This window comes from Scomber scombrus, chromosome 21 (assembly GCF_963691925.1).
Source record: "Scomber scombrus chromosome 21, fScoSco1.1, whole genome shotgun sequence".
NCBI classification, from domain to species: Eukaryota; Metazoa; Chordata; class Actinopteri; order Scombriformes; family Scombridae; genus Scomber; species Scomber scombrus.
The window spans coordinates 8,680,763-8,783,880 of record NC_084990.1 but is presented as its reverse complement, the minus strand read 5'-3'; the positions used below and the strand labels follow the sequence as shown (position 1 = coordinate 8,783,880).

General features: G+C 41.1%; 2 protein-coding genes across 2 annotated transcripts; one reads left to right on the top strand and one right to left on the bottom strand.

Annotated features, from left to right (window-relative positions):
* Positions 1 to 14,527: 14,527 nt before the first annotated feature.
* Positions 14,528 to 51,180, bottom strand: cpped1 (calcineurin-like phosphoesterase domain containing 1). Its single transcript, XM_062443017.1, has 6 exons — positions 51,005 to 51,180; positions 47,143 to 47,361; positions 35,933 to 36,105; positions 34,898 to 35,029; positions 34,580 to 34,712; positions 14,528 to 17,337 (listed from the first exon to the last, which is right to left on the bottom strand). The coding sequence occupies exons 1-6, from the start codon at positions 51,066 to 51,068 to the stop codon at positions 17,111 to 17,113; spliced, it is 948 nt and encodes a 315-aa protein (XP_062299001.1). The 5' UTR covers positions 51,069 to 51,180; the 3' UTR covers positions 14,528 to 17,110.
* Positions 51,181 to 53,484: 2,304 nt separating this feature from the next.
* shisa9a (shisa family member 9a) lies at positions 53,485 to 102,149 on the top strand. The gene is made up of 4 exons (XM_062442960.1): positions 53,485 to 53,999; positions 54,789 to 54,895; positions 92,938 to 93,126; positions 101,266 to 102,149. The coding sequence occupies exons 1-4, from the start codon at positions 53,485 to 53,487 to the stop codon at positions 102,147 to 102,149; spliced, it is 1,695 nt and encodes a 564-aa protein (XP_062298944.1).
* Positions 102,150 to 103,118: the final 969 nt, after the last annotated feature.

The window sequence follows — 103,118 nt, the reverse complement described above, 5'->3', positions numbered from 1 at the left end:
CAGTCAAGCAGCCGCTGCAATGCTCAACTGTAATGACACGCACAGAAGTAATTTCTTTGTTTACATATTGGTGGGAGCTGATTACCAGCAGCAAAGAGACCTACGTCTTTCCAGGGCAGCAATTTGCATATATTATCACTGACAAAACAAGGGGATAAACATTATAGCACAGAGGAAGAAGAAGAAAAAAAACACTCCCTCATGGTCAAACACAGCATGCAAAAGAAGCAGAAGAAATGAGATGAAAAAATTCTATTGAAGCAAATGTATGGCTTTTATAAGAGCTGTGAACATGACTTGCTGCCTTTCACATCCACTTTAGCAAATTACTGTGACAGCGGATGGCAATGACAAGGAGGGGAATGTGGCGTGTGTGGGGAAAGATGAGGGGAAAGATGAGAAAGGGAAGAGCTGGAGATCCATTAGGGAGGGAGAGGAGAGGGAGGGGGAAAAAAACAATAACAGGAAGTGAAAGAGTGAGACCCAGATAGACTGATAAACATATTATTTCTGCCTGTAATGTTTGGCGAAGTAACTCAATGGCTTGCTTTGTGAAATGAGCACATTAGATGAACAATTCAAGGCAGCTGGCAGACTGTAGGACGGTGTCAGCAGGTGACGGGGAGACACTTGACAGGCCGGAGTGGATGTCAGCCATGCATTAGGGGGAACGGCTACTCGGTGCGTGACGATGGCAGAAACGCATGAGGTTTGTTTGGTGAGAATATGAGATAAAGACGCAGAGCAGAAAAGGGGATTGTGTGTTTGTGAGATTCAGAACCAGACAGAGAAATAACTACACTGCAGAGGGACTCACATGCAGAGTTTTCAGGGACCATTAGCATATCTTACTCAGTCCCTCTCATGAGCGATCATGGGAGAAATGCAACCGTTTTCATTGTGGGTTTTTCTTCCCCGGGATGGGCGGCAACACCAAGGCTTTCTTTTTTCATGTAACAGACACACATTTCCTCTGTCTATAAACCAATAAATCCTAAATCCGCGCAGATCCGAGGGCCCCGTTATCAAGCGACAGACTTAAAATCCACAATGCTGCACTTCGTGGACCAGAGATAGAGAGGCGAGGAAGAACAAGAGAGAACTGAAGGAGAGAAGCAGAGACCAAGGCAGCTCAAAGGCCGATTTGATCTATACCAACGACGTCCTGGAGAGGAGATCCTCCGAACTCTGCGGTGGGGAGAAGGAAGTGAGGAGAGAAGGTGGAATGGGTGCTGTATTTAAAAAGTAATGTTATCACATAAACAGCATCCTGACATTGAGGAAACATTGCTTAGAAACAGGCATATTTCCACATTACTATACTTACTATACATAGAAATGGCAACTATAGGCTGAAGGCTGAAATATGCCACTGCAATTATACATGCACAAATCTTTGCATAGGGGTTTGTGAGTAATCCATATCTCTAGATCAAACAAATTCTGACAGCACCTGTCAAATACTTGTTTCATTGACATTAAAGAGATTCTCCAATCATGCTCACGTGAAGACTGATGTCGGTTTCACATCTGTGGTCATTAATGAAATCATTTTAAGACATGATCAGCATAGCTTAAACACAGCATAAAGGTGCACTCCCACAAATTCTTCATACTTTGATTGATCATAGTTAGGCTCCTCTTAGCATAGATAGATTATATAAATTTACATATGCTAAAAAAAAAGGAAATGGTAAACAGGTGGAAGTGATTGCCTATGTGAAAAGAGTTGCTATGCAGAGGACTGTTTAACAGGCTGTGAGGTGCTGATAATGAATGATGATGCCAAGCAATATGCACATGTGCAGAGAAGTGAGACGCTAAAAAAAACGACATGAGTTCTGATGTTACTGATCTGACAGTAGTAATGTAAGTGGCCTAGATCTGACATGAAAAAATCTGATTTACTTTGATCAAATCATTCGGAGGCAAATAAATCAGATTTCAGCATGTAATGTGAACCACCGTTTTAAGACCATTATCATATGCTCCTGAGATATGCTGAAAAATGTTCAATTTTAAATGTCTTAAATATTTTACTTATATTTGTACACTCAAACATCCTTTAACTAGTGCAACCTACTTGAACTGTAGAAAGGCTTTAATAGATAGTACAATGAAGCCTCTACACAGGCATGGTATACCCACGCTGGTTTTTTCACTTTGCCTAATTAGACCTCTCCTCTGGTCTGTGTAGACACACAAGCTGTGTCTAAAATCACTCCCTCATTAACTTATTCACATCTCCATATAGACATTCTACTCTAAAATGAGCAGTAAACTGAGATTTTGGACACTTGTATTCATCAAATATGCATCATGACTCACAGCTGTAGTGTTGCACAACTATATTCTTAATATGTGTAATAGGCAGATTAGCAACAAGTTTTTTAAGGCTTGGTGGCAGTTGCACCTGTGCTTTTCTTACTATGACATGTCCAAAGCATGGTTATTAGTGCATGGCGTCTGGTGATATCATACAATTCCCAGAATAGTGAAACACAGGCTTAATAAATCAGAATAACTGGATTGACCTTTGTAGGTCTGCAGGGCCCAATTAAAAGTATTTATATATAAATCAACAGTGTGTTAACTTCCACAGCTGTCCCTTTAATGAACTTACTGTTACTTTAAACAACACTAACATGCATGTAAAGCCCTTCAACTTAGATGTGTCCATAATTGATGACACAGCTTGACTAAGCTTGTGTGCTGAAAACTGCCTCCTACAATTTTAAGTTAGTGAGTGACATCAGGAACTATATAGACTGAAAGCTTATTTTATACTTAATTGCATCTTTTATTCATGACCACGTCATCACCTTGGCAGTTCATCAAGTAATGTTTTATGTGATTATCAAGACTCAAGTTTAGTTCTTTGTTGTCAGTGTCCAAAAGGAGCTAAGAGACCAGATCATAGCTCACATAGAAAACATCAAAAGAAGCTTTGGCTCTTATTCTGACCCTTCTCAACTCAGAAGTATGAAAGAGAAGGGCAGTCGGGAGAGTGATGCAAGGGGTTGATGTAGCCAGTGTATTTAGCAAGGGTCGGTGAAGGCTAGCACGTTGTGATTGACAGGGTCATTGGACAAGTATGAGCACCATAAACATTTCACACACATGTGGCGCTTTAAGAAATACACACTTCTTCTTCTAAAAGCCAGATAGCTGTCAAGCTTCTGATGCAGTAAGTCAAAGGCAAAGGGGGATTTCAAACATTAGCATTCCTCCATAATTCCTCCTAATCCAAACACTAACATAACAGTAGGAAGTTCAATCTAATTGAGGAGGGGATGAAAGCCAAGGATATCCTGTGTGGGAAAAGATATCTGGATTAATTAGTATTGTTGTGGTAGTGTATGTGTGCGTTTGGTCGTACAGCTATTTGTACGTGTGTGCCAGAACGTGTGTGTAACGGTGTATGTGCTTGGACGTGTGTTTATGTATTTGACAGAACGTAAGAGGGTAATTGTTACTGTATTATATCCTATATGTGGAGCCAACACCTCATCAGTGAATGTTCAGTGTCATAAGAAGCATGTTTGATTGGATTTTCTTGTTTTAATCACTCTGCCTCTATTTTTGTGGGCCCCGCTTAATTACAAGGACGGATTAAATTTGAATGTCAACATGTTAAAGGCATGCAATCACGGCCATAAACACACAGAGGGGAATCTGGAGGCATCATAAAGAACCAACCGCATGTGAGTGTCTGTCTACTTATATCCTTGTGAGGACCTGGTGGAACTCTTTGAGGGAGTGTGTTGATGTGTCGACACGTGTATGAACTTGTGCTTTTGCATTTTGTGTGGAAACTTTGTGGTAAAAGTAGAAGATTTTTTTAATGAGACAGAAATAAAAACACATACCACATATAGGGTAATGTATAGTTTGGTATTTCCAATTTAGGAAACTGATTCAGAAAACTGTTTCTATGTGGAGTTTGAACATTTTCAAGCTTAGGAGAATATACAAACACACAAAAGGCCGTGACCCATTGGTGTATCTGAATCCTGCAACTGCCTACACAAGACATTTTACGGCATTGATTGTCTATTAAAACACTGAATGTATGTTGAGGCTTTCCCAAGCAAATTCTTGCATTTTGGAGAGTAATTACTATCCTCTCTAGGAAATGTGGAAGTAGCACGATGAGCGCAAAAAAAAGCATGTCACCAGCTTAACTTCCGATTTCGTACCATCAGTCAACACTGGTTTGTTTTAACAATGACTATATTATTCAAAACCTTAACCTTGACCACATGACCAAGCATTTTTAATATCCTAAACATGACCAAGAAGAAAAAAATACCTGCAAACTGCTATCTTGTTCGAAGGTCTTCTTTAACTCATCACGGACCTGCCAGTGTTTCAACTGCTAACAGCTTTCCTCAGGTAAAGATTAAAATGTGAGCTTGCTTGTATATATAGATGAGCTGTGATATAACGTTGTACGTCATTTGTGAATTATTTTGTGCAGTTTGTCGTACACCAAAAAAGTATGGATGTGTATATGCCTTCCTGCTAATTGCCTAAACTTTGTCACTTAGGTCTTGCATGGTTGTGAAGTGGGCATTAAAGGTAATTTACACTGAACCAGTAAGTATCTAACACTGAGGCACAGCACTATGAGTTAGTTAAGTTGGTTTATAAAACATCAAGCATGTATTAAAGTTCTTTTGAATATGGTGCACCTTGACTGATGGACTAGCTAACCTCAGACACTTTTGGTCTATATAGAACTAGGATGAGAGAATGAATGAATGGTTTGAGTGCAACAATGCAGCCAACAACATGGATTTCTACTGTACAACCAAAGGTAAGATTAACATTAACATGCTCTGAATCCTGTAACATAACATTTAGCTGTGAATGCATTTATGAGCACATAAGAATGTACTGTATGTTTCCAGTGACATCCTCATGCTTCTCACATGTACAAGTACAGTGACTTTCCATTCCATAGGAAGATGAGTGTGATTGACTGAGGAACATATACACAATCTGCATGGGCTTTTCTCTATGTCTTCTCATCCTTCTCAGAGAAACCGAGGAATATTAATATTTAGAATGATTGTTGCCTTGCCTCGGAGGCGCTTTCAGAGATGCGCAGCACGTCAGCACCCGTCAATTTAGTGTGTTGTTAGCCTGCATCTTGGGTGCTAATGTTCCCCCACAGTTTATTGCTTGGCGAAATGGCTCCATTAGTGTCGAAACCCACAGTAATGGCATGCAGATGGGCCGTCATGCGCTAAGAGTTGTGGGAGGAAATGCTGACTGACAGGAAGGTAGTCAAAAAGTCTACCTGTTTATATACTATGATTGTTTTTTTGTGTACATATGAAGAAAATTGACCATATTTGCCAGCATCTGCGTGTGTCTGAGATAGTGTTTCAAAGTTTGTGAGTGTGTTATAGTTGTGTGAGTGTGTTAATATATGTGTACATGTATGAGGGAAAGAATATAAGTTTGTGTGTGTTTGTGTGTGTGCAGTCTTGTCCTCGGGGATGGCAGGCGGTTTAGAGACGTGTTTATTTCTATTCAGCTGTTACACTCTTTTGCTCCTTGGGGGTCTTAGAGAAGCGATGCAGCAGTGAGGCAGGGGGGGTTGTGATGACAGAGGGAAACGGCCGCTATGCCACACTACAAATTGCTCTGTTGGCTAAAAGAAACTTAAAGTTGGTTAGCAGTGGCCCGCAGGAACTCTGAACTTTCAAACTCAGTGAACATATTACAACTACCACGGTGTGAAATACATCCAGCCCCTCTGCAACAGCATGTTGATGAAAAAGAGACAGAAACAAGGCAATAACTTGTTTCTGGTTAATGATGCAACACTTCCTCTGGGACTAAAGGAGAACTATCATCTTAGTTTAACATTTTGTAGCTTTATGTAAAGAAAACAACACAAATATTCCAATATGCAATATCTATTACCTGAGTGAAAAATGGTGTCCAAACTTATGAATGGTACTATATGTCCTATGATGTTGTTGTTGTTGTTTTTAGAATTTTTTTTTATTTATTTCATTGACACATCAAAATATGAAATAACTCCATAACTCCAAGTCCATCATGACTTGGATGTGAATGTCATTAGTTTTGCAAGTATTTGGTCATAAAGTATTGGACAAATCAAAATTCCGAACTGATAATTGCATTAGATGAAAAGTCAGGGGAACACCAATATTTTCTATGGATAACTTTGACCTGCTGGTGGGGCTAGAAGAAAATTCAGGGGGATCACAGTAGGATTCATCCTCTAGGCACCATGAATATCTGTGGAATTTCATGACAAACCAGCCAATGGTTGTTGAGACATTTCAGTCTGGAAGTTGTGGATTAACCACGGACTGACAGTGCCATCTTTGCAGCTACGCCGCTAGCATAGCTAAAAACAGAATGCCATGTTAATGAAGTGTTTTTATGTATTCATTTAATTTTAAGTAAGCCATTAAAAGCCTTATGAATTGTGAGCAAACATCTCACATATGAAATATGTTTTGAGCCAATAGGCAGTAGCTTGATTTTAACCATTTGATTATATATTCTGGGCCTGCAGACCGCAGTGGACTAAGCTATCATGCTAAAGCAAATATGGTAGCACCACAAGATATAAATGAGCAAAAACCACCTTCTAAAAGTTCCTTTGTTTATGTTAATAAAATGCTTTTATGTGTGAAAATGACATCTTTAACAGGCCTCCAATAGCTCTTCAGTAGGTGGTCTTCTTGGCAACTGAGCTAAGTTTAACTGTGGCGCCGTGATCACAAGAATTGCAGGAGAGCATGTCAAGTTTGCACATCAGATCATCATGCAAAACTGTTCATTACGACGCAATATTTATTTTATAGAGCCAAAATATTTCTGGTTTATGATGTCCTCCATGCTTTGATTTGTGGTGTTCAATAAAAAAAAAAAAAATTAAGTATAGCCCTCATTATGCGGCAGTTATAAATAACAATAATAAAAATTACATTTAGTAAGACATCCAGCAGTTTACACTAATGCAATGTAAAAACACCCTTCTTTTGGCACTTCATCACTCACATTTTGCTTGTACATAGTGAAACATACACAAACACACACACACACTGCTGTGTAACTAGGTGGGCGCAGGTGCTCCTTGTTGTCCTGATGAACCACCCCTGTCTCTCTCCGCCTCTCAGCACTACATTCGCATCCTGTATGCTGGTAAATAACAGCACTCGCCCATTTAGGCAACAGGTGGCTAGTTGTTAGGGAGGTGGTGTTCTACGTCCAAATAAATTGTTGTAAAAATCTTCCATCTTCACTTTTGAGAGAGTGGGAGTCCAGTTGGTGGCGGTGTGAAGAACAGTATTGTGGGTAAATGTCACCGAGAGCCTTCTGTTCCATATCTGACTAAGTGAAAAAAAATCCTAGCATATCCACCACTTTGTCTGTTCGAACAAAAGACAGAGAAAGCAAGATGATTGAAGGCCAAGAGAGGGATGCAGCAGCAGCATATGACTGGGGAGTGCCCATGTCCTTTTTTGTACTCATACATGTAACCACTGTGCAACTATTACACACATTTTATAGGTTTTTGAATCATACAAAGTTGCTTCACGAAAAATACTATACAGTGTCTCAGACAAGCAGTATGGCTCCCTTCCTGTTTTTGCATCTATGCCATTAGCCTCACATACGTCACAGCTAAACTGCTCTTAGTATCCGAACCCTGTCAGATTGAAATGAAAGGATTGAGAAGATTGGCTGTATTTAGTAGAATAACAAGTAACACTTGGCTTCTTCCTAAATCTTTCTTACTTTGTCAGATTTGACAGACACTCTGAACTGCACAAACTTGTCATAGATTGCTAATTTTAACTCAATGCATGCCGTATGTACATGAAGTGATACATATTTTTTATATTGTAAGTCTACTGTTCTGCTTCATTTGTGGACAACTTTCTCCCAAGAGTAAAAAGAAGAATTCAACACTGTGTAGCTTAAGTGCAGCAGAAATGTGTAGCAGAAAGAAGCTGTAAACACACAGTGAAGTATTATCTCCTTTGATATTCGTATTACGAACATGTTAGCAGTTAGCAGTTGCATATTTACACATCTAAAAGACATAACATAACATTAGCATTCATTTGCGTTTCTGGCCACATGTTGAATGTACATCCAGTACTCACTGATTAAGCTCTATTTTGGTCTCAGCCAGTGTCTAGATGAAAATATCCGGCTCTTAAGTAGCCAAATCTGTGACCTCGGCACTCAGTATTTTTCTCCATGATTTGTTTCTAAATGATTTCCAGGTCATGTTATATCTTTACATGTTAATCAGCATAAAATCAGCATAAAAAATGCAACAAAACTGTACCAGTGTCAGTAGCAGAATTATTCAGTGCTGTGTCATCACAGAGCGGTACCATGACAGAAATAAAGAAGGAAAGGTTTGACATGATGTTAGATGGCAAAAAACATCTTGCTTAAGCAAAGCTGTCCGTGACTTAGATGGGTGGTGGTTGAGGGGATGGGAAAGTCAGGGAAGAATGACACTTCCCATTACAGGAAATGTTAGGTTGCAACAGAGAATGAGGACACTGTGAAAGCTAGAGCATTTTCTACTGAACTTTATTGAAGGTTATGACAAAAAAAACAACACAACCTAATTATTAAGTCAAACATGTAGCACATCACCCTGTTGGAGAGAGACAGAGGGCTATGACTTGTATGATTTATAAACCAAAAATTAGCTTCATATTTGTGGGATCACAAATCAATTGTTCCCCTGGATGACATGGAGGCTTGAACTCAGATGCTCTCTCCAGTGCTTCAACAGTGTCATTTTAGTTAAAATCTCAAATTTTGTCTGGTATTCAAATGAGAAGCTTTTGGTTCAAGCAGGAAGACAATTATCATTTTAATTTTCTCATCACACTTGGTCTCCACCTCCAACTTACTATCGAACTCACTAAGTTATGTGCATGTACTTTTCTGTCAACCATGATTAACCTAGCCGAAGGGTATTTAAACTTTCTTACATGTCATAACTCATTCCCTCATTCAAGGCTTCTCCATGCTTTTGCTGATGTGATTGTATGGTACGATGGATGTGTGATTAAAATGTGTGTAGGTGCGTTTTTGAACTGCATCTGCATCACTTGCCTGAATCTACTATTTTATATAAAAAGGTAATAGATGGTGGAAAACATACTTATTTATGTCAAAATATGACGGGTTATCTACAGCCTTAATGCAACAGTTGGAGTACATCTGTGACCAGTCAGACTGCACAACCGAGACCAAACCGTCGCTTTAAATAAAGTGAATCATGCACATTTTTGACCCCACTGAATGCTAGAATCATCAAAACATGCTCCAGCTTGGCGAGCCAGCAAGGAGCGCTGATCCCCGCCAGCTCTCCCAGTCTGTCTCACTGGCTGCAGGCCCAGAGGGCAGGGTACAGGGATGGATGGGCCTGTCGCTAGGTCTCTGCTGCCCAGATGGCTCGCTCTGTTAGTGGGCTCACCGCCAGGAGGGGTGGCACCCTGACGTCAGGCCATGATTGGATACGCCAACTTTCATTTACTTCCCCCCCAACACCTGTGGACTGCATGGAGAAATGACGGGGTGGTGGTACTGGAGCCTGGCCGAGTGTGTGTATGTGTGTTCATGTACTTGTATCCTTTTGAGAGCCAATTTCAGTTTTACATATACATTGGGGGATATTTATTGCATATTGAGGGTAATTTTGGCTGTTTTCAACCCTATTTAGTAAATCAGTACATTTATAACTGGGTTTGGACTAGTGCAAGGGTTAAGTTTCATTTACATTAGTTTTAGAATAAGGACATGTTTTGTTTTGTTTTGAACTCATAGTAACTCTACAAAAAAACACACTCCTTTGTGCTGTGGACACACGTTTAAAGGAACAGTGTGTAGGATTTAGTGGCATCAGGTGGTGACGTTGCAGATTGCAGCAGTGTTTGCAGTCAGTGTTTGATTTGTCCATTCTGGGCTACTGTAGAAACATGGCTGTGTAACATGGCGGATTCCATTGAAGAGAACCTGCTCCCTGTGTATAAAAAGCACATTCTACGGTAATGACGACACAACGATTATACACTAATTAAAACATACTTAAGAATATTAAACTCTATTTCTGCCAAATCCGATCTGCTAGATGATACTAAATTCTACACACTGCACCTTAATAATTTTGAGGTCCTGGAAATTTACTTCCTGCACAGAACTCCTCCCCTCAATAAGGACAAATATTTTTTCAAAGATGCCTACAGTTGAGCGTGCTGATTAATATCAAGTCTGCTTCACCACTCATCAACAATGTGACTTGGACAACAATGAAAGCAGATGAGTTGTTAACTGAAGGATTACCTGACTAAAGATTTAACCAGTTGATTATCATCCTGTACTGCATGTAACTGAATGGAAACCAGTTGTTTCCCAGAGGGTGGGCAGTTTTTACATGTGTCAGACACTATAAGTGTTCAGTAGTGATGTAAACTAAACAATTATAAATGGACAAAAATACATGGCTATATAAACATAGTTTACCGCACATGATTTGATCCTATGACTGGATACACAGCTGAATTAATAGGCTCAATTCAGGATTATTGGTTGGGTCCTAATTTGTGACAAGAAGTCACTTATTTGGAGCAGAGCAGCTGTGACCAGACATTCATCTCAAGCAAACCCTTCTACTTAAGCTGATAATCATATCACCAAATTATCAGGAATTATGCCGCAGCCACACAAATCCATTTAGAAATGGATTTGTGTGGAAATGGTTTGGCTGTAATTTTTGATAAAGTTCTTAGTGGTGTCATTGTTTACAACACAAATCTCCCATTTACCGCAAGTCCGTCTAGACTGCAGCACAAACTCATTTGAGTGAACCAAATAAAAGGGGATTTAAGTCCTCAGGCATTATACTGAAGAAAATGTGTGTTGTGAAATTACTTTCTCTATTCCAACAATAGGAACAGCGGTCCTAACTCATGGACCATGTAATTTAACTGCCTCAGCTGTCAATGCTTTGAGTTTGAAGTCTTGGCTGCAATTGTTGAATTGAACAGTTCTTCAAAGCGCTCTTTGCTTTTTGGACTAGGTGCTGCACCTCCAGTACACAAGCTGAGGCGAGCTTCCTCAGATACCCGCTCGCTCACACCGCTAACAGAATGGAGCCAAGAATATCTGACGGCCAAAGTGTTCCTGCCACCGTGTAATGATTACTTCTTAGATTTCATCAGGAACCAAAACACTCAGGCGAAAATAAAATAAGCTCCTTCCTGTGTCTCTGGTGGTTTTGCCTGGCTCGCTTCAGAAATGTTCACATCCCCCTCATGCTACATAGGCTTCTCATGTGCGTTCAAAAGTAGGCGTCCTTTGACCCGAGTCCCCCACATCCACTTGATGTGTGCACTTGTGTGAAGAAAAACATCAGTGTTGTGGATTTTGCACTCTTGGCAGCTCATGAACGTAGTGTAGAGAGTCTCATGCGTCTTTTATGTTTTGTTTTTTTTCTAAGTGTGTTTCCACGTACGTATGTGAGTCTAGATTTGTATGTGTTTGAGCCGCAGAGGACACCGGGACAAGGCTTGGGAATCAATAAACAGGAACTAGCTTTCATCTGTCACAGTAGCTGACCTCTAGTCTGTCCAGAGAGCTGCCATCTTGTGAGGACATTTTTATTTTTTGGCAATATCAACCATTTACTGGCAATTAAATAAAAAAAAAAAGAGCCTTCATGTTCTTTCACAGAAATGTCAGAGACGGCAATTTTTACACATCATCACAATTTGGAGCAGTAAAGTAAGGGGGCTAAATTTCAATTTCAGAGCAGAATAGCACCAGGTGTATATGTGCACTGGTGTCTGCTGCTTTGTGAATGAATTACTGTCCTGTAAGCAGTCAATCCCACATTCACTCTGCTGTTGTTGTGTCCAATAAAAGCCATTTGTTCGACTGAAGAGTCCTTATGCAAGCAATCCCCACCTGCTCACTCCCCGCAGGCTGTTCTGGCTAAGAGTCAGCTAATCTCTAATTTAACAGAGAGTGGAAAAAATATGAATACAATATGTGGTGTATGTTAGTGTGAGAATTAGATTTAGTTGAAGATGAACACATATTATATTTCTCACCAGCCACAGCGATCTGGTGTATTTTACGTCATTTGTTGTTGCTGTTTGTTCTTTGAGGATGATGATGCATCTGTTTTCCCCAGATTTGTGACAGCTGCTAGGACAAACGTTTGAAGAAACTGAACTTGGAGATGATGGATACATGTCAGATTTGTCATCATGTGTCACCATTTAGCCAACAGAATTGAGGAGGCGTTCCATGTTTCTGCTTTCTGAAGAGGCTACACACCAAATGTCACTTCAAACTGAGACAAAACTGTGACAAAAAGGGGACAAAAAGCTACACTCTTGTTGAAATTCCTGTCTGTTCAGTGAGAGATCAAACTACATCACAATAAGAATAATGCCGGGTTCAGACTACACAATATCAACCTGATAATAGCCCGATCCAACAGGCTGTTGGTCCCGAAAATTAGCATTGGGCGCAACAACAGATCACTTTATGCTGTGTAGTGTATCATAGTGGACGATAAATTTTGCTTTATCTGGGACGCTTCACAATGTCCCACCAAAAAGACTTTTACCATTAACCTCCTCTTGCCCAGTACGACAACTCACACAATGTGTTCTGTGATGTTGACCAATAGGTGCACACGTTGTGCCCTTAAACAGGGAAAATAGTGAGGGCAGAGGGATGAAGAAACACGCACTCTGCTCTTGCCTTCACTTGTCTGTATTGAGTCTTAATTATATACAGTACAACCAAATTCACACATTTTCCCAGTATGAATACACTCAGTCTCAGGACCACAGTTTCCACAACTAAGTTATCCTCTATGGTTTTCTAAATAATGTAAATTATATTTTTAACCAGCATAGACTGCAACTTACATGAAATACATTTACCTTTTTAACTTATGTCTTTTAGCTGACAAATGAACTGACCTTTTACAGTAATAAAATAACATTTTTAAGCAACTTACAGAAAATATCTCTGTGACAAGCTCAAATGCAGAAAATGGCGGAACAACAGTCAGGCGCTAAAGTGAGACAATAGCAGTAGCTAGCTTACACGGTGACGGAGTTAGCCAGAAACTCTTTGACAACATAAAAGTACAAAATTCACCTCTTTCTCTCACAATGAACAACAATGACAAAATAACAATTATCAACAACGTGTGTCACTAGATTTATAGTGCTTTGTGTACGGTAATTATCTTAAACAGGGAAAATAGTGAGGGAAGAGGGAAGAAGAAACACACTCTGCTCTTGCCTTCACTTGTCTGTATTGAGTGAGGAAGAGTAGCGCGATTCCCCCTACTGAAGCCCTGAGGCATTACCAATGACGCATAATCAACCCAGAAAAAGAACACATATTACCTATTTGTATTATTTACACTCTGGCTGCATATTCTCCACAGTAATAACCTTAGCAACATAGCTGAAATAACAATGAAATTATGTGTTAAGAAAGTGGAACACGATGCATAACTCTGAAAAGGAATAAAATGATGTTTCTGAAAAATCAAATTATTTTTAAATTCTTAACTACCACACACAGAGCCCCTGCACAAATAACTGTAACTCTCAACCGAGTCAGGGCAAGAATTTATGACTTTATGTCTAATAACTATAATTGTTTAATATTGAGTAGTCTAAACCTGGAATTAGAATCTTCAGTCATGTAAGCTGCTCTGTAGCTAGTTAAATGCTAACATCAGCAGCTAAAATGCTCACAATGACAATGCTAACACGCTGATGGTTAACATATTATGCTTATCATGTTCACCATCTTAGGCTAGTGTGTTACCATGCTAATATTTGCTAATTAAGACTATACACATAGCTCAGCTTATGGAAATGTCATTAGTATTGTAGATATTTGGTCGTGAACTAAAGTAATGGACGATGTGAACTTCTGACCTGGTAATGGTGTCACATGAAAAGTTAATGGATCACCAAAGTTACAACAATGAATCCTGATCGAAACATAAATGTCTTTATTGAATTTGATGGTAAAATTGGTCATACATGACATTAAAGACCAAAAAAATTAAGCTGCTGGTGGCCCTACAAGCAAAATTAATGCTCAAAATTTCATTGACAATAGTTGTTGATATATTTTCATCTGGACTAAGGATGGACTGACCAACTGACCGTTAGCATGGCTAAAACACTGATTGATATTAATGTTGTTGTCCTTTGGTATGAAGCATGACGGTGCATCAATGCAGTTTAATGTCTTTTTCTTTGTATAAATTCAGAAAGTTTTCATAAAATACGAGTTATCTCCCACCGCTATATAGAAAAACATGCATGAAAAGTGGTTTGCAACTTTTTCAAGTACTCAGAGCGGCTAATAATAAACACTACAACACTCTGCAATCATTAGATAAAATCAACATTTATTATAAAAATACAACCAATCATCCAATCATGTCACAGTTATGGTTCTCGGTATAGTCATTCATTAGAATTCAACACAGGAACAAGTCAAAGCGTGTGATGTTCCCCCAATTCATAGAGCAAACGCACTCTAAAAGAAATTCACACACATACAAAAAAAGAAAAGAAAAAAAAGATAAAGAACAATGTGATTGAGCTCGGCTACCATGAGGATATAAAAATAGATAAGGACATAAGGTTCCTTCTCAGACAGGAAATGAAGGAGATGGACTGAGTCATCTTTCACACATCACACTCATTATCCATTCCTTTCAGACGCCCCCTCCTCCTCCCTCCATCACATGCTGACTTTTTGGAAAAGAGACAGAATCCGTCAGTGTGAAATGAGGTCAGAGAATGTGTCGCTGATGGAAATTCACCTACAGTACCCACCAGACCACAGACGGACGCACACACATGCAGAGTATGTACGCTCTCTCTCCAACACTCGCACTCACTCTCTGAGACACACACACACAGATGTGTTGCTAAAGGGTTGCCATGACAACTCTTACATTCCCAGTCAGTCAGGGTGAGAGTGAGAGTCTGTGTGTGTGTATGTGTGGAAAGTGTAATCGAGTAGAGTCATTTAGGGCTCATGGATAAAGTAATTTTGTTGCAGAAATGTCCATTTGAAAGACAATTTCAGGACTGGGAGCTTCCAAATAAGCCTGTGGCTACTAGGCTGCAAAACTGTGGTTGCTTCAGCTACTGTATAACTAACCAGTCACAAAATACTGCGTCCCCATATTAATCCCTAACAGACCACATCTCTATCACTACATGTTATGAGCCTAACACCAGTCTTTTAGTTTGGAGTTTAACAACATAATCACATTTATTTTACTAACCTTACTCGCAATGTCCTTATGTGCAGAGCGTGCTGCAAAGATCCCTGACATGAGCAGATATGTGTGATGTGAAAGTGCTGCAACATACATTTTCATTTGCAACGATAATCCGATGATGAAATATTTTCAACACAAAACATCACAGTGAGGGGAAAAAAATCGCAGTGAGTTTGATCAACGCTTTTCATAAACAAGTAACTAGAAATAAACCAAAAGGAAATTGCAACAATCACCCCACAGTAATTTAACAGTCATGGAGTAATGCAGAGTAATGGATTTCCTCTGATTTTTAAGTGAGTGAACCTCTGTTAGAATACAATACATTAAAGTGCGGCGATTGCTTAGACACAAATAAGCTCTGGTGTCTAAACCAACAAAGGAAAAAGACACTGAAGTTATAATTCTTAAGATTTTAATGACGTCAAACCTAATTTTTTAAATATTATTTATGGTAGTTTCTTTCTGCAATAGCTATTCAATGTATTTATATTCAGTTTATTATCTCTCTATATGGTAGTTTTCTTGTGCTGGCTTTAAATTGCCTTCACGTGCACAGGGCAATCACATGAAACAATGAAGCATGTAATCCATTGTAATCAATTTTCAATTCAATTTCAATTCTCAAAGATATCAGCCTCAATCCCAGTCGTATTAGAGCTCCTCCTAGGATTTTTTTTTATAGTGGACGGCCACACTGAGCTGAAATCTTAAGGATTATAACTTTAAGTTTGAGTCCAAAACAAGATTGCTATTTCTGTTACTATTAATATAGATTGAAAATGACCTCTGGAGTCAATTAATGCTCTGATCTGAGGTCAGGGGTCATATGACCGGGTCAAGGAAAGTAACACATTAAACATAAAAAAAAATAAAAAATACACTCACTCACTCACTCTCACACAGCGATGTGATTAGCTTGCATAGGATGGCCAACAAGGCGTTAATTTGCAGCAACAGCAAACATATTAGAAACAGCTACGACAACAAGAAACATGAAATACTGACACCAAGTGCAAAAAAGTGGGGCATTACTGATTCCAAACATGCCCTGTAGCTGCACTGTTTTCTGGTAAAGGGCTTCTTTCTCTTCCTCTTCTGTGATAGATTTCATCTTGCATGTGTCTTGTTACTACAGTCATCTGCTGAAAGTGTGGGGGGGAAAAAAGCTACACTACACACCAAACACAACATAACCTGAAATCCAAACGAGATTTTATAGTTGTGGGGGTGAAAAATCTAAAAAGAAAAAAGATCAGACAAGTTTTGATACATTTAGAACTTAAGCTGACAACATCTGACTACAGCATAATGTTTTTGTCTGAAACTTTAACACAACACAGACAGACAGGGTGGGTGTCAGAGAGGATGTAATGCTACTTCAGATATAGGAAAACTGTGTGTAAAGGTAATGCTTCTCCACAAAAGAACCGCTAGTTTTTATAACACATTCAATGATCTCTGTGTGGCCCTTTTATGGCTGGAACAGAGATAATAACATCCATACTGCCTTGAACGCTGAGAGATGCTCCCAGGAAAAACATTCGATGGAGAGAGACACTTATGTGTGTCAAATTTAGATCTTTAAATTAGTTTTTTTTTCTTCCGCTGGTAGACATTCATTGTTGATAAACAAATCCATCTCCAAAAATCCTGGCATATGCCTCTATGACGAGGGGTTCAAAACCGTAAAAATCTAAACAATTCACAAAAATAAAAGCCTGACTGCTCCATCCGCCCTCAGGCCTGCAGGAGCTTCTTGAGCTCTTCGTCCACGCCTCGCGCCCTCAGCAGCTCCAGGCTGTAGTAACGATGGATGACATCATCCGCAGTCACCACCACCACCCTGACGCCGTGGGTGTCCTCGCCCAGCTGGCAGCCGATGGCCGAGCTCACGACCATGTCCAGGCCGCCGTGGCAACCACCGGCGTTCCGGTGATAATGGCCGGAGAAGACCGCCTTCACCCCTGTGGTAGAGAGAGGGGGGCGGGGGACACAGGGAAAGGTATGATGAGGCTGCACCGATGAAGTAACTACAGAAATCCAAGCATTAGTAACAAAAGCTTGAATTTGTTGTCTTGTTTTTTTTTTGGTGCCCTGCCTTTTTGTCTCTGCTTACATCACAGATCTAAATCAGGATATTACTATAAATAAGCAACACGCTATTTGTAATGCCATATAATTTACACCACGTCTGACCTGTCTGTCCTTTGTCTATCCCAGTGTGTTTTAAAGCAGAACTAGCTGCTCATTTATTTGGTTTGAGAATTTAGTTGTAAGTCTAAGTTCACTTTGCATTAGCATAATATCATCATTAGTCACATCTGTTCAGCATTTACATATATTCAAGATCAATGCACTGTTATAGTGAAAAGTAGAAGAAATTTGTATCTACCAGACTGACTGAATTTTTATGGGTATAAAAGGAAATGTAGAGACTTTAAAAAAAGAGGAACCAAGAAACTGGAAAAGAGAGAAATAAAAGGGATGAAAAGAAGAAGAGAATTGAAAATATTGAAGGGAGAGAGGTGTAGAGGAGGAAGAAAGACAGAAGAAAGACAGAGGCAAAGAAAGAAAGAATAGTAGGGTAGCCAAGAAAGTGAAAGCGCCAAGAACCTAAAAAAGGGAAAAAATGGAGATGAAGCAAGGAAGGAGGGTAGGGAGGAAAAAAGAAAGGAAGAAATAAAGAAAGGTAAGAGATGAAAAGAGAAGAACTGAAAAACTATAAGAGAGAAGGAAGGGAGGACAACAGACAGAAAAGAAAGAGAAGGGTGAGGAGGATAAAGAGAGCACCACGAAACTAGAAAGGAAAAAGATGGAGATGAGGAAAGAAAGGGATGAAAAGAGAAGTGAGATAAGAGAGAGAGAGAGAGAGAGAGAGAGAGAGAGAGAGAGAGAGAGAGAGAGAGAGAGAGAGAGAGAAAAAACCTTCCACTTGTAGAATATTTTGAGAACTAAGGGGAGCTTTCATTAGTCAGCCACGATTTTCAATTTATTTTCAATTACAAACAACATCATTAATAGAGCGGGGAGGTTCTGGCTCGGCCCTGCGGCGGCGATGCTACACTGGGATGACTGTACATTTCAGATGGAACGCCAAACAAGCCTCACGTTGAATGAGGGGGTGCAAATTGAGCTGTTTTGCTACAAGAAGGTAGTATTTGTCTGAGAGTGTAAATATATGTTGCCCTATTTTTAGAATGCTTTAAGATAAAATAGATAAAAGTCCACCTATAGCATCCATGTGCTAGCATGTTCAAATGTGCATGTGTACGTATAGGTACGGGGATTTTAAAATGAGTTTACTGCAGGCTTTTGGTAGAGAAAATGAGCTGCTCTATTACAGCAAGTGTTTCCATGGAGGGAAGTCTGGCTGCTTGCTGCTTCGTCTCCAGAGAGACGCCCAGCCCAAAAAGAAAAAAACAAGAAGATGAAAACTGGCAACAAAAGAGGATAAATTGCAGTCTGTGCATGAGAAAGACGTTGGTTTGTCCCAGAAATCTACACAACAAGGACAAGTGAGATCCCCCCCCCCCTGAAAAACTCTCATGTATCCATTGCTGATACTACTTCGATGTCAGCGCCATGAAATTGCCCTGAATCAAGTCCGCCACTCTGCATAATCAAACAGCACCAGAATACAAATGTGACCTAAATTTATATTAATATTTCCAGTTATGCGAGGACAGCGATTGCACATGTTGGACTATTAAATAATTAATCCCCTGCAGATGGAAATTGATGATTTAGGCCTGTATACCAGAGCTAAATTCATTTACAATCAGAACCTGGGGCAGCGCTGGGTGAAGCCCACCCTCCTGTGACTTGTGGGTGGGCCTGCAGGTATATCATCAAGGACCATAGATTTTTATGAATGTTTGTGTTTGTGTGCCTGGAATAATAGCCTTTCATATAACCTTGCCCCTAGCTCTAGGTGAGTGTATGAACAAGCCAGGTTCAACACTGTCTGGATACAAATATGTGTACATGTGTGTTTGTGTACATGTGTGTCCTTGCTGTTGTTTGTTGATGGGGGCCGAAAGGCCACAAATGCCCTTTACGCCTCCAGGCCAAAGCATGTACTCATTATATTTTATGTATGTGTGTGTGAGAGTGAGTGTGGTGCAGTTATTCCATGCTGACAGACACCTTGGTGTTTCTTGTATATCCTACAAGGAATTACGCAGATTTCTCAGACCCTGCAAATGAAAACAAAGCGAGGCGGATACAGAAGTGTGAACCAGGGAAAATATTTGATGCGATCACCTGATGACTCAGCTAACGATGCTGATTGCTGAAATGTTGGATTTGTTACACTAACCACACGAGGGCTGTGACTTCTTCCTCACCTCAGAGAGATGAGGTTGTGGTGGGAGGAAGATACAAAGACAGCAATAGTAAAGAAGCGATAGACAGAAATTAATCCTGGAATAATAATGACGAATGAACCAGTAGGGGGAAATAATCTTTTTGAAGCTGAAATGCTGTTTTGAACCTCCTCTGAAGCTCCAAAAGATGCCACGATTAATCATGCCGCCAAATAAAGTGTGTGGGAGTGTGTAAGAGTGCATATGTGTACATGTGTTAGTGCGTCTGAGTTCTGCAGCCACGTCTCTGATGATCCACATCCCACACACAACCCCGCTTCACACCACCATGCAGCAGAAGTGTACGTCCCCCATATGTATATGACATATTTGTGATGCATCCATGTAGCTGAGTTGTGCTGTGTGTTTGTTGGCCGCAGTAGTAAAGATAGTAGGAGGCCCTGTTAAACACAGGAAGTGGAAAGGAAATAATTTGAGCTTTTTTAAATTGAGTTTTTCTAGTATTTTGCAGTTTGATATTGTGGGAAATATACTTAATAACTTTATTCCTAAGAGTTAAATGAGAAGGTCAATCCACTCAGATATCTGTCTATTAAATATGAAGCTACAGCAATCAGTCAGTTAGTTAGCTTAGCTTAGCATAAAGACTTGAAACAGCTAGCCTTGCATTATTAAAAAGCAACAAAAACTACTACCAGCATATATGAAGTATAAAATGTGCATGGACTTTTCTTTCTTCATTTTTTTTTTAACCTGTGTTACCCCTGTTTCAAGCCTTTATGCTATGCTAAGCTAACCAGCTGCTGACTGTAGCTTCATACTTAGCATACAGACATCAGTGTTATCAATTTTCTCTCAGAAAAAGAGTGAATCATCAAATTTCCCCAAATACTGAACTTTTACTTTGAAACAACATAAGCAACAAGTTGACATCTCATACCTTTACACAAAAAAAGTGAAAAAATCCACATAAAACCAAAGTATACTCATTATTAGTATGGTGTATAACATTTGGTGTGAGGTACAGTAATCTGTAATTGGTAAATCTGTATTTAAAGGGTACCTTTTAAGCTTTTCCTTATTTCTTTCTGTCATATACAGTATACATATGTGCATTTCCATGTTGAATATTCATATTAAACATGGCCAAAGTTCCAAATAATAAAGTAAGCATATGCAGAAATAATGCCTGTAAACAAAAGCATATGAATGCTTGATTTCCAACTTTTTTCTTCTTTCAGCCCAAGCCAACGTCAGCTTGTGACGGATTTCTACATACAGACATCTGCTGCACACTCATTGTGCAACTTCACTGCTCCGCTGTGCTAACATTATGGCGCTTTTCCATTGTTTATGGAGTAGTCACACCGAGCCATGACGTGAGTCAAGCTGGCACGCTGTGTGTGTGTGTGTGTGTGTGTGTGTGTGTGTGTGTGTGTGTGTGTGTGTGTGTGTGTGTGTGTGTGTTTTCCATTACAAAGCAAATATCATCATCACTGTGGCTGCTTCTGCTTGTACTATTCCTCCTTGCATTATTTCTAACTACTCCGCTGAACAAAGAGCTCCAAATATCTCCATATCATGTTGTTTCGACTGTTTTTGAGGAACACTTTCACAATAAAAGTCTCTCGTTATTTTAAACTTTTAATATAAAGCAGCAAAGCAAGAAATGTTGGGTTTTCATCAGTGTTAACTTAACACGACTATGATATGGTTGCCCTAGGCTTCCTGAAGCTGGCCAATCAGAACAGAGTGGGCTCACTGAGAGGGGGGCCTTAAAGAGACAGGAACTAACGTTGTCTGTTAGAGTCAGAGGCTGAACTCAGGGGGCCAGTATAAGATAAATAAGGAGATTTTTTGAAATGTGAATAATGCAGGGCAATTTAGTGAAGTCCCAAAATAAAATAATAAGGCTAGAAATGAGCATAATAGGACCCCTTTTAATTTGTATGCACCCACAGATCTGCATTTTACTGCTAGATAATATGTGTTTGAATATGTCTAAGCCAATCAGAGTGATCCTTTTTGCAATACAGGTTATCTAAATGCTATCACAGATCACTGCTCTACAAGAGATTCACATCCTACTTTTCTCTGCAGGGGCACAGCCGTCCTGGGAGAGTTGCGCTTGGCTAACCGGTCTAATGTCTATCAGGCAGAATGGGATCTCTGTTAGGTTGTCACAACACCCTACAGGCTTTCTTTCAAGGTTTTAAGTGTAGCTGAGAATTGAAATGGACTGAACCAATCCTCAATTTGTATGTCGTGAAAATAAAGCAGCTCGCTCTGCTGGCTCGTTCTATTGGGTCTTATGGAGCAAAACCGATTTCATAGAAACAATTTAGTAAAGACCCAGCGATAACGACCTGACCTGAATTCATTTAAGCACATCCCTTTCAGAGCAGCGTCATTACGCAGGCTTTGGATGTCCGACCCCTCCACCTGGGCCCTTGTCTACTAAAAGACACATTGTGAAAGAAAAGCATTTTCAATCTCAAAAAGATTGTCTGTATGAATAAAAGATAAACAAAAGAATAAAATAAAGGTGTGAATGCTGTCCCCTCTGCAATGCCAGCAGAAGATGAAGCTGACCTCTGAAATTGTCTGCCAGAAAATGAAGGAGGAACGCATTCTTCCAAAGAGGAGGGCATAGGCTGAGATTGCCTGCATGAAACTGAAAAATACACAAAATAAAGAAAAACAATTTCCAATAGCCTACTATTGTTTCAAAGCAATAAAGAAGAGCAGAAGTATCTTCTATGGTCTATACCATTGATTGGCAGTGACCCCTTCAAGGCCAACACAGTGATGAAAAATTAAACCCACACTGGCTACCCTTTTCCTGACTCTGAAGCAGCTGACTGAAAGCTGACTGCTGGTCGGACATTACTCAGGTTTTGTGAACAGATGTGTCTGGTAAGGTGTTTAGGCCTCCTAGAAAGTTCTCTGGACTTGTCTTTTTCTGCTGTGATTTGACCACTGAGATGAAGTAGGACATTGGATTTAGAGCTGGGCCTGTTTGTCAATTAGTTGACTGACAAAAAATGAACTGGTAACTATTTTGATAATAATATTTTTTGTCTTTTTTATGAAAAAAACTCAAATATTAGTTGGTTTAAGTTTCTCAAATTAGATAATTAAAGGTTTTTCTTTGTAACATGAAAGTAAACTGAATATCTTTGAGTTTTGTGGTTCAAACATAACATATATGAACACTGAGACATTATAAAAGCTACATTTTTACTATTTTCTGCTGTTTTAGAGACAAAATGACTAATCAATGACAATAATTGTTAGTTAACAGTCGTAACAGAATAAGTTACCTCATATATAACCACAAAAACTGGATAGTTGGTGTGATACGCATATATAGCAACATCAGCAAGGAAATTCGGTACCCGCTAAAAGACAATGACAATGCTAAAATGCAAGTATAATGTTTACCATGTTTACCATTTTAGTTTAGCATGTTAGCACGAAGCACAAGGTACAGCTGGGGCTGACGGGAACGACATTAGTTTGGAGCGATTTGGTCAAAAACCCAGTATTGGACAAATTAACCTGATGATTGTACAAGATGAAAAGTCAAGTGCCATGAGTGTCTTAACCATGCCTATTCAGTCAAGTATTGAGTCATTCCACTCAAAACCACAAACATGAACATCATGGTGTCACTAGAGGAAGATTCAGAGGATCACCAAAGTCATTAGTGCCAGCGTCTTAGAGCCATGAATGTTTGAAGAATTTTTCTCAACATGTACATATATGGCTGCATAAGTGAATACTTTGACCAGCTGGTGACATTAGAGGAAACGTCAGGGGATTATCAAAGTCATTAGTATTCATTGTGATATATACATTTCATCCAATACTTGTTGAGATATCTTCCGGACTCGCCAACCACTAGACCGAAACTGGGTCCGTGGGGCTAAGCCACTAGCATTGCTAATGAAGCTTAAAGATTGAAACTCCTACTTCAAGATGGAAAAACATAAGCTCCACTCAAGCATGATGCGGCTTGGAAATGCTGCTTTATTTATACTTGGTAGCTGGCCAACAAGTAGCTCCACTGAAGACATTAGGGTTTTATCCAGGCTGAACTGACTAGCTCATTCTTTTTTAATGACTAGGTGAATAAAGAACTGAGAATCTGCAGGTAGTATTTGTCATGAATCATTACAGCAGCTGATTTCATGATGTTCCCACCTTCAACCAGAAGGGGCCAGTCATGAGTGTGAATAGCTGCTATGGTTCTCTGCTGGAGTGAAAACCTGAGAGCTTGTGGAGTGACATGCACTGCTGTAGGCTACCGTTGCCCCCCATGATAAAGATAGCTGGGACCCCTCTGGGAAAATGGCCTTGATTTGACAATGACGAAACATGACACAGAACTCATATCACTTGGCTTCTCTCCAATCAAAGTAGCGCATATCACTTTCTGTACATTGTTATCCAAAGTGCCTCGCAGTACAGTCGGTGTGGGTGGCCTGGCGGGACTTAAATCCTTAACTGTGGTAATGTCAGTGCCATGGCAGCGCTCATTGAGGAACATCAAGAATATAATCCTCCTCCTTACACTGACAAGACTGTAATAAACCTGTTCATCCACACAGATAATGGAACATATAACCATGCTAACTGTAAGTTTATTGCTTTACCCACAGAGCTATACACAGACAGGAGGCACAGTCTATATTCAGAGAGTGTTAAATGGGAGTATCACGTTCAGCAAAGCATTGTTTAGTCCAATTTCCCCCCATTTTTGTCTCTTCGCCATGCTTTGCTGCATTCCTCCCTCTCCCAAACGCTTTTCTTGCTGAGTGGGTACATGCACACTCTGTGCTGATAATTCCACGTCTTGTCTCGGTCTCTGCGGAAATCCCATTCACCTGTCAGCCTTGAAACAGTGCTAGTTCTTTTGTGCTTTTCTTTGTGATAAAGACTCCCATCTGGAGACTGGCCTTTGCTTTGACAGGCAGCGGGAAGGAGGGAGGGAGGGAGGGAGAGAGGGAGGGAGGGTGCTAGAGTGCTCAGAAAATACCCGGAGTAAGCAGTCAGAGAAATGAAAACATATTGAATGCAAACGGAGGAAAATTACCCGGAGTCAAATTGAATTCTGGTCAGGGTGGCAGGGAATGCACAGAAAGGAGAGGAAAACACCTTCCAATATGTGTCTGTATTTTGTTTATAATTATTTTTTTATAGGCTGCCGTCATCTCAGCCATGTTGTCCTTAATTGCTGGATCAGTTTGAATATTCTGAAACACCTTTGACTATTTATATGCTAATAGTGGCTGCCGACATAGACTATCAAATAAAGGAATAAAGGAAGTAATGAAACATCCGTCCACATCTAATCATGTTTGATGTCCAGGCCCCTTCCTTCAATGTTCTCTCTCCATCATCTCCCTTTCATCTCTTAGTCACCCATTTGCAAGCTACCGAGATTGGATCGGCTAATTGTGAGCGAAGTTCCTATCTGGCCACTAAACCACTCCCTAAGTGTGATTTCTTCTAGGAGAAGCCATTTTCTTTCAGACCTTTCCTCCTTCTCTCTCTTTGACTCCAACTCTTAACGCAGTTTTGTACAAAGCTGTCATCTGCACATCTGTGAGAATGGGGCCGCGTAGGAGTGAACAGAAGCGCCTGTATTGAAGGGCGGCTGTCATTAAAGTGCAGGTCTGGGAAATAATTCATCATGAAATGGTGACTGTTCACAATTTGCATGACAGAGGGATACAAAATGATGTAGTGTGGTGAGGCATCTCGCAGCCCCGGCTCTACATAAATCACTCTCACCCATCAGTCAGCGAGCGGCATCTCCTTCCTGTGTCCTCCAGTTACGCACAAACGCACAAAAAGGGAGCTGGGAAATGAAAGTGTCATCTATCGCTCTAAAAGCATGCGTGCCTTTTGGCCATTTGGTACTCAACATGGTACCTAATCATCCTGAATTCACCAAGCTGTCCGTATGTTTCCCTGAGCACAACGTGCCGTCAAACAGAATAAGGGGAAACAAGATAGATTAAGGGCTTAGATATTCCTTATGACACTGTAAGGGAATGGGACGAAGTATATCACCATTTTGCACATGGCTTGGTACAGACACAAACACAGACGCACACCAAAACAACACTTTTTTTTGTTGCAAAGCCTTACTTTTTTTATTTAACAGAAAAAGTAACTAGGAAAAAAAATAACTTTAACTGACTAAAACTGTTTAAAGTGGAAACAATTTTGATTAACTACAGTATGTGATGGAAGAATACGTTAAGATTTGGTATCTGACCAATCGTCCTGTCACTTTTTAATTTGAAATTCAAACTTTCTTTAATTGAGCCTAACCCTAACCCTCTTTAGAACATGGTAATAAAATACATATTTGAACTATAACAACCTTCAACATGCTGCCTTACTCACCTGCTAGTTTGCCATCCGATTGAGGCGCTGGATGTACCACAGACTAGTAGAGCAGTGTCAACTGTACAACTGCCCACTTTTCACCACATTCAACCCCAGGATCCTTGCCAGAAGCTCATCTAAATGCTATCAGCGATAAGATAGCAAGATTTATATACAATAATCTGTTGCCCATTGATATTGTTTTGGGCAGAGAGGTTTCAGAATCTAATGATGGAACTGAATCCTCAATATAAAATAAAGTCTCAAAGCTTCACAATATGTGGATTTAAATTAATTTCTACAAACTGTGTGTCATCTCGGATTTATTCTTACTTAATTTCAGGAAAAAGTTACAGCCTCACTGACCAGATATTTAATAGTTTTTTTTCTATTCTTCACTATGGACTCACTTCAGTCGGCACCAAAAAATCCATGAGTTTTGCAGAGGCATGAGAAGCAACAGTAGATGAACACATGGCACATCTCTGGCACATTACATTGTAACGAAAACAGGGAAGCTCTATCAGTTATCTTGCCATCCTCACAACAAATGATAAGATGACTGCGGCAGTGATAACCTTTCAGAGTTGTAGAATCCTGTCTTATAGAATTATAAACCACTGTGCAGTGTGTCAGTGTCTGATAAGCCTCCAAACTCACAGAGATAGAACTCAAATCAACCTTCCTGGATCACATTTTATCACCTTTGCTGTATGTGAAACAACATTCCCCCACCAACAAAGCCCTTTTTCAGTCGGATCGCTCAGTAGTGCTTACAGCAGAAAAAGAAATGGAGACAGAGACAATAAGAGAAAGAGATATAGCAAAAAAAGCAAAAGCATTATTCAACTTCATCATTAAAACAATGGGGTTAAAGGCTTAGCCTTGGCCTTTTATCAAATCCCCAGTGGGTGATAAATGCGCCTTCACTTTTGAACAGAGCAGGGCCCTCGCTGATAAAGACAACCAGCGGCAAAGAGTGAGAGACAGAGAAGGAATAACTAAGTGTAAGAGGGTCTATGCAGAGCAGCACATAGCTTATCTTTGCCTCTAATTAGTTACTGTATGTACAACTCCACAGCCGCTAGCAATGTTGGGAATTCCAATGAATTTCTCAGTCTTGATTTAGTTTTGTTTTTTTGCTGTACACAAGTAAGGTTTGGATGCTGACAAAAGCAGCGTGGAAGTGTGTGTGTGTGTGTGTGTGTGTGTGTGTGTGAGAGAGAGAGAGAGAGAGAGAGAGAGAGAGAGAGAGAGAGAGAGAGAGAGAGAGAGAGAGAGAGAGAGAGAGAGAGAGAGAGAGAGAGAGAGAGAGAGAGAGAGAGAGAGAGAGAGAGAGAGAGAGAGAGAGAGAGAGAGAGAGAGAGAGAGAGAGAGAGAGAGAGAGAGAGTGAGTGAGTGAGTGAGTGAGTGTGTGCGCGTTTATTCGTCCTTGTTTGTCAGTATGCTAAAGGTAACCTGAATGTAGGATATAAACCTCTGAGGAGGAGGAGGAGGAGGAGGAGAAGGGGGGTGAAAGAAATCTAATTACAGTACTCCATCTATGAGGAGAGGAGAGGCTGAGAGCACTGCTGGGATTTCAGCTACTCTACTCGCCTCTCGGAAAAAGAGACACCGGTCCCCGGCCATGGCTTAGTTGCACTGAAAAACTGGCATAGGTAGGGGCGATAAAGCCTGAGAGAGCATTATTTACTATGATTATGTGTATGACAGTGATGAGCCAGCACAGAAGCACTCATAGTAAGAATGGAGATCGTCCTCCAGGGTGTTCATGGCTTTGTGTGATTGTTACCAACAAACTGATCGTACTGTACTGACAAACTCTTACACCAAGAAGTAAATATCACAAAAATAAAAACATTTTAGTAGGTAAAGCGACCAGGAAACACAGAATCCTTTGTGGGTTCAAATATGTCAGGTTCCTGGTTCAAACTCAGGAGATATTAAACACAGAGAGCGAGGCGAGATTTAATATCAACCAAATCACTGTCAAATCAGAAACCAGTGTAATTGCTTGTGCAATTAAAAAAAAAGGGGAATGCATGAGAGGGGGGTCATCACACAGAGACAGTGTATCATTAATATGAGCAGGATTGCAGTCAACAGTTCCCAGGGTGGAACTGCTCGCTCTGATGAGCCAGAGGAAGACTAATTGGTGTCGCACCTTCCCGTGTACGGCTGGGCTGCTGAGATAACATATAGATACTTACAGTAGAATATGTCATGCGTAAGAAAAATGCACCGTTGCATGGCAATTTATATGCTAAATGCATACACAAAGTGCATGCAAACTGGACAAAACACACGTGCAATTACTCATCTGCAGCATCAACTGACACACATATCCAATGAGAGGAAGAAGAAGTAGTAGAGGGGAGAGAGGAATGGAAAAAATCAATTAAATGTATTTCTTTGTCTGCAGGGGACTATATTCTCTATTTTCATCATATGTCAGTGGAGTGGTGTGTGTGTGTATGTGGGGGGGGGGGGGGTTTGGCAGCAGAAAACCCAGCAGCAGCAATAACAACCTCGCAAATGCTGAGCCAAATCCCCAGCTGCTGGAAGTCAACAGACACCTCTGCAACGGTCAGACGACTCAGTTACACACTGTTGTGTCTTAAACTGTGTGAGGACTGATGCCAATTTGTGTAAAATGCAGCTATCCCATTTTTTAAAAAGCTGCTTACTACGCTGTCGAATTAAAATTACTACATAAAGAATGAGCAAAGCTGGCCAATTTTTTTTTTGTTCTTGCCAGGCTGCTGTTTCGCTTTGTTCAAATAAGAAGCAATAAAAACTTTAAGGCAGCCAACTAGGAAGGATATCCTTTAGTGTTTTGAACGACGTACACGCGTTATTGGTTTACAGAAACAATTTTAGTGTATCATAAAGCACTATCCGGGGTTCCATTAAAGGATTACAAAGCTCAATACTTTTTACACAATAAAACATGTAATCCTTCAAATGTAGCTGTAGATATATTTGTCTTCCTGGCAAATATATATATATATATATATATGAGAGCTGGCTACACAAACATGGAGACGTCTTCCTTGTCAGCTGCTTACTTTAATGAAAATCTCAGCAGAAAAATGACATTCACGCTTCATCCGATGCTTAACTGTACTCGAATCTTTCTGCTAGCAAGACCGGAGAAAGACATGTATGTGTGTGTGTGTGTGTGTGTGTGTGTGTGTGTGTGTGTGTGTGTGTGTGTGTGTGCGCGCATGAGGTTAATGATGCTGCCCTTTACTGTAATGACAGTAATGATCACCAGAGTACAAGAGCACATCTGGAAGCATTTGATCACAGGGTGCAGTGGTGAGGACAGACCAACAGAGGAAAGATGTGATGCGTGAATAAAGCAACGAAAGAAGGGGGAAGAAAAAAATTTAGTACACTCAATGTATGTCCGGAAGACACATCATTTACCATGGATGAGAGGAAACATAGCCCCTCATCGCTCAGACAGGAAGACAAACAACACACGTTCCCTGGCTCTCTTTATCCTTCAATATGCAGTAAATAACTTGTTTTCTGCAATTCCTCCATTGTTTCCTTCTCTATAAAGCCTGCAGTCCCTCCGTTGGGATATTTTTACCAGGCGCTTGCTTGCCCTGCAGGGAACCGCTACTTCGCCAGAGTTCATACAGTTCCTTAATTTTGCAGCTAACATATAAAGAAAAAATGAGCAAGTAAATATATGTTTCATGAAATATGTTGCAAGTTTGTGGTAGTGTTAAAAATGTATCCGCTTGTTTGGGTGATGTGGGTATATTGTGTAAAACAAAGCTTAAACCCTTTTGACTTTCTGTGATGTAATTGATTATGTATGTATGTAGGTGAGCGTTAGACGTTCGCATTAAAAGTGTGAGGAAGTGTGAGCCGTGTCTAGCTCCCGTGTCGAGCTATTCTCTCAAACCCTTCAAACACACAGTATAAAACAACAAGACTACGGGCCCTACTTTAACTGTGCAACGATTGTGGTTCCTGGATGTGCAGCAGCAGAGTTCAAAAGAGAAGGGTGAAGGTGAATATAGATTACTGGGTGTGCTGCTTATTCACAAATATTCTCTCAGCCAGTCACACACTGCTGTATATATCCAGACAGGTGATACATTAAAGGAAAAACAGCTTCAGTGCTCCTGGGTATTGATTCTACAGTCCGAACAACTTTCTTCCAAAAGATAATCCCTCATTTAGTGTTTTTATGATGGTGGTGGAGAGTCCAAAATCTCCCATAGGTGTTCAATTGTGTTGAGATCTGGTCACTGCTAAGGCCATAGTATATGAATCCCATCATTTTCATACTCATCAAACCATTCAGTGACCCCTCGTGTCCTTTGAATGGGGGCACGGTCATCCTAGAGGAGATTACTTCCATCAGGATAGAAATGTTTCATCATAGGATAAAGGTGATCACTAACAACAACTTTGTATTGATTTATAGTGACCCTCCCTCTAAGAGGGCAAGTGGACTGGAATCATGCCAGCAAAATGCCCCCACAGCACAACAGAACCACTGGATCTCCTCACTGTAGGGGTCAAGCTTTCAGACCTATACCATTATCTTGGTCTGAGCTACACATGCACTCATCCACTTGTTGAGAATCTGAAGGATGACTCACAAGCACTTTTTTCCCACATCTCTGTAGACCAGTGCCTATGGTTTTTGCACCACTTAACTCTCAAATGTGCATTCATCTTTGTAATGAGTGGTTTATGCACTGCAACCCTACTATAATATCCCTCTCTATGTAATTGTCGACAGACTGCTCTTGCTGACACAGTCTTATCACGTCCTGCATTGACATTCTCAGTCACCTAAGGAAGAGTTGCTCCTCTGTTTTTTACTTTCATATCGCACTAATGCACCAGCATCACAGTCATCAAATGTGCTGTCTACAGCTGCCCACAGTCATGCTCTGCGCTGGTCACCAAAATACCACACGGTAAAACAAGTTTTATGGTCAGGAACACCAGTCGTTGCACCCCCATGAAAATAGGGCCCTGAAAGTCGAAAGCCACACTAGTGTCTCTGTGAGATTGTACTTAGGCACAGCAGTGCGTTGAGCTAAATGCTAAAGTCAGCATGATAACACACTCACAACAGGCTATTTAAACTAAATTTCCAGAAACTCTGCAAAGAAAATGTTAATTGATAGGAACTTCAATTCACTACTGTTTGCATGAATATTAGGATTTGGACTCGTGGAGATAAATAGTCAGTGGTGCTGTCGGGTGCCATTAAACCACTGCAGAGGAAGAGCATGTAACAAGATGAAGTAATTAAAAGAGAGTCAATCAAACTTCAAAGGATGGAAAACCATGTGGAAAACTTGATGGAATAAGACATTTACTTTTGTTTAATGTATTAATTTGACGGATGTTACAGTCACCTCATGGCTCAACACAGATCTGATGTTTGTGTCTGCTGCTATTTTCTGTCTCTTCAGTGGGGTGAAAGGTTCAGTAAATACCCCTTTACACTGGCTATATTACCCGGGTACCATTCATATCTGTATGAAATTTTGAGCCAAGCCATGATTAGATGTTGAGCTATTTTACTCAGTAAGTGAAGACCTTGACCTGCTGGTGCCACTAGATGAAAAGTCAGGGGATTAACAAAGTCATTTGGGTTCGTCCTATGGACCACATGGATAACTGTATTAACATTTCTCATTTCAAGTTCCACGTACTTTGGAACTCATCTCAGGAAATAAACTGGGAACTAAAAGTCCCTATATTGCAGTCCTGTTTGTGTTCCCACTGCATCTAAGGAAAAAGGTAGATCATACAAATTAGACCCAAGAGAATTAAAAAATGGTGATGCTTCAAACGTAAATTTCACACATGAGGGAAAACCAGCACAGATTTGTCTTTTTGTCCTTTGTATTTACTGCTGTATGAGTTGGATGCTAATGAACATTAAAATGAAACTAAGAGCTACTGTCTCCAGTGAATTATCAACTTAGTGTGTGATGGTTGTTTCTGCTTTAGAACGTAACGACATGAAACACTCAGAAAATATTGTTTTATTTCTCTCATCCACTGCTTTGTTCTCACTACTGCTGCTCCCTCTCTTCATTCACTCCGTAGCTTGGTCTAACAAGATCTCTGTCTCTCTCTCTTTCTTTCGCTCTCAGCTAACTCATACTATATCTCTCTTTTTCTCTCATTCAACAACTCTTTATTTTTCATGTTAACAAATCAAGAGAAATGTCCTGCCCTTGTCTTAAACTGGTCCCACTTTTATACAAGTACTTCCTTGTTTTATGAATGAAGCAGTACACAAGCTGAAGCAGTTTTGCTGCGTGAGACAAATCGGCGTTCATTCCTGTTAAACCACTCCTCAAAGTTACTATACTTTTGGAAAGTACAACCCCTCTGGCCCCCAGCAGGGACTTTTTTGGGAGGTAAAAGAATCTCCCAGGAACTTAATTTAGACCGTGGTGCCTCCGGTAGAAACGCAGGTAGAGGAACTGAATTCCTCAAAATGTTCTGACTTAATGTTGGTGCTAGAGGCTAGCTAAAATGTAAAAATTGTTTTCACTTTTCATTATTTCCCATTTTTAATACCAGAATCTTTTTCACGGTTTGTAAGAGTATGTGTCGCGAGTTTGTGTCTTTCCAGTCACTGTGTCATTTCGTGCCCTGGCAGTAACCCTGATGAATGCAGCGGATCTGGTATGAATGTACAGTAGCTTCTCTATCATAAACTGACACATGGTAGTGATGATCATAGTCAGTCTCTTTTACAAGCATGCCTCCAGGACAGACTCCAGTGGAGTCAGAGTACAGACGTTACAGCTCCTACTAGCAGATGAAGGAGAGAGCAGAAGGAGCATAAAAGTGCAAGAAAAGATCACAGGAGAGCAGAAAGAACTAAGAGACAAAGACTGTTATTCAACAATAACTGGTTTCAATCCTTTTTTTGTTGCTGTTTTTCCGTTTAGTCATCGGATTTTCAGTTTTACATTTTATACAATTGGCTGACTTACTTACTTTATTCTTGCCTGAATGACATTGAAACTGTAATTCTCCACCTCATAAATACATTGTTTTTCCAAGGATAAGGCTTTCCTCCTCTAAGCAGTGGAGACACACATACTATATTTCCAGATGATTCGAGCAGATACAGCGTGACATTTGGCCTCAGCCCATTGTCATGTACGGGGTGGACCCAAACAGCTGCTGGGTGGATAAAGAGGGTACACCAACGTGACAGGAAAAATATGACTGTAAGCATATAAAACAGACTGTCTACAATCACGTCAACCCTCTGGCCCAGATTGGAAACACAGAGTACCATACTTACACTCATAAACCTAAATGTACATGCATTCTCACTACATGAGAAAGTAGTGTACGCAGCTTTAAAGTGAGCTGTAGCATGTCTGTCATCAATAATTAATAACCGTATACATCCATGTACAGTATGTATGTAGTTCTTACAGTACATGCCCTGTATGCAGTCTGAATTTATAATTGCTGACAGGACATATGTGAACAAGAAAGGACACTGGTGTGTAGCCTGTTCTGCATGGCACTTACTACATATACAGTAATAACCTCTATTCTTGCATATATATTTATTTAAAAAGCATGTACGGATTGCTCTTTTAAATCTTTAACTAGTGTTCCCTTTGGGGGGGAGGAATCAATTATGAGAGAGAGGGGCCATCAGACCAAAACGGGCCAACATGGTTAAATACATGCTGGAATAATGACTGGATAATGAAATTAATACCATCCCCCGCCAGTCACCTTGATGAATGATTGAAAAGCGTAGCACGTGTTCGCATGAGAGGGCCTGTCAATCAGCTGTGAAGAAATGGCCAGATAGTGTCACGTGTGTGTATGTGTGTGTGTGTGTGTGTGTGTGTGTGTGTGTGTGTGTGTGTGTGTGTGTGTGTGTATATGTATGTGTGTGTGTGTGTGTGTGTGTGTGTGTGTGTGTGTGTGTGTGTGTGTGTGTGTGTGTTGAGTTGTGCCTTCTTAAAGACGTATTGTCCTTGTGAGAGTTTCCCTGCCCATTATTGTATCAGGCTCTCATAAGCCCACAACAATGGATTCTGATTATGGAATTATTCTCCTTATAGGAAGTGAATGCATTAATTAATTCAATTATGCCTGTGTTGTGTGTGTGCAAAGAACCCCTACTGTGGTTTTGGCTACCGGCATATTAATCCTCTGGGCTGGGATCTTAACTGTTAACTTCAGTTAGATATGCTGGGAATGAGCAGGTTTAACAGGAATATTAGCTAAGAAGCATTAAAACGAGAAATTTAAGACTACCTCAGAGTGGTCTAAATCCATCATCATAGAAAAAAGCACTGATATTTTAGAGTGCTGCATGAGATAGCTGTAATTAAAGAAACAACCAATATTTCATGTTTAAGCACCCTTAAAATACCTGACACAAACTTGTTCAGTCAGTCTAAACAGATGAAAACTGTATAAAAAGTTTGTGTCCTACCTGCCCGTTTGAACCTGTCCAGCAGGATTTGTCTGATTCCCCTCTGCAGGTTGAAGTAGTCTTCCTCCTCATCAGGGCTCTTTAGGTACAGAGGGATGTGCTGGAACACTAGCACATGCTTGGGTTTGGGTTCCTGAACAGAAACAGGGATTTGAGGGATGGGTACATCACTGATCCCCAAAGACACAATTAAATTGGTTTGTTTTATAGCTGCAGTTATTCAAACAACTTTAAGACAAAAGCAAAAGAAGATATTATCTCAGTGCGCATCTTCAGAAAGCAGAGGAGATTAGAATCGTGCCATTGATGCCATCCTACCGTCGAAGAGGAGGAGGAGGCTCTGCTCAATTGCTCCTCCAGCCAGATCTCCTGGGCCTCCTTCAGCTGAGGGCATGCCGAGGCGTCATAGAACAATTGGGAGTTCAGTACCAGGCAGAGGACTCCACCCACCTGAGACAATAGTACAAAGACAAGAAGGAGAGGTGTGTTGGATGTTATTATTTTACAGTGTATTTTCAACCACCCATAGGTTTTATTTCTGCAACTATTTTCCTTTCTCTGTACTCATTCCTATAATACTGCAACAAAAACACAACTACCATTGGATCAATGAAGAATCATCTTATCTTACAAATTCTACTGCTACTGTTCATACATGGGTTTGCATTGGAGTAGGCCAACATGTTAATGCTGGAGTAATGTCAAGTGTAGACCCCAATTTCAACATGAAAACACATACTCTTAGTTTGTCAGGGTTAGGTGTAAACTAAAAAAGAAGCTACAAATGCAAAAACCAGGACAGAGTGAACACTTTTGATATTGCTCAGATTTGGACAAAAGTGTCTTTGATGAACTGCTCTTCAGATTTTTGATTAGATCTAATGGACAGAGCTAAACCTACAAGATACTAAAAGCAATGAAAAGTTGTGGACATTTCCTAATGTGCATTACATTTAAGACTCTGAAGTTTTCAAATATATCTAGTAACTATTTGTGAGACTAGTGGAGCTAGACAAGTAGGGATTATGGCCTAACCACTGGGCAGGCAATGATATTAAGACTGCAGTTTAGCCTAAGCAGATACAGTATAGACATGCAATATAAATGGAGTAAAAGGCAGCTTAAAGGTGAGTTAGGTCAGGTATAGAGAATGGTGTTGCCTGTTGTCCGATACAGTAGATTGCACAGCACAGCATCATTTAACATGAGTAATAGGCTTCCATAAGAATGCTCAACCAACTTTAGGCCCATTTATTGTGTATTGATAACTGCCTCTAATACATGTCAACAACTATGAGGAAACAGTCGAAGATTTTCATACATACCATATATCATAATACTACTTCTGCTTACCCAGAAGCTGAAATAGTCGTCCCCCCAAGCACTGCAGTACTGTTCCACTGTTGCGGGAGTTGGGGTGTTTCCCAGGTCATGGTTACCACTGACAAACACCAGCGGGATCGATGGATCCGTCCCCTTCAACGCTCCCTTCAGGTCTCGTTCTTGACCTTCTCTAAATGGGGTCCCTGGGGAGAAAAATGAACTTCTTGCGTCAATGTGAAGGAGATATTGATGTCCTTGTGATAAATAGGGCAGTGGATGCAGATATCTATATATAACAGTAGCATGAACTTGGAACAGGTCAAGCCTAGGTCAAAATCAACAGTGATGACACTCGGCACTATTGGTTGGCTTTAACTTCATCAGGTCAGTCAGTCAGAGACAGACTTTGATTACAACATCATCTAACCTGGACAAGATCAAATGAGCCAGACAGAGAAATAGAGGAACTTATATAAATGTTGATGAAAACTGTCAGATTGAGACTGTGAAGGGTGCCACCAGTTAGAGTCGCCTAAGGGAAGGGGGATTATTTGGATGATAATGATGACAGCTCAGGGGATGATCAATGCACTGTACGGCTCGACGTTAGATCACCATGGTTACCGACATGATGAGTAGCGTTCTGGTGGAAGCCTCACGACAAACCCAACTGTTCTGCTGAGCCGGGCGCAGGCCGCAAGCTCTGCGGAGCGCTTGTCACATTCGCCGGGCCCAAGATACATGAGGCTATTTGTTTTACAAGATCTTTACAATGTGTTCATTTGTAAGCACTGCATTGTCTGTTGTGTTTAAATCAGGCATACTACATCATTAAGATTAGGGTTCACAAAGAGGGAAACGCATGCATAAGAGAACGAAATGAATTCAGTACCAGGGTGGCTAAAAGGACAGAGAACGGGTGAAACTCAAATCTATTTATAATTTACAATATTTATCAAACAAACCTATCAGTTATTATACGTTATTACTCCCCCTCCCTCTTCTCCCCCTCTTATTTCTTTTCCTTTTATTCATTTGAGTAATTATTTTACTGGCCTACTTTTGGAGCAAACGTTTCCTTGCATGTTTGGATAGGACTCATGACATAAGAGCCCCTTTTTTTCCCTGACAGAACATCTTGTGCATGACAGAGGGAGAAAATGTAGAATATAGACATGAAGGTCTTCTTTGCTATGTAAAACAGATACTAAAATAACTAAAATATCAATTGATCACAAAAATAATCATGAGTTGCAACCCTACATGAATTAGACATTTTGCTTTGTATTTCGCAACCCTCAACTTATTCCATGGCTATTATAAAGACAAACTGTTGTATGTAGGGATGACAATTTTTTCAAGAATGTTTCACCTTACTATCAACACAGTGTTACTTATAACATTATCAATAAACCAATAAGTGGTCTGAGCAATAGTTTCTAGCTGTTGACATGCAGTGTGGTTTGAAACTTGGCGTCTGGTTTGCTCTCTGGAGAGCTGACAGTTTGAATCAGCGTCTTGATGAAATGTATGACAGCTGAGGCCACAACAATGCGGTCTCATTATTCCACAATCACAATATTTGACCACTGCCACAATGGCAAACAAAGGCAGCAGCACTAATGAAGCTGGGAAGGAGAATAGGGGGTGCAAAGACTGTCATTTGAAATGCTGTGTTGCAGCTGGTAGCTCTCAAATAACCCTGCTGCAACAGACAACTGGATATTGAGGTAAGATTTTAACCATTTACTCACTCGTTTGTCTTATTTTTATTTCAATATTGTCAATTTCTCCTAATATTGAACAATCTTGGGAAATCTAGAAGAGGAAATTTATTATAAATTCCCTCTTAACAACCATCAAAGTGCCCTTTAGCAAGGTACCTGCCCTTGTCAGCTGCTCCAGTGGAGCTGCTCTCTGGCTAAAAACAGAAAAACATGTTATATGCTTGACACCACCCAAGTGTGAATGTGTGCAACTAAGTGAGTGTGAAGCAGGGTGGGGTCCAACAGGGGCATCCAGCCACATTTAACTTTCTCTGGATAAATAAATGTGAATAAACAGTTTTGAAAGGCACACATGGTACAGGCAGGGATGCTGTGTTACATTCTGCTTCCTCACACATTCAGCTGCCTGCTCTCAACTACACACATCCACTAACATGTCATTCCCACAAATCATCCCTCAGCCATACAAAGCAATCCTCAACAATTTGGTGCGCCATCAATCTGCATTTGAGACATCGTGCTTTAGATTAATGGGGAGTGGGGGATATTGTGATGCTTTTGGGCATGACCCCATTTAGGTAACAGGCAGTATCAGTGAAACATTTGTGTGCTGTTTAGATGTCCCGCTGCAGTTGAAGAGAAAAGGCTGGACTATTTGTGAGCCAAATGTTTTCCACCTGCAACAACCCACTGGAGAAGTCAAAATATCCTCAAACAGACTATGAACTCCTTCCTGCTCAGTCACTGTGAAGCAAGATTCATCTAGTTACATTTGTCATTTAACCAGCCCTCCTGCACCAGCCCCTCAACCACTGGGAATAGTGCCATACAGCATTGTGCAAACGGCCTATTGGCTGCTTGGCAAGAGGGAATGGAGAAATTTGTGATGTGCATCTTGTTCCTAAAGAACAGCCGAGAATAAAAATAAGGAACAGTGACAAAAACCAAAAGAGAGGAATAATAAAATGTTTAAGACAAGTTATTTTAATGAATAAATAGGCATTTTATGAACAAGCATTTTTTATGCATACATTTTTTCACCCTGCTTTCCTCTTTTAGAATAAGTAATATAAAGTATGTACAGAGAAAGGGTATATGAAAAAAACTAGAGCCCATCCGATACGGAATTTTTGGGGCCAATGCCGATACCGATATGAGGGAGTAAAGAAATTCTGATATCAATATATCCGCTGATAGGTAACAGGTAACATAATCCTATGTATACATAAAAACACTTTTTTTAATGTGGTTATCAAACACTTGAAAAAGATATGTAATGATGGAATAATATTTAACAGTTTAAGAATAAAGTTAATTTTTATCGCATATATCGGATGGAATAAACACCGATACCGATATATCTGTGACACGCCAATATCGGCCGATAATATTGGTTGACTGATATATCGGTCGGGCTCTTTAACAACACAGTGATGCTCTCTCTGGTGCTTGGACGGTAAGGTCTTGCTCATTCAATGAGATGGCAACAATGTGATTCTCAAACTTTGAAAGGAGACTTTTTGACATTTTCTCATTGAATATCATCTTCTTCCAAAAGAACAAACTTCTGCCGTGGTTGTTTCTCATTTTGTCGTACACTTAACCAGACCAAGTGAAGATATCTGCAGCTTCAAGGAATTCCCATGTCTTTATATATATTGCTAGGAGGCAATATATTTGATCTTCCCTTTTCTTTAAATCAACCCTTCACACCAAGTTGAGAGTTCATCTGATAACCAGTTTCCGGACTGAAGACTGGATGTAGAGAGCGAGATCGACAGGTGGATTAGTGCAATGTCAGCATATATGTTGTATATATTGTCTGGATGAGGAGGGATCTGAGCCTCAAGGCAAGGCTCTTGATTTAACAGTCGATCTACATTCCAACCCTCGCCGTGAGCTTTGGGGATTGAGCGGAAAGAATGAGATCACGGATACAAGCAGCCGAAATTAGTTTCCTTCCAGGGTGGCATAAGCTCACCCATATGAGGTGGTTCAAGCATCTGATACGGATGCTTCTTGAATGCCTCCTTTTAGAGTTTTGTAGGGCATGTCCGACTGGGAGGAACCCCTGGGGCATGCTGGAGGGACTACATAACCCATCTGGTCCAGAAACATCTTGGGATGTCCCAAGAGGAACTGGAGGACATGGCTAAGGAAAAGTATGTATGGGCTACCTTAATCAGCCTGCTGCCACCCACAACCTGGACTTGAATGGGCACAGAAGGAGGATGGATGAGTAGATCAATGAATGGATTCACCCTGACATTTATCAGGGTTGTCCTACAGGGTCTGAAAGGATCTTTTCAAACTGACATTTGAACTCCTGGGTCTCTATGAAACTAGAGACATTTCTCAACTTCTCCTCAACTCCTGACAGCTCCAAACCCCTCAGAAACTTAGCAAAGCTCACAAGCCATTGCACGATCCTATTAGATAAACACATACAGAAACCTCCCTCACCCAAAAATATCCAGAAAGCTTCCACATGTCCCAAAAACAAAATCTCCCAAAGCTGCCTCTCCCACAGAGTCTCGTTTTATCTGCCTTCGATGGCAATTAAACAGGTTTCCACGCTAACAGTGAGGGGACGGGGAAGTCCCAAGGTAACCTCTACTTCACCTTTGTGAGTTTTACACACATGCGTGCACACATACTTTAACACTTCTCCCTGCTGTATCATGCGTAACATCCCTCACGGACCCCAGAGACACAACTTGAATCCTTTGTAGTGCTCATTAGGAGAGTGTTAAGTCCAGCATGTTTCTCTAATCTAATCAACTCTCTATCTCGCTCTTTCCCCTCCACTCCTCCCCCCCGCCCCCCTCCTTCTGCCGCCGCCGGCGCCTCTCCCTCCCTGCTCTTTATCCTCTTGATTTGTCAGCTTTGAAATAAGTGAGAGAAAGACACCAGGGAGGGAGAGTGAGTGAGGGAGAGGCATTGATAGGGAGAGAAAAAGAGGCAAGATTGAAGGAAGTCCTTGAGATGAGAAAGGGTCTCTTGGGGGTTTGCTTGGATTGGAGAGGAGACAGGGAGCTGGGATCAAGGAACTATCTGTCAGTAAAGGTCTCCATGACACGATGTTGTAGGAGCAAACGCTGGCCAGCATTTCTTTAAGAATCATGACTTGACATTGTTTTATTTGGGGGAACAAGGCGCTTTGAAGGCAAATTTAGTGGAAACATCGTTACTTAGCCTTTCAGTTTTCCCGCCTTCACACCACAGTCTAAAGCTCAAACCCAATATTGATGAACATGATGACCCTATTGTTTTTTGAGTTACAGGACAATTACGAGAACAAACTAAACTTTTGATTCCAGCAATAGAAATTTATTCACAAGGTTGCCTCCAATAAATTCATCACACGCGAGAATAAATGAGTGCGTCTGTGTCAGACTTGCAAATGAAGGTTGTCAAAATAAGGTATGAGGCATGAAACCACAGCTGTTTGCAAAGGAAAACAGATGAGAGATTAACTGAGAGGAAAGAGATAGACAGAAAGAAAAAGAGAATGTAAGAGCGAAGCAGAGGAGCGCTAGAGAGTGGAATCCGTGGGAACAGGAATACAGTTGCCAATTTCCTGTCGCTGACAGGCAGCAGTGTTGACAATGCCGGTTGACAGCCAGCTTCCCCTGGCCGCCACCCATTCATTCTGTATTGTAAATAAACAGTTTAAGGGGAAATGTCAGCCGAGAGACGGAAGGAGCAGCTCCTGCTATAATATCTCTTCCCTCCTACCCCCCGATGCTGCAGCCCAGTTGCCAGGCAAGTGACGGACGTGGCGGGTAATGAGGATGGCACACACAACCTGCTCTGCTGGGGCTGACAATAACAAGGGCTGACGCCGCAGTGTTTAAAGGTCCCCGAGGCCTTGCGGTTCAGACCCTATGCTTACACTATCAAATAGTGATAAGAATCTTTGGGAATATCACAATTTGATTCAGATTCTTGGTGTCTGATTTGATTCAGGATCGATTCTTGTTTCAAACCCGATTCCAGACTGAATGAACAGAAAAGGTGGCACTAATTTCAGTCTCTTGCTCCAGTATACTGTGTGCCAAACCATTCACTGGTATCCTCAATCCACTGAAATATAATATGAAACATTACTGGCAATTAATATAAATGTTCTGCAGCCTTTGTATTTAAAAAGTTAACTGCATTAATTAATGGATTAATTAATTTGAAAGCATCTTAAAGTCTCCTGCCTGTATGAGAATAACAAAATGGGGGGGGGGTGTTGGAGAGCTCCGATGTGCTGTTATCAATGTCATGTTTCCCGCAGCAGAGAGCAGCCTCTCAGAGAGCAGCCTCTCTGCTGCACCGTTAGCTCCGAGGAAATTAATCGCTGTCCAACATCCTGAGCGGGCGCAGGGTTTTTGAGCTGAAACAGAATGAGAAGTTGTTTTTTTTCACCTCAGAGTTGTTTAAGTGTTGCAGTGTGTGTTGGTCAGCCAGTCTGGTTTTTTACTGCTCCAGTTTACTCCAGTACCGCTCCACTAACTTTAGTTTCTGAGTGACAGCGTAGAGAGTATTCACAATTTCATATATTGTCTCGCAAAGGTAATTATTTGGTCATTAAATCAAAAAAAATGTTGTAACTGCTTGGTGTGTGTGCATTGTACACTGTTTGGGTTCACTGCTGTTCCACCTTTTTGGTTCATTAACATTTAGAAAATCGATTTTTGACATGAATCGTGAATCAATTCAGAAACTTAAAAGATAAGAAATAAGATTCTTATGTGAATCATTTTTTCAACTCCATCTCCAATTTACACTATATACTGTCCCGCCGCGTATCTGAAATAGATCTGGCTATGACCTATAAATGCAACTGACGAGAGGCAGTCAGGGGAGAGATGTGGTAAAATGGATGGCGGCCATGTTTGGTCTAAATGGTGCAGTCATGGAGATGATCGGGACACTCAAGACGCCTACAGCAAGACTCTAAGATGATAGTGAAAGACAGCTCCAGTGGGTTTTGCAACTGTCCTCCACTCAGCTAAAATGTGTAGTCATTATGACCCAAAAAAAAGAGAAGAGGAAGGTAAGAGTCGCTCTGTGACTCAGCCAAACCAAATATGTGTTGCATATGAATAATTTGCCTTGGGTTAAAATTTTAGAAACGAGGACCAAGGACATTCTACAGATGACATACTGCACCACATTAAACTTATACTTCTGCTTAATATCTTACATAATCCTCAAGTTAGGATCCAGCCCAGTGGTACTTGCATCACAATCCAATCACACATGAAAAGAGAAGTACTCAGAGACAACATGCTGAGATGGAGAGTCTATAATACTCTCTCTCTCTTTCTTGTTGCCCATTCCTTGAGGCCAGGCAGGCACCTCATGCTAGCTGCCTAATTGTCATGCAAAGGTAGTTTGCATTGGTTGGTGGCTTGCAGCTCTTTTTGCTGAACATTAACTAGCAGTTGGTCCTGCCAGCCTATTCCTCTTACCCTGTTATCAAATCAGGCAGCTGGACATCGAGGAACCAGCGTATCTCACTGTAGCCATTCATTTCATTACAGTTACCTCGATAAAAGCATCCGCTCGCAACTAATGCCTCCTAAGACACACAGTCGCGGCCTTCCACTGGGAAACACATGTCTGCGGCTATTAAAGGTGGTTTTTATATAAGTGGAGTGTTTTGGTTTGTGTTTATAGGTTAGCATTCAGCTCACTACTAAGACACAGACTGACAGAAGGGTGCACAATTGAACACAGCATGACTCAAACACAGCAGGCCTTCCAAACAAGGTGGGGAAAAAGCAACGGAATTCGTGTTTTTTTTTGTTTACCCGACCAGCCATCTCTGGATCTAACCAACTATTTTCAAACATGGCGTTAATCTGAAAATCTATTTGTCTGGCTGGAGAGCTAAAAGCATCTGGTGGATTGGGGGAACCAGCTGCCACCGAGGTAAGAGAAGTCGCCTCGCTGTCCTCGTTCCAACACGTCTAACTCCCAGCGGGGGATAAAAAGACAAGCAGAGAGTTGGGTTTGTAATTGGGAGAGAGAAAACAATCCACACTCCTGTTAAGAGATTATTTACAAACCGAATTAAAAACATAATTAAAAAAAAAAAAGGTCTCATATTCCCCATCTCCAACCAGCATTCATCTGCTGAACAGTTTCAACAAAGCGAGATCTTGCCTTAATGCAAACAGCTTGAAGGCAACCAGGTGCTTTTTTATAGATAAATGCTGCATGCTGCCACGGGGGGGACGACGACTCCTGTTTACAAAATAGACTTCATGAACAGGAAAGAGAACTAACTTTTTGTTCTCTCCTAGCAGCAGCAGAAAAAAACACCAACTACTATCTAATAGATTTTTAGAATTGGACAGGAGTTTAAAAGTCTGGCTGGTCTGATCAATGGCCAACATCTTCAACAGCACAAAAAACTCAACCTGCCTGAGAATAGCTGGGGAGGGGCTGTGCTTATTCATAGGTAAATATCAGCTGCTGTCATAGGGGAGTATATTGTTTACAGACTCTGGCTGGGAAACAGAGCAGGCGAATGTTCAAACCTACCTCAATGAGGAATATTCTATAACTGAACTACCCCAAAGCTTATGTTCTTCACAGAGCGTGTACATTAATTAGGACAATCTCAGAGGGTAGCTGAAAATACATTTTTCATATACATATTTCATTCTCTTTAAAGGCTGGTGAATGTCCAGTTCTGCTGATAACGTATCTGAGAATCTTTGGTGAAGTTCATAAAAATTCACGACTTGTTCTGTGTGTTCGCTCACTGCCGACAGCCATAACTGAACATGACACCTATCAAATACGTCAGCATAAGAAAACTGCGTGTTATATTACATTTTTGGTCTCGTGACATTCAGTATTATGCATACAAGCATTGATTTTTGCAGATCGTCACGAACCTCTCCTACCTGCTGCACTGGGGGTCACAATTCTGCCTCGGGCACAAAAATGACAGCAGCATCTCCCAATCAGACTCAGATTATACAGAGTCTGAACAAGCTGTCTAAAGGTGTTAGTAAAAGACACATTTTTACTATTATGACAAATACATTTGACGTTGACATAATACCTGCTTTCAGAGCGGTTTTCCTGCCTAATCAGAAAGTAATTTCATGCTAAGCAGGTCAAAAACTATAACCTGTAGTGGAAGTAGAAAAGAAATAGATGCTAAAGATTAGAATAAATAAGAATTAAGATTGCTTGTGTTTCTGAGGACAAATTGCTAATAGAGAAAAAAACATTAAGCTGAAGAGTTGAAGAAAAGCTCAGTGCTCCAATGGTTTTAAATAACACACATCTAGCAAACATCCTGCTTGTCACGATCGCTGCTCTGAAGGAACTAGAGCTGCATCAATTAGTTATACATTGATTGCCATTAGTTTTTTTTATAAATGATTAACCATTTTGAGTCTTTTTTCTTCAAGTCCAAATTCTCTGATTCCAGTCTAATATTTTCCGCTTTCTTTATTCTTCTATGATATGATATGAATATATTTGGGTTTGTGGTGGGTAGGACAAAAAGACATTTGAGGACACAACCTTGGGCTTTCAAAAACAGTGATTGACATTTTTCACCAGTTTCTGACATTTTATGGTCCAAACGACTAATTGCTTGATTGAGAAAATAACAGACAGATGACTCAATACTGGAAATAGTCATTAGTTACACAGTGTCATTTCATATTCAGTGGTTAGAAATGGAGGACTTAACTTAACCACTACAACTATATGCATAACCCAGCATCAGTGGATATAACAAAGGACATGCTATCAATGGATAAAACCAAACACTGCACTATAAATCAAACCTAGTCTACAGCAGGACTGTAACTGAATATAAACCTTGCTTAAACAACTGTTGCCACTCTTTCACATAAGTCACCAGTTGCTTTACTGTAAAAAATATAAAAGACATGCTTTGATGGCTGATTCCTCGACCCATCATTTAGCAGTGTTTGGGCAGTGGCTGTTGACCACTTTAAACTTTCCTCATAACCTTCTCTTTAAATGACATCCTCCGTTAAAAATCTGATATCTCCTAAGGGTGCACAATCTGTCATTATCTGCATTTTAGAGTGCTGAACACAAACTACGCATAAAAAGCAAGTTGATTGGTGAAGCAGTGTGTGGGCGTGCCATATCGCAGCTTGTGTTTCTAAACAGTTTAGTGTTATCTGTAATTTGGGAGAGTCATTTCGAGCACTTATAAGTACAAAATTTGCATGAGCCTGCCTGAGGTGCCAGATGCCATGAGATAAAGCTTGTGGGGCCGCCGCTGTATCATTGGGTCTGACTGGAAAGAGGGCTGAGCTGGAGTTAAAGCTCACGCATCTGTGAGTTCAAATAATTGGCGGATAATTGGCAGCCACCCTGGATGATGCCGGTAGCTTGTTTTTACTGGCCTCTTATAGCTGCTGTGGCTTGTTTACTTGTTGTCATTAAAGCCCTCAGAACTCAGCATGTATTTATCACTCAGATTGGGATGGGTATCAAAAGTATTTTATTGATATCGATATTGATACTTTTGATACTCTTATTGATACTACTCTATAATTTGGTGCAAAAAAATAAAGACCTGACATGAAAAGATGTGGGAAAAAAAGTGATTTTATTTTTCCTTTTTTGGCAGAAATAACAAGTTAAATTGCTTCCTGTGTTTTCTGTATATATAATGAGGGTTTAAGTTGTGGCTGCTGCTTGACTGACGTTGTCTATGGGACTGAATTAATAACTACAGACTTATTTTTATGAGGATAACGACGAGTGTTACCTTCCATTTTTAGTTCGGCTAATCCCATCAGTATCGGAGCAGAGAGGCTGCACTGAAGACGAAGGTGCTGCAGACACTTTGCTTAAGTTTCAGATTTATAGTATGTTGAATTTGTGTTTCAGGAGGTTGCTTTACATGCACCTACCTTTTTACATATACTGCATTTAGTTGTCATTTCATTGAGCCCACACTTAACCATGACTGGAGAGGACTGAGCGTAAACACACAGTAATGCAACAACAAAAGTAATGGCCTGATGCCAGCATGCTCTGTCATCATTAGGGGACGGTTAGGAATTTGAAAATGCCAGGTATGTTAGAATGAGTTAACTTTACATAAATACCACTCCTGGATAAATGGTGATGCTCTGTTAGTCTAGGAGCTTATCAATATTTCAGTGCTGACCAGTCAGGAGCAGGTACCAATTTAGCACTAGCTTTTCGACACCCATCACTACTCAGCGAAGCATACAGCATTTTGCATTTTAGCATAAAAGCAGTGTAATCAGTGTTTCATCACAAATCAACAGAAGGACTCACGCTTGGTGCTTCCCCTCAAAACACCTGTTGAGCCTAAAAATGTTTATTCTTTAAAAAAAAGCTAATAATGCCATAAAATAAATGTTTCAAAGTGCTAAACTGAAACAGTAACAGAGTTAGTAACAGTGATTTGCGTGCACTTTTTGAAAACATACAAACTTTCTTCAAGGTTTTTAAATGCACTGTGTTTCCTGTTTTTACCTGGCATGGCGTGGACCAGGTCTCCACACAGCACCATGAACCTGGGCCTGGGGCTGAGCTGGTTCACAGCCTCCACCGCCTGCTTGGTGAGCTCAACTTCCTCGGCCCATTCTTCACCTCCGCCGTCGCAGTCGCCGTCCTTCCAAGCCTTCATCAGCCCGAGCTGGGGGTCTGCAGCCTGGATGAAGCAAAATGGTCCCGTCCACTCGTGCTCCACATCTGGGGGGAAAAAAAGAAGACATGCAGCCTGGTTATTACAAAGTTTATAGGAGCTAAATTATGTGAGGTTGCAATGATTAATCTGCTGATTACCTTCTCAATTAATCATCTAATTATTCAGTCTATAAACATGAGAAAAAAAGTGACAAATGCTGATTATGATTTCCTTTTCCTCAAGTCTTCAAATCATGTTGAAAAGCAGTAAATTCTCACATTTCAGGAGCTGGAACCATCAAATATTTGTCACTTTTGCTCGAAAAATGACAAATTCATAGACAAATTGTCATTGTAGGCATAAATATCATTTAAAGCTGCATCAGGCAATAACTGTCAAATTTAGTATTTAACATCACAGTATTTTTTTAACAGTGTAGGTTCTCATATAGATACAGATTTGGTCAAATTACATATCAGTTTGCATGTGACACCTGTGAACCACATGTTGATACAATACATGTGGGTTGCATGGAGAATTAATCATTTATTATTGCTGAATTGTGAATTAAATACACTTTTTTAAAACAATAAATGTCTCATCTTACATATTCAAATAATTGTCCTTTTTTCCCCCCACACACTCCTTTAAAAGGACACAACTGTCATCCGCAGGTGACCTTTCAATTTATCTACCTGGCATTAACTTCACATTCTAGCGGAGCATTTTTATTCTTGGTGTGTTTAGGTCAGAAGACGCTTACACGGAAGAGTGCACACAGTAGTACGCGGAAACACAAAGGCTTTGGGGATTAGGTGTCATCGCAGCATTATAGTCATTCAGCGACATGAGGCCTGCTGTGAGAGCTCCGTGTAGAAGCCTCAAGCTCTTTCTTGGACTCGACACGACACATGATTAGTTGAAAGAGCTGTGATCTGGATTAAGAAACAGGAACTGGAAGATCTAGCGGGAACGTAATGTACGACCTTTTTGTCGAAGCTGTAAATAATTAACACACAGCTACATGTTGGAGCGTGAATGACAAAGAACAAGTGTTTTACATAATCCTGATATTGCGTAACAGAGGGGCCCTCCAATCTAATCACTCTCAAATATTCATTGACAAAGCAAACTGTGCATGTCTTTCCATGTAGAGAGCGGAAGCAGACACTCAACTCCACACCACTGATGGTAATGACAACGCATGACGTGAAGGACACAGGAGAAAGCTCGCTGAAGTGATATGGAAATGGAGTCTCCTTCTTTGAGCTCAGATGGACAGATGCAGAGAGCAGGTGTAAACAACTGCTCTCACTCGACACTCATTTAGCTTCCGGAGAATGTGAAAACAGCATTGTAGTGTAGTTACGCGGATAATTGGTGTATGCTGTCAGCATCTGCATTCTGCACAAATCCTCTCACTCGCACTCAGCAGGAGCTACTCTGCTGTTCAGCATCCTCTGTGCTTAACATGCTCTCCATGTATCTCTGTCTCCCAAATGAGTTTATGATAATTCTGTCCTCCAGAGAAACTTGAGCAAAGATAGGAAAAGAAAGAGCGACAAAGAGTGTCTTGCTCGTGGGAAGCACGATGATCCCCTCAGTGTAATTGACATTTGTGAAACCACAAGGGGAAACACTCTCTACTTTTATGATTACCATCATCATGTCTTCAGTCAAATTACTTTTGAATGCCTTCAGTCCAAACTAGTCTGGTCTTGATCTTATGACTACACAGTGAGGACTGTGGATAAATTTTGAGTTTCACGAGCTGCCGTGACCACTAAAGTTCAGTTTCCAACTGTGATCCAGATTTAACTTTATCTCAGCAGTCTGTGTCAGCACTGACATCTAAAGAGGATGAAGACCAGATCTGTATTTAAAAGAGATGAAAAACATTCATCAGCACATCTTGAACTCTTGCAGCTCAGTGGAATACACGCTCAAAACTTTATCTCATTTTATGAGTGTTTACATATGGAAATCATTACCTAACAATACACACCTCAGCACAGAGATAACCTGCTCCTATTTGCACAGTAATGTATTCAAATAACACAGGCGTGCAAGAGTGCACATGCATACACATGCAACATGTAAATGTGCACATACACACCCGCACATTTTTTCCCTGCTCTGGAGTTATTAGCCATCTTCTTTGTCAGTGCCCCAAACAACAGACACAATCTTTTTAAGCTTTAAGAAAGCTGCATGGCACCCTCATGCAAATCCTGAAAGCTTTTTTGGTGCGCTGAGCATACTTTACAGTACAATGTCTCTCTCTGGAGTCAGATATATGAACTATTTCACAGACAAAAGAGAGAAATAAAAAAAAACACAAGGACTTGGAGGAGCAAAGCTCCCATGACAGGAGATAAGAGGCAACAGCCTTGTGTGGCTGTGCTGGGCGAGCACAACTTCAAACACAAATCGCAGAGATTTCTCAGGTGGCAGATGGTGTGCTCAAAACAAAACTAATCATAATTTGAGATGAAAGCATAAGGGGCTTGCTTTTGCAGCAAGTAATAAAATACTGAACATTTCAATTGTTTCCCCTGAGCTCTCTTATACAAGCAAGTTTCCTGAGTAGAAAACATACATGAAAGGTAGAATTCACTGCACATATAAGTAAGCTGTGATTATGTTTTGAATCCTAAAATATCTTGAATGTAAAGGCTGATTCATGCTGGCTCTCTCTACACTTCTTCAAGTGTTGATCTAAAGAAATTCAATTTCTACTTGGGCTAAAGGTTTCAATCGGCTCTATGGTAACCAGACACTATCTTCCAACCGGTTAATTTAGTTACATGAGCTTGACCCACAAGTTATTTAACAAGATCATTACAAGTTATCCAAGACCAAAATATCAATAAGAAAGTTCAGTGAAAACTATGGTGTCCATAGCAACGTTAGTAACACTATCCAATCACACTGCGAGACTATGAGAATATGACAACACAATTCTCCAGGTGCCAGACATGACAGGGAAATGTGGAGCGATACTTATCAAAACTAATAATCAAATCAGAAGCAAAACAGAAGACCAGAAAGAGCTTGTCTCCACCTCAGAAATGTTGTGAATTAAATCAGTCTGTAAGACGTTTCAGTTGAAGAAGTCGCGAATCTAAACATGACTTTTTAGTGAGACGTTTTGTGTGAAATCATCTGTGATATTCCACAGAAAGTTACCAAAAACTATTAACTAAGTTATTATGTTTAATACAATGCGTTTGAAACAACTGATTCACTGCCCAACACAACTGAAACGTTTTATTTTGAAAACACAAGCTAACAAATTAGCCGTTTAGCTTGGCTACAGCTGACAACGGTGGCACTGTTATTACAACAAAGCTATACCAACGCTGTCGAGTGGCTGCTTATGCTTCTGTAAGACTTTAATTTAAACCAGCAGCCGGCGGCAACAACTTGTCTTGACAGGCAGCCAAGTTTGAGTGTGTTAGCTAATGCGCTAGCATGTAAGTTGGCTAGCCGTTGATGTGTCGAAGTTTGTACCCCTTCTCATTTAATATCCCCCTCGTGTTAAAATAGTATTTTCTGCATCACCACCCTCGCTGTTGAGGTTATGGTTAATGTTAACGTCGTAATACAAGTAACTGGTTGGTGTTTATGGTAAGAGGACACACATATCGAAAGGGAACAGACTTCAGCATAACACCTCTGCTAAAGAAGCTAACGACTCTCGGCTACCTTCGGTCAGTCCGCTGAATGTCCGATGTTTCGCCCTGAGAAAGATATCCTCAGTCTCAGCCATAGGATCCACTGAGCAAACTGTTATTTCAGGCAAGTAACGTATCACTTGTGAGTCTGTCAGCCAGCCTCCTGTCAGGGTTGTTGTGTCGCTCCGGATGTGTGTCTCTCTACTGGCTGGTGACTCTCTGTGATCGACTACAACGCCTGTTTGTCAGTCTGTGACTTTCGCTGCAGCGACTCCCAGCTTGACTTTGACTTGTAGGTTTTCCTCCAACATACACACTCACAAGTGGATTTATGCATCCAACTGCCACCTTCTACATATTAATGAAGTATTGACAAGTTGACAAGTTTTAATAGGCTTAGATTCAGTGCACTTGCAGAATAAACGATTTAAACAAACATAACACTATAAATACAAGGTTACAAAATAACATAATTGGAAAATATGTTATGAAAGTTTCAGAAATACAAAGTAAAGGAATTATATAGGCTAAATAACACAAGTGCACAGATCTTGGCTTTAAAAGCCATAAAATAGCAGCAAATGTAAAACAGGGGGTAGTGCATGTGACTGTTGTTACTGATGCAGTATGGAGATATTGCACTTACAGTTCAGTTTCAGTTCCCACTATGTGGTGTCAAGTGTCCAGTGAGGGGTGGAGGCTGTTCAAGGGAGAGTATGAGGAGGCGAGGTTGGGGGCGTTTGTGGGGATCCATAGTGTTGATGATCCTGACAGTCTTATTTGATTAACTTGCTTAATTTTCTCGAGTGATTGGCAAACTAGAGTCCAGGGAAGCCCCGGGGTCATGGAGGGTGTTCCAATGACACGGTTCCAATGAGATGTCTGGAAATAAGTTTTAAAAAGTCCTATTACGTTTACGGATGTGGCGTAAGACTGACATATAGGATGTAGGCCTACACACTCCCCTGGAATAAATCATTATAAACTAAAAACATTGACATCACTTTTGAAGGTTGCGTCAACACTACAGGAAGTCCTGTGGTCGCCCACAGCTCCGCATTCACAGAAAAATAAGGACCTTGGACAGAGGCTGGAGCCTTTCAGCACCATGGAGAGAGCTTGTTAAAAATTCAACATGCTACATCTACACTGGTTGTAGCTGGCCGGTTCCTTTAACACTTTTAATATTTGAATGAGGATTAATGGTTGATTTTGGTCTCTTTAAATGAATCAAAATAGTTCAAATAGTCTCCGAATAAAATAAATACAAAATGAATCAACAGAGACCGTTTGTACTACAATTTTACATGTAGGATTTGAAGGTGGATACTTATGTTTTACATTGTTATGTTTTCAAGACAATAAACCGTTTGTACTCGCTGTAATCATAGAAAAGCTTTGAGATATAAATTCACGGGCTATAAAACTTACAAAGTGTTAGCAGGAGAGGAAGCAACCATTGCAATTTAAAATGATATTAATGCAATAAAAAGTCTCTCTTACACATCAGGTCTAGTTATGTTTATGATAAATGATATTTTCCCAATCTGAAAGCGTTTGGGAACGAGACAATTTTTTTCCAGCTTACATTTATTTATTAGGCACTATATCAATTGTTTTGGGAAGAAATAATACACATTACTTGTTTTATTATTTAGTGGTTTAGTTGTACCTCTGGTTACTCATTTTTGACCAGAGATTGGATCTTCATGAGCATTGACAGGAATATGCATTTTCCAAAAATTCCAGTACGTGTCATAAAGACACATTTTTGGTGAAGGGCTCTTTTTCAAAAAATACATCCCCTATTCTTAGAGGCTGTGCCAGCCACTTCCAATTATAACACATTAAGCTACTTTGGATTTCAGGATTTCTAAAACAATGGCAACCTCCAACTGAAAATGTGTGAAGTGGGAAAAAAGGAGGGGAAGCTTCCACGTCTTTCCTCAACTGCAAAACAGAATAGTGATGAGCGTATTTCGGCGCTTTTATCATAATATTTCACTGAAAGGCTCTCTCTCACTGTCCTCAGCCTTCGCAGTCTTTCTCCCTCCCCCTGTTTTCCTCCTCCTCTCCTTTTGTGCACCAGGCTCTCCCACCCTCGGCTCTTCTATTCGCTCACTGCGCTCTCATCCTCGGTGTGGCTTGTGTCTCTGCCTACTTCTGTGCGTAAGAGCGCACCGATGGATATGTGAAGTGATGTGCTCCCGAAAACGCGAAATCTGAGCCAGCTAATGCCTTTCCGAGAAGACGTGTAGATGCGCAGCAGAGTGCTTGTCGGAGAGCATGCAGTTAGATTAAGTCAAGTTAATTTCACAGAGATTGGTTTTATTCTGCGTGTTCTTTTTTGGATGATGATTTGTTAGTAAAGATGTTCATCGGCGCGGATGACAGTGCGTTGCTGTTTGGATGTATGTTTCTGGACTTTTCACCATATCATGACCGTGCGCCTTTCCCCCTCTCTCCAAGTCTTTTTGTTTCCGCGTGAAGTTGAACGGAGGAGAAAGCACAATGAGAGGGAAATACTTTCTCCTCGGCTTCTTGTTACTCAAAGTTATGGCTCTTGTGTGCAAGGCTGACGGGGAGCCCGGACTGCTCGGAGGATTCGTAATGATCGCCACCTCCAACGGCTCCAGGGAGGAGGAGAGCGTGTCCGAGGAGACCCCTCACACGGAGGACAGATGCCGGGGCTACTACGACGTGATGGGCCAGTGGGACCCGCCGTTCATCTGCAAGACGGGCAATTATCTGTACTGCTGCGGCACCTGTGGCTTCCGATTCTGCTGCTCCTATAAGCACTCGCGTTTGGATCAGAGCACCTGCAAAAATTATGACACTCCGGTATGGATGAAGACCGGACAGACTCCCTACAAGAAAATCAACAAGATGCACGACAGCACCAAAGACAAGACGAACTTAATTGTTTACATCATATGTGGAGTAGTGGCCATCATGGCTCTTGTGGGAATTTTCACCAAATTGGGTCTGGAAAAGGCGCACCGGCCGCAGAGAGAGAACATGTCCAGGTACTTCTTACTCTCTCTCGTTCTCTCTTTTTTCCCTCTTCCCACGTCCCTCCCTTCCTCCTGCTCTCTCCCTCTCTGCCTGCTTCTCTCTGTGCGCTTGTTTACAAAAAATACTTGCAGTAGTAGCCTACGCGCGCAGTGATCTGGAGCGCGCAACGTGCAATTCTTTTGTCCACCTGCTCCTGTGCACATCAGAAGTATATCATGAGAATTAAATGACACTTTGAATAACGTAACATTATTAACCTGCAAGTTGCTTTAAACGTCAAATCCATGTTGGATCCTGAGCAACGAGACCAACTTATGTCTGTATGGAGAGTCTATGAGGAGGAGCAGATATAGGCCTACTGCATGCTCTCTCCACTCCAGTCTCCATTGTGATATGGCATAACATTACGTGAGCTACTCTCATATCCTCAGGCGGGGAGGGATTCTTTCACTAGAGTAAAGGCGGCATTGCGCTCCATTGTGTAGTTATCTGTCTGACTTGAGATAACTGAAAATGCTTCTTTTTATAACACATTCACAACCTTATTGACAATGAAAGCAAATACAATAATCGCAGCATTTTTTAAAAACAAAACAAAAAACAGCACATATCTTTTCCATTCATCTGGGAATCACATATTTCCTCACTTAACTGCCCCTCACAGTTTTCATAAAGAGATATGCAGCAGTGCAGCCCAACTGAATAATTGAATTAAGCATGTTATGCACAGTTCCTCATGTCTGCACCCCTCATCCATCACCGCCTCTCTGTCTCTCTGTCTCTCTCTGTCTGCCTCACAGGGCCGTCGCCAATGTGCTGCAGGGCGGGTGTCCAGGTGAGCAGTATCGGGGGGAGGAGGCCCTTGGGATGCATTCCCAGCACTATGTTTCCAGGGCCACAAACCTCCGTGAGTTGTTTTTTTTATTTTTTTATGTTTGGACAGCTCGTTACTGACTGTTGTGAACTGTGCGTATAACTTCGAGCAGCATGTGGAGGTGTGGGTGGGGCGCGCGTCAGCAGAAAAAAACTGCTTATCTAAAGCGACTCGAGTGTGTCCAAGGTTGGTGTCGGTGTCCCTCCATGAAGTCATTTTGGAGTGACGTAAGGATGTGAGAGTTTGGGATCATCTCAGCTGGACTCAGCTGTTTTAAAAGCAAACTGTGTCTGGTTGCTGCTGCGGAGAAAACATGAGAAAAGCTCAAAGCTGAAAGATACAGTATAGGAACAGAGAGAGAGCTCGTACATCACCGCAGGCTTGTTCCTATTTTGTTTCAAATGACAGCATTTAGGTTTTTGTTTTATCTTGCACCGGCCAGATATCCATCCATTTCATAACAGGCTCGAAAGAGAATATATGCCTGTCTTTTTTTCTCAGCTTTTCAATACCAACGTTTTTTTTGGTTCGTGCCCACATGATATAATGAGAGAGAGAGAAAGAGGAGAGTGGGAGTCTGTGAGGAAGTGGTGGTGGTGGTGATGGTAGTGTGATTCTGTGTGTGTGTGTGTGTGTGTGTGTGTGTGTGTGTGTGTGTGTGTGTGTGTGTGTGTGTGTGTGTGTGTGTGTGTGTGTGTGTGTGTGTGCAGGGGGGATTGGGGAGGGTTGAGAGTTTGAAAGGTTGGTGGTGCTGGTGGTGGTGGGTTAGAATACAGAGTGTATGAATGCCATCTATTTCTGTTGCGTCCCGTGGGCTGCTACAGCACCGAGCTTCTTTGTGTTTTTAACACCGAAGATCAAACAGATGAATGCACACAAACACACACACACGCACACACGCACACTCAAATATGTGTACAGACCAGTGCGTACAGTGCATCAACGCATCACACACACATGGAAACACAAGTCAGTACACAGCATTCAAATTCGCTCCAAGTTGTGCCATCCCCTCAAAAAGAAGAGAAACTCACACTCATCTTCTTCCAGATTTGTCCATCGCTTGTTTATTATTACTAACAAGCAATACATGAACATCACCCTTTACACTTCCATCTGACTGCAGCTGAAATCCTCCCCACACTCAAAAACTGCATCTTGCCTTTTTTTGACTGTATTTCAGCAGTTTGGTGTACAGCAAAGAAATAATAAATTAATTGCATCTGGTATTCAGTGTTAAAGCCCTAGTTTTATTAAAAGAGAGAATTTGCCAGTTGGATAAGATTATTTCACAACTGTCTGATGCAAATAAAGTAGCATCAAGGATACTGTCCGATTTGGCGGCTTACATTCTCATGGACAAAGAAAAGAAAGTTTTATTCTTGGTAAACACATGATTAGAGTTCTTATTGTGCAGTATTTCTTGATTTTGCTGTTGTACCAGCATTCCCAAATTCCCAGATTTTTCCATGCAGCTTACATTTTATTTTCAGAGTTGAGTTTTAAATCATCAACAGTGAGCTGGCAATCAATTGTGAGCTTTTTGGAGGGCTGGTAAGTGCTTCCAAAGCCAGGAAGTGTACATGTAAGGAAGTAGAGAGGGGGAAGCTGAATAACTATTGGTGAGAATGAGATAAACATGTATTGGTAAATCCTACAATAGCTTCCCTTGTCTAACGACAAGGTGACATAACCCTACTCAGCGTGAAGCACTACGCCCACGTACACCATCCACATCCTGACAAGAGTGCATCTCGTGGAAAAAAGGGGGAGAAAGAAAGGTTGCATTGATTAAAAAATGGTTTGGTTATCAGAGGCTGCACACAAGTCTTTATTTTTCTCTCCTCACTGCGGGAGAGATGAGATAGTGGAGTGGCCTATCACCTGATTGACCAGGTGGACACTGCTGTGAAATAGCGATTATTATTTGCAAGGTGGAACCCGCTCCCCTGAACCCCTCTAATCCTCGGGCTTGTGGGTAATCATGTGGAATGTTATTAACCTCTGTGATCGGGCAGGATCCTCCTAGACAGACACCTGATTGGTTCAGTGGTCCCTGCACTCGCGAGGGAGGCGATTTATCACAGGGAAGGGGCGGATGGAGTGGAGAGGAGAGGAGAGGAATTAGATATGGATTTGCTGGATATGGACATGTTATTCTTGTTTTAAGTGATTAACGGAAGATAAATAGACTGGAAAAGGCAAGATGATTTTTCATTAAGCGCGTCGCCATGAATGCAAAGGACAGACGAGGGAAGGAAGGAGGGAAGAAAATTGAGCAGTGGTAATTGCAATGTAAAGATAAGTGCTAGGGGTTAAAAGTGCCACTGTACATGTGCAGAACCAGGCGCACACAAAGGGAGTTTGTTCAGATTTAGTGCAGGATTGCGCTGGAAAATCTATTTTTAGTGCAAACCACATATTGATTATAGCTTATGGCTAGATTGCCCTATTACTGGCGTCAATGAATCTGGTCTGGCAGGTCTCTGCTGCTTGTATAAGAAGGGGAAAATTCCTCTGGGCCTCGCGTGACTGTCAGTCAAAGAATGCAATTTGTCTGACGAAATCACAGATGACCACTGCTTGTTTATCATTTATATGGGTCACAGCTGCAAGCTCTTTAATCAATGTCTTTGTCAACAGAGGTATAAAGCAGCAGGCAAGCAGGTATTCCCAGTATGTGCTTTACTGCCACTTGATCATGTGTACCTGTTATCACATGGACCACACAAGTGAGAGATGCACAGTGTCAATTTGTAATACAAAAGCCAGAGGTCTGCATTTGTGATATATTTTGGGGCCCCTGTGCATATCGAGCAGGGGCCTTGCATATTAAAAATAGGCACCTTTTTTTATTTTTTTGGTTTTGTGAACCAGAACTAGCCGGCCCACCAAATCCCCAGTTGGACCGGCTCAGCTGGCAGACTTTCATGTCATCTCAAAACCCAGAGACTTTGTTTGAATCCTTAAAAGGCTGAAAATCTCTCGCCGCTCTCAGCATCAAAGAGCCGATGAGACAAAGAAGGGAGGGAACGGGAAAGTGAGAAACGAGGAAGGAGAAGGGGGAAAAAGTACAATGCGAGTGTAGCTTTGAAGGACAGGGCTTTGTGTTTGTCGTGTGTTATATGTTACTAAAGCTAACACTCTTATTTGGATCGCCATGGAAAAGTCTGAAGACGTCTTGAGCCGCCGGCGTATAATTCAGGGTGACTTTCACCGTAGTTTTTTGGCGCCAGGAACTGGAAGTGTTGAGAGTTTCTCAAATCGAATTGACAAAGCAGCAGCTGATCTCATTGTTGCTACACTTAGTGTGTAATCGAATGAAGAAGTTAGCGGTGAAATTTAATTAGGAAATAGCTGTTATCCTGGTGAATTACTACATGGAACACGTCCTCCAGACTAATATTGTACTTATGAGTCCTGTAATTGTCATTTTAGGTATCACGCTGAGCTTTAGGTGGGCAGCGCTATTCATTTTTATTAAGACACAGGGAAAGAAAACCCACTGCTACAAGCACATACTCGCACACATGCACAGCACACTTTATGCACAACTCAATTCACCATTTGCAGACTTAATTACCTCCCCAGCAGTTATAATCTTTTCCTAAACATTCTGAGATGGGAAGGATGAAATTTTAATAGGTAATTGCTTCTGAGATTGCACAGGCACGAGAAAAGGCCCTGTCTGCAAAATACTCCCGCTCTGTCTTGTGTGTGTGTGTGCAGTGAGTAAGGGTGTGTTTATGCACAGCGCGGGCCTGTCAAAAAGGAAACCCCGCACATCCTTCGTTAAAAGTAGGCGAATGTGTGACCTTGTCTTCCCGGCGGTCATCTGAGCCTTCAGCGTGTCACATCTGATTGCAGAGTGTCAGAGCGGAATGAGGAGCCTCCGCTAGCGAACTGACACTCCGCGGCACAGGCCGTGGAAACAAGCAAGGGAGAGACTGCGAAAGAGAAAATGACAGTGGAGGTAGTTATCTGTGAGGCGTCACTCCTGCTCCGGCTCCTGTTTGAAGCTCAGCTCCAGTCCCCGTGTTCAAACAGGCAAGAATAGCAGGTGAAGTCGAGGTTCTGTCCCCCTCCCGAGTTTGTCTTTCAGGCTCACAGTCCGTTAGAGAGGCAGTAAAGCTTCCACCATCTACATCTACAGCTAGTTTTCTTTGATCCGAACCACTAAGGAAAATGTTTTTGTTCCTTTTCCTAAATTTGCTTCACTTATGTTTTGTTCACAACCCCCTATTTATGAGAAAAGAAGGTTTGTCACACCCACAAAAGGACACTTAGGAATAGACATTTTGACAAAATAGGCTTACTCACTTTCTTGCAGTGAGTTAGATGGAAGATTGACTTCAGCAGCACAGGGTTAGCATAGAGACTGGAAGTAGGAGGAAACAGCCAGCCCGTCTCTGTCCAAAGGTTAAAAAGAAAAAAACAGACTAAAAGCAACAAAAGGTCACCAAACCACAAGTTATATGTCATTTGTTTGATCTGTACAGAAACCGAGGTGAAAATATGTGTGCTGGACTATTTGCTTGGCAGGACATATAACCCAACCTGTGATTACTTTTTATATGGATCAAAAAACAAGATATAACATGTTAATGTAGAGGTGCTGGTAGCTTGGTTTATGTTTGGACAGAGCCTGGCTAGCTGTTTTCCCTCTGTGTTAACCGTCTTTGTTTGTCTATGTAAAAAAGTAAATACACATATAGCATTACACAAAATGTTGAACTATATCTTAAAAACACATGTAATGTCTGTGGCGTCATCTTTAGGTGTCTAAGGGGGACATTTTGAAGTCTGCATTTTAAAGTGCTTTTACCACTTTGTTACCATCGTGACGGTTGTTTGCATCCATAAAATTGAAGTTTATGCACCAAAGTGACTTCAGATGAAGTAAGCAGGCAATGGATCAACAAATATCATATTTTCTTAATAGACTGCAACTTTCCAAATTGCCATCGAATACATTACAAGCCATTACATTTGCTGTTGAGACTTTAATGTCTTGCCAAATAGCCATTAAAGAAACTGCATCTTAGGGCACATTTGGATTTAGCATCCATTTGTGGCGGTTGCCATTTGCATTTATTAATGATTTTGTCATTGGCTTATGAAGAATACATTCTGTTATCTCGCCAGGTAAGGGGTTTTGGCAGCAGGTGAGTGACAAAGCTAATTAGGTCTCAATCCACATAATTTTAGCTGCACATAAAAGCACTCTGGCACAATTAACCTTCATTTGGAGCTGTCAGATATCAACATCTGTGTCCTCATAATAACACCCATTTGGTTGCTTTTAATAGTAGTGTACCTGAAGTGAAATATTTTTCATCCTGCACCTGAATTTTTTCGCCTGGATGTGCACACACTCGGTCTCTTCTCTAAAGCTTTGCTTGCTTTTGTTCTGCATTCCTCTCTGAAGACGCCATACAAGTTTTTTCATTATATGAACTACAAGATGGCAACCAGTAACACTTTTGAATTCACCTAGGAAGCCTGTGAGAAAATCATCCTCAAAGGATCTCCCTTTGAGGATATGTCTACATCTCTGACTGCCAAAGAAGACTCCAAAAAACTTCAGAAAGATCTGTAGCCTACAACAGAGAGACATGTTTGTTCATGCATGCAGTCAATTTGAGTGATTATCTGCGACATAAGAGAATTCCCCCCGGGATTGAGAATCTATAAAAGCACCACCAGTCAGACTGAGTCATCCCAAGTTTTGTGACATATCATGTAAAATTACAAACAAATGTTCATTTGATCTGATGGTTTTGATCATCCAAGAGATGATCAACTGACAGATGTTCCCAGTCAAATATATGAGTCCCATGAGAAGCTGGATAAGGCCTATACAACCAAAGACATACTAAAGGATTTATTCTCTAAAAGTGAACAACACGAAGAAAAACTTAACTTTAAATAAAAGCCTTGAAAAAGAAAAGTTTAAGAGATGTAGAGGAGGTTTACATGCAGAGGAGTGGCCATCCAAAACGAGGTGGGAGCCGAAAAGCCCTCACCCAAAATCCACTTTTTTACCTCCTAGAAATAGAAATGCCTCAATTGTATTGCCGTTTGGTAGAGAGACATATTTTGAAAGTCTTTCATAAAAAACTTGAATAAGATACAAAATAACCTACCTAAACCTCAAAGGGAGGCTCTATGTGAGTTGAAACATGACAGAAACATTGTGGTTGAACCACCAGATAACGGTGGAGCTATAGTAGTAATGGACTTTTGTGATTATCATAAAGAAGTCAATCGACAACTGGATAGTCCTATCTTTTATGAAAAACTCAAATATGATCCTACCAATACATCCAAGAGGTAAATTCATGTTTTCTTGAAGATAGGATATCACTAAAAAGAATTGGATTTCATGAAAGTTTGTATACTTCCTAAAATGTCTAAAGACCATTAAAAACCTAGAGAAAGAACTATTATTGCAGACATTGGTTCGCTTACTGAAAACTTTCAACATTTATAGATTCCCCCCCCTGAAGCTACATGTTGCATCTCTCCCTTCATTTGTCAAAGACTCTACAGATATGATCAAGATCTTAAAACATGTTGAACTACTGGTTAAAAATATAATATCGGCTACCTTTGATGTTGAATCACTTCATACTAACATACAGTACTACATGATGGAGGCACTGATTGATGTCATTGACTTTTTTCTATGGGAATCTGCAGACCTAGTGTTGACTGTATAACAGATTTAACCACACTTTGCACTGCCAAAACATTTTTCATGTACAAGGTTGACTTTTGTCTGCAGATCAAAGTGACAGTTATGGGAAGTACTACAGCACCACAATTTCTTAACGAAAATAACGACCATCTACTTTTCATTGAGCTATGGCTGTTCTAAGATAAATTTTCTCAATCATCTGATTGTTAAAGATTGTGATGAACTTAAAAAGCTTCCAACCTACTCCTCTATAAAAAGGAGTCTGCCTATATTAGTCAATTGAAAAGGATCAAATTTACAGTCTACAAAGTTCTGTTCTGAGAGGTTCAGAGCAGGAGGCTGTCCTTTAAAGGAGCAGTGTGTAAGATTTAGTGGCAATACACCTCCCCTCCTCCTCCCCCTCCCAAGCATGTAGCAGAACTTATAGAAGCCACGAAACTCTTTAAAAACGTGAAAGGCCCTTTTTAGAAACAGTGTTTGGTTTGTCAGTTCTGGGCAACTGTTGAAACATGGCGGTGCAGCATGGCGGGCTCCATGGAAGAGGACCTGCTCCTCATGTTTATAAATGCCCCCCTAACATTCGCAAAATTGTAATTTTTTCAGTCACCCCAATTCTGGAAAACAGCTCAAAGTAAAAGCTGTCATTACATGCAAACCAAAAATGTTTTTTATAATTCTCAAATGCCCTTGTAGTCTTGCCTAAGGCTCAGTGCTGTTTATTGCTTGCACAGAAGCAGCAGAAGACGATAAAAGATCGAAAACACCAGTTGGGATCCATTTCAATGCATTATAACACAATCTGTCCACTTTGAGATACATGGGTATGGAACATGTTTCCGCACCTAGACGAGGGGGTGACATTGATAACGTTCTAATTAGAAGAGAGGCTTTTTAAATTTATACACTTGGCACACACACCAACACATCTCAATATGTGTTTTGATTTGAAACCTTCATGTGATTGATTAAGGCTGATGACTATGTATATTAAACTGTAAACGATGAATCAGATTTTACCAATACATTGTATAGATTTGGTACTTTCTTGAATATAAATATATACCCTTTTCCCATTATAAGAGAAGGTGTTTCTTTTTTCTGGAGTACTGTGGTCACCTTTTGTGGTGTTTTTCCCTGCTGCTTGCTGACCAGCAGGTGATAGAGATTTGAGTTGATCACTGTCTCTACAACATATTTTTTTCTCTTTCACACTTGCCTGAGATAGATCATGTAGATGGGCAGGTTGCCTTGAAAAAAGAGTTAAATTATTTATTTGGAGCCAAACAGTGTGCAGACCTTTCTCCGTTGTGCTCTGCAGTGATTTCTTTTCTTTTCTTGCCTGGATGTGCACACACTAGGTCCATCTCCTATGGTTTTCACAGCAAGACACATTTTCAGACATCTCAGAGCCACACAAGTGTTGTTTTTAGCACAAGCAGAAAGGAGTAAATCAGGCGACAAATCAGCAACAAGGCAAAGAGACAGTAAGTCACAAGCCGAGATTCTCAGAAAGTGCATCACGGTCTCCCCCTTTTCCTCTCCTGGGTCTCATTCCTGCACCCTCTCACTGCCTAATTATCTTAATGTGAGGCCCCTCAGCAGCCCAGGGACACCATTAGACTCCTGTTTATTAGGGCTCTGGGGCCGCACAGCCAGCAAGCATCGACCGATGGCAGACATCCCCTCAGTTTAGGCACAGAGGGAGGCCGGCCAGGGAGGTGTCAGCACGGCCTGGGGAGGGAGGGAGACTGGGGCTGAGGGCTGGAAGGAGAGGAAAGGCGAAAAGATCTTAGAGGATGAGAAAAAAGAAATAAGAAAACATGAGAAAAGAGTGGAGTTTTCCCTTAATATTCCTACATTGTAAGCACTACATCATTCTAAAAAAGCATCTGCATCACGCTGCTGTTACTGAGCATCAACTTCTCTTTGAAAGCTAAACTGGAACAAGTGCTAATTCTGCAGAATTAAAGATATCAGACAATATTTGGATGAGCAGAGAGAGTGGTCTAATGTATGCCTCACATCCTTTTCTGTCTTCAGTGTTTAATTTTCCATCTTGTCATTGTAGGGTTGTAATAAAAGAAGCAATAGGGACAGTGAATATCTTAGCTTCTAATCAGCCATACACACAGCCCTCCCCCCAATTCCTTACCACCCCCCTTACGAATATTAATCAGTTAATTTACTCCCAGAAAGACACATCTTGCATTTGACAGGTAATTACATCTGTGTCTGCGTGTGCGTGCGTGCGTGTTTGAATGCATGCGTGCACGTGTCCACGTCTGCGTTCGCTGACAACACTCCTCGCGTGCGTGCTATATGTCAGCCACGTAACCTGTGGTGCACTTCACTCAAATCACGAGCGCGGTGAGCAATATTACCTCCATCTATCTTCATCTATTTTCACTCTCGTTTACATTCGACTATCTATAATGATACGGCACTCCCAGGCAGTCATGGGATAAGCAGACAGACTTCCCATCTGTATGTTTGAACAGGTGGTTATCAACACTGGTTTCTAATTAACTGCTACACTGATTCCTCTTAAACGACTATTCAAATTAATGAGACAAGCCTTTTGCGCAAATATTTGGATTATTTTCTGTCTCGTGAATTAGCAGGAAAACTGTCATTATCAACAAAGTTTCAAGACAAGGGTTTTTTTGGGGGAATTCTTTGTGTGCTAGAGTTTTGTGTGCTAGGCACTTGGCTGAATGCATGCATCCTTATATTTCTCACTGCAGCCCTGAGCCATTGAGGAAATATCAATGTTTCCTTTTAACAATAACACTCTCACTACTGTCTGTCAGACATACAGTGAAGCAAGCTGAATCTCACAGTGGCATTATAAGTCTATTTAGGCCCCCCCTAACATGTAGCTGTGTGTGAAATCCTCTGTAATCTGCAGCTATTGTTACCGTTTCCCTTTTATACTGTTTCTAATGGGAAAATGGAGCTCTAATCTTCTGTATTGCCAACAATAATAGTGTACTGTATATATTTCTGACACTCCCCAAGAGTGTTCCAGCGATGTTCTAATAGTATTCACAGTGGAAGCTCTCCTCTAATGGAGTACATTATATCACACTTGCAGTATTATAGGAGCTTAGCTGTGTGTTGGCCAGCCTCTTCCCTGTGTGTGTGTGTTCTGAAAGTCTTGGCTTTGAAAGAGAACAGTCTGTTTTGGATGAACCGGCCAAAGCAACAGATCACTTCCCATGTCCCTAAGGTTCTGAAAGCTCTTTTCTCCTTCCTCTCTTCCTCGTGCACACACATGCAGGCATCCACACGTGTACAAACTCCACATACACACATTTATTCAGTCCCAGGCCCGTGTTTCACACGGCCCCGGGGCAGGCAGCAGATTTGCTTGGCTAGCTGACTGATGCCACCAGCGATGTTAAGTCACAGGCAGGGAAAGCTCATGCTGGGAGCAAATTTGTGAACCCCTTCCCCTTTCCACCTCAGCCTTATCCTCATCCCCATGTTCTACACCCATCACCAAGACTCAGGGTGGCTTCGGAGAGCGAACCCCACCTCTCTCTCTCTTTCATTCGCCTGCGGGCCTCAGTATGGCCTGGCTCATTCACCACCCTGCCCCGAGGAGGCAGGGACACACTGGCAGCCTTCCCGCCGCTCATCCTCCCACCCTCATACATACATATGGACACACACAAACATTGAGGCGCACAAGCTCGTGGACAAGCTTACAGCAACCCCCTCCCCTGCTCCCACAACACCCCCCACCACCGTCCTGCTGGGCGCTGGCCCATGGAGAGGGGACATGTGGCTGGGTGAAATGCGTCACAATGCTGGGCTCTCGCTCGACAGATCTTGTGCCTGTCTGCTTGCCTGCGAATTACCAGCCTGGAACGCCTCACAAAAACCGAGGAGTTTTGTTTTCCACCCTTCTGATTGCAGAAATCAGCCTGCTTTCAGCTCTCCTCGGATTCTGACCACTGTTGCCTTTTCTCTTTATTGTTTCTTATGGCAGTTTTTTTCCCTAGAGAGAAGCATTAGCGTGTCTCTGTCAATAGATATTTACAGTATACTGTCCTATATGTATGCAATAGAAGAAGGCATGGATACAAGTTCAGAGTGTTGCATTGCATGTATTTTGTGCTGGGACTGTGTGTTCTGCTGATCTTCTTCTTTGGGGGATTTAGAGCAGGGATCAAACAGTTTTTGTCTCTCGGGAGCTTTTCTCTCAAGAAAGGTCAGATATTGTCTTTATTTATTTTGTCCGTATATAACCTTACACTGTTAGTGAAAGCATCACAGAGCCAGAACCACCCCCATGTCAAGGAAGAGAGTCAAGGACAACACAGCGAACATCATCAGGGAGACTTTCAACCATCCTTGTCTTCAAAGCTTGAATGAATAAATGAATAAATCTAGAAGAATGGTTCACCGAAAAAATATGTTTTGAGTATGGCTCTGAAAAGTTCACAACAGTTGCACTAGATTACAATACTGGCCATTTCACAACATTAATAAGTATCAAAGCATCCAAAGAAACCCTTCAAACCACTCCTGCTACATAGTCCACCTGTCTGCTGTCTATCTGTATGCTCAGTATGTCCCGTTGCCTATAGCTATATCACTTCCCATGACAAGGATTCTGTTTGATGCTAGCACAGTAATCCCAACAGCGTTTCCATACATGAAAGACATGTCGAGCTCGGGACTTGAAGTAGTAAAGTAGCCTGGATGTGACCCAAAATCATTTGAATCATAATAAGACAAGCATGATGTTAACCCGGGAAACAGACAAAATACAGTCGAGGCTGATGTGACTGTCATTAGTTTTGACGTTGATGATGTTAGATGAAAAGTTAGTATGAATCAACCTGAGGGGACATGAAAGCTTTTAGTATTCTCATAATTCATAGCAACCCATCCTGAGATACTTAATCTGTTTGCGTGACTAAAAGTTGTTTCAACAGTCTGGGAGGAAAAGGTGAATGTGTAAATTCTTTCCCCTAATTCATAATTTCTGTTGAGGTGCACTTGAGCAAGATAATGAATCCTTAATATTTGCAGCACCGTGAATAATAGACTACAGGTGTGCCGGGAAGCTCCAATGTCTGTACATCACTGTTGAAAATGGGAGCTTTTGGTTGTCAGTACAGGCTTTATACGATCAGTCTTTTCAAGATGAATACCGAGCTAAGATTTATGCACATTAACAATTTCACAGCCACAGAGCGGTTTTATTCTATGGGCTCTGGTGAACCTGTTGACTTAATATGAAAATTCAGATTGTTTTCCCGCCCTTCCGTGTTTAATCTCATGCATATATGCTGATGCACCATTTCAATATCTTCTCATCAGATCACAGGTAGCAGCGTGGCACTGTGTCTGCGCACAAAACAACTTAATGAGCTTCTCGATCCCAACGGGCTTTACCTTATTGGAAAATCACAGAGTGCATTAATTTAGGTTGCTGCCCAGTAATGTGTAATATACAGAACTGTGCCTAATCGCTAGTTGCAGTTCTAGTGTGTACAAATTCAACTTTCATTTAGCTCTTTTATGCTGTGTAGAACCCCTGCATGCAGATTTAATCCCTCCCTTGAGTGTCTTCCCTGCAGCCTATAATCATACAACTCTGTACGCCTTTGCACGTATGATAACCATCTCCAATCATACAGAAAGAGTTCTTTCACTACACAGAGACGGCAATTGCATCAAGTGCTGCAGCGAGTGAAGAAATAGGAATTCTGGGGAAGCGTAAGAGACAGGCAACCAGAGGGAGAGGTACCTTCAGATGTCACTGTCAACCTCACCAGGAGGCTCCGATTGAATCAGTCCCCCCCCACCCCTCCTCTGGAATCTTGAGAAATGGAAGCAGAGGGGAACTGAAAGTACCCCCCGCCCCACACTCTTACCCCCCCATCCCCTTCCCACCATTACTATTCTGCTATACAGGGCCTGACGGGGGAGAACTCATACATGCCAAGTCTGAAAGATAGAGACAGTGAGAGAGAGAGAGAGAGAGAGAGAGAGAGAGAGAGAGAGAGAGAGAGAGAGAGAGAGAGAGAGAGAGAGAGAGAGAGAGAGAGAGAGAGCAATAAGGTCGGGCAACAAAAATGAGACTGAGAGGGCAAGTGGAGGACAAGAGATGAAAAAATAAAGATTGAGGTGGGGGAGAGAAAAAGAGGAATGGAGCGGGCAGAGGGTGGGTAAGTTGGAGGAAAGATGGAGTGAGAAAATCTATGCCGAGACCATCGATCTCTCAGACCTCTCCCGATATGAAAGTGGGGAGACACACAGAGCAGATAGGATTCAGAGAAAGTTCCCTGTTGCGTTTCGCTTTCTAGCGCAATGCCAGCATTCCACTGTTGTGTTAATGTGGCTCCAGTGCTTTAACATTCATTTAGTGTTGAATTAGTCAAAGGCTCCTCTGTGTACAAAGTCCCCCCTTTCTCTGTAGCATCGGCGAGTTTGTTTCATGTCAAGTGTGAACAAACAGTATTGATGTAAATGTGGCAGTTGCATCAGTCTTGGCTAGTTTACGGGTAGAAGATGAGAGCCATTGATTTCTGCTTTCTGCCGCTAGACAGATATCAGGATGAGAGCAGTGGGAAGGTAGAAGCAGAGGAAATGGGGTTTGTAGTGTGTATAATGTGTGTATGAATGTGAGTGCAGCATGGATGCGTATATTATATTAGTTAGATCAATCGATTAGTTGTCAACTATTAAATGAATTGCCTCTGACGCAGCTTCTCAAATGTGATTTTTTCTTGTTTCTTTAGTATTCTCTGACTTCTAACTGAATATCTTTGGATTGTGGACAAAAAACAAGACATTTGAGGACATCATCTTTGGCTGATGGAATAAGTGACATGTTTTCGGACATTTTATAGTCTAAACAGCTAATAGATTGATCAAGACCATAATAATAATAATAATAGTTAATTAAAGATAAAAATAATCACTAGTTGCAGTTCTAGCGCATACGTGCTGGTATTGGGTAAGAAAAATGCTCCTACATGTCCAATTAGGGTTTCTGCCAGCTTGTTTTCAAAGGATAATTTCAGTTTATTACAACTTGTGTCTTATTTTCACAAATTTTCACACCGTGATTCCTATTAGTAAAAATAACATTGTATTCATTGAGATCTCAGCATGTGGTAATGTGGCATATTTGTTTGCAAAAGAAAACAAAAAGGGAATGATAAAATTCTTACAATTGTACCCCCTCCCCAGCCCCCCACCCACCCACCCTAGTGAAAGGGGGCTTTTTCACAAATACTTTGACTTGTCATACATGTTGTAGGAAATAAAATAGTTGCATTGGTGCTTAGGTATCACTAATAACATTAATGAATGCTATATTCAAGTGCCCCAGCCATGACAGTGTGACACTGAGTCAATGCACAATACCAAGACCCTGAAACTGAAGCCTTTATTAAACATGTGCTTTTCCTACTGTGACACAGTCTTTTGTTGGCTTCAGCAATGACTTGTTTGAATACATTTTTTTTCTTGACCAAAATAAGGCTAAAAAATAAATACAAATAAGGCTGTTTTAATAAATGAATGCATACTGTAGCTGAGACCTGAGTCTTTTCACTGCATAATGAAATATTCAAGGTGTGTGGCTATGCAAGATTTTCCTGCTGCCTTATTCATTTTTTTATTGTTTTACAGTGTTATCAGGTCAAAAAAAACTTGATTCAAGTGAACTCTTTCATCAAATTCCAAGTCTGCAAGTCTGTCCACTCACACAAATGCTGACATTTGTGTGAGTGGAGTATGACTGAAGTCCAAATTTTCCACCTACAACTCTGTTTTCTGCCCACTAAATTCTGTATGTGAGGGTGTGTTTGTGTGTGTGTATGTGTGTGTGTGGTAGGTCTACATTTTGCATGCATGAGCGTCAGTGCAAACATTTCACTTAGAGCTTAGCGCCGCTGCCTGTCTGCTCCTCATGTTATTTCAGCATCATATTGAATTTCATCTTGCTGTACCTGAGTCATTTACTTCAGCTGCATGTTTGTATTGATTTTAATCTTCACCCTCAATACATCCCCACCGTCAGCCACTTCTTTTCCGCCCATCCCATACTTCCTTCTCTGTTTCTCATCCCTTTCTGATTGTGTACATTGTTCCATCGGGCTCTGCGTCACCCTGAGATCAACAGTTAAAAGCTATAAATGATGCATAATTCATTCCACGCAGCACTGCCCGCGCAACAGATTAGATTTATGTATGACTGCCTCCCCCTGACCCACACTATCTATCTCCTGGTGCCTCGCTAAATTATAATGCATCTCACACCTTTCAGAGTTCTTTTGTTAATATGAAAACAAGCCACTTATCTCTCTGTGATTTGTTGGTGAAAAGTTCAGTTAAGATCAAATCTCTGTGCAGCCTTGTCTGATTTATGTCAGGAATTCAAAGTTTTGGCTTGAATAGCATTCAGCATTTTAAAAACAACAACAACAAAACAACAATTATAACAAAGCTGTCTAAACAATGATTGCCCACTCATACTTAAGCAAACATAACTAGATGTGGGGCTAAAATAAGAGCAATCCAAATGCACAAACACAAGACTAGCATATCCAGCTAACGAGCTAACAACCTACAGTAGTATCTGAACTGCCTGTCTGCTCCTAATGTTGCATATTATCATCCGACGAGGTTTGTGGGGTTACAGGTTAAGTTTGCAACGCTCTGCTCTGTCCTGCACTTAATTGGATTTGGGGAGTTTCCCCTCCAGACCTGTTTTAACACACAAACATTCTCTGCTTTGAATAATAATTTGTAACTAACATGCTTTTACAACAAAAAGAGGTCAATGACCTCATTAAATACACTTCTTTTTAACAAGGTCTCCTTTTTCTGTCATTGAAAAAAATCCAGAAACTGTGAACACACTAATATTTTTTATTTCAAAAAGTTAACTGTTGGACACAAGATGTCTCCAACTTCACTGTAAAGTCTATTTTGAGTGTATGTGGACTTCAGCTTTAAGTTTCCATATTATACTTGTGTACGTAAGTTGCATACTGGACCACGAATGCCTCCAGACTAGCTGTGATGTCACAAATAATGCTCTTATGTGCATACCTTAAAGTCAGATTAAAGGTAAAAAAGTCTGTACATCATTCTGCACAGTGATGTGAAATGATAAATCTAACTGAAGGAGGCAAGAAGAAAAACACACTTTTGGAGATGGACTTTAAGGCACCGGTATACTAATGTTTCACAACTCCGTGTCAGATAGTTGAACAGCTGCAGAAACCCCACTCTGCCACACCTTTCCAATGCTGGATTGCGGGGGAGGGACTGTGTCGTGCAGTTTTTTGGAACATTCCTAAACTTACAATCCAACGTTCAGTTGATATGCTACTAGCTTATACAACACATCGTACAAACTATCTGTGATCAAGCATAGAGCAACACTTACACTCCAGCAGCTCCATTTGCCAAACCAGCCTTTTCTCTTGTCACATTAAAAGTGAAAACATGCTGTATGAAAATTCAAACAACTATATAAGCTAAGCAGCCAAGCAGGGTTATGTTGGAATGAAATAACAGCCTCATATTACATTTTTCCTTATGATACTTATAATACTAGGACTAATATATGAAGAGTACAATGCTTCATCTTTATCGTCTTCTGCACAGAGGCTGCCAATCTTCTAAGTGATCATCTGTTAGTTTTTGTCTTGTTAGAGTTAATGGTTTATTGATGTTAAAATAAGCAACACCTTTAATAGCCTATCTATTTACCACAGTATGAAGCCTTCAAACACGAGCCAGTGTTTGGAGAAAGGCTTTTCGTCATTACATTCATAGTACAGTGCAAACTGCCAGACATATATCAATATCAATTCTGAGAAGAAAATCAAACACATGCTGAAGGATCCTTCGCTCGCTTCTATCCTACAGCTGCAGCCGGCAACCCTGGAGTGAAGGTTTTAATATCAAATGGTTGAACTTCTGATTAAATTTGCAACACGAGTCTTAAAATTTTATGGAAAATTATTGGTTTGAATATCAAAATACAGTCATGAAACTGCAGCATAAGCTTGCTTTGCCAACCGCACACTCTGGCCAGAACCATCATTACATCCAAGCATTAGCTGAGTCCTAAATTATTTACTGTTTTCTGATTGCGTTTGCCAACTGACATCTCAGGTTTCTCCATCGCCCAACCACACTCCTACACTGTCTGCCCATCTGTGGTCGATGGAATTCCACGACTGTCTCATCCACAAGCGTGATCATCGCCGCAACATTTGTTTATAGCAGTGCTTATTTATTTTCTGGGATGATTTGCTAACAGCAGGCATAGGGCACACAGGTTGATGAAGGTAATAAGCAGGAGAGAGAGAGAAAGGAGGAAGGAAACAGGAGAGGAGAGGGAGAGACAGAGAGTGATGCTAGCTAAACCGTGTTTTTATGGAGGATAATTTTCTTCCCCAGAAGGCAGTGATTGGCATTAATTACCTAACAGGTGCTAACAGCGATGAATCTCATAATTAACCAGTTTAGATTTAGTTCATTTGGAAAGACATGAGTATGAGGCAGAAATGTGTGTTTGCTATGTGTGTGTGTGTGTGTGTGTGTGCAAAGGAGAAAATGAAAGATAATGTCAGAGTCAGACAAATACAGTATGCATGTAGGCCCATAGTACAGTAAATGTGTGTTATTCGGTCTTTGTGTTCCTCCTATTCTTGTGGGAACCTGTTTAAGGCCTCCAGACTAAGATGATTTTTCATCACAATAAGCTCTCCTGTGGTCTGTCTCACAAATTGAACACAGTTATCATCTATTAGCTCTCATACCTTGTTAGTTTATTAGATGCGACCGTTTAAAAGATGTGTTGTTTGCCAGAGTTTCCCCTGGTACTAAACAAATGCAGTGGATCACCTTAATATCACTTTGAGAAGTTTTCAATGGGGAGTTATAGTGACTCATGTTATTCTAAAAGCAGTTTCGGGAGCTTTTGTTCCCTAAGAATACACCCGTCATCGTCAACTTGCAAACAATCTGTTCTGGTTGAAGCCTAATATGAAGACAAGTGCATTGAATCTGAACTACACTGAGGTGCTGCTGTCAGTGTTGGGAAAGTTCACTTTCTACATGAACTAGTTCAGTTCATAGTTCACACATTTTAAAATGAACTAGTTCAGTTCATAGTTCATAATTCCAAATTATGAACTAAGTTCACAGCTCCAAAAAATGAACTAGTTCAGTTCTTTTTTTCAATACGTTGCAAACTATACTCTTTTAAAACTGTTGCCACAGCCAGCAATTATTTCATTAGTTTAACACTGAAACTATGTGTCAGATTTCATCCAGTTTTGAATCCTTGTTCTTTTGACTTTTTACTCGTTGCTTGCACATACCTTGAAAGGCTCCCCGGGTGCTTGAGTTCTATGTGCCGTTTTAGATTAGCAAACGATGTAACCGAAGTTCGGATTTTATTTTTCAAAGCCGGTGGGCAGAGTTTGCACATAAACGTTAGATTGTTCCCTTCCTTGTCGATTTTCTCATAAAAATCGCTGAGATAATTATATGAGACCTCCTTATGTCCACATGCTGCTGTCGCTTCCATGCTGCTTCCATGCTGTTTTTTGTTTTGTTTTGTTTTGATGACGCATGGAGCAGTGCGACACTGGCTGCCTTTGCCTATGGTTGCCAGATAGCTCTACACAACTGTGGCGCTCTCGGACTTTTTAGGCATAATCTGGCACAGACAAAGAAGTACACGCAACGGTTGGGCAACACTTATTGAACGAAATTTAAAAAGAGTGAACGTGACGTTCACGGACACCAGAATGAACGCGTTCATAGTATCGTTCATCAGGCAGAAATACCGTTCGTTCGTTCAAGTTCACAAAAAATTATGAACGAGTTCATGAACTTTCGTTCAATGAACGCGTTCATGCACAACACTGGCTGCTGTATTAGGTGCATCTATCTAGTATTTTTCACTTCTTTTGGCCTACAGAGCAGCATGAGTTCATCTTGGCATTGTGCAAGAATATTGTACCATGAAGACATGCATGGTGCACATGTCACAAACAGCTTTTCCCTCTCATCCCAAAGATACTGGATAGGGTTGATATCTGGGGATTGTGCAGGCCAGTGAAGCTACTGTAGGCAAATGCTCTACCAATTTCCTTGGCTCATTTGGTCGCAATTTCTCCATGGTACATCATCATGCTGGAACAGTCTATCACAATGTAGCCATGAAGATATTAACTTGGTCAGCAACGATGTTAGATAAGCTTCAGTGGGTATTAGTAGCCTTTAAGTATGCCAGGAAACCATTACCCATGTCATCACATTGCCAACACTGGCCTGTTTTTGTCCACAAGATTCCAGATTGATCTGTAGTATCTTAGCTCTCAGCACCACTGGTGGATCAGTTTCAATGATATACCATTGAAAACCCCACCACGATGGGGTCATCCCTATGTTCCCACAGCCCTATGTTCCCCCATTTCTAAGAAATTTTCCTCCCATCAAAGTTAGGCCCCATGTTCCCTCAGCCCTATGTTCTCGCAGCCCTATGTTGTATTATGTTATGTGTTATGTTTCCTCAGGCCTGCATTCCCACAGCACAGGTATGGCCATTCCCTAATGCACATAACGTGTTGTTGCCCCCCCTAACATGTTTTTTCATCGATGAAAATGCTTGAAAGACAGGTGAAATTCTTTATTTTATTATTAAACTGAGGGAACATAGGGCTGTGGGAACATAAGCTGTGGGAACATAGGGCTGAGAGAACATAGGGTTGAGGGAACATAGGGCTGAGGGAACATAGGGCTGAGGGGAACATAGGGCTGTGAGAACATAAGGCTGAGGGAACATAGGGTTGAGGGAACATAGGGCTGAGGGGAACATAGGGCTATGAGAACATAAGGCTGAGGGAACATAGGGCTGAGGGGAACATAGGGCTGTGAGAACATAAGGCTGAGGGAACATAGGGCTGAGGGAACATAGGGCTGAGGGAACATAGGACTGTGAGAACATAGGGCTGTGAGAACATAGACATGTTCCCATGACAATAACCATTTGGCTGGTGGTAGAATCAACACGTATATGACCAACATGCCACATTCAAAATCACTAAGGTCATTTATTTTGCCTATTCCAATAATCATGTGACTTATGATTTGCTGGAGAGTCCAGTTTGTGGTTCTGTATAAAATGGTATTTCAGAGTATATGTGGCCAGGCATTTGTCCCCTCTGTGCTTCTCGCTCAGGGCTCTGGGTTAGTTCTGGAGGGCTACTGGCAGTGCAGCCAGGCCCAGCGGGGATGGCCGGTGGTGTTGAGGTGGTGGGGATATGGGGTCGTCCATATGGGGATTTCCTTATGACCCACTTCTTCCCCTCATGCTGTTGCACAGAAGACATCTCTCGCCTGCCTGCCTCCCCTCTCTGCAGCATTCGTCAAACAGAAGGAGGTGTCTTTGTCCGCTCACGCTGGTTCCCTCGCAGTCCTTGTTGCCAAGACACGGAGCGGTGCAGAAGAGCTGACAGTTATGCTGCCACTCTGCAGGACCGTAGCCTTTGCACCGACCCTCACACAAATGCTACCATGTGCAACTGACGTGCGTACGTGCATGAAACAAAGGCAGGTATTCACATGAAGAGCAGCTCGTAACTGTTGCACAAATGGACACACGCTCACAGGTGCAAACATGTGAGAATATGCACAAATTAATTGGAGCGAAAACACGTGCATTTGTACAGTACACATGCGTCAATATATGGCACTGTATTTCTTGCCATTTATTGTGCAATCCGTTCAGTCACCGTCTCTCTCACAAAGGCACATTCACTCATCAAACACAATGACGCACACTCACACACTGTACACTTTGCACCCTGCCAGTGTTTGTGTTCTCCTGCCTACAAATGGAGCGAGGCAGCCGGTCTTTCTTCAGTAACCTACTTTTTCTCTCCCCTCTCCTTTCTCTCGCTTGCATACTCGACTCTCTGAGGGAGTATGGATGTCTTGCCTGAGTCGATTCCTGCAGCACGGGCCATCAATAAGCGCCGTGTTTATTTTATAACGCAAATAATTGAACGTCACAGAGGCGTCTTTGTGGATGAATAGACAGGTCCTGCGGTGGAGTGTGGGATTCACTCCCAGGCTAATCTGTCCCCTCTCAGTGCGGAGATCCCTCGGGGCCACTCCGAGGTTCCTGAAATAATATTTCTCTCCCTCAAATTTTACATCTTTCATGAGCTGAAGGGAAGCAGGGGAAAGGTATCAGATGCCCTTCTGGATATGTGTGAGTGTGAGTGTGTGTGTGTGTGTGTGTGTGTATGTGTGTGTGTGTGTGTACACTGGTGCTTTGAAAGTGTGGTGACCTGCTCCCTCCCTCTTTGAGCTGCAGCTACAGACAAGAAGGCAGAGAGACAGGCAGATAAATACTCTGGGAGGCTTTTGACAACAGATGGACTGAGGGAGCAGAGGGCAGAGAGATAGAAAGAGGGAAAGGGGGGTGCAGAGAGAGAAAGAAGAGAGATAAACAGGTACACAAAAAACCAGGCGCATGGATGAGAGTGTGTTGCCCACCGTGTGCTGATATCAGTCAGGCATATGGCAGCAACGCAGAGGCAAAGACAGAGGGAGAAGAGAGATCGCTCTAAATACTGAGCCTCTCAATCTGGCCCTGTGTTAGCCTCTCTCCACACCTATGCCACATCTACAATAAAGCGCCCAATCACATTCAGTTTAAGCAATTTATACTACCACAGCCGGTGCTCTCCTCAGTCAGGAGCACACACCCGGACAGAAGCAACACAAGCTGATACTTCAAGCTTAAAAACTCTGGTCAGATAACCCCCAGCGAGCAAACAGAAGGCAAAATATATTTTCTTTGGTTAAAGCAGGAGAGGAACATGAGACAGATTATGTACCTCACAGATGGAGCGGGATGTGAAGCTATTCTGCAGTTTGACTTTGACTCACTTCATCACTGATGTTGTGGCTTTTAGGAAAGGGGGAGGTGGGGTAGAAGAATATGAGAAACAAAGAGAAGAATGGAGCGGGGTTTGAATGTTGTTGAGGAAACTTCTAAATGTCATAAAGCTATGAGTCTCTGAGAAAAACAAATTACGTGTGTATATGATGATAAAGCATCAAGTTATTGAGCTGCTGTGCTCAGAGCCAGTTCTTGAAACTATGTAACGAGGGGTTATTTTTTACTGTAGCTCTCTGTAGTCCTGCACACAAACCTACTGTAGGAAAACTTTCTTTGTTCACCAAACAAAAAATTGTTAATTACATTCTGGGATTGATTAGATTGTTCGGATACAGAGTGAACTGCACGCAGCTTAAGCCGTCAATGCTCGCATTTAACTCCAATGTCCGCTTGAATTCAGCAATTATTGTCAAGCATTTCTCATCTTGCTGCTGCTGGCTGGCTGGGTGGCTGCAGAGGGATGAGCATGGGGGAAATCTGCAGACTGCCCTGTCTTGTCTTCGTGGGCCAAGAAAAGCCCCTGACAGCTGTGCTCCGACACTTAAACCTGCCAGGGATTCAGCCCAAGGGACAGGTGCAGCAGACTAAAGCTTTTAAACATAAAGCTTCTCTTCAGCGGAGCCAGAAGAGCAGACTGTGGGTCAAAGACTGCAGGGTAAAAGGTTACACATAATTAAACACTATCAGCTATCAGAATCCTGCCTTCGGTCTGTCTGCTTTGTTATAATAGAGTATGGATTAAGTGTGAAGGTGAGACTACTATATCAGTTAAGCCTCTATTAAAAATCTGATATTAACTGCTGCTCATGTTGTGGATGTTTTTCCAAGAATGTGTCTATTAAATTTTAATTGAATACAAGTATAAAAAATTCAATTAGGTATGATTCATGTAAAGGTTATTTTCCCATTCTATTGAAAGTACAGCGCATCATCTTAATGTCAGTAAACCAAAACCAACTGTAAGTGATTCTATTAATAACATTTATCCTTGTCTAAAAACATTAAAGACACATTAATGAGCCAACAAATTGCATCAGCTCTGTAGTTTATTTTGAGTCAATCCCAAATCATCATCTTGCTGCTTTAAATACTCACCAAAATGCCAAATTCCACGACTGAAAATAGCCCCCGACAAACACACTATTACTACTGTTTGAGTAACGTTGCTAAAAACTACAGTGCCCAGCTCTTTTAGGAAATGATTTATTCTTTTTTTGGAAATGACAGCGTGACCCATTTTTAACCAGAATAGAAGAGAATACATCGTTATTGTTCAGCAGGCTGGAAAATTGTAAATTGAAATTCAGCTCACCAAAAAACAAAGACACACTACACATGATTCTTACAAGAGAGAGATAGCGAAGCAGTCGGTATAACAAACAGACAAGGTCACATTACACATTAAAAACAGTTCTCGCCATGTCTGTGACTTAAATCTCATCTGTCACTTTGCAGAGTTAAGAATATAGATGACACTTGGGATGAAGGACTTCTTGGATACAATTTTAGTTGCCAGAGGCACTCGGTAGCTCAAAGGTTCGAACTGGCTGAACAGAGGATGGGAGCTTCTTCCTCGACCTTTCCATAAAAAGTTGAATCAAGGACTTTTGGGGTTTGCAAACTATTCTGCTGGCCATCAGGACAATTGGAAAGACCTACTTCTTTGCAGATATGCTGGGGAAGTCTACAGAGACAAAAAGTGATTTATTTGGCCACATGGGGGCAGCGAAACCAGCTGCAAAAAACTGACATTAACTTTTAAGTTGATATAGCAAGCATTTTAGCAAAGTGTTTCCTATTTACACATCTAGTTGATAAGAAGAAACTATAAAATTCAATGGGAGTTGTGTGTTTTTACCTGATGGATGTAAGTCCATTAACTCTCCTTTTTATTCTGTTTTTTATGGATTCCACCCACTCATGAGGGAAAAATCTGTGTCTTTGATAGCATAATGCTAGACCATGATCGCCCGTTAGTTACTAACTTGGCGTGTCTTGCCATTTTGGTTCTGCTGAGATAGTGTTTTGTGGGTTTTTATAGCTGAACACAGCTGCTTGCCAAGGCTGAAAACAATGCTGTGAAAGGGATGGATAGGAAAGTTGCAGCCCAGAAAACCAAAACAAGCTCTATAAAACTACAGAGTTGGGTGATAATTGAGTTTTCATTTAGCGGGGTCAATGCACAATACATTTGTTGCACTAGATAAAGCTAAAAGGTAATTGTCATCTGTACACAAGTGATGTGTAGGTTGACGTAAAAAAAAAAAGAGAAATCCTGGTGCAAGTGACCTTTTCCACATACAAGTAGTTATGTGATACATTTTTAATATAAAAAAAAATGCCATTATAGCTGCTTCAAAGAGATGCTAGCCTTTAAATAACAACAGTTTTCGGGGCTTTCTTTCCCTCATACAGGATTAATTCTCCTCAATAGTGTATATTAGCCTTTTGGTAATTATAAAAGGTAGTTCTAGTTTAATATTGCTTTCCTTCAGTTTAAATCACAGGTTTTTTCTTTGCTTTTGTCATCATAAATACCATAAATACATGCTCTCACAAGCAACCGCAGGAAAGCACTGCCCTACCTGTCTCTCTCTGATGGTACAGTAACTGGGTCGGCTCTGCTGACATGTTGTCAGGGGTGTCAGCCCCCTGTAGAGACACACATCATTATCATCACGATCTCCCACTGCCTTCTCCCCTATCTGTCTGTCTTTGTCTGTCTCGCTTTGTCTCTAGCAGCATGTTGCCCTCAGTTGATGGAGCGGCAGTCCCACTGCTGACTCATAATACTGGATCAGGGAGGAAACACTATGGTCTAGCCAGTCAAGGTAGCATTGCAGTGGTAGCATCCTGTCAATCAGGGATTTCAGAAACACTCAGACAAGCAATGGAAATAGGAGACTCAGTGCCCTTCATACTTGTCTCCCTCTAACTTAAAACTGGCGTCTTTCTCTGACAAAATTTTATCAATTATCTGGTTGTGATTTAAGAATGGACCATTGTTCTGTTAGAGAGACAGAAGATCATTGAGACAAACAATAGGCCCAGATGTTATTGTGAATGTTTTTTCCTTCAGTGGTGCTCCATCATCATGATGAATAAGGGCTCCTCTTTGTCAATCATGTGCTTTAGTGGAGCAGGTATTTATTTCTCTGTTTTTGCTGTCTGCCTGACTCTCTCTGTGGCCTGGTGACTGATGAGCCCCGTCACGGGGAGGGACACCAAGTCTGTAGCCTCCAGATAGGCCCAAGGCACTTGTGAGATATAATCATGTGACACAGACCTGAATTTGGATATTTTGGAACATCAAGGAAAAGATGTTTATGAAAAATCTTTTGGGGCTCAGGGAGTGTGTGGAGGAAATCATGCATTCTTTCTCTTGCTATGGCAGAAATTAATAGAATTTAATGAAGACAGATTCAATATTTCAGCCATTTTTTTAGGGTTTAAATTGACCTATTCTCTCTAAATTGTTTGGGATGATGCACCACATTTTTTTCTCTCATGATTTTGATACCTAAAATCAATCAATCAATCTGCTGATAGACAGATCCTGTAACGGCTATATGTTTTTCCTAATTTAAAATCTGTACACATTATTTTATGGAACTTGATAGTGGAAATAGAATTTTATAATGCAATAGAAAAGAAAACCTATTTAATGATGATTTGTCATGACTGTCAAGTCGGAGGCAATATCAGATGCTTTTAATAAGGTCAGTATTGGAGCTGATACCAATCTGGCAAATCGGTTCGGTGCATTTGTTTGTACTCTCTTATTTCCTGCTCTTATGCTGACAGTAAAATATACAATATGAGGGATCTGACACGCCACAATGGTATCAGGGCTAATACTGACCTTATTAAGTGGATTGGATATTGGTCAGGTTTAACTTATCCACATTAAACGCAGTTTCTTTGTCAGTGTCAGGGGGTGTATCGCGCTTTTTGTGATTTTCTACTATTTTTCTACTGTTATGATATCAAGTTAAGTGGGTTTCCACCTAAGTTTGTACAGTAGTACCACAGCCTCATGTTACTCTATATAAAAATAGCCTCAATGAGTTCCATAGTGCAGCAAACAGATATGAAATTTGGGGAGAAGAGAGCACTACCATTGTATTGGAAATCTGTGTCTTACCCTTGAGTTATCAGTTTTGCCCTTGTAAATCAGAATTTGTAAGATTGGTTCATCCTTAGATTTTGCTGTTACATTCTGAGCAATTTAAATTTCAGTGTTCAGTCTTGCATCACAGTTCTAACAGCATGACTCAGACCTTTGCACTGCTTACAAACAGTTGTGATAAAGCTCCTTCTACTACTGCACTCTACACATTGTGAGACAAGGCCAACGCTGACTCGATGTCTTGTTGACATGAAATTCAATTTGTTAGACAGTAACTTTTTTTGAACAGTCTGTTTTCTACCTGGTGCCCACACATCTGTCATCGCACAGCAGCAAAGAACTTATGGTTTTAAACATCTGATAAACAGGTCTTGTTATCCGGAGGCATTATATAGCATTTAATTTTCTCGAACAACCTTCACGTGTGAGTTGTCTCCATCCACTCGTGCAGTGTAGATGCCACAAGGTAGATTCTTTGCCATTTAAATAAGAGTGTGAAATCAGTTGAAATGACATGTTAAAATGTTACAAATGGTTCCCCTTCTGCTATGGTTTAGGAGTTGGTTACAGATAAAAATTTAACAAAACTGTCCTAGTATATTGTGTGATAGAGGCAGTGGGGAGGGAAATAATGTAATATGTTCAAAGGAAGTGTCTCATGCGACAGCGATGGTTATTATTACAATCGGTTTGACATTATTTAAAAAAAATCCTCAAACAGATTACCTTTAAAATGCCGCTCCCTCAGACTGAGATATCTCTAGCTTAAACAGCTATCAGGTTTTTATAGATATCAGGGAGATATCTTACTATAGATTCAGTGACTAGGTTTAACAATGTCCTGGGAGACTCAAGTCAATGCATTGTCCTATGGCAGGACAATGCAGAAGGGAGACAGCTGTTGAATTCTGCTGCAAATGCTCCACCGTTAACAGTAAAGGGGGGGGGGGATATGGAACAATAGAAATCGATAGCACTTCAAAACGAGGAAGGTATGACAGAAGGCTTTAATCACAAAAGGGTGCAGCGGAAGTCATTGTGCTTTGAAAGGCTCAGGGAGGAACAATTAAGGGTAGATAAGCTATTCTCTCTGTTATCATTTCCCACCGCCATTTCCCATGACAGACTTTTCAATAATACGGTTTCTTTGCATCGCACTCTTATCTGTTTAATGGTCAGCCCTCATGAGAATTACTCAGAGATATGTGATCGGTTTTGGAATAGAGTTGGCTGCACACGCTTCTCTGTAGCACATTTCTCTGTATCTCTTGAGCATTTTACGAGATTCTCTCCTTCGCGCCCCCCCTCTGAGCTCTCTCTCACTATCTCTCCTTAAATGGGAATGTACTGATGCGCTAATGAGCTAAGACAAAGCTAGCAGCATATGGTGATGATAATGAGATGAACAATGTTTGGAAAACAAGGCCATATATAAGGCTGAGGATCTGACACATCGCTTTGGAACAGATAGACAGTGTTGTGCACTGAACTGCATACGGCAGCCTTAAGGCTAAGCTACATGAGATATATTATTCATGGCCATGCAAGCCCAAGTCCTTAAGGCACTGTTTCTAGGCAAAAATAAATGAATGGAGGTGCCACTGCCATGCCTTTAATATAATAAGATCCTTTTATCATCGCACATGCCATGTAAAGCTTTTGCCCCAAGTTCTCATGTAAGTTCTCATTTCGTGGCTCCAAAACTTTTGTTTCACTAAAAAGCAAAGTCAATCTAAGTGGCTCATAACTTTCTTTCCAGTCTCCCAGAGTCATGTAAGATGAACTCAAGTCCTCATTCATCAACACAACCAGTCATATTGAAATTGGATTGTCATGTTATGTTTTATTTGGTAAGGTTTACATTCATAGCCTACTACATACTATAGTGGCAGAAGCTAGATGTTTCAACTGTTTATTTATTCTTACTTTTAGCTAACTAATCTAAACTTTTTTCCGTTTAACAGTAACTTCAGCTAATACTGTTTACCCACTATATATTGCTCTCTATCTCAACCATTACTATTTCAGCTGTTACTGTTTAACGGTACCTTTTAGCTTTTTCAACTGTTTATCTGCTTCATTTAGCTACCTATTTCAACTGTTAACCACTGCATTTAGCTACCTATTTCAACTGTTAACCACTGCATTTAGCTACCTATTTCAACTGTTAGCCACTGCAATTAGCTACCTATGTTAACCATTTATCTATTGCTTTTGGCTAACCAATTCAACCATTAATTTCTAGTCTGTGGGTTACATTTAGCCACCTATTTCTATTTATCCATAGCTTTTAGATAACTTAATGTAACCGTTTAATATTTCAACTATTTGTCCATAACTAATTGTTTATCTGTTACTTTTAGCTATCTATTTGGATGGTTTATTCATTGCTTGTAGCTTACTTTAGACATCGCTTTTAGCTAACTGCTTACGCTTCTCTTGCCCACTAGTCATTGAGCTATCATACCATTTTTCTACATATCAACTGCAGAAGTACCCCCTGCGGTACTCCACAATAATAACTGATTTGAAGTTGGCTACTAAGTGACTTTTGAAGCACCTCTAAAAGCTGTATGCTGCTTGCTTGACTCTCATAAGCTGGCACTCTTTCAAGGTGTTAACATTGGTGTCAAATAGTTTCTGTGAGCTTTTTGGCCCTTACACTTCAAACTTGCCTCCCACTGCTGACAGCGCCAGCAGGTAGCAAGACTATGTAGCGTCAGACATCTGTTCTTCTCTTGCTCTCTGTATCTCTCTTATTCTAGCACACTTTCTTGTTTATGAATTGCAAGGATCTGATTAATTTTCACCAGTGAAAAAGGTCTGACCGTTCACCCCAGGGCCCAAACATGTCTCCCTTTCTTGTCAGGCTTCAACATTAACACATTTACCTTACAGCCCGCCATAAAGAGGGGATTTTACACCCGACTCCTGGTGAAATTCCCGTGAGCTCAGCGGTTGCACAGCGAGGCCTCTGCTCGTTTTGTGATTCTTGCTGTCTTCTGTGCTGCAGGAGAGAGATATGGACCAAAAGGATGAGGTCAAGGGAGATGCAGCGCTTCTTATGTACTGTAAACAGACAGGAAGGCAAGTAAAGAGGGAGCTCTCGACTCCCGCCTCACATAGGCTCACACATAACCTGCTTATCATTTTCAGTGTGACTAAATATGCATATGCTGTGAAACGGAGAGGACCCCACACACATGCACTATGTGACATAAGGGTGAATGATTTGGACCAGTCAACAGCTCTTACATTAGCATGATAAACAGAGAGGACTTTACACTTAAAAAAAAATGCACATTTGTATTCGTATTGTCATTCAACTGTTGTAAACTAATATCAGAAAGATGTTTACTGGCGTTCCCACTTTCACAAAACAATACAGGCAGCAGCTTTGGACAACTGCACGTCTCATCTTTCATTTCAAGTCACTGTTTACACAGGTTTCCATCGTCGGTGCAGACTTTGGTGTCAACATCTATTCAATGTCAAAATGCTTTGCTCGGTTATACCCAAAAGATAACTCATAAAATTGCCTTTTTTTTTTTACCAAACTAGAACAAACCTTTCAATAAAACATGTATGCTTTTTTGACAATGCCTGACAAAGCTGTTAGGATGTGACCTAGAACAAGCCTAGTGGAAGCAAGCAAGACACGTGAAGAACAAGTGGAGAAAGATGAACAGACAGACCTACAGAGCAGCAGGCAGCATAACATAGGTTGCATAACAATGACTTTTTCAGTACAGTACAGCCGGCCTGCCTGTTGATATGTGGGCGCGGGTGACTGCGGGACAATGCGAACTCGCCGTGTGCTGCAGAGCAAATACTACACGAGAGAATACTGTTGCCATGACAAGAGAGAGGAAGAGAGAGATGGAGAGGGTTGAGTAATGACAGAGAGGCAGTTTTGCAGCTGAAGAAAAGAAGAGGGTTTATCCATTGCAGAGTGAGGAGAAAGAGGGAATAATAGATGAGTCAGCTGCTTACAATTTTCAGCACCGAATCAAACAAGCAGTGAAATTACACTGTACAGCCAGTAGCAGTGGAGTCAGGCCAAGCATGAGATAGACGCACTCCTACATACATGTGCTCTGGCTCTCTCGATGTTTTTTTCTTTTCCTTCATTTTATCCTTAACACACACAAGCACACACACCAATATTACAGTACACATCAAGGGACACAAATGAATGTGTTGTCTACCCTTTTTCCACCCCTTCAGTGTGTAACAGCACAGAATATGTTCTTGTCTGGGACACGAGAAAAAGCGCAGATACCGTTCCTTCCCCGGGAGGATTGCCTCACGGCTCCATGCTGGATGTCTGGCTTCCCACGAGGGAGCCAGCGCGGCTTTGAAATCACTCTGTTTTGGTGCTGTATGACTCTGCCTCTGCAGTGTTATGTAGTGCATACTCATGTTGTGCGTTGCTGACTGCACTGTCTATTACCTGGCGGTCATAAGCTCATCATCCATGCGCTGTCTCATCAGTGTAGTCACACTTACTGTAATCCTGACATTCCTGCGCCTTCGCCCTGCGGTGTTTATTCATGTAAATGTCTTTTTCTTTAATGTTAAAAATATGGTTCAAACTGTGGCATATATTTCAAACCAAATGCATGATCCAATCAGTTTGTTTCTCTAATAATTCCTTCTCATTCTATCAAGCAGTCCTCTTAGGTAAATGCTCATTCTTATCCTCTATCTGTGATTGATGTAACATGTAGGCACAATTCAGCTTCAAGCCAATTTACAGCCACTTTTACAATAGACTACAAACAGCCAGAACTGTGAATGGTTCTTAAGAAAAAATGGTGCACAGGAAATGATGAATCTTTCACATTGGAACGCAGTAATCTTGCACAGCCAGACATCCATCTTGTCAAGCGCATGGAGGTCTGAGGAAAATCATAATAACGGACCTTTTGAAATCTTCTGGCAGCCATTTAATTGGCTGTGAGATAGTGAGCATCTGCCTATGGAAACAGTGCACCTGGTAGGATTGGAATATAAGTCAGAACTCTGGCTTTTTTCACTAAGAAAGTACAATGAAAACATTCCTACGAGCACGTTTTCTCTAAATGAACATGGTGTGAAGTGAACATGACTCCCACGCAGTCAGCAGCAAACTAAACCTAACACTTGGACTTCTGCATGGCAGTGTTTTCTAAATCAATAACTATGTAATCAATGTTTGGTTAGTTAGTTTCTCCGTTAAGCTCTTTGTCGGTTATATATCTCACTGTGCATCTTCCCCTTTGTATTCAGACTATATGTTGAACTTGAATATCCCTCACCTTGTTGAGATGGTGAATTGGCGTAAACACAACCTTGACATGAATTCTGATGTGTCTTTGTATGTGTAGCCTATATTAAATTGTTTGCTAATACATTACATTTGCCATAGCAACCTTGTAGGTGGTTATTATATCAGTCTTGTATTTACAGCTTTTTTCCACTGCAGTGGTAAAAAATGATTGCAAGTTTATCAATTCAGTGCTGACCCTCACATATATTGACACAAAGTGGGCTTTTATTAGTGCTAATGACAGCAATGATGGAGAATATGAAAAAGAGAGCTGTGGGATATTACTCAACACTTGGACAATATCAGGATTTAAATGGCAAAAAGCCAGAAGCTAAGCAGGCAATATCCAACAGGATTAAGATATCAGGTAATAAAATGTTTCAAATGAAACAAGCATATCCTGTAACTGAATGATTAAGCTGTTCTCTATGATGTTAACATCTGACTCACTGAATTATTCATGCCGGTAGTAAGGATATCTGGACTTTGTGACCTAATTAACTATAGTTGGCAAATCAACACACTGCTACAAGGTATACACTAAAAAAATATCTCATATTTGTGCTTAAACATATGATTGGCCAGTGTTGGACAGTGTGCATTAAATGGAAGGAAAAGTGGAGCCAGGACCTTGGCAGAGACATCTGCAGTGGGACCCCCTGCTGCACCAGTGCATCCTCATTGAAACGAATGAGGAGGCCTGCACTTTTTGCTATTGTTACTGTGAGAGCCCTCTTACAGGATTACATCCCTTTACAGGATTACATCCAGTCAACAATAAATATTTCAATGGCATCCAGAATTCTTCAGAGACCAGTGACCAGTGTTTTTCCACATCCTATCAGCAGACTCAGTGATGTCAGTGGACATCAGCATTTGTCAAATAGGCAAAGGCCAACATTTTAACAGAGGAAGTCCCAAGAGCAGATCATCTTAGCATATTTAGAAGTTTGAAAGTCCAATTAAAGCTGTTATTTATTTAGTCTTTTTACAAATGGGATGAACACATAATCTAATAATGTATTGATTGTAGTAGTTTTAACTTGTTTTCTGTACAATCATGCTCCTAAAATGACAAAACTAATTGATTGTGTTGACTTTGTGACCTTTAAACCATCACTAAATATCTAGCCATTACAGCTTGACTGTCAACGCAATCTAAGATAAAGCCTATTAGACAGTGGTGGAGACATCTGATCCTGAATTATCTATGAGCTCAGAGTGTGCCATTTCGACAGCTACACATTTATTGTTCTACTGTGGCTACTTGTGAAAAGGCTGTAAAAGTAAAAGCTCTTTTGTTGAAGAATATTCAGGAAAATAAGTGAGGACACCATTCTAAGACTGAAATGGAAAAGTTTGCCGGTTATCTGAGCTTAGCACAAAAACCAGAAGCCTGGCTCTGTCCAAAGGTAATAAAACCTGACTTCCAGCAATGCTAAAACTCACTAATAAACAAATTATATCACTTTTGTTTTAATAAGAACAAAAGCCAAAATGTAAAAATGACACATTGTATTCACACAAGCATCACATTTATTCCAGGTAGTTACTGCAGCTGGCTAAAAGATAATCCAACACATGACAAGCCCATACAATGTATTTTTCTTACACTTTGGTGTTTGTATGGATTGGTATTGGATATATATGGTAGTTCCCTTTTAACAGAGCCATATCACTGTTCATCCCTCTGTTTCCAGTCTTTGTGCTAAGCTAAGCTAACTGGCTGCTGGTGGTAGCTTCTTTTTACTGTACAAACATGACAGTGGTATTGATCTTCTCATTCAGCTCTTGGCAAGAAAGTGAACAAGTATTATTTCCCAAAATGTCAAACCATTTATTTGAGGTATAGAGGAGAATTATTCTGAGTGCTACATTTTTGTCTTCATTGTTCATTCTGTTTGACCCAACATCTTGTAATAACCACTACTTGTCAAGTAGTACTGATTCCTGACTAAATCCATTTAATCATCCTGTCTTTTTATTTTGCTGATGTCTTAATATTAGGGGTATTTTCTAGCAGAACTGTGGGGAGTTAATGAGAATAGTGAGGCCCTGTGACCACTCCAGCAGACTCCCACTGTGTCCCTGTCCTTATCCTGATGGACATCAGGGTGACAGCTGTCAGTCAACCCGGTAAAGAGGTTCATAGTGTCATGATGTCATCAGGAGGCTGTGTTTGTTTTGAACTGAACTGAACTGGTACGCGCAGGATTTTTTTTCTCTTAGATAAAATCTAAGGGATGAAAGATTATGACTTGAGGTATCCTGGTGCAGAAGACAGTAGGATAGTAGGAGGTTGAAAGTAGTAGAGTAGATGTAATCATTGTTCATTTCTCAAGATTTAATAAGTGGGCAATTATACATATTTAGGCTCAAATCAAAACAGGCTCAATCATCTGTGTTAGTCATGTCAAGTCATAGTGTGTCAAGAGAGCTAAGTGTGTCTATGAACCTAATATAATCACGGTGCTCAATAAGCCAGCAGGAGCAGAGGAGAAAAATATTGCGGATTGTTTTTCACTTTGAAACAGAAGTGGATTTGAGTAAATATTGGAGGAATCTATAGGAGAGTCTGACGTGATTCACGAAGACCAGCATTACACCTTGTCATGGTTTTCATGTATGAGCAATAGAGATGAGCTTGCTACAGATGCTTCTTGAGGGGACGGTTAACAGTGCAAATTTTACAGTCCACATCACTTAAACTTTTGTGGTATAAAGTGAGAAAAATGTTCTTCCTGAAGTGGATACAGCAACATTCAATAAATCCACTGCAGCATGTATGAATCACTGTCCGCACTTTGCCTACAGGAGGTGTTGAAACGCTTTTGAATTTCTCTCTTTCAAACTTGGTTTACTATTGAAAAAGAATGACGCATATCCAACTTTCTTTTTTTTTTTAAAGAGGTACTGGATGAAGCAGGAGATACTGAGGGAAAATCTGAACTAGCACACTGATTTACTTCAACTCTTCACAATGAAATTGCAGAAACAGATTATTTAAATTATGATGGGAGCATAATGAACAGTCCACTTTTGCCACTGAATGTGATCTTCTGTTTTTCCCCTGCTCACATTTAAGGTAATATGTCAGTTTGATGAGTTTGTGGTATCTATTGTATCTTCTCATCTAATAATCTGCCAGAAAAACAAATAAGTGTATTCCTAAAAGGTCGAACAAACTACCCCCCCCCCCCAAAAAAAACAAAAAAAAACATCACAGTTTAAACCAGATGTTTATTCGTGGCTCAGTGAAGCTCTAATTTGATCGTTAGTCACACGCTCAACAGCCAACTTGACATGAGTCTGGTATATATATATATATATATATATATATATAATATATCATGTTTAGAGTCTCCCTAGTCTATGACAATTCAAACGTTATGACATCATATTTTTAATGATTAACAACATCAGGATTTCTTTATACAGTAACAATTTAGTATACATACTGGTCCATTTTCTCTGTAATTGAAGCTTTTAAAGGTTTCCCTATTCTGTGCTGCCACTCATGTATATACGTTTATGGATTCACTACAAACAAGTTAATGGCTGAAGGGTTATGCAGGGGGTTGCAGCTGTGCTTTGATAGGATTTTGAATTTTACAGTTGTGCTCTGCAGGCAGACAAAATCCATTATGAAATGAGAAAATTGGTGACCTCACATTGCCCATTTTGGCCTACTATAAAAAGTAAAGCAGCGGCCTGCACGGCTTCCATCGTGACTGGAGCCAATGTTGTTTTTTAGAGAAATTGTATTGAAAAAATGAGTAAAAAGGAGTTTTCACCCTCATCATGACTCGTTACCTTCAGCTCCACCTTTCCTTATTCTGCCCTCTATGCCTTTTTCTCCGTCTGTGTTTCTACCTTCTGCAATTTATGCACAACCCCTCCCGCACAGCCTCAGTTACACTTTACATAAATTCATGTAGCCTTCAGTGGAATGGATGGAGTGCCTGTTTTTCTAAACCATTTCAATACATCACAAAGCAGTGTTTAGTGAATTATACAGGCACTGCAAAAAGAAGCCTTTAAATCAGATAAAATAGTCACAAAATGTTTCAAAAGAGAATAAAAGCTTGCATTTTCCAGTCATATAGTTTCCAATTTTGAACTTTCATCAGACACATATGTTTTTTACTTTTCACCAAGCACAACGGGACGTTTCATCACATTGCGGAATCTCGTCTCTTATTCTTTCCTCTACACAGCCTCAGTGTTTCTCTCTACTAGTCTACTCTCTTTCTACCTCGTCAGTCAGTCTGTGTGTGTGTGTGTGTGTGTGTGTGTGTGTGTGTGTGTGTGTGTGTGTGTGTGTGTGTGTGTGTGTGTGTGTGTGTGTGTGTGTGTGTGTGTGAGGTTTGAGCCAGTGCCAGGGCTAAGTGATTAATTAGTAACAACACAACATGGCTTTTCTTTGACAGTTGAGCGGTGCAGGTTTAAGACCTTTGAGTGCAGCTCGTGGCTCAACAATGCACCGCTGAGATGAAACAGGAAGAAAATGGTGGAGGAAATCAATATTGTCGGGCTGTGGCGACACAACTTCCTCATCTCTGTTTGCTGTGGAGCAACAAAGGCCATCTGAAAGGGAAGGACAGGATGAAAATGTATTTATAGGACTGTGTTGAGATTGTCGGTCTTTTACTCTCCTTCTCTTGTGTTTTCTGCATAAGTGATTTTGTCTTTCTCCTTCACACACCTCTCATATTTTTATCTCTATTGCTTTCTGGTGTTTTACCCCCCAGCCCCCACCCCCACCCCTACTCTTCTCATTCCTTTCTCTTGCTCTGTCTCTTAACTTTTTCTTCCTTCTCAAATTATCAAGTGGCAGTATTGCGGCTTTTAAAAGAATGTATTCACTTAGCAAGGATACCTTCGCCTTCAGTTACAGGAATTTGCAATTATCCGTCAGGCTCAGTGCAACGAGAGAACAATGCTGGAGAGTGTCCTCTGAATTCCCACACATAGCTATCTCTCTCTTTCTCTCTCGTACAACAGTGCGGAGCTGCCGGTGCCGCCCTTCTTTCCATCTGCACGTTCGTTGATGTGTTTTTCTGCCATCTGGTTTCTGTGTCTTCCATAGGACGTGCAGCTACATGCGCTGTTATATAACTTAAGTGCGGAGGAAGACTGATCCATTGACTAATCAATTATGGGCACCATTGAAAGGGCTACTTTTAAAGCACGCTGGGGGTGCGGATGACTGATTGCCAGCTAATCACAATCAGAACATAAAGCCCAGGGATTTCTTGGATTTCTTTTAAATTATCAACATATTATGGAGGTCTTACTGATGATTTACTGAAGTTCAGAGGCAGCGATTTAAAGCCGCTAATTCCAGCTGTACTGTATGTGTTGCAGTGATGTTGGAGAGTAAAATCCTGCGTTCAAAAAACCTTTTAAAATTTAATTATCGCTTGTGTAATTAGGGGAATACATTACAGTTAGCGAATTCTGCTTGCAGGCTACTGTAATTAACATCTGTTACTTCTTAAGACCATAAGCAGGGGGCAAAAGAGAGTTTACCCTTTAAAAGCTGTATTTGGTGACTGATAGATGGTCATGGTAACATGATATACTGTATGTTTGAAAAATCTGAAAGGTGAATGTCATTTATCATAATTGATGTAACAGAATGTCAGTAAACGAAGTGTCTCACTGACTCATAGCAAAGGTTACGAAAGGGTAGAGAGCTTAGTCCAGACTTGGGTTCAATACTGCTCGAATCGTTTTCCTGAGGGATTTTTAGCATTTGTGTACTTGTGTGTGTTTGTGCACTTGTGTGTCCGCATGTACTGAAGTTTAACGGATGCACTGAAGCAAAAATGCCTTCTCCAAACCTTAGGTCAGCACTATTAAGATGGTCAGACACTCCCACAGAATCACTGAGACGTAATACTGCTAAGAGGATCTGCTGAAAAACAGAGGATCAAATGATTCTTTCTGTTGGTTGGCATTTAGATTTTTTCCACCTCAAAAGATACTTGACTTTTAAGAAGAGTTGTTGTTCTACTGAAACAAAAATACCATCAGAAATTGAAGAGAAAGTAAAAAAATTTAAATGTTCACTTACAATGCCTGATACCAGAATTTAGCGTTTATACATCAGATAGAAAGGAGTGACGCTCTTTTGTGTTGCAGTTTAACCCCAATTAGCCTGATATGACAAAAGTACATAAATAATCTCTCGCATTCAGTAATAAACTGAAATTCATACTCCAGGACAGCAGTATTTCAGCTTTAATACTGACATTAATGTACTAGCATGCATGGTAAAAACCACTGATGAAGTGTCGAAAGCAGGTGCGGCTAATCAGCGTACTAATAGAAAACACTCTGGATTCTGTCCAAATGTGTATTAGCCAACATGGCATACAGTGGGTTGCAGCTGTAGGGTGATGTCTATCAGTTGATGGTGTTGTCATGAGTGGGTGTTTATAAGTCCTGGGAACTGCTACGTGTGAACATTATTTCCCGTGGCTATGAAGTGTTTTTAAAAAAAGGCATTTCCCAGTTTAGAACACTGTCTTTTATCAGGTGTGACGTTAAACTTTAATGAAGTATTTTGAATTTATTCTTCTCTTACCGAGGGTAAGATGAGAAGATTGATACCACTCTCAAGTATCTGTCCATTGCTATATTTAGTTTAGCATAGACTGTAAACTAGGGGAAACACCTTGGCTCTTTCTGAAGGTAACAAAATCCACATACTGACGCCTCTAAAGCTCACTAATTAACATGTTAATTTTGCTCTTTTGTTTCATCAATGAAAAAACCCAAGTAGAAAAAGGGCTTTATGCAAAGATAGTCTGACCATCTCCTAGCTTTTTCATATTTAACAAACAATGAGAGTAGTATTTATCTTCTCATCTTGTCAAGAAAGCATGTTATCTCCTAGAAATGTCTAAAACTATCCCAAACCTGATTGTAACCACGTCCTATCATGTGTCTTTGCCCACAGAAGGTGGTCAGATCAACAACAACGTGGCACCGGGCTCCAACATGGGCCAGCAGCACCCTTACCCTGCCCTCAGCCAGCTGGCTCACGCGTATGAACAGCAGCAACAACAGCAGCAGCAACAGCAGCATCATCAGCAGCAGCAGCAGCAAAACAAGGATCTCAACAAATATGCATCCCTGAAGGCTGTGGGTGAGTGTCAGGTTCTCTTATTATCTCTAAATTTTGAAATGAAGAAGAACAGATTGTTTTTTACAGTTTGGGATAGGGGGTGTACTAGATATTGTGCTTTTGGTTGAAAAAAAAAACTGGTGTTGATTTCTCCAGCTGTTGCTGCTGGCTCTGACTATAACAGTGATAGGATGCATCATCATCATCGCAATGAGTCTCGGGGCTTCCCCCATTCTTGATAGTGTAGTCACCATCTGATGCATCCTGAGCTGGCAGTGAATCTTTAGAAAATGAGAACTGGGGTTTTTGTTTTATTAATTGCTTACTTCTTTCTCACATATTTTCCCCCATGCTTTGAGATCCAAACACAAATGGTCAGATTATTTTTCCTAATGTCTGCGGGAACAATGTGACTAAACTATAGCAGTCATGCGAGCAGATTTGACAGGTGTTTATTGATTGAGCTACCAAACTGGGCATGGCGTAAAACAGTAACAGCCTGCTTATCAAGCTGTTTGACAGCTAGCTACCAAATTCAATGAGCTCAGTTACCAGTGCAGCTGATTTGAATTTGCCTCTCCATGCCCATATGTTATTGGCAGAGGCATCACTATTTAATAGCATGCATTCGTTTGAGATTGACTTGTGAATTTTTCAGAGTGTGTCTGTCAGCTTGTTTATGCTAGACAGGTATCCTAGTCTCACTTGATTCAGCATTCAGCCCATTCCCACCAGATATTATCTACAAACACATTGAGATATCTGTATAAACAGCTACACGATGCTATTTGTCAGCATTTGTGCTCTTTTATTAAAAAAATAATCATACAAGTGCTCGCTTTAGAAGGTCTCTCCTGCGTGCTGAGAAGCAGAAAAATAAAATATCTGCTTCTGATGACAAATGTAGATGTGATCTTCCTCTGTTGTTGTAGATGTAAATGTCATCCCTACTCCACACTGTATGTGGAGGGCACTGACTCATCTACCAGACACGTTACAGTAAAACCTTAGATTATCTGGCTTGTTAATGCTGAATATGGCTTTGTGTACCAGAAGCACAAGGATGTTGTGTAATTATCGTAGCAGCTTATATAACCGCCAGCAAAACGGAGAACACAGAAAATAACAAGTGACAAGTGGACACAACACTTTTGAGCTTAAAAGGAGAGCGAGCCTTAAAAGAACAGCAGTGAAAATAGTGATTAACGCTCTCATCTTGAGTTCTGAACATTGGTATCTCAATTTATTGTATTGGCGGTGTATTTTTATAAATCTCACATGACTGGCCAAATATAGACATCAGGCAATGTCAGGATATTTTCAGCACAGGTACAATTGTGTTTGATTGTAGGAAATTGTGCAGTTATCAAAGAACAAAGGGATTTATCCTCAACTCAACATTTTGCACCAATATCCAACGAGGAAAGAGACGCCAGTTTCTCCACTGACAGGAGCTTTAATAAATCAGAGTTCAGTGCAGCCACGAGACGTGCTGCAATTTTAAGGAAGTAACGCAACCTCACTGTTTCTCATGTGGAAAACCTTACTCTCTGATGACAAGCTACGGCTTGCCTTTCATCTCCTACACACAGAAGAAACAGATCAATGCAGCACGTGCTGGGGGGATTGAGGGTGGCATTTTGGAAAATGTAAGAAATCTCAAAGTGTAAGGAAGACAGATGAGGCAGGTGGATGCAGAAGAGTTACAACTTAAAAAAGGTAAACTTCTGGCAACATTTGTTAAAATTCACTAACCACATCGTCAGGCAGAAAATCAGACGTTACCGCGCTAATAAATTTGTTACACATTGTTTTTGCATTTAATTGTGATATATGTCTTACATGTAAGACTTCATTCCAGTTGGAGGCTTTGAGTTACAGTTGTGTATCCACTGTGACCTTGCAGCAGATTCTTTAGTACAGCTATTTAACTCCAGGTTATAATACACATAATAACTGAGTGGATGAGATAATAGATATAATAGATCAATAAACAGAATACCCAATGGTACAAGAGACTATTCTGCACACTAAAACCTCATTTTCAGCTGTTGCCATTTTTTCCAAGCTCTACATTAAATTGTTTCATAATGTGATTGTAATTAACATGCTTTACAAAATGGCAAAAAGACATTTCAGTGACTTACTGTTGTACGTTTCTCAGAGCAGCAACTGCATTTTTATTCAAAGACCAAATGTTCACTGTGATTGATTATTATTCTGAAGAAGTCTCTCCAAGTAGATTGTTATAATGTACTGGCAGGTTCTGAAAGCAGTGACTGTCTGGAGGGCATAAAATCAATCTTAAGAAAAAAGGAAAAAAAAGCTATGATCTATTCTGGAAAATAGCTGGAAGTTAAGTTACACAATTTCAAGTTTATTGGGAAAGTGCAAAAGCTACGAGAATGGTTCATTTACGATGAAGCAAATTCATCCATTTGGGTTTGCACAAGGCACTTTTTTTCTTTCAAGGACTGAAATGGGTTCAGAAAGCAATGTAGAAATTACATTCCAACTTTTTTTAAACACACGTCTGTCAATATTCTTCCATTCATCCACTTCAGGTCCTCTCTAACCTGTTTCCCCTTATCTGCTTCTTCATATTTAAAATGGTCCTTATCTTCCCTGTTTGCTCTTCTAACTTTTAATGTTTCGGCTCGTTTTTCTCTCCCTGATCATCTGCCTCCAGCCTGCTCTCTTTTTCCATTTCCTCTCACCTTTACTCCTGCACCTTTCCTCCCATCACTCCCCGTTTCCCATCCTTCTTTCATATCGCCACCTTTACCATCACGCCTACTACCCTCTCTCTCTTCTGCATCTTTCCTTACCTTTTTTTCCTTTTTTCTTTTGTCTCCCCCTCCTACATACACCATCTCCTCTTCACCCTTTTCACCCCCTGATCCCCCCCCATCCAATCCATCACACTCCATATCGCTCCTTAAAGAATCATTGGGCTGCTAATCTCGATCCTTCCTTATAGCGCCTCATATCTGATTCCATTTCTGTAATTGAAGGGCACCCACCACCCCCCGCACCCCCCCTTGGGCTCGCACTTGACTGACAGATTTCCATTCCACAAGTGGTATTCAAAGAGGCTCCTATGAAATGATTGGAAAACCTGTCCAGAGATATACAGCTCAGGAGAGCGGGATTCCAGGAGGCAAACTGCCATTACTGAGAGCCAATGATGGGAGCGTCACACATGAGCTGTGAAAAATATGTGGGTGTGTCGGGGGAGAGAGAGGGAGGGGGGGGGGGAATAAATGATAGCAAACATAAAACAAAAAGGCTGGCAGACGCTCTTTTTGAAGTCACCTTTCTGTGAGCGACACTAATCTTGAGCAACATAAATGGACTTTGCTTTTCTTTTCTTCCCCGCTCCGGTGTTTTCACCGCCTGTTGAACCCTTGAGAAATAGAACCAGATCAACACCACCTTTCCAAACACCCTCCAACCAATCCCCCCCGCGCATTTCCTTTAATTGCCTCTGCCACTTTCCCAATGGTCTACCATCCAACTGATAAGCCACACTTCTGTCAATCAATAGCCATCTCCACTGTCCCCATGTGCATCTATATAAGGTCACTTTATCGAATTCTAACATCGTCCGAGGCACAAACCAACTAATAAAGGTCCCCGGATGCAGAGCTGTAACTCAGCCCAGAGGGGGGACGCAGTCTTCTACAAGTACAAATGACCAATTATGGCCCACGTCTAACACACATGTGCTCTGCTCAATGCAAACACTGCCATGAACACTACAGAGGCGGCTGTGTTCTCTCATGCTATGCTACATGCTGTTAAGAAGTTTTTCACGGATGGTCTGCTAAATAAGTCTGACGTTATTTGGGAAGGAATTGCTCAGTTATTTGATCTTTTTTGCTCCTGTCCTGCATTTATTTTCACATTTGGAATCCAGTCTGAAAGCACTTTTCTGATTTTAGGGAATAAAACTAACCAACCAGCAAGTCACAAGGTTGCTTTTCTAAAAACTTTATAACCACAAACCCCACCTGCTGCTTCAGTGATTATTGCAGTTTTGTATGCAAGACAAGCTTAGCAAAACATCTGTATCAGTATGGAATTATTTAAAACTTTTTTGAGAGCATGCAGATTATAAACCATATACCATCACACCTCAGTTGGATATTTAATCTTCTATAATCCTCTTTACATGCAAATGAGGTTTCACAAATGAGACACAAAGGGAGTTTTTTTCCCCCCAGGCATCTGTTTATTGTTTTGGAACAACATGGGGAAGTGATATCTTAAAAGGAGAACTCCTGTTGTTTAACATTGCACTTGCACAATGTTGCACAGCAGAGAGATTTATAAAAGAATGGTCAAAATCAATGCAGCAGAGGCTGAGATATCCTGTCTTTTACCTTTTTGAAACCTATAGTTTGTTTGCTCTGATTCGAATCAGTGAGCTTGTTTTCCCAGTTGGTACCGTTTCTTTTCCCACAGAAAAAACTCCAAGTGAACTAATCACATAAAATGCATCACTAAAAGCCACAAGGGAACGTTCACTCGGCTCATTGATTTAGTTGTGTCTGCTTCAAGAGCACATTTTTAAAAATGGAAAAATAAATGTATTGCAGGTTTTCAAAAGTTACACACAATCACCTTGCCAGTAGACAAAAAAAGCAGACTGACATACTGTTGTAACCATAATGAGTTCTTTATGTTATTGGTCCTGAGGGACGTCAGAGGAGCAGGGCTTGATTTTTTTCCCCTCTTTCCTGATGCATAATGTGTGTAAGTCTCTGTGGGATGCTGGCCTTTCGCAGGCAGAGGCATGCAGAGCCCACACTGAGTAACAGCGGTGTTTTCCGTTTCCACTCACGTACACCGCTGGATGTGTGCACCGTTGAGCTGACTGCCGCTGGATTGATTCACCTGTCGCCTGAGCAAGTTTGATCCCCAGGGGTGGTGAGACGCTGCTGCCGCTCCTCCCCACCCCAACCCCCTTCTCCACAACCCCCCCCCACTCCTGCCATCCTCCCACAGGGCCGCTCGCTCGTCTCTCTCCTATTCACAGAGCAATAAACTAGATTTATAGTTACAGCGGCAAAGCAAACTCGCTGAGTGTGTTAACTTTATCTTCAAGGACATGGAGGCAACAAGGGCTAAAGAGTAATGACTCGACTGTGAACGTGAAACCGACAGAAGGAAAAAAAAGGTCACATTTCGAAGCGATAAGAGAGACGGTAGCTTGGTGACAGTGACTGACAGAGGGAGGAAAAAATGTGGAGGCATTAAATCTGACTGCTCCGAGGCTGAGGCTAAAGAAACACACACACACACACACATTCAGAAGATACAGGGAAACGCATAGACCAAGACATAAAGCACAATCAAGCATCCGTGCTAATTCTGTTTGTGATACATACAGTATGTATATATACTGTATATGTATGTTATACTTCACACTTTTTACCAGTTAAAGAGGGATAGTTTGCATTTGTTGAAGTGAGGAAGTCACTCTATGAGTCAGCTCCTTTTTATGAAAGATGAGCGCTTTGTTTGTTTAAAATTATACAAGACAGAATGACAGCATGATCTTTTCGCCATGCGGACTCCATTCACTGACTGAATGTTGTGCTGATGTGCATGTGCATGCAACCAGTCACGTGTGATGACAAAAAAAGATCATACCATCAGGTTAAAAGCAGGTGGGGGACTGCAGCTGCCCTGTGTTATTTTCTCACTGATTTACCCATTTAATTAAGTGGGGTTTATTTGTCATGCAGAACAGGTGGCTCTAAATGCAAAAGATCAAAGATAAAAGCAGGGCTACAGAAAAAAAAAACTTTATTGCTAGGATGTGCACACAAAACTGATAAGTGGAGAGCTGAACTAAATAAACTGGCTAAAAAACAGACAAGGACTCAACAAAGAATGAATAAAAAAAACCAAGACTTAAATACAGGCAGAACTAATGAGGGGATGGGGAACAGGTGATAGACACAAGTGCAGACTGGGAGTGATTGGCTGTGAAAGACACTGGGAGCAGGGCAGGGCTAACGAAGAGATGTAGGGCAGGTGTGAAGGGAAAGTGTGGCAGGAAAAACAGAATAGAGACAGACACACCCACACCACACAGAACAGAACAGTTCAGTCCTTCCATTATTACTTAAGGTTTTTATACCAAACATAATGAAAAAATTATGGTATTCTGGAAATGATAAGATTTACTATAGTTACACTGAATAATTAAGTGATATATGTGCACACATTCTATTCATAGGTCTAAACATAGCAAAATTTGGCTGATTTATAAAAGCTAGAAGTGGCACTAAATCAAAAGCCAAAGAGCCAACTTATTGCTGAGCTGAGCCAAATGATCTGGCTCATTGAAAAGAGCTGGAATTCCCATCTCAAGTGTGAGGTACTTATCCATAGTTAGTGTATTACCTGCAGTAGATGGCGGTCTGCACAGTCCCTCATACAACCCCACTTCAAAAAATGCAAACTATACCTTTAAACAGATTTCAGTTGATACATTAAATGGTTTTTCTCCATCTTTCTTGTCTGATTGAAAAATGTCAAGTGCTGCATATGTAACTTGATGTAAGTCGCCTCAGCCAGACACCACTCAGACTGTCTAACGCCTCAACTCTGCTTGGTGTTATGTTGGGTGGAGGAATGATGGACGGCAGGCCTGCATCTATTTCTGTGCTGCCATTTATTTTGCGGATTCATGAACTGTTCAGTCACAGCACAGCACACTCAGGCTTTTCATTATGAACTGGCAACGTTACACAGTGAAAATGTATTGTAATGTATCTTAATTAATAGAGGAGGGGGTCTCAAGTAATATCATAACAATATTGATCGTACAACATGTTTCACTACTATTATTATTCTTCAATGTTCTCAGTTTTGGTTATATGTTTTGGGGATTTTAAACAAGAAGTATAACATTGTATAATGTTGGATTTAGTGAGTTAGAGTGTATTTTTAGCCTATATTTGATTACATTTCAGAAAATTAGCACCATTACCATGCCAGGTGGGACATTATCAGTCCCTGTTTGCAGTGTAATCATGGATGAACAGTCAGCTATCACTGGATTACTTTGATACTAAAGACAAGATGATTCAAGATGATTCTGTAGTTATAGGGAGTGATATGATCTTTTTTCAAGTTTTTAAGCAGATTTATGGATGATAATTCACAATACACAAAGGAGTATGAGTATAATTTTTGATGCAAATTGCAGCTCAACCCTGACATCCCTTTGTGCCCCCACCCTTATTCTTCAACTCCCTTGCAAAATTCTCCTGTTTGCCACTAAACCTGCACTACTGAATAGATAGCAAGTGGAATCACACACCATACACACCCTGACACACAAAACCAGATCCATACTCTTGTTTTAGAAAACACTGTAGCTCTGGAATAGGACTGGCCTTATTTTCTACATAGAAAGGAAGGGAACAAGATTTTCTCAAAATCTTCTCTTTATTATTCTGTATTACAAAGAGAAATTAATTTCCATTTCTCAAAGTTTGGAGTTACAAACAGTTACATCTGCATGGGACATGTCGCCATGTTGGAAAACATGGCCACCAGATCTTTCTTCCAGTGGAAACCTTGCCACCACATAGAAATTAGATGTTTTCTTAGCTTTATGAAGGAGGAACGGGCGAGATGGAGGAGACATTTTCAGCTTACTTTTGATTTCACTCCTCCAGTGGCCCAACAGGCCTCCATATGCAGGCGTTTACAGTAATCCTGACACCCTAGATGGTCAATCAGATGAAGGTAGGCTGACTAACAAAGTTGAAGTACACAGGTTTGTTTTATGACCTTTTCAGATTGTGGGAGTAAAAGGAAATGGGATGTTTTCTATCCCAACTTCAGCCTGTGAGTGTGTGCGTTCACATGCGCATGTCTTAGTATGCATTTGATTTCATGAGTCACTCTCTGTAACATTTTTATTTTATTTTTGTTCTGCTGCAGAAAAACAGACGAGCTGAGGATATTGTTGTTGTTGTTTTTTTCACAGTCTAAAAGGAGCAAATGGCAAAATTGGAGGGAGCAAATGTATTCAGATTTTTAACCCAAGATTGCAGCTGTCCCCCTTTGCAGATATTTAATGTCCTTTTAGCATATTCATTAGCTTTTTGTTTCTTTCTCTCCCTCTTTTGTCAGCTGCCAAGTACAACGGTGAAATCTACAACAAGCGCCGACTGATGATAGAGCTGCCAACGAAGGGGGGCCTTCCTCTCCAACCCATGGGCAACTCCAGACCCTCCATGGGCAACATGTCATCGATGACTCCCGCAATGACCACCAACCCTATGGCTTCTAACCCCATGACCTCCAACCCTATGAACCAAACCATGACCCAGATGACTCCCATGACGCAAATGACGTCTATGACACCCATGACTTCTATGACGCCCATGACCTCCCTCGCCCCGATGACCTCCATGACTCCTATGACCTCCTTGGGTCCACTGACTCCAGAGCCAGTGGCCACCTACATCACAGAGATGCCCAGCATCTCCTCCATGTCAACCCTCCCGACAGAACGGCACGGAGGTGGTGGAGGAGGGGGACTGAAGCTGAACGGCCAGAAACCCAAAGGCAGCCATGGCCACGCTGCCCACAGCTCTCACAGTGCTCACACTCACACTCACACTCACAGTCATGCCCACAGCCACAGTAGCAAGCAGCCAGGACTGGGGGCTACCTCCCTGGCACACATGGCGGGGACCATGCCAGGTGGCATGTCCCTGGGCATCTCCAGGCATGCTGAGAGTGCCATTGGCTCCAGCTCGGCTACAATGGGCCGCCCATTGGCGTACAGTTCCAACACCATTGCGACTGGGCATGCGATGGGGTTGGGACTGAAGGGTTGGGATGGGACTGAGACAGTGGGCCGGAGGAAGACCTACGGGCACAAGAGGCCTCAGTGTACCGTGCTGGAGCCGAACCAGCTCCACAGCACCAGAGGCCAGAGCCACAGCCAACACTTCCTCCCCACACAGCCCTACTTTGTGACCAACAGCAAGACAGAGGTGACTGTGTGAGAGAGGATATGAGGGAGACGAAGAGGGGGAAAGGATGCATGTGGAGTGGTGGCATAAGTAATCTCTGAGTGGAGACACCAACTCCAGGGTTGGTCAAAGGTGCAGATCTATGTGTATGTTTGTGTGAAGAAGTTGAGGCTTGTTGGTACTGGTGAATGATTGTCACGACTTTGTGGTGGGACAGTGACACCATGTCTGAGTAGTCCTCGTTTCACAAACAGAGAGTTCACCAATCAAATCACCGAACAGACCTTTGTTGTCAAGAGGATGGCGGCTGAGTTGGTGGTATCTGTAACCATAACAACAAAGAGCCTACAGAGCAGGGATATCTGTACACTTCTGGTAATATTAGAGTGTTGTCTCACAGCTAATATCTACTCTGTAATGATAACAATATCTGAGCATTGCAGTGCGTCTACACACAGCTGTTATAAATGGGAAACTGCTGATAATAAAATGGATGAGCTTTTACAAACCAAACCTGAGAAGCAATAGAAGGGATCAAGTGTAAAGCACCATAGCATCGTGGGAAAGGAGATATACAGCAAGTTTACCCACAAACCTCGCAACAAGAGTTCTGCTCATCTGCCCAACAAAGTGTCGAATGGTTTGGAAGAAAAACATTCCCTATTGATTCTCTCCAAATCTCCTGAGGGCTTTGAAACAGACACACGATGAAGGCGTTGGGCTTTGGACTGCAGACATGCAAGGCTTTGTACTGTGGCTATTCAGAAATGCCTCATAGGCTCTGCAGCTGAAGGTCGCCCTTTTCCACAAGGCTCCAGTACAGAGAATGGAGGCTGTCGCGCTGGCATTGTGCTGTTCTGATCTCGTCTGCGTGGTGACAGCTGGCCCAAAGGAGGGATAAGGAGGCAGGGAGGCAGCATCTGGATGATGCTGCAGCTAGCAGAGGCTTCTTGGAGCATCATTCTTGTACACACACACACACACACACACATGCACATTATC

Excerpts from the sequence above, each read along its gene's own strand:
- cpped1 (XM_062443017.1), bottom strand. The coding sequence starts at position 51,068 with ATGGCTGAGACTGAGGATATCTTTCTCAGGGCGAAACATCGGACATTC. Across the intron at positions 47,362-51,004 it reads ATTCAGCGGACTGACCGAAG|ATGTGGAGCACGAGTGGACG; the intron begins GTAGCCGAGAGT and ends TTTTCCCCCCAG. Across the intron at positions 34,713-34,897 it reads CCTCCTCCTCCTCTTCGACG|GAACCCAAACCCAAGCATGT; the intron begins GTAGGATGGCAT and ends GTTTCTGTTCAG.
- shisa9a (XM_062442960.1), top strand. The coding sequence starts at position 53,485 with ATGAGAGGGAAATACTTTCTCCTCGGCTTCTTGTTACTCAAAGTTATG. Across the intron at positions 54,000-54,788 it reads CAGAGAGAGAACATGTCCAG|GGCCGTCGCCAATGTGCTGC; the intron begins GTACTTCTTACT and ends TCTGCCTCACAG. Across the intron at positions 54,896-92,937 it reads TTCCAGGGCCACAAACCTCC|AAGGTGGTCAGATCAACAAC; the intron begins GTGAGTTGTTTT and ends CTTTGCCCACAG.